Below are 144179 nucleotides of genomic sequence, written 5' to 3'. Positions count from 1 at the left end.
TTGTACATCTCATTTCCTATCAGTTCAGAGCCAATATAAAGTTACTATAATACTATGCAGCAAGTACTACATTGAAAGGGTTTAAAAAATAACGTGAGAGCCCAAATTGGTAGGACAATAAGTTTCCAAAGGTTGACAAAATTATTTAAATGTTTTACAATCCCATAACAACATTAAAAATTAAAATTTGAGTTCTCTGTGTATGTGAGAGATAGTATCAAACATTAAAAGGGAAAAAAATTCAGGGAGATTAAGGGAACAGAAGGGGCAAAGAAGAGATAAAGAAATTATATCACAGGAGCAACAAAGGATGAATGCTGCAGCCCAGGAGACGAGTCCTGTGTTCTTTAAGGAATGAGAGGGAATGTACAGAACCACCCACAAAAGCAAATGAGTTGTCTATCTGCAGATAAGGTGGAAAAGCAATCAGGATATGATTTTGACAATTCCAGTGTAGCCATAAGGTAGGAGGTGACCCACACCTATACCACTTTCTAGAATGGAGGGTTTGGATTTTCTAATCACTAATATTTTCTTAATTGTACCAGAAAATATCTTGAGGAAGTGTGAAAGATTGATCCTTTTAGAAGAAGTGTGCTTTCTCTTTTTTTCAGAGATAGCACCTGTGGGTTCAATCTTCAAACCTAGAATGTGCCTCAGAGGTCTCATTTCAGGGTAATTCCTATTTGGGAAGGCATTTCAGCTTTTTGCACTGATGCATTTTGAGAAATAAAAGCTTTCTGGAAATCCAAATTTCTTCATCAGCCTTTCTGTTCAACCAATAATGGTGGAGAGTGGAGCAGCATCACTTGTCTCCTGCAGACATATTTGCCATGATAGTCTGATCCCAGCCCAGGAGTTGAGAAGAAAGAGTATAAGGAGCAGGACAGATTATGGCAATGAAGTTTTGTGGAAAGAAATAAGATATGCCAGGCAGAGAGCCAAGGAGTCACATTTTGTGGTTGCAAAGCTGAGTAGAGAATAAGGATTCAAGTAATTGGTGTTAGCTGGGAGATGTTTTTCATGCATCTGTGGGAAGTCCCTTGTCAGCTTTAAAAGAGAAGGAAATGACTCTGATGCTATAATTCTGATGCTGGATTCTCCCTGTTAGTGATGCATTAGTACAAGATAGAAACTGAAAAAATCCATGATCACACCTGCTGATTGTCACAGGACAATTTGAGGCAAAGCCATGTTACCATTCACTGTTATTTTGCTATGGCAAAGCAGCACCTCCAGGAGCAATTAATAATGATAATAGACATGCATTTTTATCAACTTCTGGGTCTGCAGCAAATATGATAGTTATTAGCACTCAATAACTATTTGTCAAACTAATTAATAAGAATGTAGTACACTAGGAATTAATAACCTTAATCAATCCAAGAGATTTTTAGGATTCAAACCCAGTTCTGCCTAAGTGCTAAGACCAGGAATTTCAAATATTTGTTTATCTGAAATCATCAGAGTATCTGAATTAAAGTTTAGTGAACCTAGCAATTCCAAACACTTCAATGAATTCCACTCTATGAATTCCAAACACTCCATGAATTCCAAACACTTCAATGAAATATTTTCTCTTCCAATACCCCTCCAAGGGAAAATATCCAATCAGAGTTACACTGGAGCTCAACTAGTGAAATAGAGTTATAGAATGGGATTCAGAGAACCCTGTGTTCACGGTCAAGAGATCAGCCATTTGGCCTAATCCATACTTTGGTCAAGTATTTACACTTTTGATCTTCTATTTCTTCCTCACCAAATTGGAGGAGTTGAAGACTCCAATGTTAGTACTTAGCCGCTTCCTGGAACATGACAAATATTAATCAGCATTAATTTTTATTTTACTAAAATGGGCCACGAGCAAAATCCTTGTTTTGCATATGCCACATGCCCATTTTAGTAAAATAATCAACAGACAAATGGATAAAGAAAAAGAGTTACATATACACATATATACATACATATATATATATATATATATATATATATATCCACACATATATAAATACACACAAACACACACACAGAGTTTAACTCAGCCATAATGATGAATGAAATAATTGGATTTGCTGGTAAATGGATGGAAATGGAGAACAACACACTAAGTGAAATATGCCAGACCCAGAAAGTCAAAAGTCAAATGTTTTCTCTCATATATGGAAACTAGAGCAAGACAAGTGGAGAAAGCAGGAGAAGTCCCATGAGAATAGAAAAGAGATCAGTGGAGTAAAGGAAGGAGGCTGAGAGGGAGGGAAGACACAGGAAATGGAACCGTGGAGTGAATCTGACCAAACTTTCCTATGTTCATATACAAATATGCCACAGTGAATTTACCATTGTGTATATCCACAAGGCACTAATTTTAAAAGAAAACTATAAATAGAAGAAATTTCAGGAGAGGAAAAGGCACAGGGGGATGAGGGGGGAGGTAAGGGAAAGGAGGAAAAACTGAGGACTGAATTGGAGAAGATTATATTTCATGTTTGTATAATTTTGTTAAAATGAATCAATATTCTATATAATATAATGCATTATTAAAAACACAGAAAGTGAAATAAAATGGTTTAAAAACTACTAATTTCACCAAAAACATAAATAAAAACATTTAACTATCCCAGAGAAAAATATTTTCTAAATAAGACAAAAAAAATATTAACTTAAAAAAAAATAGCCTGCTTATGGGTTCTTTTCAAATTACCTATTATAAGCAAGGCAAAGCCATTATTTGTTGAAGTTATGCTTGCATAAGTAAGTCATTGGATCAGGAGCTTGCCAATACACTGTTAGTGCTCTTCTACTCTGGGTAGAAAGTACAAGTTCTAAAAATTAGACTATAAATCCTGTAGTTAGTTTTCATCACTGTGTATTCACTAACTTTTCCCTCCATGCCCTGATTAATGACCACTGTGACATTATTAGTCAGCTCCCTGATAGCACCATGCAAACACTTCACTGAAAGCCTGTCATGGTGCCTGTGCCCCTAATACAGGTGGACAACTTTGTAATAATCTAGACTTGCCAATTCCTAGGTAAGGGCAGAAAAGTAGAAATCCTTGCTTTGCATATGAATCAGAAATTGGGAGAGTGGGTCATTCCTTATGCAGACAGGAACAATTCTACATAGGATTTATTGAAGTTTTCTATAGATATCCCTAGAATATAGGAATACCTGTTAAGGGAGGAAAAAAGAGACTAAGTGATCTTCCATCTTCAACACTGGAAAGAAAATATTAGTAGTTAAGTGATAAAGTTCTATTTTACAACTTAAGTCTTGACCCAGGATAAAATCTTCATATACATTCCATGTAATCAGGAACTAGTGATGCCTTCTTGGACGACTTATTGTGTACAATAGTTGTCAATAACCCGCTGCCTCTCACTGAGAATACTGGATATTGGAGTTTTGTGTTTCATAAAATCCAAGGCCAGGAAAAGTACAGTGAGCCACATTTTTTAACGAAAAAAAAAATCACACTACTTTACCTTCAGGTCAATGAAAAAGATCGAAAGTCTTCATTATGAGACAATCACTGAGGCCACTTTAATGCATATTTCACAATTTTTTTCTAAAGCATACATCTCTGGTTTTTATAAAAAGTGAATTTATTACAAGACTTTTAAAATTTTCCACAGGTTACTTGACACTGTATTTTAAATAATCCATATTGTATTTATTGTGTCCCATGTCTTCATTGTGTTTTTATCAATATTCATTTTTAATAAATAATTAACCCTCAATCTCTGTGGGATACAACCAACAATTGATCAGAAATATTCAGAAAAATTGCACCTGTCCTGATCATATATACTTTTCTCCCCCACTATTTTCCCTAAATAGTATAGTATAACATAGCACTTATACTATAATAGGTATTATATGAAACCTAAAGATGATTTAAAGCATATAAGAGGGTATGTGTAGCTTATATGCAAATACTGTGCCATTTTCTATAAGGAACATGAGCAATGGACTTTGGAATACACAGAGGGTCCTGGAACCAATTCTCTAGGGACAACTGTATTCAGAAAGCATGTGACGTTATTTTTATGTTACAATTTATTGCTATATTGGGGATCCTTTACATCATTTAAACTTGTTATTTTGAATGCTTGAAGTTGTACTTGCAATTGTAGCAAATGATACAATGAGATCTTATGTGCCCTGTACCCAACATCCCCAAATGGCAACCTATGAATACACTGCACTGTAAAATCACAACCTGGATATTACAGAACCTTACTGTATCCACAAGGATTATGTTGCCCCTTTACAGCCATTGTTACTTCTCTCCCATTCCCCACACTCACTCCCACACTTGCCTAAAACTGTGGAAACCACTGTTCTTTATTTCTGTAGTGTTTAAATTCGTAAATATCATGTAAGGAAGTAGACTTTTGACACTGAAGAGTGAGGAGCACCACTGGCCACTTCTGGACATTTCCTGAAGGCAAACAGCAAATGATGAAGCCTCTATTCAGGAATATCTATGAAATCTTAAGAAAATCAGGCTCCGTATTATTGAAGCCAAGTCTACTCTCTCCCTCTCAGCTCAGCAAGACAGACTCTGCTCTAGACTGCTGCAGCCATGAGCACAGGGCTCCCTGTGCCCCCAGCTTCAAGCCATGGGACCTTATTCTTGGAAGAGCAGACCTTCACAGTTTCTCATTGTGCCCCAGCTACCTGCCAGCCATTTGCTGAGGAAAGTTTTAGACACGTGCACTTGAGAAGTCAGAGTTCCCCCCTTCTGCCTGACCCCCAGTTGTGGAATGAAGGGTCTACCTTGGGTGTGGCATGCTAAGGATTCTGAGGACCTGCAACCATTTTCTCAGCTTATGAGGTAGTGGCTCCACCCCAGGATAGGCAGACTGAGTGAACTACAGGCTGGTGGCCACCCTCTCAGCCAAATGCTCAAGAGTCAGGCTGTCACTCAGAGAAGCTTACCATTGTCCCAATACCCAGTGCCAGAACCCTGACTTAGAGATTTTGCTTGGTCAGGAATTGCAGACTCTGAAATATGTAACCTCTGATATATTCCCAAAGGAAGTGACTTCATTTGTAATAGAGCTTGGAGAAATCTGAGCGTAAAGGCACTCTCAAAAGCAAGAGAAGTTGAGGTGAAAGCCAGCTGGGGGAGATTCGGGTATCTTATGAGGATACAGCCTAGACTGTAGGTTGGCTAGTTACAGGATATTACTAGGGAATCAGATAGGTGAGAGGATCCCTCTTAGCCTCAAGACAATTAGCAAACACCTCAGAAAAAATTAGTTCATAGGAGTCATGATTTTCTTGGATTAGTTTATGGAAGAATTTCTGGCCCAGTGATATATAATAAATATATAAAATTATATATAATTTAATATATTTTATAATTATATAATTATAATTATATTTATAATTATAAAATGATAATTTTATTATGTATCACATATATAGGTATATGTGATATATAAATATCACATTTTCTTTATCCATTTATCCATTGATGGACACCTAGGCTGGTTTCATTGTTCAGCTATTGTGAATTGTACTGCGATAAACATAGATATGCATGTATCACTCTAATAAGATACATTTAATGATGCCTTCCCATTTGTTAACTCTTGGCATTATTTCCTGAGCCATAGGGATCCTATTGAGAAAGTCATTGCCTGTGCCTCTATGCTGGAGTATTGACCCTACATTTTCTTCTAGAAGTTGCATATTTTCTGGTCTAATTCCTAGGTCTTTGATCCATTTTACTTTATTTTTGAGCAGGATAGTATTTTTCTTCTATTTATGGATAACCACTTTTTCCAGAACCATTTGTTAAAGAGGCTGTCTTTTCTCCAAAGTATATAAAATTTTTAGAAAAAAAATACCTGTTTAATTTTTTAAATTACTTTTTATTAGTTCTAATTTGTTTTATATGACAGTAGAATACACTTTGATACATTACACATCGATGGAGTATAATTTCTCATTCATCTTGTTGTACATGATGTAGAATCCCACTGGTCATATAGTTGTATTTGTACATAGGGTAATCATGTCTGATTTGTTCTACTATCTTTCCTACCCCTAATTGCCCTCCCCTCCTTCCACTTCCCTCTACCTAATTTAAAGTATCTCTATCTCCCATAGCCCCCCACCCCTTTTTGTGAATTAGCATCCACTTATCAGAGAAAATATTCAGCCTTTGCCTTTTGGGGATTGACTTATTTCACTTAGCATTGACTTATTTCACTTACCAGCAAATGCCATAATTTTTAATCAATAAGACTGAAAATAATGCAATATTCCTCATTAGGAAATGTATACACAAACCATCCTACACTTATATAATGGAATATTGTTCAAAATAAAAGGAAAAAAGCTACAGATTAATTGTTAAAACTTTGATAATCTTCATGCTAGGTGAAAGAAGCCAGACTCTGAATCTAGACTCTAAATCCCACATACAACATTTTTCTGCTAATGTGATATTTTAAAAAAGCTAACTATTAGGCCAGGGAGAAAGGATGAGCACAAAGGGGAATATTTTGGAGTGATTAAATTATTCTATATCTTGATGATGGTGGTGGTTATATGACTACATATGTTCATAAAAACTCACAACAATATGAAATGAAAAGACTAAATGTTACCATATGTATATTAAACATTATTTTTTAAAATCCAAAAGTATAAACAATCAAACCATCAAAAAACACAATGAGAAGTAATTGTAATGAGAAATAATGGAGAACTCTAAACTAAAAATCAATAAAATATAGGTAAAATAAATTTAAAAAGAAAATCTAAATAATTGATTTATCTAGTGAATTTTGAAGGTTCACTATTGTTTAAAAGGCCAGTTTTCTAAAATTTATTGAGTAAGATTTTTCCTCCTCCTCCTCTATTATTCTCTCTCTCCCCTTTCTCTTCTATTCTCTCCTCCCACTCATATTTTCTCTGTAGAAATTGTTGACCTAATGATAAAATCTATATAGCTATGAAAAGGACATAAAATAGCATAAGTGATTTTAAAAAGAAGTCTGTGAAGGAGTTAAACTATCTGATATTTTTTTGTGGGGAGGGATACCAGGAATTGAACTCAGGGGCACTTGACCAATGAGCCACATCTCCAGCCCTATTTTCCCTATTTTGTATTTTATTTAGAGACAGGGTCTCATAAGTTGTTTAGCACCTTGCTTTTGCTGAAACTGGCTTTAAACTCACACTTCTCTTACCTCAGCCTCCAGAGCCCCTGGGAGTACAGGTGTGCACCATCATGCCATGCTAAACTATCTGATTTTAAAACTTACTATATACCTCTGTTATAAAGAGAGACAATACCAAAGTATGGCCATAAAGATGGAACAGAACAGAGAGACTAGAAATAGAGTTAGGTCCTCCCAATCGATTTCCAGTATAGTTGTCATGGCAACTTAATAGGAAAAAGGATAATCTTTTTAATATGTAGTGCTGCATAAATTATTATCTCTACAAAAAAGAAACTTTGATTCCTAATATATATACACAAAAATTGACTTAAAGTGAGCCTGAAATTAATAGGTGAAACCATGAAGAATGCAGAAGAAAATAGAATATCAATGAACTTTGTGAAAGTCAATAACTTTAAGCATAAAGTCCCTAACCATAAAAGATGGAGTTTTAAAAGATTGATCATTTGGACGTTGTAAAAGTAAAAAACATCTTTTGAAAAGACATCATTATAAAAAAATTCTAAATACAAGTTGTACACTAGGGAAAATATTCACAAATCATATGTCTGACAAATAATGACCCAGAGTTTATCAAGGATTGAAACACTTTAGTACTAAGTAGACAGAAAGGGCAAAAGAATATAAAAGACTTTATTCAAATTGCCAATATATACATGAAAAATGCTCAACATCTTTAGTCATTAGGGAAAAAATTAAAACAAATCAGCATCAATTGCTTAGTATGAGTAAAATTTAAAAGCCTAACCACAGTGATTTGGCAAGTATGTTAATAGCAAACACCTGAGATAAATCAACTTAAAAGAGGAGAGGCTAATTTTGGCTGTTAGTTTGGAGGTCTGTCCATGTCACTTGGCCCTGTTGCTTTGGGCATATGGTGGCACAGTACATCATGGCAGGAGTTCATGAAAGAGAAAGCTTGTCCATCTCATGATGGCTAGGAAGCAAAGGTTGAGGAGGAGAGGAACTGAGGTGTGTAGAAACAGTCTTAAATGTACTCTGGGATAGGAGACATATGTACTATTTATGCTTGCGAGAGCAAATGACCTTCAAGGGCACACCTCCAATGACCTTACTTCCTCCCACTAGGCCTTACCTCCTAAATATTTCATCGCCTCTCAATAGCACCAGGGGCTGGGGATGAAGCCTTCAACACAGGTGCCTTTGGGAAACATTCAAGATCCAAACTAGAGCAGAAAGGATGTGGAGCAATTGGAATCCTCATATATTATTGGTTGGGGATAAAATGATTTCATCATGTTACAGAACTTTTTGGAAGTTACAGATAAACACAGCTTTGCCCCATGATTCAACTTTTTATTCTAAAGATCCTAAAAGTAATGAAAATATGTCTTCCAAGAAGACTAATACAAAATAATTCAGACTCATAAAAGAAAATAAAACTTAACACAACTCAAGTGCTCATTAACAGAAGAAAGGATAAGCAAATTTTGGTATATTCATACAATGGAATTCTACTCAGAAATAGGAAGAAACAAATCACTTATGGAAGATAAAAATAGATGCAGAGTGTGAAGGTGGGAGCAAGGCTCAGGCCAGGGAATCAAGGTGTGAGGATCTGGCAATTGATAGAAGATTCGAGGCATAGTGGGAATAATTGTCATCCTTTATTTAGAGGCGGCTATAGCCATTAGCCAACACCCCCACCCCTGATCCATTTTCATAGGCTCTTTTTATATACAGTTCAAACAAAGAAGGCACACTGCCAACAGGTTACATAGATGGGGCACATGGTTACAAGCAAATGTTTATGACCTTGAATATATATTTTGGATCAGAATGTTTCTGGCCTTGATTAACCATAACATAATTGGTTTCCAGCCCTGGCTACACATTTAAAAACTAATATTAAATATAACAGTCTTCTAGAAGTCTCTGCAAGGGAGCCTAACTACAGCCATTTTGGGTATCCATTCATGTGTCTAAAATGGGCCCCTAAAGTTGGGGCTGCAAGCTCTAAATCTGAAAGAAAGTCAGAAGTTGATAACATCATCAATATAATGAAATATATGCATAATGAGTGGCTGAGTCCACTGGGGCAAGTCACTGGCCACCAAATCATAGCATATGGTTGGGCTATGCAGATAACATTGTCACAACGCTTGATATGTCCACTTCTGGCCTTATTGTGAAGACAACTGCTCTCAGCTCTCTGGAGTGGAGTAATAGAAAATAAAGCTTTAGCTAAGCCAAGCACATAATGGTAAGTACCCAATTGCAATGTCCTTTGGTCCATAAGATTATGCACTGAAGAACTACTGCATGCAGAGAAGGTACCAAGAACTCAGTTCTTGATAATCTAGTTATTCTCCAAGTGCCCCGAGGCTTCTTCACCAGCCACACTGGAGACTTAAAAGGGTGTGTGGGGCTCTCATTATGCCCACCTTCTCCAGTTCCAAGAGAGTAACTCCAATTTTTGCATGTCTCCCTGGGAGGCAGTACTGCCTCACTGTCACAGTCCTCTGGGTTTGGGTTAAGACTTGGGCAGGTGTTTTGCATATCCTCTCATAATCACCTGCACAACTCACAAACAGAGGTGAAACTTCCCTGCTGTGGTCTGTAGTCACAGTCTTAGATGTACTCTGGGATTGGAGACATATGTACTATTTATGCTTGTGAGGGCAAATGACTATCCCCAGCTGTAAGGACACTGTCTTTCCCTTAATTGTCCATCACCCATAACCATCACTATGAATATATTGACCTGGGAACTAATCCATGTTCACCAAGGATTAGTATCCATCAAGGCCAATACCCTCTGCCCATTGTTCAGGGACCAGTGGATATCAAGTTCCACATGTCACTTCAGTCCCAGCCAGTTCATGCAGTGTGGGCACCTTGGCCAAATTCCTAGTTTTACTGAAACAAAATCCCTTCATTCCCCTAGAAGAAGCCAAATAGTCTTTCAATTGCACAGGTCAGGCATCTCAGGGTGCTTGTTTACCTCTGCCTGTTCTCAGGTATTGCTGTGTGGGTGTGGCTGCTTCCACAGCTCAAGAAGGACTGCATTAGGTGATTGTCTATCTTCCTGTGATCTACTCCTGCTGCCAGGGGTGGTGCTCATACTTGTGCACATCTGTGATTCTAAAGGCCCTTCTTTCCTTTGTTTATCTTGTTTCCAGGTCTATTTCCCTCTGTGAATATTTTTTAACTGCCATCTACTCTCAGCTTCCCCCAGGCTAGCTGTTATAATAATAACTTCATTAATGGGACACCCAACAAATGGAACTAAGATAGCCATTAAGGACACAGAAGTGGAAGGTGGAACATTCTGCAAAACCAAGTCTCTCATGTCACCAGTAAAACTTTCATCATATGGTCCTCATGTGTTCAGATTAAATGTGGCCTGACGCATACCAAGCTCTCACAGAATCTGCACCAGTATTTTACTCAATGTGAATTTTTATAAATATAATAAAAATGTTCAAACTATGAAATATGAGAAATATTTATCTGAACATAACCTGTTGGGGTTTTAACATGATTTCTTTTATTTAACTCTGAATATTAAAAACAGATGATGCTTATAAATCAAATTTGGTTATATAATGGGAAATGACCAAATTTGTAAGACCTTTCAGCCAAAGTCTGAAGGCTAAAGCTTCTGTGTTTTAGTATATTAATGGGTCCCTGGTATAGAACAAATCTGCTGTTGTTTTGAAGATATTGTGACTGATACCAGTAAAGCATTCCAAGCAGCAGTGATTATTAGAGTTTATACAATTAATTAAACATTTTTTACATAATCTATAGCCTGTTCATCATTCCTATTGATTTTTAGAAACATAATATTAATTTTAGAACTTCATATGCATTTAACTAATACTTCTATTCAGGATTCTGGATTAATCTTTCAGTTCTTCATATTATATGGAATATATTAATAAAAATGTGTTATATTCTTTGTTTCTTATATACTAGATTTTCTTGGTATTGTGAGAAGAGACACCTTTTCTCTGCACAGTAGCTCCATTCCTGTGAGTTTTCTTGACAGCTTAGTCCTCCAGAGACAAGAGATGAGCCCTACACTGATCCTCATTGGCTGGAAAGAACATGTTCAATGACAAATTGTTGCTTCACTTAAACACAATTTCTGAGACGGCTTCATGTTGATAAATTATAGTTCAGCTGTGCGCTCTTGGAGGAGATGAAGAAGTGGTGGGTTGTGGTTCAGCAGAGAAAGGCTGGGCTTACAGCCACTCTGAAAGGTGGTTTCTTTTGTGGTGTTTTTTTTCTCCTTCCACCCTGAAACTATCTTTAGGATTTAGTTTTCTACATATCAAACTAGTATTATTAATATTGCCATTAGAGACATCAGAATAAATTATCTCCCTATAGGGAGCATGGGAGGAATAGATGAATTTAACATAGGGCAGAGGGATTGGAGGGGAAGGGAGTGGGCATGGGGTTATTAATGATGGTGGATGTGACGATCAGTATCATCCAAAGTACAGGTATGAAGACACAAATTGGTGTGAATATACTGTGTATAAACCAGAAATATGGAAAATTGTGTTCTATATGTGTAATGAGAATTGTAATGCATTCTGCTATCATATATAAATAAAAATTAATTAATTAATAAAAATATCTCCATATAAAAACAACAAAGTAATATGAAAAGAAACAATGCTTTTGAAAATTAAGCAATGTAGCAGGAAGAAAGCTAATTATTTTTAAAAGTTTCTCTATACTGTGGACCTCTCAAATAACTGTGTACAGATAGTCAGTTTTCAGAAGTGACAACTAGAAACACAATATCAACTTTTAAAAATCCATGTAGATGTTGAATGACACTGCATTAAATGTGTATATTACATTCCTCTCTGGGAACACACAAATCATGTCTTTTGTGCTCTCAAAAAGAGCTTTGTAGTATTCTCTTCGATTCTTTACATTCCTTATTAAGTATATGAATTAGGAATTTATTGTCTTTGCTAATGAATACTTTTTTCTTTCCTTATAACTAGGTGTCCTTCCCATAATTCTTCATGGCTTAGTCTGACCAAGACAAACCATGCTACCTGCTCTATGGTTCTAACTGCCTGGAGAGGGAATATCAGGTGTCTCATTTTGGCATCACTTAGACCTACCTTCTGCACAGGTGGCTTGTCACCAAAGACTGACTAGAGAAGAGTGGGTGACAGAGTTTGGGGATTAGAGTCAGGAACTGTAGATAGCAAGAGGGCATTGGTGTGCCTTCCAGAGGAATCTGCTGCTTTGTTGGGAACAGTTTCCATATGCATAAGGAGTGAGGGTTCAGCAGGGGAAGGGCTGGGACTTTGTGCTCTAGGTCATCATCCAGGGCTAGGACTTGAACCAAGGATGGCTTAGACCCACAGGTTTGAAGGGGAAGGAAAATTATCAACACAAACATCTTAAAGTGTCTTCACTTCTGGAAACACAGAGGACACTTCATTTCTTTATGGATCTGTTTACTAAACTATGGGTAAGCCCACGAATCAACTGTACTGGTGTGAATCTGATCTTTGCAGTTTCAGAGTCAACCAACAAATTCTAGGATGGGACAAGGTGGAAAAGAAATCAGGATGGGGGTAAGGGAATGGACCTAGATGTGTCTGGGACCTGATTAGTCTTCTGAAAGTGCCTGGAGCAGTTTTTAGAATCTAAAACACAAAATTGATATTATTTTCATATCCCTCCTCTCCACCCCATTCCCACCAAAAATAAAGAAATGCAGGCTTCAATGACTTGTGACCCTGAGAATTTCTTTTCAGAAGTGTGGGATCCTTATCAGTCAGGCTGGTGAGAAAATTGATATTGGGATGATGATCGTGATTAATAATATTGCCCTGATGATGATCAGAATTAATAATTATTACAATAATGCCTAATTTTTATTGAACACTTATTAATATGTTTCAGACACTCTCCTAAGTGTTTTTACTCTAACTGGCTTACTTTTTCTGAGATGCAGTAAAGTAGATCTATTATTATTAATTCACCTTTTCATTTTACCAATTAGGACATTGTAGCATGAAGAGGTTGAATAGTTCCCTAAGGCTACATTATTAGTATGAGGTGGAACCTGAATTGAAACTCAGGCACTCAAACCTCAGAATGATGGGACAGAGGAATGACTGTGCTACTTTGAGGCCTGGAAAGGGATTTATACCACATATCCTCTGGTAGGCACTGGACCATTGTTAAACCACTCACTGAATTCTTCTAAAAAAGTAATTGCATAGGGCCCTGGCCATGCACACCTTCAACTGATGTCACCTCCCCCTTTCTGTCATAAGTGGTAAAGGGCTCTTTCTTCTCTTTTTGTTTCTTATGCCTGATAGTATTGATTGATGCACAGATGGGTGTTCTTTGTCAGATTCAGTATAATTCAGGTGCTGGTTATTTGAAGAAATGATGCACTTTACAGCCCTCACAATCATCTGAGGCATCTGAAATTTTATTCAGTTAGATTTACTTCAAAATCTTACAGGTTCAAACACTTCGAAGCTGACAAAAGATTTTCGTTTCATCAAAAGCCTTGGTACTCTTCTCTCTCTGTTCCCCTGGGTAGCTTAGGAGTCATGGGTTCAAAATAAAAGGCTCATTGGGGTTAGGGAATAGTATTTCATCTTCTGTTTATCTGTGAGGAATTATGATGTCATTATTTTGGATCCATGAGATAAATAGGAAAAAAAAAGACCATAGTGGTGAGAATGAGAAGTATAATGACTAAAGATATATACAATGATTGAAATGGATTTGAGTGCTCAACTAAGAACACAAACTTTGTTTCTAGCCATGATCCCAGGGGGACCATGAAGGCCTGCTGGAGAGGGAGAAAAGGAAGAGAAATTCTGTACAGTGCTCCATATGCAAATTTCCCCAAACTGAATTTTTTCAGGGCCACTTGCCTTAGATCTGCCTTAGATCTGACAATACAATATCAAGAGGAGAAAAATGTGGTAGTTCTATCATTTTTTAAAGAATTGAATTTATTTAATAGGATCACTGGATACAATGTTAATATACAAAAATTGATTACTAGCAAGAAACAAGAAGAAAAACTTTTCAATGTCACTTAATAGCACTTTATGTTGCAATATAATTGACCAGAGCTCCTAAAAATTTCCATCAGGGAAATTTTTTAAAAACTATCACAGACAAAAGGAACTTAAAGAAACATGACATTCAAATGTAATGTGGGGTCCTCCAGGGGACCCCGGAAAAGAAAAAAAACTAGGTACAAAAAAACTAAGGCAGTCTGAATAAATCATGGGTTTTAGTTAGAAATAATGTATTAACATTATTTAATTAATTGTGGTAAATGTTCCATACTAATGTAAGATGTTTATAATAGAAAAATCTGTGTACAGATGGATATCATGTTTTAGTAAATATCATTTCAATCATACGGTGAACTCTGTTTTAGAGGCTCAAATTTTCTGGAAGTGTAAAATTGTTCTAAAAATAGTTATTAATATAAAGGAAGGAAAAGTTGAAAATTAGCTCGAGTACACATGGATATATAGCACATAATAAAAGTGACATATTAAATCAGTGAACTTTTCAAATAAATGGTGTTGCAACCAGTGATAGGCTCTTGGAGAAAGATAAAACCGTATCCATACAAGAAACAATTTAAAAACTCTGAATTAATCAGAGAACAAAATGTAAAAATATGAAGCTATATAACTGTTAAAAGAAAATTTAGACATATTCTTTTTATAAATTAAATGCAGGAAAAATCTTTCTAATTGTGGTTCAAAAATTAAAAGAAAATAAAAGAAAGGACATAATTTTTATTTATATAGTCATGGGTATGGAACCTAGGGCTTTGCATATGCTAGACAAGTTCTTTTCCACTGAACTTTACCTCCAGCCCCAGGATGTATAAAGTTAACTATTTAAAATTTATAAACGAAAGCTTTAGTACTGCAAATATCAAAAGATCTCTGGAAAGCCAAAAGGCAAATTAAAAACTGGAAGTATGTATTTGTACTATGCATTGCTTAAATATGAAGAAATAAAAATTAAGACACAGAGATTAAAATACTTATATAAAAATAGACAGTAGGCTTGCACAGAAAAAAAGTAAACAAAAGTATTTGAAGCATGTGTTAGAAAGCAAATTAAAACTACAGTGAAAATAGCACTTCATACTTATTAGGTAAGTAATAATCATCAAATATGAAGGCTTTATGACCATTGCCTGAACAAAGCTATAGTGAAATTGACAACCCATGCATTGCTGGTGACAGGTGAAAGCTGTCCTGCTATAAAAAGTGTTGGCAATATCCAACAAAATGGCATAGGCCTTGACCCTTTAATCTACCAACCTCACTCCTAAAAATTTACTCCACAAAGAGGAGATCATGTGTGAACAAGTTAATTTAGTGTTTCATTATTGCATAATATTAAGTAGAAAAAATGTTGAGAAAAACTGTAATGCCCACTGTTTTAGTCAGCTTTTGTACTGCTGTGAAGAAAAGACCTGAAAAGAACAACATGGAGGAGAAAACTTATTTGGCCCATGGTTTCAGAGGTTCCATCCATGGTTGACTGACTCCATAGCTCTGGGCCCAAGGTAAGTAGATCACCATGGTGGAAGGGTGTGGCAGAGGAATGCAGTTCAGGACATGATATCCAGGAAGCATTTGTCATTTGTCATTTGTAGTCCTATGAATATCATTAAAGTCCTTCCTGATATTATAAATATAAATACACACATCAGTATAGATATAAAACTTTACAGAATTGGAAATTTTGTCTTATAATCTTTTTCACACATAATCTATGGTGCATAGTTTCCTATATCACTGAGCAGTCTCATAAAATATTATCTTTAGTGGCTACTAAAAATCACCGTATGCTTGAAATGATATTTACTAAAACAATTTTTTACTTGGGGACATACCATTCAGGAGGCCTGGCCTGCTATCTGTCTTCTCAAGCAAACTACTTGGAGTTTCCTCTTAAGAAAATTTGAATAGACCCAGAAAAAATAATTACATGTTATGGATTTCATGGTCACTCAGTAAAGGAGACAGACCTTGTAGTATTAGCCCTTATCCTATCAAATCCCATCTTTGAATTCATAGCTATTTTTTAATCCCTTTTAAAAGCTACCTATAGTAAGCCCCAGGCCAACATCATTCTAAATGGAAAAAAAATTGAAAGTATTCCCTCTAAAAACTGAAACAAGATAGAAATGTTCCTTTTCAACTTTCACCACTTCTATTTAACATAGTTCTTGAAACACTGGCCAGAACAATTAGACAGATAAAAGAAATTAAAGGATATGGATAGGTAAAGAAGAACTCAAATTAGCACTATTTGCCAACAATACGATTCTATACCTGGAAGACCCAAAAAAATTTTTCCAGAACTAGTAAATGAATTCAGCAAAGTAGCAGGATACAAAATCAACACCCATAAATCAAAGGCATTTCTGTATATCAGAGACAAAGCCTCTGAAAGGGAAATGAGGAAAACTACCCCAATCTTAATAGCCTCAAAAAAAATAAAATAAAATACTTGGGAATCAACAAAAGAGGTTAAAGATCTATACAATGAAAACTACAGAACCCTAAAGGAAAAAATCAAAGAAGACCTCAGAAGACGGAAAGACATAGACCCAGCTATCCCTCTCCTCAGTCTATATGCAAAGGACTTAAAAACAGCATACTACAGGGACACAGCCACATCAATGTTTATAGTAGCACAATTCACAATAGCTAAATTGTAGAACCAACCTAGATGCCCTTCAGTAGATAAATGGATAAAGAAAATGTGGTATATATACACAATGGAATATTATTCAGCATTAAAAAAGAATAAAATCATGATATTTGAAGCTAAATGGATAGAGATGGAGAATATAATGCTAAGTTAGTCAATCCCCCCAAAAAACAAATGCTGAATGTTTTCTCTGATTTAAGGATGCTGATTCATAATGGGGTTGGTGGGGGGCATGGGAGGATTAGATGAACTCTAAATCAGGAAAACAGGAGGGAGGGGAAAGGAGGGGGCATTGGGAGGTAGGAAAGATGGTGGATTGAGGTGGACATCATTACTTCATACCTTACATGTATGAAGACATGAATGCTGTGACTCTGTCTACAACCAGAGATATGAAAAATTATGCTTTATATGGATAATATGAATTGTAATGCATTCTGCTGTCATATATAACAAATTAAAATTTTAAAAATTATAAAATAATATCGAGAAACACAGAACATTTTTAAGGGAGTAAGAAAGATAAACAAAACAAAACAAAACTTAGATAAAACAAACAATCAGAAATTGAAGGCAACTTAAAATATATTTACATAAAGAAAAACAACGCCAAATTTTTTTTTATTATTTTCACAGAGATTGGAGAAGTCAGCCTTCCTTAGATGGAACAGAAAATCCCTTTTGAAAATTAACAACACATGAAAATATTTACTACAATGTAATGTATTCATCCTATGCTTTCACAATATTAATTTTTCAATTTTATGAAGAGTTTGAGCAAAAATTATTGTAAATCTATAGACTGTATCTCCATTGAAGTTTATGATCTCTTTTCATTAATTTGTATAATTTGTTTTTTTAGTAAAATATCATTTTTACTATCTCTTGATTATATGCATTTCTTATGAAAATTATTCTTTGTTATTTTCTATTATTCTTTTTTTTCAGATTTGGAACTGTCTTTATTCACAGGTGACTTCACAGTATTTACAGAAAATATCAGATCAAGAAATCCATAAAAGAACTGTTAGAATAAAACACATTTAAAGTTTGTAAGATCAAAATCTGCATATATATATATATATATATATCAACTATATTTCTACACTGTAGTAAGAAGGAACTTTAAAAAGAAATGGATTATAATGATTATATTCACAATAACCTCAAAAACAAAACAACAGAGATTAAGAAAAATATTATAAATCTTCTATTATTCTTTATCTTAAAGGAATTTTTTTCTCCTAAAACTCTGAGTGTGCCTTCTTGGCAGTGTATTCTGTCAGAGACAACCGATGCTGCCCTCTCTCCTTTGCCTTATTAGCTGGAAAGAAACGTATTGAATTATGGGTCATAGTTTCCTGGAAATGTGATTTATGGAAAGATTTATGTCATCATTATTCCTCTTTAACCACAACCCTAACCAAATAACCACTTCCTATGCTCAGGCAGCTTCTCGTTTCTACAAACATTGTGTGTTGTTTTTCTGAGGTTCTCAAGGTAATTTTAGATTAAAAATATATTTATATATAATGTATATAAATGTGGTATATCTGTACAATAAAATGCTGCTAGACGATAGAAAGGAAGACATCATCAACATATACAACAATATCCATATACAAGATATGAATATATATATTCATTCATTCATTTTTTGGCCAATCCTCCAACATATGAAGAAGATCAGAACAAAACTATTCACAACTAACAGCATCATAAAAGTATAGTTTAAAAGTACGGTCACTATAACAGAACTTTCAACAAGACTCTGTTCTACAATACACTTTCGGGGCATATGAATCTAACATACACTAATTACAGAAGGTTTCCCAAAAGAAAAGAAAGCAGATGGTAAGTCCATGGCAATAAGAACAACCTGAAGTTGTGTGGTATGGCAGTGAGAGTGGTGGACAGCTCTGTACCAGCCACGCAGAGCTGCTGTCTCCACACCATAGAGGAGTGGAGCTTGAACAGTGAGATTGTATTAACCAGGGGACTGGATATGTAGAGGTCACACTTTGTTTTTGAGCATAGATTAGAACAATGCTGCTTGCCTGTTTAAACTAGTGACTATAAAAGAGCCCCCTGCTAGAAACCAGTCCCTTGAGTCTTAAGCCCCATGCATATACTGGGCCTTGAATAAGGGCACAGTATAATTTTTGGAACATGAATCCTTCAGGACCTGAGCTAAGTTATTCAGGGCCTTACTGTCTCTCACCCCACCCAGTGGCAAATCAGAAAAATTTGGCATGATTTACTTTGCATTACACAATTTGCAAAATGTATAAATATGCCAAAATAGATTATACTGTCATGTATAACTAAAAAGAACAAATAAAAAAATTTAAAAAACTAAAAGAGAAAACCTGTGATGACTGATATTTTGAGCCAAGTTGGTTTATAAATATTCCTGAATCAAGAGCAATATGTAATGGTAGCCTGAGCATGAGAATAGGTTTGTTTATTGCAGTGGAAATTTACCAGTGAAAGATAATACATCTCACTACCCACTATATATATGTTTCTTTCTAATGCTGAATAAATATATACATAATATTAAGAATTTTGTAATGACTGGTACAGTGAAATGCTCATTTTTAGCACTCTTGGATTTTCTCTCTTGCAGTTTTCTCTTAATGCAGAATGTTTTCTCTGATATAAGGAGAATGATTCATAGTGAGGTAGGAAGGGGGGCATGGGAGGAATAGATGAACTCTAGATAGGGCAGAGGGGTGGGAGGGGAAGGGAGGGGGCAGGGGGTTAGCAAGGATGATGGTATGTGATGGACATTCATCCAAAGGACATGTATGAAGACATGAAATGGTGGGATCATATTTTATAAACAGCCAGAGATATAAAAAAAAACGTGCTCTATATGTGTAATAAGAACTGCTGTCATTTTATGTTTTTTAAAAAATCAATTAAAATTTTTTTTAAACCTGAATATATTTTACTCTTCAAAAAATATTCTCTCTCATTCCTAAAACTTCCCTATGATCATTTGTAAACCAGCCCCACCCCCAGCCAACAAGCAGTTACTAATCTGATTTCTGTCACTATAAATTAGTCTGTATTTTCTAAAATTTTATCAAATTAATCATAAAATATGAACTCATTTTCTGTCTTTTTTCATTCAGCTTAATTATTCTGAGGCCTAAGCATATTGTTGTATATGTCAATGACATCTTCCTTTTTATTGTCTAGCAACATTTCATTGTATAGATATACCACAAGTTCCTTATCTACTCACCTGTTAATGGACCTTGGAGTTGTTTTGGAAATTTTGGCTATTACATGTAAATTCTGAATAGCCCATACAAGTCTTCCTATGTAAATTATTTCCTTTTCTCTTGGGTAAATAATTAGTAGTGAAATGGTTGAATCATGATGTTTTATTTTATTTTTTAAAATGTTGCCTAAATATTTTCCAAAGTGATTGTACTATTTAACAACAGTATAAGAGTTCTCGTTATTTCACATCCTTGCCCACACTTGGTATAGTGGTCTTTAATGTAGCCATTTCAATGCCAATATAGTAGCATTTTGCTGTGGTTTTAGTTTTCATTTTCGTAATGTCTGCTGCTATTGAATATTCTAGTGTGCTTAATTACCATCTTTATATCTTCCTTGATGAAGTGTCATTCAAAATTTTTGACCACTTTTAATCGGGTTGTTTTCTATTTTTGCTAAGAACATACATGTTCTTTATTTATATAATATAAAAGATCTCTGTCAGACATTGGTAAATATTTCTCCCATTTTGTGGTTGTCTTTTTAATTTTGAAATATATCTTTTCAAAAACAAAAGTCTTTATTTTGATACAGTTAAACTGGTTGATTTTTTATAGTTTTTTTTTTATTATTTCTGTATGTTAGTTAAGAAGTCTTTGCCCAAGCTGAAGGTGCTTAGATTTTCTCCAATTTTCTTACTGAATTTTTTAATTTTTCATTCCTGTTTAGGACTAGTATTCATTTCAAGTTAATTTTTGGTTGTGTAAAAGTCTAGTTGCAATTTTCATATATAGATACTCAATTGTTCTGGCACTATTTGTTAAAGAAAATTAGTATTTCCCCCATTAAATTGCTTGGGTGTCAAAAATTGTTTACATGCATATATTGGTGAAATATATGTAAGTAGACCTCTGGAATCTGTTCTATTCTATTTGTCTACATATCTACCTTTTCACTAACACCATACCATCTTGATGTTGACAACATAAAAAGTCTTAAAATCAGGAATCATAAACTTCAACCTTTATTCTTTTTTCAAAAGTATTTTTCCTATTCTATCATCTTTGAATTTCCATTCAATCTTAAAAATAAGCTTATCAATTTTCTTCAATAAATCCTGTATGTATTTGGATTGCAGTTGTGTTGAATTTATACATACATAAGTTAGGGAAGAATTATGTTAACAATATTGATTCTTCCACTACATGAACATGGTATATCTCTCCATTTATTATCTTAATTTCTCTCAACCATGTTTTATAGTTTACAATATAAAAATTGTCAGGTTTATCTCTGCATGTTTTGTAGTTTTGATGATACTGCAAGTTAAAATTAAAAATTTCAATTTTTGATAGTTCATTACTGCTACATATAAATAAAAATGGTAATTATTATTGAATTTGTATCCTGAAACATTGCTAGTTTCAGTTTTTCTTTATCCTGTTTGTTTGTTTTTGTGGACTCCATAAGACACTCTGTTGTAGGGGCTGACAAATCATAGTCAACAGGCCACATCCTGTCGGGGTTTTTAGCCCCCTGTTCCCTCCTGACCCGTGGGAGAGATTGGGGGAGCATGCCCCGACCAGGAAGAACCAAGAAAGATAAAGGTGGACTGGCCGCCCACACCCAGCCCTCCCTCTCTGGAGGACAATCAGATGCACCAGGGAGAACAGTCAAAGCAGGATCTCATTTATGAGAAAACACACACAGCTAATGTAATGTACAGGAGCCAATCAGGGTAAAGGTCAGCAGGGTGGGGAGAATTTACATCTACACCTATCCTACAGGCAATAATGGGAGACACAAGCTGTCCAAGCTGAGCTGTCCATGAGGGCAGAAGGGTTCTGAGCCTATCCTAGAGGTGGTCCGATTCTTCACCACAACCCATGGCAATGCCTTCTGGCTAATCACTAGGTGCTATCTTAGCCACATGTGGCCCCAGGACTGGAAATCGAGTAGCAACCAGCAAGTTAGGTTTCCTTTTTTTCTGATGCCACATGTCCCACATTACATCATGCCCTACAAAATCCAGCCAACCACCTGTTTTTGTACAATCTATGAGCTAAGAAAAGTTGTTACATTTGTCAAAGGTTACATTTGAGATGATTGTACAAGTATCTATACAGTATCCTTGATTTCATGTCTTAGACCACAAAGCCCAAAATGTCTGCTTTTTATAGAAAAAAAATGCCAATCCCTTTCAATCATGTTACCTATGGAAAAAAAACATACTTTGCCCTTTCCAATTGGAACCTCTCTTATTTCTTCTCTTGCTTTTTTCACGATTGACTAGGAGTAGGAACAGCAGACATTCGTTGCTGAGTCCCTATATAAGAGCAAAAGCTTTATTCTTTCAATATTGAGTTTGATGTTTGTGACCCTTTTTCAGATTGATAACATTTCTTTTCTATTTCTAACTTTCTAAGTATTTCCATCATGAATCAATGTTGATTTTGTCAAATTTTCTTTTTTGCAAAAATTGAGTTAATGATTATTTCCTTCATTTTTTCCAATAATATTATAAACCACTTTGGTAAAGTTCTTTAGGCTAAAAAAAAAACTTGCATTCTTTGATTAGTTGTGCTTAATTATTCTTCATATATGTTGTTGAGTTTGTTTTAACTAAAATTGCATTGAGAACTTTTCATCTATACTTATGAAGGTATTAGCTCATGAGGGTTTTCTTGTAGTATATTTAATTGTGGTAGAAGATTAATTTGATGACAAGAGGTGAGATGTATACCCTCTTCTTTCATTTTCTGTAACAATTTATATAATGATGTTATGGCTTCTTTAAGTGCTTGGAAGAATTTGTCAATGAAATCACCTGGGAGGGCTTGGAGCATCCTTGAGGAAAGAATTTTAGCTAAAAATTCAATGAATTTATTAGGTACAAGACTGTTTTAGGTTATTCCTTTTTTGGGGGGTGGGGTACTGGGGGATTGAACCCTGGGCACTTAAACACCGAGCCACTCCCCAGATCTTTTTTATTTTTTACTTTGAGACATAGTCTCACTGAGTTGCTTAGGCTCTTGGTAAGATGCTGAAGCTGGCTTTGAATTCAGATCCTCCTGCCTCAGCTGCCAGGATTACAGGCATTCACTACCACGTGGGCTAAGTTACTGCACTTTCTTGAATGACCTTCAGTAGTTGTATTTATCAAGGAGTTTTCCTATTTCATCTAAGTGGTCCAATTTATAAGCATAAAGTTTTTCATAATTATTTTTAATCTCTGCACAATCTGCAATGATGTCTCTTCTCTCATTCCTCATATTGGTAAATTGTGTTTTTCTTTCCTGGTTAGGCTCACTATAAGCTCATCAATTTTAGTGACCTCCAGAAAAATAAATATATTTTTATTTCACTTAGTTTTCTCTCATTTCTCTGGTTTCCATGCCAATGATTTGTACTTTATTATTTCCTTTCTTCTGCTTAATTTGGGCTTATATTGATATTAAGTTTATAATTTCTTATTTTGTACATCAGAAAGAGGCTTTATACTGCAATGGAAAGGGAAGTAATACATGGTTTTCTAATTTCTTTTTTTGCATTTAAACAATTTGTTATTCAACATTTTGTTTTGATTAACAGTCATTGTCTTAAAAGTGTCATTCTGTTTGTTTTCACATTTGGAAGCATATTGCTAATTCTGGTCTATTGACTACAAAGGCCTACAGGCCTCCAGTGGAGGGGACTTGGGTGCACAGCGACAGGGTCTGCAGCTCTCCCCAGCACCAGCTCGGCTGCCCAAGTAGCCAGCACCCCGATGCTGTTGAGGAGACTGAGGTCCTGATAAAGTGCCTATGTGAGACTCCCCGTCCCCACACGCACCAGGGATGCCTATCTCCATGTCAGAGCAGCAGCTGGAAGCACAAGGTGTAAGGTACCCCAAGACGCCCTGGGTGATGGGCACTGCAGCCAGACTGAGGAGGGCGTGTGGTCACAGAGAGATGCATCCCACCACTTTGATCAAATGACTTTAATAGAAGCTGCAGGGCCTCCAAGCCCCCAGCCACTATTCACTGCAGGCCACATGTGTGCTTGGCCTCCCCTGGAAGCTCTCCAGGAACCACGTGGAGATACACAGAGGAGAATGCAGTGACCACCTCATACCCTCATGGCAATACCCAAGCCATCATGATGCAGGTCAAGGCTATACTGAGAACAAGCATGTCAGTCCCAGCTGGGAGAAATGGCAAGAAAAACACAAGTACCACTACCATCACCTGCTGTCCAAACCTAACCACGATGGGGGGGGGGGGAGCATCAGAAAGTGCCTTTAGTTTTAACAATTAGGCTTGTAAACAATCAACCACATGAGAAGCAGTGGCCCAGGAGGGCAGCACTTGGGCCCCTCAGTTGGTCACAGACTTTGGGGTGCCCACACAGGAGGTAGTGGCCAAGGCTCAGAAGGAGTCTAACAAAGTCAGTAAAGCCAAAGCTTCATCTTTGGTTAATTTCACTGAGATGCCACTAGTCTAAAAACTGTGCTCTTCTTGGCAAAGTGACTACATCAGCCACCTGGCACGAAACAATTGTTATTTTAAGTTATCTGAAAAGCAACGTCCATCTAAATAAGTGACCATGTTGTAATAAAAATCATCTAAAAAATGAAGGGAGGGAGGAATGTCAGGAGGAGGGAGGAGCCTGGAGAGTGGGGTCCAGCCTGAGCTCTCTCTGGGCCTGGGGAGGTGCTGGCTGCTCTGTGAGGGTGGGATCCAGCTCAGCTCAGCTTGAAGCCAGCAGCACACTGGATGGCATAGAGCAGCTTGATTCGCAGAAGGGTCTCCTCGTAAAACTCTGGGAGCTTCAGTAGGTTCATGCAGGTGCTGGCTGTGGGGAGCCACCATTGTGAATGCAAAAGGCCGGGTATAGCTCCTGGAACCCCAGGGGAGGGGTCACAAACTTGAGCAGCTTGAGCTTCTCTTCATCAGTGAAACCTTCTACCACTCTCCAGAAGATTTTAAAGACAGGGTGATGGGCAGAATAGCCTCCATAAGAGTTCGTAAAGGATTTTAGGTCCGCCAGACTTATGGGAACTTGTGCACCAGAAATTAATACCTGAATTTCCTGCTGGTCAAACATTCGGAGCCACTCCAGGCTGAGGATGTTAGGCAGGCCCTGTGGGAAAGCCAGGCAGTGTGGGTGGATCTGCTTGTTCAGCCTGTAGTCTGCCACCAGAAGGATGTATGCAATGTGGTTGGCACTGGTGACAGGGATATCTTTCCACCAAGCTTGAGTTCAACCACCTGGGGCTCTCCCAGGTCATTGTTCACCATGGTGAAGTTCAGCCCCAGCTCCTCTGTGTCTTCCTTGAGCTCTTGAGGAACAGCAGGTTCCTGTAGACCTCGGGGTCTAAGGAGGCCAGTGGTGGATGTCCACGTCGGCACTGGTGCCCAGCGGCTTGGAGAGGAAAAAGCCAGCAAAGGGCAGCTCCACCAGCAGGTTTTCATAGAGAGCCTTTCCAAGCATCCTGCCTAGGAAGTAGTAATGTCTGGCAAAAGAATCTCCTACAAGCATCTAAGCAGCTGGGTTGGGGTACAGAAGCCCTTCATTAGTAGTCTTAAAGAACCCCTGGTTAGGGTTAAATCCTGATTTTAGTAGTTCATTTAAAAACTCCCTGAAAATACCACCACCATGCATGCCAGCTTCATCCAGGCCATGGGCGTTGAACAAATGCACACAGATCTGCTTTTTCAAATCAGGTTCATTTTCTGGGGAAAGTTTGTCATAAGCATCCCCATAAATATAGTTTCTTCTTATTGTGACATTAATGCCATCCAGAAATGGGCCATCTCCTTGAACTTCTTGTTAATCTGCATAAATCAACCTTGAAAGATCTTCACTTGTTCCTCAAAGGGGACCACAAAAGGCAGCTCTGTCAGGACAGTCAGCTGCCACTCCTCAGACACAGACAGATGTGGGGACTCCAGGCCCACCTCCAGGGTAGACTGCAGCAGGCCAATCCTCTCCATCCTAAGGAGCCTCCATACATGTCTGGATGTGGGCACATAGAGCTGGGTGACCTTATCTGCTTTAATATCTTCTTGTTTTGATCACCAATGATTTGGAGGACAAAAGTTTCTCCTCGTGTCTCTGGACTTCAGCATTTTCACTAGGTTGGTGATAACCTTAAACAACTGAATTCCAGTGCTTCTGCTCCATCTGTATACACTGCTGCATCTCAGCACTGGTGGTCACGCTGATGCTGTGAAAGGTGGTGACATACTCCTCCTGCACTGTAGGCTTTGTTTCCAGGTAGGCCAGCTTGATGATGCACAGGTAGGCATCACATAGGCAGCGGGACAGGGCGACCAGCTCCTCCAGTGTGAAGGGCACCGTGGACGACCGCCTCTGCCCTACCACTTCTATGGGATCTCAGAAGAATTCGTTATCATGGATGGAAATCAGTGAGTGAATGAAGAGGGAGCTGAAGAGGTAAAAGAGCGGGATGATGCAGCCTGAGTCCTGGAAGATCATGGGAGAGCCCCTGGATATCACCTGAAGCAGTGGTACCATCGGCTCTGTGATCATCCGTGTTGTCATAGAAGAGATGAGGACCCAAAGGTGCCACAGAAACCTGGCATTGAAGGCTAAACTGTAGAGAAACCTGACTTTGGGCACCATCAGCGTGTGGCAGATGGAGCCATTCAGGTGAAGACCTCCTCGGTGGCCGAGTCCCTCCACACCAGGTTCAGCAGGGCACTGGTCTGCTGCTTAGTGTCCAGCTTCTTCAGACATTCCTTGCTGATGTATGGGGCAGAGACTCTGCCATCCTCAAGGCTGGCGGGCTTGTCCGCCTCCTCACTCTCGTTCTCAGAGTCCCTGGTGGAGTCCTGGGAGCTGGCACCTGCAGGGGAGGCAGGTAACTGGGAGAGGAAAGTCTGGAGCACGTGCAGATACACCAGCAGGCCCTCCTCAGAGAGCACCCCCAAGTCATTTTCGCCAACAGTTACAAAAAATAGAAAAGCCAGGTGCTCCACCACTCCTTTTTGAACATCTACTCTCCAGTAACAATAGTGCATTCAGAAAGGGCTCTTAAGGGAAAACGGTCTGTACATCTGCTAATGCCAGAATGACAAGGGGAAAATCTCATCTGTAAAAGGTGCTGCCAGAAACTCCTCTGTGAAGGCTGAAAAAACTTCCTGCCTGGCACCTTCTGGGCAGGAGCTGTAGGTAAAGTGCAACGGCTTTAGGACATTCTCCAGCAAAATGTTTGCTATAGGAACTAGTGATAATTCAGAATATTCAATACTTGATGGAAGCTTGCTGTTAATCAATACATAGAGAGACTATAATACCCATTGTGTTTCATGTAGTGCAAAACCTGTTCAATTACTGACACCACACAGCTAGCATCTAGTAAAACAGGCAAGGAAGTATTCTCAGAGGAAAAGACCTCAAGCTTTCGCATTGGAAGTGCAACATTCAAACTGTCCTCATTACAGCTCTGCAGCCACCTGCAACAGAGGCTCATGAGCCTCTATCTGAAATAAGCATGTTGGCCTCTCGGATCCATCCCGTTGCTTGACAAACAGGGAGCTGTGTTTAATTAAGCTCTAATACAGCCATGTCAATCCTTTTGCGTCTTCGTTTTGTTTGTATAAAAACAGAAGCTGCCTTACCAGGAGGGTAAGATGGGGGACACTAGTGATGGAGAAAGTGCTACCAGACTCTGCCGAGTGTGCACAGAGATGGAACGCACTTCTCTGGAGGGAATATTGCTGTTTTCTGTCTCTGTAGCCTGGAATAAATGACTCAATAATTATTGCATTTTTTTAATCTTGGCCTTTCTTCTTCTTTTCCTTCTTTCTTCCTGAGTGCGATGTAAAAGAGACGGCTTTTCTTCCTTCCTGCTGTCGCCACCAAGCTACACCTTGGGCCTCCTTTTCAAGACCCCTTTGAATTTGAACATCTTTGCTCCTATCCCATCCGCGCGGCCGGGGGTGGGGGAAGGGGGGGCGCGGGGCCTCCGGCGGGTCTGGCGCTCCAGGCGGTGTCTGCGCTCCGCACTCCGCCCAAGGCCACGCGGGGGCGGCAAAGGGGCGGGCAGCCTCCGAGCTCCTGCCTGGTCCGCGCCCGCCGCCAAGCAGAGCCCAGGGACCCGGTCTTCACCGCCGCTGTGGCCGGGAGGGAAGATGGCGGCCACCGAGCTCCAGGGTTTTCTAATTTCTTAGGGTAGTTTCTTAGTTCATTAATTTGAGATTTCTCTTCATTGTTTTTTGTCTCTGTAGCCTCGAATAAATGACTGAATAATTATTGTGATTATTCATTGAAACACTGCTTTAGATGTATAAATTGTGGTATATTGCGTTTTATTTCATTCATCTCAAAATAATTTTTAAATCCCTTTCTGATTTTCTTCCCTGAACCATGTATTATTCAAAAGCACTGTGGGTTTTAGTTTTCAAATATTTGACAATATATTTTTGCATTTATTTCTAATTTTATTTCATTTTGGTCAGTAGGCAAACTTTGCATAATTTGAATCCTTGCAAATTCATTGATCCTTAGATAATCCCCAAAGAAGCATTTAACATAACTCAGAGTCCATTCATGTTTAAATTACCCAAGAAAATAAGAATCTATCGATATTTTTATTATTATATGTGTATGAAGTTCTCCCATTTTTACTAAAACACCTCTCTATTTAAATTATATGTACTCTTCTGATAATTTTTTAATATAAATTATAAAATGAAATATGACTTGTTGAAGTATCAATAATTCATTTGACAGTGGCAGAGAATTATGAAAGCAGTAGGAACAAGGGTTGTGGCTTGCACTAGAGGGAAGGCAGTGAAGTTACTTTCCTAAACATGTAATTTATTTTATTATTGTTGGTTGTTCACAACATTACATAGTTCTTGATATATCATATTTCACACTTTGATTCAAGTGGGATATGAACTCCCATTTTTACCCCATATACAGATTGCAGAATCACATCAGTTACACTTCCATTGATTTATATATTGCCATACTAGTGTCTGTTGTATTCTGCTGCCTTTCCTATCCTTTACTATCCCCCCTCCCCCCCTCCCCTCTTCTCTCTCTACCCCCTGTACTGTAGTTCATATCTCCCCCTTATATCATTTTTCCCTTTCCCCTCGCTTCCTCTTGTATGTAATTTTGTATAACCCTGAGGGTCTCCTTCCATTTCCGTGCAATTTCCCTTCTCCCTCCCTTTCCCTCCCACCTCTCATCCCTGTTTAATGTTAATCTTCTTCTCATCTAAGCATGTAATTTTATATAAGTAACCTCGTAGTTTCTGAGTCTGAAAGCAAAAGCAGAGTTGAAGTCCTGCTCTATTTCATGCTTTTTTGCTGCTCAAACATCCAAACCCACACATCAGATAGAGTCATTTACTAAAAATATGATAGAATAGTCAGTGAAATCAGAGCTGAGCTGGTTGCCAGACTCTGGGTAGAACTGCTGGCCTTTCCCAGGGAGACCTGGGAGGGGAAGGAGAGCAGCAGTGCACCTGGAACTCCTAAAGTGCAGAGTCTCCCCCTCCTGGTGCGCATGACCTAATTAATACCCTTCAGATGCTGATATCCTAGGCACCTTGAACTTCTTACAGCAAAATCAATGTTTTAGCACAATTTTTCAAAAGAAAGACCAAACATAACTCAAAAAATGTTTACTGTAATTTAAGTCTCTGAATGCGTGGCAAAAAATTTGAATCTGCCACACAAGGAAAGGAAAGTTTTGAAATAACTCTCTTCTTAGCAATACTTTTCCCCACTATTTCCAATGGTTGTTGCTCAGTTTTTCTTCTTTCAGAAAAGAAATATTTTCTGTTTGATTCTTATCCTTTTACATATAATTCTTGGCCTATTTCCTTTCCGAAAGTTTTTTAAACATTTTAAATTTTTTTTCTTTTTCTTTTGTTTCTCTATCTTGTAGTCAAAAAATTTTATCACTACCTACTAATCTGCAGATTTAATTCCTGTTAAATTCCTTTAAATTATGAATAAATCTTTTCCATCCAAAGACTCTACTCAAGAAAAGTTTTCTATTGTTTTTTTTCCTATTTTCTTCCTAATGTCTTTTTTCTAGAATACCTGTACACAGCAATATATTTTCTTAATTATGTGTTTCAGTATAGATTGAACAGGAGTCTAGTTTTTATTTCTTCTTTCTCTCTGATCCTCTGGTTTTCCATGACTGTGACACCATTACCCAAACACTGTAAATTGATAACTGTTTAGTACTTCTGCATCTGCCTTAAAGACTGCCCCCTTTTTATATTAAAGAATGAAAGAAATTTAGAAATAAAATAACCCTAACACTGTCTTATTCTTTCTTCTTTATGGATTTCACTCTGTGTATGTTCACCTCTTTTGCCTGTCCTCTGTACCACTCACTGCACCACTGTGGCAGGTGCACCACAGGAAGATCAAATGGTTAGAGAATTCAGTCACACAAAGGATCCTCTCACCTGTCCTCTCAGCTGTTGTCCCTCAACCACCTCAGCAGAGAGCACACAGAGAAGAGACTGTCTCAAAAAGATTGATGGATGTGGCTTTTCACTCTACTTGAGTGAATCCCCCTGAAATACACTGAAAACACACAAAGGTTTTTGGAAACGTGTTTCCCTAAACTAAATGGGAGAAAGCACAGGTGAAGCAGCTTGTGGACTCTCAAAATCCCACTATCAGGAAGTGAATGGATAAAACTATTCAGTTGCAAACACATGCACCTTCCATGAAAAGAGAAGGATGATTCAGGGCAGACCCAAAACCCAGAGAACACAGCAAAGAGCCACCGAAGCCTGGAAGAGTAAGGGGCATTGTCACCCTGCAGGAAGGAAGCTGGCCCTTCCCTTCCACCCCTGTGAAAGTGAGGGTGTAGATTACTCCCAGTCCTTAGAACCTAGTCCAAGTGGTCTGGATAGAGTTTTCCCATCTGGAATTCAGAACAAGCATGGACCAGGGAGCCCTTTTTACTTTCTACTTTCTTCCTTTTTGAACAAGAATGCCTGTAGCTCTTACCCTATGCCTGCCCCACAAGGATAAACTGGGTATTCTGGAGGTAGAAAATTTGTCCCTATTTCACAATTACACAATGGAAAAGAATCCTATTGCAGAAGTTGTACTGAATTATTTCCAGGTGCCTCATCCTCAGCTGGACCTGATTTATGTGAAATTTTGGACTGTGGGCTGTTGTTATCATAGAATGAGACTTTTGGACTTTGGCATATAATAAATGTATTTTACACATGGGAGACATATAAGCCATCAGGTAGATGTACATCAAAGTGATCCCTAAGGAGTAACACCCTGTGTAACTTCCTCCCCTCTAGTGACTTGAATTTAACCAGAATGATGTGGCAAAGATGATAAGGCTATGCTACTTGGCAAATAGGATGTCCTTCCTTAGCTAGAAGTTATAGGTCAAAGGTGATAGAATATTGCTCCATGGTTTTGTTTTGTATGTGAGACTTTATCTTAGCATGTTTGAGAGATTCACTCTTGCTGCCACGGAAATAAATTTCAGGCTGTGAAAGTCTATGTGGCCTGTAGCAACTGAGTGGGGATCCTGGTCAGCAGTTTGCATGAACCAGGACCCTCAGTGCTTCACCCCTAAGTAGGTGGATCTTGCCTACTTGAGCTTGGAAGTGGATTCTTCTCTAGTCAAACCTCCAGTTAGCAATGCAGCCTGGCCTAGCTTGATTGTAGGCTGTTAGACCTCAAGTAGAGGACCCAGGGAAGTTGCAACTGAACTATGGCCTACAGGAATTATGAGGAAATATATTTGTGTTATTTTTAACTGCTCTTCATGGTAATATGTTTTGCAGCATTAGGAAACTCAGGCAATTACTGATAGTCATTTACCTATTTACTTCATCATCATTTTCTTTACTGTTCTTATGCCATTTTACAATGCCCTTTGTTATGTTTTAATTTCAAAACTTTATTCATTTGTCATTTAGTCTTGGTTTTCAAAGTGATTTTTGTCTTTTTCTTCTTTCCTGAGTTAACTCATGTCTTTCTGTATTCTGTTCATTTCATTTCTAGTTTGAATTTCCTTCAATTCATGAATGCTTGATTCCATCTGGGGCCTGGTGTTACAGTTCCCTTGGGCTTCATTACTGGGTGTTGAAGTCGTTCTTGTTCCTCTCTTTATTCTTGTATTGGAGACACTATATGCTAGATAGCAGAGTCTTTAATAGATCACATCTGCAGTTTTTGATTTATTCTGTGAAGTCTATTTTCCTGTGCTTTGCACAGTGGTTTGAATATTAAGGGAAGAATTTTTGTGGTTTGCTGAGTTTCTTAGTTCAAGATCACCCTCTAGTGCTAGTACAGGGCAGTGCAGTTTCAATAATGTATCAGAAGTTAATTGGTCTGATTTTGTGATTCCTTTTTGTTTCTAAAAATACTTCAATCCCTCCACTTACTTCCTTTTTCTTTTTACTGCTATGTCTCTTACAGGAGCCCAAACCATTGAAGCCCCACTCTACTCCCAAGATCAACACCTTCCCAAGTCTATCACCTCTGATTCTCTCCACATTCAAGCCCCTTTCATTAGATTCCACAGCAACCGTGGAATACAGCGTCCTGTATTCTAGATCCCAGGCTAGTTTTCAAAATGTCTTCACTCTGATTAGAAGGTTATTTTTACAAGATTGATTTTCTGTCTATTCCTCTGAAGCCCCCCATGCAATACCTTCTTCTCCAGTCAGTCTCCATTAGATGAGTCATTAAACCAGTATCCAATGTGGCTTTGATAGATTTGGGTATTTATTTCCCTATTGATGCATTAATTCAAAATTCATAGTATTTTCTGCCTTTTGGTTATACTGTAACAGTGGGTTACATATTAATTTCTTTTCTGCCTTAGAACATAAATCAGAAATGGAGAGTTGGATTATTGTTAGCAATGTGAACACATCAGTTGGACCAACACTATATCGAAATATATGAGATTCAGTTAAAGTAGACCTCGAAGGGAAATTAATCCCTTTAAATATATGCACTGCAACTGAAGAAAAGTTTAATTAGTGATATGAGTTTCAACCTTGAGAAGGCAGAAAAAAGTCACAGACCTAAAGAAAGCATAAGATAGAAAAAAAATTAAAAGCAGATACCAATGCAAAAGAAAACTGGCAAACAGCATTATCAAACACTAAAGATGATACTGTATAATTATTAAGAAAAATGTATAAACTTCCAGGAGAGAAGAAAGAAAGAGAAATCACCAGTAAGAAAATGAAAGTAGGTTGGGCTGGGGCTGTGGCTCAAGCGGTAGCACGCTCACCTGGCATGCCCGTGTTCAATCCTCAGCACCACATACAAACAAAGATGTTGTGTCTGCTGAAAACTAAAAAATAAATATTAAAAAAATCTCTCTCTCTCTCTCTCTCTCTCTCTCTCTCTTTAAAAAAAAGAAAATGAAAGTACGTCTATCATTACAGATCCTACACACAGCAAAATGATGAAAGGAGATTTATGAATAGCTTATGCCAACTAACTGAATGCATATTTTTACATATGATTTAGGTTACATTTACTTCATTATCATTTTCTTTACTGTTTTTATGCCAGGCTACTAAACAAAATTTTTATCAAATAATAACAGATCAAATAGCAAAAAGTGTTTGGTCTGCTAATTATATGGTAAGACTTACCATTTCTGTTTTATAGATAAGAACACTGGGCTAAGATTATGTACATCAATTGTCCAAAGCCACGTAGCTGATAAATTAGAGAGAACTTAGATTCCTGCCTTTTTTAATACACTTCTTTAGTTGTAGATGGACTCAATATCTTTATTTTGTTTATTTATTTTTATGTGATGCTGAGGATCAAACCCAGTGCCTTACGTGGGTCAGGCAAGTGTTCTACCACTGAGCCACAACTCCTGCCCCAAATTCCTGTCTTTTTAATATGAAGTCCATGCACTATCTTAAGTCTTGATCATCTCTGCTACCATGATGAACTTCAACCTCAGGTGGATGCTGTGACTACAAAGAGGTTATGGAACTAATAGCAAAACTTTGATTTTACAGCCCTTGAAAAAATACAGATTTTTATTGTATTATCCATGTTGACTAATACTAACTTGAATGCTGTTCAGGAAATCACTCAGAAAACCTGCATTAAAGAAAAGAAGGACGAGTATGGTATACCATTCAGTTTGAGTATAACATTTTATATCAAAAAATATTTGCCTTCAGTATACTTCTAATGTTTGAGACTACTAGGAAATTGTTAGAAAAATTTACATGATTTAAGCTTCCATCTCCTCCCACTAAATTAGCAAGAAAAACATTTTCTTTCCTCATCAAATAAAAGGAAAACTTGTGTTAGTCATTATCAAAATGTTATTCTTTCTTTTTACTCAGATAATTATGCTAAGAACTTTGTTTTGCTAACTGTAAAGTTACCATGTTAAGCTCAAAACAACCAAGAAGTGGTTAAAAGTTTAATGGATACCTGAGCACAGTGGTGCACACCTATAATCCCAGAGACGTGGGAGACTCAGGAGGATAACAAGTTTGAAGCCAGCCTTGGCAAGTAAGTGACACCCTGTGTCAAAATTAAAATTAAAAAGTGCTGGAGGTGTAGCTCAGTGGTAGAATTTTCCTGGGTTCAACTCAGTACCAAAAAGGGGAAAAAAGTATAAAGGATAAAGGAGACAGGAAAACAGAAAAAGTAACTGATCTCCCCCAAATCTTCCTCAAAGTTGCATGCACAATACACACACAAATGCATGCATGCACATACAAATCTGCCATCTATTATCTGATAGCAGGAATTTGACTGGATTTTCCTTCATCCTATCTGAGCTCTGAAACTAGACACTGTTTGATGGTGTTCAGATCTCATGCATTAAAAATCTCAGACTACTAAACGAAATTTTTTATCAAAAAAATAATAGATCAAATTGCAAAAAGTGTTTGGTCTGCTGCTAGAAACTCAAGAGATTTTAAAGACAGAATGTAAGTTAGAATGATAATAGCAACAATTATGGTGTGTTATTCAGAAAGTTAGAAGCTACAAAGTAAATGGAATAGGTTCTGAATGGATCCAGAAACATAATTACAGATGCATATGTGGAAATAGTGAAGCATAAGACTTTCAGTAGCTTCAAAAATCTATGCCAAAAGTTTTAATGCTAACTTTAGATAGATGTGAAACTCCACAGGGGTTCATAGTTTCTGGGAGGCATAATTAATGGAGGCAGTTATCATTGATGAACATATCCACAAACTTCAACTTAAAATATGTAACACCATACACAGACAGACCATAAGGAGTACATTACGTAGAAAAAAATCAGGAAGATGTAGAAAAGGACATGTCAGTGTGGGTGGTTCTACTTGATACTACACATTTTTTAATTATTTGAAAATATAGATGTTTAAAATTCTGGGGCTTTTGAGATTATGAATGAAGAACTTGCTTAATTGGAAGAACAGAAGTAGGACAACATAAAATGTTACTTGATTCCTACTAATTGAGATCTTTTTGAGAACAAAGCTTACCCAAAATATAGAAAAACATATTAAAAACAAAATTTTGCTTATTTGGTTTCTCTAATGTGCCAGTCACCAAAAACACTAGGATGAGGGATGTGGAGTGGGTGGAGTGGGATATGACACAACGAAGATTTCCTGGAACAGTAATAATTAATATGAACTCAAGGGACACCGTACAGTGACCATCCATGAGGCTTCCCAGCACATCCACCTCCAGGCTCCTCCCTGGATCTGCACATTCTGCCAGGGTCCATGGAGGTCCCTGTTCCTCTCCTCCATCTACAGAATGAAAGTTCCCTCTGCTCCATTGTGAATCTGTGCTCCTACAGCATTCAAAACAGGGGAAGTTCACAGGCTCCTTCCAGGTCTCTTTGTAAAACTACTTCAACTGGCAACTGAGGTGTCAGCTCCAGGGGTTTCTCTAATGGGCTGAAACCCCAGACAGCAAGGGTAGCTCTGGGCTCCTCCTAATGCTTTCTTCCAGGAGTTCTCTTTAGGTCACTTTCTTTGCACAGTTCTCATCCCTTCCTCTATTCAGAAAAGTGACTTCTGAGGTTTCCATTGGAGGAAGGTGGCCATGAAGAAAGCTCTGATCCTGGGGGGCCCTCACCCTGCTGGCCATTGTGAGCCCCTGTGGAGGTGAAGACAGAGTGGGTGAGTACATGGTTGGGGATTTAGGACTGTGAGAGAAAACTGAAAAAACCTGACTGAATTTTTTGCCCCATAGTAGTATATGAAACCACAGTTCCCCTGAATCTGAATTGTTACACTTATTTTCCCTCCAAGAAACCAAAACCCCTAAAACCTAATCTTAGTACACTAGACTGAATTCTACAATGTCCACCTCTCACTGAGTATTCACGAAGAGCATTATTGTCTTTCTAAAGTCAGAACCAAATGACATACTCAGGCATTATTACAGCATTAATTTATGATTACAGCATTAAGTTATGATAACTCCTGAAATTAGAGATCTTTCTCCAAGTATATTGTTTTCCTTTCACAGCAGATTATGAACCTACTACTCCTCGCCCACTTTAAACTCTTTCTCAAAGCCATTGCAGATTTATTCTTATTTTATCCATTTTCTTAGGATAACTAAGTCCATAAATGTTTTTGCCATATAGAAAATAGTATGTCACTTTTTGGTTTGTTTCCAACATAATTTAAATTTTCCAAGTTTGGGCTTTAGAGGCAAGGAGAATAAATTTGACTGAAGATCATTAGATTGGGAAAAATTAAAATTATTAGCAGAATAACATTGAGCAAGTCAGTTCCATATGTTGATCTTCAGATTTTCCATGTATATAATTAATTAATACAATATTTGGAGAAACACACAAATAAAATAAATAATCAAATGTATAATGTAATTAATAAAGAGCTCTATACGTGCCAAGGTTTGGCATTATTATAAGTGTAACATCTTGGTTTTTTGTCTCAGAAAACTGGAATAATGTGTGATGGAAAACCTAGGGACTTAGAAATAAGTTAGTCTCAGCTGGTCAGCCCAAACTCCAAGTCCTGTCACATCTAACCATCAAAGCACTAGAAGGAGGGAAAAACAGATTAAATTACATCAATCTTTAACTTTCTCTGATTTCCTGTTCCATTTCCACAATTCCTTCTTAATCTATGACTCACCCCAGTACATATCAGCCTCCTCTCTAGACCTTTACACTGCTACATCATGGACACTGAAATAATCATTAAAGTTTAAACCCCTAAAAAAAATCCAAGCAAAGAAAATTATAAAAAAAAAATGGAATACAATGAAATCTTTAAAATATTTCCTAATCATCCTTTATTTATTTATCTAATAAAAGTTACTGAATTCCTACTGTGTGCCATGAAGTATACTAAGTACTCAAGGTACATAAGTGAATAAGACATAACATCCCTATTTCTTATGAAGTATACAATATCATGGAAAACACAATTTGCATAAAAACAAATTTAATTTTTAGTTAATTAAAATTTAAAACTTAGTCAATTTTTTAAACCTTATCTCTCAATAACTTAAAGAGGGAAAAGACATAAATGGGGACTTTGACATCAGACTATGCAAAATAGGAAACCCCATGCTATTAGTCCTTTACCCAAGTTCATATGTTCGAATCCTACCCTCTGAGGTGATGGTTTAGGAGATTGGGACTTTAATAGATTATTAGCCTGAGACAAGTGCCCCTATAAGATATTTCTAAAAATTCTCACTGGATTTTTCTTTTTCTTTCTTTCTTTCTTTCTTCCTTTCTTTCTTTCTTTCTGTCTTTCTTTCTGTCTTTTTGTAGTAGGAATTAAACTTAGGGGTATTTTACCACTGAGTACATCCCCAATTCTTTCTTTACTTTTTTGCTTTTAGACAGGATCTCACTAAATTACTTAGGCCTTGCTAAATTGCTGAGGCTGCTTTTGAACTGTGATCCTCCTGCCTCAGCTTCCTGAGTCACTGGGATTACAGGTGTATGCTATTGCACCCAGCCTCACTTGTCCCTTCTGCTATTGAAGTTATAATGAAAAGATAGCCTTGTAGAGAATAGGCTCTGCAAAAGTCACATCTGCTGGTGTCCTGATCTCGGTTTTTCTAAGCCCCATAACTAACAGAAAGAAATTTCTGCTGTTTATAATTTAACCAGTTTATAGAATGCTGTTAAAACAACCCCAAATGGACTAAGATAGAAAATAGATACCTGGAGAAGGATACGGTACTTGTGTAACCAGTATGGAAACAGCTTTGGAACTGCAAAATGGATACAGGCTGCAAAGATTTTCTGCTCTGTGCTATAAAAGGTCCACACAATCATGGACAGAATGTGAAGAATGATTATTGCAGAGGCCCAAAAGAAAAAGAAGAGAGCTATAAAAAGAGAGCCTCAATCTTCTTAGTGAATAGCTAAGTAACACCTAAGAATCAAAGTAATCCTGAAAAAATTTCTTGTAGATTTTCAGAAGTAAAGGTCATTCTGATGATGAGGTCTCAGTTGGAAATGAAGAGCATGTTATTAGGAACTGTGGTAAAGGTGATTATGGCAAAGAATGTGGTTAAATTGTGTTTGTATCCTAGTGTTTCCTAGAAGGTAGATGTTGTAAGAAATTAAATTGTATATTTGGGTAAGAAAATTTCTCAGCATAGTGTTGGATATTCTTGGCTATTTGTACTATATGATAAATGACTTAAAATGAAGTTGTTAATTAAAAAAAATAAGCAGAACTTTAAAATTTGGATAATCCTCAGCCTATACATATTGTTAAAAATGAGATGGCCTTGAAGGAGAAGATAGCCTGAAGAAGATGCATCTAATGAGCTCCTGATTCTGAATGACACCTGCAGAGATGCCAACATTAAATCACCAGCCTTTGCCTTTTCTCTTGTGGCAACAGCCCAGTCTCCTCCAAGCATTATAACAGGGACTGTGCCTGTCCTCCCACCAGCTGCTCTGAGTACTTCTATTCAGCTGGCCCTATTATAATGCCTGTGATGGGACAAATACAGACCTCTATCATGCTAAAGTGAACTCCTCACCGGACTGCTGCAATAGTCCCTCCTGTGCCTGAGGCTGGGTTCCATCTACACACCCTGTAAATACCCTTACAAGGTGAAAGTGGTTCTAGAAACTGCACAGAATAGAAGAAGTAAAGCAATAAGGCCCAATTCATCCCACAGCACTGATGATCTTTCAATGTGCCACCACCAAGCAAATGGCAAGAAGGTCTCCTTAAAGAGGGAGATAGATGGCCCCTAACTACTCAGTGACACAAGCAGTTACTATGAATAACTTCTAGCAGTTACTATCACACTCTCTCTGAACGAATTGAGTGATGATGCATCATGAATGAATCTTCTTTGGTCAGTCAGAGTCAGCAGAAGCTCAGGTGGCAGCTTCACAGTGACCTCTCCATCATGTTGTTTCACTTGGAACCATTTTCAGTTTATGTTCTATACAATAGACAGTTGTTTTGTATTTAGCTAGCTTTGGTTTAATGTGCCACTGCTCTGTCTTTCTGTTACACATGCCATTGTTTTGATTTATTTACCATGTGTGCTCTGCCATTATGATTTTCATTTGTTTGGCTGGTTGAATAAATCTGTGACACTTAAACACTTGAGTTGATAGTTTAAAATGATACCAGTATTTGATCCAGCTTCATCTCAACTATGTTAAACCTGGACATTTTAGATGTTTATCAACAGGCTTTTATGGGGAAGAAAGTAAATGTATAAAATAATAGATGTGTGATATTAGTAAGTAATGTTGGCTGTGAACAAACTTTTGAATATTTAGTTGACAACATATTGGATCAACTGAAAAGTAGTATGATTTTGAAATATGAATGCCTTGGTTCTCAGTATTATCATTGTTTATTGAATTTATTTCTTATTAAAGTGTAGTTTTTAAGAAAAAAAAATGAGACAGCCTGTTTGGGAAAGAGCAGGCTACGGCCAAGGGACCACTTGATAAGGAGATTAGTATGGATTAGTCATCTCAACCAAAGCCAGGCGCTAGTCTGAAGACAATGGCAAGGTTAGTCAGCCATCTAAAGAGAAGCCAGGAACTGTTATCCAAGGCAATGGAAGAATGACCTCAAATGCATTTCAGAGGTCACTGGAGTTGCTATGATCCACCAAAGGCCTAGAGGGCAAGTGCCCTGGAAACACTGAAGTCACTGCAGAAAGCCCCTAGTAGGGCAATGCCCAGCAGATCCAGGGCAGTAAGACCCAGGCACACAGCCAATACCTAGGTAGGGCCACCAAAAAGAAATGGCATGAAGGTGGAGCCTCCCAAAGCCATGGGGTCAGTACCTTCTGGAGACTTGTAAGGCCAAATACTACCCCAGGCAAGACCCTTGAGCTCAAAACATCAAACCAAAGAAAATTATTTTCTATTTGCAAGGTTTTGGACTTGATCAAGACCTCCCATTCCTTTCTTTTTTCCTACTTCGCCATTTTGGAACAGGCATGTCTATCTGATATCTGCCTCACCATTGTACTTTGGAAGACACAACATGTTTGATTTCACAGCTTCATAACTGCAAAATAATTTTCCTCAGAATATCTTGAATCAGGGATATTTGATTTAGGTGATATTTAAATGGGATTTTGAACTTTAGACTTTTCTGTTGGTGCCAAAACAAATCAAAAACCTCTGAGACTCTTGAGATAGAATAAATGCAATTGGGAAAGACTTGGATTTGGGAGTCCAGAAGCAGAATAATATAGGTTGTTTATGATCTTTTATTAAAGCAACCAATTAGAGTAATACACTGCAATATTCACAGTATTTCCTAAGCCTTCTTGTTTATGAAGTTTTTTTCCTCTCCCTATATCTCACCTGCCCATTCTTTAGCTTCATGCTCTGGAATGGTTATTCCCCAGCTGACCATGTCTGCACTTACGGCACAAATATCTACCAGACATGTGGTGACTATGGCCAGTTTACATATGAATTTGATGGAGATGAGCTGTTCTACATAGACCTGGAAAAAAAGGAGACTGTGGAGGCAGCCTGAGTTTAGCAATTTCGTGACATTTGAAATTCACAAGGCCCTGAGAAACGTGGTTGTGGTCAAAAAAAATCTGGACACTTCGATTAAAGATTCCAATTTTACACCTGCCACCAATGGTAAGTGTCCACATTCTGCTTCTCTTTGGTGCACCTACCTCACATTCCAACTCTGATTTCTTCCTTCCCCAGGGGTAGGTGTTCTTTCTATTATATCATAAATTCCTCCCCCTTTCTAGAACACATATTGTCAAATACTTAGTCCGCATCATATTCTTTTAATTTTTAAATATCCCTCTCCTAAGTTCCATGAGATGTTTCTTGAATTCCTACACAAGGATATTCCCAATTCTTGGCCTAAGAAGCTCTAAACTGGTTCGTTTCTCTCTGTCTCTCTGTCTCTCTCTGTCTCTCTGTCTCTCTGTCTCTCTGTCTCTCTCTCTCTCTCTCTCTCTCACACACACACACACACACACACACACACACACACACACCCTGTAGGTTCCCAACAAGAGGAATGTGTTCTATATTTCAAAGTAAAAAACATAGAAGCAGTAACTGGTATAAAAATTATTCTAAAATGACAAGAAAAATTTTCATTAGTATCTGGGGAATACTAGGCACCTCCAAAATGATTAAAAATCTCAAGGCGCAGTTATCATAAATGCCAATAAGTGTGCTGTTTTCATTGTAGAAATCCCTGAAGTGGCTGTGTTCCCCAAATCTCCTGTGAGTCTGGGCATTCCCAACACCCTCATCTGTCTAGTGGATAACATCTTTCCTTCTGTGACCAATATCACTTGGTTTTGCAACAGACATTTAGTTCCAGAAGGTATTGCTGAGACCATCTTCTATCCCAAGAGTGACCACTCCTTCCTCAAGTTCAGCTACCTCACTTTTGTCCCCTCCACTGAGGATTTCTATGACTGCAAGGTGGAACACTGGGGCCTAGAAGAGCCGTTCCTCAAGCACTGGGGTATGTTGAAATCCCATCATCACTTGTCTACCTTCCAATTATATCCACAAGCTACATTGTCTTGCCTTAACCCTTTAACCTCCATTGCCACAACTTTATTTCCCACAATTGCAAAGTTGTCCAATAATTGACTTCACTCTTTCCCAAGGTCTAGTTGTCTTGTGCATTTCCAAACACATGCACCATTTCCCCTCAGACACACCCTGTCCTGTGACTATGTTTCTTTTTTCCCAGAACCTGAGCTTCCAACCCCTATGTCAGAGTTGACAGAGACTGTGGTCTGTGCTCTGGGGTTGACTCTGGGCCTCATGGGTGTTGTAATAGCACCATCCTCATCATCCATGTCCTACTCTCCCATGGAATTTCCAGCCACCATAGGACCTCATGTGTGATAACCTAGAAAACAGACAGGTAAGGACTCAGATGTGTCATATCTAGAACTGGAGATAGGGAGGCTGGGAGTGCAGGGTTGGACTCCTGTATGCCTAAATGTATCTGGAAAACTTATGGGCTAATTGAAGAATGGCTTGACCTTGGGACAGGGGCACAGGCCCCATCAACCTCATGCTGTCTGCTGTTTCAGATAATCACAATTTACAAGAAAGAAGAGGAATGGTTGGCTGACTCTAGCTCTCTGTGTAGGCCTTGCTATATGACTTAGATCCACTTCCTGCTCTAGTTTATCATATTGCTCCTTCCATGCCCTCCTCCCTGCCCTGCTTGAGTAGAATTCATGAAACATTTTTCCCACAGAGATTACTTACTCTTATAAAATCATCCAACTTAGTCTTACATGATTGCCTACCTTTCACAAAGAGACCTGTCCCACCCATTTACCTACTTGGCTTTTGGATCACTCTCATCCAAAATCTGTGTGAAAATTAAATAAATAAATCTCTTTCTGTGGTGTCTTTGCTTAGAGTATACTTTTCCTCTGTCTTTTCCTAGAATTGATTTAAATTGTGCACAAGAATGGAAGAGCTCATGTTGAAATTTTATCAGATTTCTTAGGTCCTTAACTTCTTTTTCAGGCCATATTAATAACACCACAGCTGAAATATCAAAATGATATTGTATCATAATAAAAGATTTTTTTTTACATTCTGCATTTCCTTTTTGCTCTCACTCTTTCTTTACCTTTTTGGAACCAGTGAGTATGGTGAATACTTTATTCCCTAAATATAGTATTTTTGTGAAAAAACAAAGAGCAATGCTTAAGTTTTAAGTTTTCAAATAGCATTCTAAAAGCTATGGAAGAAATAAAAACTTGAAATAAAATATTTTTAAAGCCAAAAATTGACTTTCAAGAACATAAAGACAAAATATTCTCCACAAATATTGGATTTTTGAAGATGGCAGAATGATGCAAGATGTCCGCTCCCATATTTCACCTCAGATGAGATGGAAGCTCTCTGGATTGGCCAGACAGAAGATAGAGGTGAGAACAAGAAAATAAGAAAATGTTGTTTCTGTCCCAGAAAGTGCCCCATACATTGCTCCTTTTGTGGGTAACATCAATGAAAACAAACAGAGAGAGGCAATGTACTGGATAAAGGTACCTCTAGTGGATGCAGCTAGAGCCTCATCCCCTGTGGACATTTATAATAGTATAAAAACATTTAAATCCACTCCATGCTCAAGCTCATAAATTGAGATTATTGACATTATTACTTAGGCACTTTTATTATATAAAATATTATATATTTCCTGAACATGTTAATCACCCAATATTTTAAATGTATACCCTTCAGTAACCTCAAAATAGGTTGTTGAGTAGATGATAATGCTAACTCATGCCATTTTTACTAAAGTACCTAGTCTAGGTGCTCGAGGTGTATGCATATAGGCAGCATTCAGGAAAAAAGTAATATATAACTGTGGAGAGCAGTGACAGATGATGGGAGAGTAGTGACTGAGATTTCGGGGTCTCTGATGACATTATGTCTGTGGCACACCAGGTGCCAGAGAAAATTTCTGTGCAAGGGTACAGGATGCCTCGCTACTATGGTAACAACTTGCCTGAGGAAGCTCTGTGCAAGACTTTTATCAGCTTCAACCTTGATCTCAGACACATATCTCCTGAGAATAGAGGAATTCTTATGCTAAACAACCACAATGTTTCACCAGCTCTTTTACTTCTAAGCCTGCTGGCCTAACAGTAACTTTAAACAATGTACCCTCTTGAGCACTGCACAAAGCTCCTAACATTGCACATTGCAAGTGTGGATTACAACTGTGGAAAAGCTGCATAGATGTTTCTAATTCTGTAACTTTCCTGAGTATAAAGAATAATGCTTGCATAGTCTTTATCCTTATAAAGAGACATATATAAATAATGATTGCTGGTGTAACTCTCTAGATCTGCTTCTCTATCAGAGCAATGCTCCACTAGATCTCAGCTTTATCTACAAAATATGCATGTGTGAATCTCTATATTTTCTAATTCCCCATGGCCCCACACCAGAACCATATATCTTCTGAATGGTGGTTCTCCTTCTTAGAAGAGGTAGAAAATCCTCAAAAAGATTGTACCAGTGATTTTTTTTTTGTCTAAAATACAATTCACTGTATACATTTTATTTGTAGTTTTGTACACTGTCTTAAAATGTGTGGGACTGCTTCTTTACTTGAGTCATTTTTAACCACAGCAAAATTACCTATGTAGCACAAAGTAGTTAAAATACAGCATAAAGATATGAAATCAGGCATACTAATTCTAGTTATGAATGTAATTATGATGTTACTTTTTATAATCCACAATTATATTTAGGAACTCACACAAAGATAAGCTACTGATTTGAATGAAATGAATAAATTTTTAGTAAACTTTTATAGTTAGAAAAAAACAAAAAAATCAAAGTATGCACAAAGTTAATATGTATTCCACTTTTGTGTCATATTCCTGGGATGCTTCAACCATGTTACATGAGGCAAAAAATCCAAAGCAAAATAAATAGAAAACTGGAATCAGAATCATTAGTGTTATCAAGTAGAGAAACAAATAAATTAAAATCGAGTAGCCATCAACAAGAGTACAGTAAATATAATAATGTCAAAAAAACAGAGAAAATTGCTAGAAAACTATATGCATCATACTTTTTCAAGCGAGCAAAATATACCCTGCATGCAATGGAACAAAACTCTTTTTTTTTCTTATTAAGGGATAAAAATGCAAGCTCTTTTGAATTTTGTCAATGCGTAAAGCTTGTTTGTAATAACATTTCTACTAAGCTAGTACAAAATGGGCCAGGAACACATTTATGGAATCTGGGGGATTGTGTGGATTGTAATTCTTTGATTGGGATAGTAGAAACGCTATTTTAAATTTTTTTTAAAATGAACATCAAAGTACAAGACAAAGGTAAATGAGACTTCCTTAAATCTTAGCAACATTTAGATGGAATCAAATTTAAATGCAGTCCACTAGGCTTTTGAAGAGGCTTTGGCTCAGCCCCCCAAATCTTTATTGCTTGAGGCAGTCTTCTTGGAGACAACTCAGAAGGCCTCTTCTTAAACACAAACCTGTTTTTAGAGGTAGAGCCTCTCTTAGTAGCTGTGCCTTCATGAGACAAATAGCCAATCTCTATCTTTCCTTGTATACTCTCCCTATATGTATAACAGCCTCTCTGTATTCATATTCAGTAAGTCCATGTTGCTGTCTAATCACCTTTAGCTCTAACATGAACAACAGCTCCACATACATCATCACTGTGGTCATCAAAACATTCTCCAAAAAGGCACAGCAGTGTCTCTAGACAAAAGCGGTTGAGGTCACTTCATTTTTGCTGTTTGTTCAATGTCATGAGCCATCTTCCACTCCATTTGTATTTCTCATCTTCCCACACAAGTGCAATACCATCCTTAAAATTTGAGTAGTCACAGCCAGGCATTAAATTACTAGACAACTAGCTAAGATTGTATAGAGCCCCAAAGTCTTCAACTGTATCAAACATGGAGATCAGTAGAAGGTTTGCTTGCCAAGTTTTACTTTTATCATTTTTTAAAACCCAGAATGCCCATCTATTCTGTAGAGGATGCTTTACATAGTGTTCTGGGTTAACAATCACCTGATGAGAGTCTGTTTTCTCCTTTTCTGAAGGCAGGGGATTAGCAGTAGGGGTAGTTTTCAGTTCCACAGTCACCATCCTACATGAATCTCCCCAGTGATGTTTGAGGCTAAGTTACAAATGCCAAATTTAGACCTGAAACTGGAAGTGGCAGGTCTTATGTGACACAAATCAAGACAAGAGGGAAGAGGTAAGTATTTCATGGAAAAGCAAAAATCTTACAAAGAAACAAGGAAAGAGGGAAGTGGTATAGCAAGTTATTAAAAAGTGGGAAAGCAAAATTTTAAAATAATAAATAAGGGTTTGGTATCCTGTGACCCAGAAGATCTGTTTGGTTCAGATTTCATTCTGGCAGATATTCATTTTTAAAAGCATGAATGCTAAATTATAATTTTTGGTAGCTTCAACAGAATCATTTTCTTTCAATGTTTGTATTGACAAAAAGAACAAACAAATGATTTGGATCTAAATAAATTAATTTTTCTTGTGTTGTAAAATTTGAAAACAGGTATCTTGCATGTATTGATAAGAAAATACCAAAGGGGTTGATAAGTTATTCCTTTGCTTCTAGACTTTGTTTAAGGGTTCTGTAGATCATGTAAAAAGGGACACATGGCTCTAAGATAAGCAATATAGGACAACAGTTTTTAACAACTCCATCATATTCAAAAACTAGTGATTTCTTGTCTTTCTAAATTTTCAAAGGAATAAATGCTACTGGAAACCTGTTACTGATCTTGATATAAGAAATTATATTAGAAAAAAATAAGTGTAGTTTGAGGGGGAAAATTAAGTATAATTCTACATTCTTGGTAAAACATAAAGTACAGCATATTTCTCTTTGGCATTTAGCCTGGCCCTTAATGAGGATAACACAGATAACTAACTCACCTGAAACTGGTGTCCCCTAAGACAAGGACTTAGGTACAGGTGGTTTAATTGGGAACAAGAATCATGGAAAAGGATAGGGAAAGGGTAAAGGAGGGGGAAAATGCACACTCACAAAAAGGGATGTGTTGTTAAAATTACTACTATGGGCAATGGAGATGATACTGCTGCACAGTAGGCAGAATACCTCCCTAACTGTCACCTGAAGGACAAAAGTTTTACCTATTTTCTTCTACCCATATTGGTTGAGGACTGCCTCCAAGGGCACTGAAACCCCTAAATTCCTAGGCTACATGTTAACATAGGCCAGATGGGCTCCTGAAGATGGCTCTGAGTAGCAGGACAAGATGTGCTTGAGGGAGGGAGTCTGGATTTCCTCATAACCTCCCACAGCAACTGCAGCTGACATCACATGGACCACAATGTCATGGTGGAGGTACCATATTCCAGCCCTTCTACTGCCAAGATCCAATGAAAACCCTCATTAAACCTATTGTATCACTGAGTCTTCATGCTTATGGATGATTATAGTCATTATAAAAGTCCTAATAAAGAAGGTAATTAAAGGATATTCCAATCCCCAATAGCACCAAAACTGCTGTTGGTATTCATCTTCTCCCAGCTCTACGGTACATTTGGGCTTTCCCTCACCGTGGGCCAGCATTCCAACCTGCCCAGCTGGCTTCCCTGATCAGGAACCACAGGTTTCATCACCCCAGTCACCTCACCTTGCTATCATTGTTTTCTTACATCTGGTTTATCATATTTCTCTGGCTCTTTTAAAGATGTTTTTTTCTTTAATCTTCAGTAATTGGATTAGAATGGTTCTGTGCTTGTTTTATTTTATCTTTTCTGGGATTCACTGAGCCTCTTCAGTTTGTAAATTTCTGTATTTGAATATGAATTTATTTCTTTTTCAAGTACATCTTATGTACCTAATCCCTTTCTTCTCTTCTTTGGGGCTCCAGTGACGTGGACATTAGACCTTTTGATATTGTCACACAGGTCCCTGAATCTCTGTCCACTTCTTTAATACTCATTTTGTTTTTCAAATTGTATACTGGATATTCACCCATCTTCAAAATTACTTGTACTTTTACCTGTCATTTCCATGGTGCTATTGAATCTGTCAGTGAATTCTTATTTTGCTTAGGTCACTTTTTACTCCAGATTACTGGGGGTAGGGGGTGCTGGGGATTGAAACCAGGGACATTTAACCAGTAAGCGACATCCCCAGTTTTTAATTTGTTATTTAGAGTTAGGGTCTCAATAATTTGCTGAGACTGCCTTTGAACTTGTGATTCTCCTTTCTCAGCTTCCCAAGACTCTGGAATTACAGACATGTGCCACCACAACCAGCTCCATTTTTTTTAATATGGTGTGTTTCCCTGCTAAAAACTTCTAGAAGTCATCATGTTTCCTCAGGATTATTTGTGTTCCAAATAAATTTGGATTATATTCCACACATTTTGAATATACATGTGGGCTCTGTGTTATATTAAATCCTCTGGAAAATGTTGAGATTTTTGCTTTAGCAGGCAACTAACCTCATCAGGTCTAGAAGGCAAGCTCTGTCTCATCTCTGTGGATGGTAGTACTGATGTCAGTGTAGTTTCTCAATCCTTTGCAATGCTGCTCTGTGCCTTCCCTGAGCATATGCTACTCAATGTTTTGTCTGGCACTTGGATGGTGGTTTATTTCATAGCCCAGCTCCTAACGCATTTGATGAGCTGGTGGAAGACTGTGCCACTCAGGTGCAGCTTGGGGAGCCTGGGATCCCCAAGAGTTATGAATTTATAGAATGACTATCTCCTCTGTGCCATTTCTCCACACACTCCAGTTCCTATGGTCCCTTTACCAGTTTCTCCATCCAGAAAGGTGAGCTTCTCTCAAAGTAGTTTCCAGTACTGTTATATGATTCCACCCAATCAGAGTTGCTTTTGAGGTAAATGGCAAAAGAAAATAGAGAAAAATAATGTGCAAATACCCCAAGCTCCATAAGTCACAGTTTTTATGGCCATCAAATGGGTTTTTCTCTCTGAGTTTTTAATGCCTCCACCACTGCACATTAGTGCAGTTTCATGGTTTTGGCCATGCCCAGGAGAGAGCTAGAATAGAAAAAGAAAAAAGAACATAAAGCAAAAATAAAAAAGCTGCATTTCCCACATACTCTCTATAACTTTCCCCTTTCCAATTTTCCACCTAGAAACAGGGAGTGCCTTTGGAGATTCCTCTGTATGCTCTATGACCACAGTTACCCCAGCCAAAGCCAAGAGAGAAAAGAGAGAAGAACCAGGACCCCCTCCCTGACTGCCATTTCTTCAGGTTCCACTTCCCTCCTGCTACTGTTTATTTTTCAAGGTCCAAGGGTGGTTCTTTACCAATTCTGTTCAATATTTTTCATTATGATCACTGGGAAAGAGAGACTATAGTGGGCCATGTTCCAACGTAGCCAGTACAGAAAGATTCTGAGCATTACTGCTAAAGGATGTTTTAGAAGATTATAGGATTCTAGGTTTCTTTGGGGGCCAAGGAGGTTCTTGGTGCATTTTAAAGTTGTCTTTCCATTATTTTCTGTATTCCATTCTTTCTGTTGAAAGTCAACTTTAAGTCTTATTCTTTTTTTTTTTTTTTGAAAATAATGCCATTTTTCCTCTCATCAATTGAAAGCTTTTCCCTTTATATTTGGTTTCCAGCAAGTTATTCATGCTATTTAAAGGAATATTTTTCGTCTATGTTATGATTGAAGTTGAGTTTGATGAACCTATGTTTTGTCTTTAATTGGTTTTAGAAAGTTCTCTGTTATTATGTTTCCTTTCCTGCATCCTTTAACACTTCTTTCTAGAGCAATTTTAATTATATTAGACCATTAGATAATGTCCAACATATCTCTAATGTTCATTTTCTTATTTTTTATTTTATTTTATGCTACTATATTATAGTGATTGGTGTCATCTAAAATTGGATTAACGTCTTAGTGAGATTAATGTATACATATGTTATTTGTTTCATTACATAATATGATCCAGGTAACATTCCAAGTTAGATGGTAATGAATGCTCCCTAAAGGAAAGAAAACACAATTTAGGGAATGAGTAAGTATGGCTAGTCTCAAATCTACTATTCAAACTGAGACTTGAATGACAAGAAAAAGCCAACTATTCAAAATCTATTGCAAACCACTCCTGTCAGCAAGAACAGTAAGTGAAAACCCTAAAGTAGGGACCAACTTTGCATGTGAGGGCAACAAATAGGGGGAAAGTATAGCTAAGTTAATTTGGAGACATAAAGAATGCTATGTCATGAATGAGTAAAACCACAGAAAAAGGCATAGTGAGGGAAGTTACTTGGATTACTCTGTTATTTTCTGAAAACTCCTGGCCACAGCTGACTGAAAGGGACATTGTGGTAATGCTGACTTTTCTCCACTGAAACTAGAACTTATGGTTTGAGAGATGAAAAAGGAAGAAGGCCATCATTCATTAAAGAACACAATTCATAAAAATATATTAAAATAGAGCGTAAGAGACAGGCAAGTCAATTATTTCTTGTAAAAAATTTATTTAAATTAATGTTCTGTGAATTTTAAGGAAAAGATTAACTTGAATTTATCATTTTGTTTTGTTGGAGTGGTTGCTGTTGCATTAAGTAGAAAAAGCCTGTTGAGCCAAAAAGCCATTGATTTGCACATGATCTAATCTGTAATAAGACCATCACTCATAATTTCCATGGAAGAAGATTTGATCTGAAAATCACTTATGCTTCTAATAGAAGTGAAAAAAAATTTAAGAGTGCCCTATTCCCATATATAGTGGGTTGGAATAAAACAGCTCTCAACCTCTTCTAGTTCATCTGTCCTGACTTCAGAAGGTGCAATGTTGAAGAGGACACCTCCTGGGTAACCTTTGGTGTCATTTAGATTGACTAATCAGAAGCATTCTGTGAGAGTTGAACATGATTAGATGTTCTTTCAGCTGAAAAGTTACCTTATTTTTCTGTGTTAGAATTAGAAGAGATCTTCATATCTGATAACTCACTTTAGTGATGTAAAGAGGCAAAACACACCAAGTCCCTTTACCAGTGCAAATTGATCAGAGCAGCTCACTAAATGGAGGGGCTTCCCCATGTGGCTGTCCCAACCAATGTGGTTCCCTGGTTAGAGAAGAGGGAGTGGCTTCTTCAGTGGCCTTATTCAGCTCTTTCTATTCCCCTGGTAATTCTCTGAGTTATATTAAGCCTTGTAATAAACTATTATCTTCCTAAAATCAGCTAAAGAAAATTTTGCTCTGCCATTGTTCTTTTATCAATATTCCATATCTATCAGTTGAATAGAAGAAAAAATCCTTGATGGCAATTCAGCTCCCTCTTCTGCAGTACCTATGACTTTGAACTCCTTTGTTGAACACTAAATTTAAGAATGTGGTTTAGGGGTTTTTGTCTGTATCAGTGAATGAAAGAGTTCAACAACATTGAAGAATTAGCCATCTTTGGAGTTCACATAAAATTTAAATTAAATAATGAAAATAAAATCGTAGAGAACCCCCTCTTTTTAACATGCTTTCTCTGGTTAATAGAAATTAGTAAAACAATCATTTTTCTCTTGCCTTTGGCATAATCAAGAGAAAGCCTTAGAATAAGAACTTCAAAATAGGCCAATTTTGAATGAAACTACAGCAACACCCTCTTGGAAGCTTCCTGAATGTGTCTCCCAAGGTTACAGAAAGTTAGAAAGGGAGACAAAACTAAAATAGCAGAAAAGGAAGAAAACAAAACTATCTTTTTAACAGTATAAATGTGATACAGGAAATGCAAACAATTCTAAAGATGACTCATGAAATTTATTTTTATAAGAGTTTAGCAAAATTATTGACTTCAAGATCTTATATGATGAAGCATGCTATTTTTGTTGAAAATACAGTATTGAAGATTTTATTTTTTCTTCCTGCCACAGATTAAACTCAGGGGCACTTAACTGCTAGCCACATCCCCAGCACTTTTTATATTTTATTTAGCGACAGAGTCTCACTAAGTTATTTAGGGCTTGGCTAAATTGCTGAGGCTGGCTTTGAACTCGCCATCCTCCTGCCTCAGCCTCCTTAGCTGCTGAGATTACAGGAATATTGAAGATTTTTAAAATAAGGTTATTGCAGAATCAGTTCTGGCAGAGAGAGTGATGAGAATCAGTTCTGGCAGAGAGAGTGATGAGAAACGGAGCATGACCTCCTCACGGGGACCCTCTGGGACCCTCTGCCCCAGGCCGGCAGGTGAGCTGAGGGCCTGGGGACAGGCCATGGCCTCTGCCCTGCAGACCCCAGAGCTCCGCAGCGCCTGCGCATTGACCTACCCAGGCTGTCAAGGACCCCCTGGCTGGATGGCCTGAGGGTGGCAGTGATCTGTCAGATTGGACCAAGGGGGCTGCCTGGTCTGCTGCCCCAATCCTATCGTCCCAGGCAGAACCACCACTGAGGACCTGGCGTGCCATTGGGTGGTGGCTGGCGGGGCGAGAAGAAAGGAGGTCCTCTGATGCAGTGGAGGCCGGTGGGGACTTTAAGGGCCAAGAAGGCGAGCAGATGCAGATAGCTCGGCCAAGCCTTGGACAGCGGAGAGTGCAGACCAGGGCCCTCTGTGACCGCTTGGTGCCAGCTCCTGGCGACACCACCTTGTAGGACAAGGCAGAGGCCTTAACGCCCTGGAAGGTGATTGACACCCAGGTGACCAGGGTGGACCAGTTAGCCGCCTGGCGCTTGGTGTTCCTCCTACACAGAGAGCCTGCAGAGCAACAGGCCACAAGTGACCCACTGAGAATGCCACCGCAGTGCGGGAAGATTCCGTAGTAGGATGAATCTTTTTGTAAAGAGCTTTTAAAAACTGATGGGAAATACTGTGTTTGGAATTCTTAAACCACCTCTGAACAGAACACTGTCTGTACTTGTTCATTGGGTTGAGGTAGGCAGGAGGGAAGTTGCAAAAGGTGTTTTGTTGGAGTGTGCTAGACAATTTCAGCTTACCCATTGCCCTGTAATGTGCATTTCATTTAACTTTGCTTTTCTGTATATACTGGACAAAGGAGTCCTGATTTTATCATATTTAGTCTTTAGATATTAAAGAGGTTGCCAATGTATAACAAAAAGTAGTTAGTAAACTAACACATTTTATACACTTTATGTTAAAATTCATAGAAATACAGGCTTCTGAAAAGTCCTTTCAGAAGTGAAATTGTAATATCACATTATATGACACTCAGATATGACACATGTGACATAGGAAAAAGAAGTGGAAGAAATGAAGGATTCTAGGCCAGAATGTCCTACTGAGAAGACACTTTCAGATTTAACCAGTGTTACATGTGTGTAGTTTATTCAACACTACTGTGTACATAGTGGACAAATTTAAGTCCTTATTTGAAATATGTAGGATTCCTAGATATTTAGAAGTGCACGAAGGATGTTAAAAGTAGAAGTAGTGAATGAAATATTTTGTAGATTTAAAAAACTGCATATTCCAAAACAGGAAAATATAAAAACACAAAAGTTAACACTGAAAAATAAAAAACAGAACTGAGGTCTCTTGCACCGACTCGCCTTGGCGTGGGACTTACGGCTACCGCTCCCACCAGTGCTGACAACTGAGGTCTCTTGCATCAGATACGGGGGCGTGGCTACCAGAAGGTAAGCAAATTTGCTGGGGGTTCTCAACCCCAAGCTCTACAAACTTAGGGCCTGAGGGAGGCAAACAAGGAGAGTGTGCCCAGGCACTAATGAAACAGCTGCTCCACGCGTGTGCAAGGTAGGCGGAACTGTGACCACCGACAAAACAGGCCCAGTGGACTGCCAGACACATCGCTCAGATTGGGGGAGGGGCAGAGCCGCCGGGCGCCTGCAAGTTACGCAGACCTGCGAATCACCAGCAGATCAGGCCCAGCAACCGCGGAGCGGCAGAGCCACCCCCGGGCCTGCAAGGTAGTCGCACTTGCCACACACCAGCAGGTCAGGCCCAACAAACTGCGGAGGGGCACAGCTGCCCCACGATCCTGCTAGGTAGGCAGTACCCTGACCACCAACAGAACAGGCTCAGAGGACGGCCAGACACATCGCCCGCCCCGGTTGGGGGAGGGGCAGAGCCGCCAGGCGCCTGCAAGGTAGGCAAACCTGCGTCTCACCAACATATCAGGCCCAGCAACCCGCGGAGCAGCAGAGCCACCCCCGGGCCTGCAAGGCAGGCGCACTTGCCACCCACCGGCAGGTTAGGCCCAGCAACTCTCGGAGGGACACAGCTGCTCCACGCACGTGCAAGGTAGGCGGAACCGTGACCACTGACAAAACAGGCCCAATGGCCCGCCAGATACATCGCCCCGGTTGGGGGAGGGGCAGAGCCGCCACCAGCGCCTTTTAGGTAGACAGACCTGCAACCGACAGACAGAACAGGCCTAGTGGCCAGCGGAGGGACAAAGCCGCTGCTCACGCCTGGAAGATAGGCGGACCTGTGACCACCGAAAGAACAGGCCCATCGAAAGTACAGGCACAGCGGCCTCCCAGCGTGGTAGACACATTGCCTCAATTGGAGGAGGGGCAGAACCACCGCCAAAGCCTGCGAGGGAGACTTTGCAGCTATACAAGAGCAATATAAATATATAGGGGGAAAATTCAATAACACAACAGTTTCACCAAGCAGAAAGAAACGCGATCAATATGAAAAGACAAGGAAAGAAAGGACCACAAGCAATGCAGGTCAACTCAACTTTAGAAGAGGTAATATCTGCAGCAGATGGAATGTCAGATAAAGAATTCAGGATATACATGCTTCAGATGATCTGGAGTCTCAAGGAAGACATTAGACAGCAAAATCAGACAATGAAAGACCACTTCGACCACTTTGACAATAAATTACATAAACAAATCCAAGAAGCAAAAGATCAATTATACAGGGAGATAGAGGTTATAAAAAACAAACAAACAGAAATCCTGGAAATGCAGGAAACAATAAACCAACTTAAAAACTCAATTGAGAATACTACCAGCAGAGTAGAACACTTAGAAGATAGAACATCAGACAATGAAGACAAAGTATTTCAACTGGAGAAGAACATAGACAGCTCAGCAAAGCTGTTAAGAAACCATGAGCAGAACATTCAAGAAATATGGGATAACATAAAGAGACCAAACTTAAGAGTCATTGGGATACAGGAAGGTACTGAGGTCCAAACCAAAGGAATGAGCAATCTATTCAACGAAATAATACGAGAAAACTTCCCAGACTTGAAGAATGAGACAGAATCCCAAATCCTAGAAGCCTACAGGACGCCGAATGTGCAAAATCATAAGAGATCCACACCTAGGCACATTATAATGAAGATGCCCAACATACAGAATAAGGAGAGAATTTTAAAAGCTACAAGAGAAAGGAAGCAGATTACATTTAGGGGTAAACCAATCAGGATAACAGCTGAACTTTCAACACAGACTCTCAAAGCTAGAAGATCCTGGAATAACATATTTCAAACACTGAAAGAAAATGGGTTCCAACCAAGAATCGTGTATCCCGCGAAATTAAGCTTCAGGATGGAAGATGAAATTAAAACCTTCCATGATAAACAAAAGTTAAAAGAATTTGCAGCTAGAAAACCATCTCTTCAAAACATCCTCGGCAAAATATTACAGGAAGAGGAAATGGAAAATATCAATGAAAACCAACAGCGGGAGGTAGTACAGTAAAGGGGGGGGGAATAATCAAAGAGGAAAACAAACCATGTTTAGTAACATAAATAAACAAATATGGCTGGAAGAACAACCCATATCTCAATAATAACCCTAAATGTTAATGGCTTAAACTCACCAATTAAGAGACACAGGCTAGTAGAATGGATCACAAAACAAGACCCAACAATATGCTGCCTTCAGGAGACGCATTTGATAGGAAAAGACATACATAGACTGAAGGTGAAAGGTTGGGAAAAATCATATCACTCATATGGACTTCGGAAACAAGCAGGAGTGTCCATACTCATATCAAATAAAATAGATTTCAAGCCAAAGTTAATCAAAAGGGATGAAGAGGGACACTACATACTTCTCAAGGGAACCATACACCAACAAGACATAACAATTATAAATATATATGCCCCAAACAATGGTGCAGCTATGTTCATCAAACAAACTCTTCTCAAGTTCAAGAGTCTAATAGACCACCATACAATAATCATGGGAGACTTCAACACACCTCTCTCACCACTGGACAGATCTTCCAAACAAAAGTTGAATAAGGAAACTATAGAGCTCAATAACACAATTAATAACCTAGACTTAATTGACATATATAGAATATACCACCCAACATCAAGCAGTTACACTTTTTTCTCAGCAGCACATGGATCCTTCTCAAAAATAGATCATACATTATGTCACAGGGCAACTCTTAGACAATACAAAGGAGTAGAGATAATACCATGTATCTTATCTGACCATAATGGAATGCAATTGAAAATTAACGATAAAAGAAGTAAGGAAAAATCATGCATCACTTGGAGAATGAACAATAGGTTACTGAATGATCAATGGGTTATAGAAGACATCAAGGAGGAAATTAAAAAATTCTTAGAGATAAATGAAAACACAGACACAACATATCAGAATCTATGGGACACATTGAAAGCAGTTCTAAGAGGAAAATTTATTGCTTGGAGTTCATTCCTTAGAAAAAGAAAAAACCAACAAATAAATGATCTAATACTTCAACTCAAAATCCTAGAAAAAGAAGAGCAAAACAACAGCAAAAGAAGTAGAAGACAAGAAATAATTAAAATCAGAGCTGAAATTAATGAAATCGAAACGAAAGAAACAATTGAAAAAATTGACAAAACTAAAAGTTGGTTCTTTGAAAAAATAAATAAAATCGACAGACCCTTAGCCACGCTAACGAAGAGAAGAAGAGAGAGAACTCAAATTACCAGCATACGGGATGAAAAAGGCAATATCACAACAGACACTTCAGAAATACAGAAGATTATCAGAAACTATTTTGAATCCTTATACTCCAATAAAATAGAAGATAGTGAAGGCATCGATAAATTTCTTAAGTCATATGATTTGCCCAGACTGAGTCAGGAGGTTATTGACAACCTAAACAGACCAATATCAATTGAGGAAATAGAAGATACCATCAAAAGATTATCAACTAAGAAAAGCCCAGGACCGGATGGGTATACAGCAGAGTTTTACAAAACCTTTAAAGAGGAACTAATACCAATACTTTTCAAGCTATTTCAGGAAATAGAAAAAGAGGGAGAACTTCCAAATTCATTCTATGAGGCCAACATCACCCTGATTCCTAAACCAGACAAAGACACTTCAAAGAAAGAAAACTACAGACCAATATCTCTAATGAACCTAGATGCAAAAATCCTCAATAAACTTCTGGCGAACCGGATACAAAAACATATCAAAAAAATTGTGCACCATAATCAGGTAGGATTTATCCCTGGGATGCAAGGCTGGTTCAATATACGGAAATCAATAAATGTTATTCACCACATCAATAGGCTTAAAAATAAGAACCATATGATCATCTCAATAGATGCGGAAAAAGCATTCGACAAAGTACAGCATCCCTTTATGTTCAAAACTCTAGAAAAAATAGGGATAACAGGAACATACCTCAATATTGTAAAAGCAATCTATGCCAAGCCTCAGGCTAGCATCATTCTGAATGGAGAAAAACTGAAGGCATTCCCTCTAAAATCTGGAACAAGACAGGGATGCCCTCTCTCACCACTTCTGTTCAACATAGTTCTCGAATCACTGGCCAGAGCAATTAGACAGACAAAAGAAATTAAAGGCATAAAAATAGGAAAAGAAGAACTCAAATTATCACTATTTGCAGATGACATGATTCTATACCTAGCAGACCCAAAAGGGTCTACAAAGAAACTATTAGAGCTAATAAATGAATTCAGCAAAGTGGCAGGCTATAAAATCAACACGCATAAATCAAAGGCATTCCTGTATATCAGCGACAAATCCTCTGAAATGGAAATGAGGACAACCACCCCATTCACAATATCCTCAAAAAAAATAAAGTACTTGGGAATCAACCTAACAAAAGAGGTGAAAGACTTATACAATGAAAACTACAGAACCCTAACGAGAGAAATAGAAGATCTTAGAAGATGGAAAAATATACCCTGTTCATGGATAGGTAGAAGTAACATCATCAAAATGGCGATATTACCAAAAGTTCTCTATAGGTTTAATGCAATGCCAATCAAAATCCCAACGGCATTTCTTGTAGAAATAGAGAAAGCAATCATGAAATTCATATGGAAAAATAAAAGACCCAGAATAGCAAAAACAATGCTAAGCAGGAAGTGTGAATCAGGCGGTATAGCTATACCAGACTTCAAACTATACTACAGAGCAATAGTAACAAAAACAGCATGGTACTGGTACCAAAACAGGCAGGTGGACCAATGGTACAGAATAGAGGACACAGAAACCAATCCACAAAACTACAACTATCTTATATTCGATAAAGGGGCTAAAAGCATGCAATGGAAGAAGGATAGCATCTTCAACAAATGGTGTTGGGAAAACTGGAAATCCATTTGCAACAAAATGAAACTGAATCCCTTTCTCTCGCCATGCACAAAAGTTAACTCAAAGTGGATCAAGGAACTTGATATCAAATCAGAGACATGGCGTCTGATAGAAGAAAAAGTTGGCTATGATCTACATACTGTGGGGTCGGGCTCCAAATTCCTCAATAGGACACCCATAGCACAACAGTTAATAACTAGAATCAACAAATGGGACTTACTCAAACTAAAAAGTTTTTTCTCAGCAAAAGAAACAATAAGAGAGGTAAATAGGGAGCCTACGTCCTGGGAACAAATCTTTACTCCTCACACTTCAGACAGAGCCCTAATATCCAGAATATACAAAGAACTTAAAAAATTAGACAATGAGATAATGAATAACCCAATCAACAAATGGGCCAAGGACCTGAACAGAAATTTCTCAGAGGAGGACATACAATCAATCAACAAGTATATGAAAAAATGCTCACCATCTCTATCAGTCAGAGAAATGCAAATCAAAACCACCCTAAGATACCATCTCACTCCAGTAAGATTGGCAGCCATTAGGAAGTCAAACAGCAACAAGTGCTGGCGAGGATGTGGGGAAAAGGGTACTCTTGTACATTGCTGGTGGGACTGCAAATTGGTGCGGCCAATTTGGAAAGCAGTATGGAGATTTCTTGGAAAGCTCGGAATGGAACCACCATTTGATCCAGCTATTCCCCTACTCGGTCTATTCCCTAAAGACCTAAAAAGAGCACACTATAGGGACACTGCTACATCCATGTTCATAGCAGCACAATTCACAATAGCAAGACTGTGGAACCAACCTAGATGCCCTTCAATAGACGAATGGATAAAAAAAAATGTGGCATTTATACACAATGGAGTATTACTCTGCATTAAGAAATGACAAAATCATAGAATTTGGAGGGAAATGGATGGTATTAGAGCAGATTATGCTAAGTGAAGCTAGCCAATCCCTTAAAAACAAATGCCAAATGTCTCCTTTGATATAAGGAGAGTAGCTAAGAACAGAGTAGGGACAAAGAGCATGAGAAGAAGATTAACATTAAACAGGGATGAGAGGTGGGAGGGAAAGGGAGAGAGAAGGGAAATTGCATGTAAATGGAAGGAGACCCTCAGGGGTATACAAAATTACATACAAGAGGAAGTGAGGGGAAAGGAGGAAAAATATAAGGGGGAGAAATGAATTACAGTAGAGGGGGTAGAGAGAGAAGAGGGGAGGGGAGGGGGGAGGGGGGATAGTAGAGGATAGGAAAGGCAGCAGAATACAACAGACACCAGAATGGCAATATGTAAATCAATGGTTGTGCAACTGATGTGATTCTGCAATCTGTATGTGGGGTAAAAATGGGAGCGCATATCCCACTTGAATCAAAGTGTGAAATATGATATATCAAGAACTATGTAATGTTTTGAATAACCTACAATAAAAATTAATTAAAAAAAAAAATTAAAAAAAAATCCTGCTGTATAGAGATACCCCACCATCACTACCAACATATGTGTCAAAGTGACAAAATAGCCAAGACAATTTTGCCATCATGAGTGAGGAAGAAGACACTACAGACATCAAAGTGTATGATAAAAAATATATATGAAAAAAAAGTAAAAAGATTCTAGGAATAGGCTGACCCATGAAACAGAGGTCTTCATGGGTAACCAGCAAATATTTTCTGAGCACTCCCTGAATACCATAGGACACAGCATTTCAAAAAGTATGTGATCTGATTAGTTACACAGAAATAACGCAGGACTCTGAGAACATGAGCTACTACTGATATCTCTTTAGAAAAACCCAAGTAATAGGACATCCTGGGGATCCATAGTGTAAATGTTTACCATCAGACTTACATGGACAGAACAAATCTCAAACCTATCAATACCTGCCCTAACTTTGGCAACTTTATTTTCCCTGATGACCCCTCCAAAGTAGATACTAGTAGCAGATATATGTTGGAAATGAGTGTGGAGATGTTCTATCATATAATTCCAGAAGCTACTGCATTTGTATCCCAGTGGCTTCCTTTCTCCTCATCTGGTAATACGTTTCATAAATAAGCAATGGGAAACTGACTTCAACCAGATTATCAAATACTACTTTATGAAAGCAAAAGTGAATTCTGATTATACTTTTATTGTTATATGCTATTATGTCCTCATGTTTTGAAGGTAGATGAGCTTATTCTTTCATTTAAAGGGTCAATAGGAACCACCCAAAGAAAATAAAGATAAATTCATATAACCAGAGAGCTTGAATTTGGAGGTTGACATGATTTGAAATTCTCTTTCCAAAATGGCACAAATGAAACTTCAGTTGTATGTAAACTACATAAATTATACTTGAAGCATCATGGGTGTGGGGACTGAGGATCAAACTCAGGACCTCATGCATGCTAGGAAAGTGCTTTACCACTGAGCTATTCCCTCAGCAACAAATTTTAATAGAAAAACAAACAGAGACTGAGGGAAGATGGCCGCGAAGGGAGTGCAGTAACTCGGTGTAGTGCGTCACTGTGAGGGAAAATGACGAGTTAGAACGGCTAAAAGCTATCTTGTTAGGAATTTCCAGCAAAAGTGGGGTGCTCCAAAAACTAGTGGAAGGATTTTCATCGCACGAGGATCAGCTTCGGGGGCTCAAACGCGAGCGATCTGTCCGTACGGAGGGTCACACTGCTTGCTCGGCAGATCGCCCCGCGGCTGGAGTCTGCCGCTCGCGCTGGGAAACGACGGGCTGGTGGCGCAGAGATACAGCGATGCTGATTCTGCGGGCTCCTGCCAGCTAGGCATTTGCTGAGCTCGGAGCTGAATTCTGGGTTGGAGACAGGGGAAGGAAACGGTCCAGCTCGGTTCTCCACACCAGTCAGACCACGGAGGAAGCCAGCGGCCACCATCTTGGAGAGCTGACGTCACCATCCTTGTTTTTGACTGATCGCAGCTCTTTAAGCTATAGAACAGGTAATTTCAGGCTGACAATTGTCTGCGTCTCGCAGACAAATTGCTCAGACTTAGTGCTAAATAACCCGCGGAAACTGCTTCTTGGAGCCTGCTCCTATCAGAACACACACCGAGCCCGGAGCGGCGGAGTTCCGGCTCCCGGAGCTGCTCTGGCCCAGGGCTATAGAACCCGCGGAAACTGCTTCTTGGAGCCTGCTCCTGTCGGAGCATGCACCAAGTCCGGAGAGTTCGAATTCTGGCTCCCGGAACTGCTCTGGCCCAGGGATAAAGAACCCGCGGAAACTATTTCTCGGTCCGGGTCCTGCTGAATACTGTGGAGGCCAGAGGGGCGGAGCAGAGCTGCCGCCGGAGCCCGGAACAGGCCCAGCGACCCGCCGGCGTGGTGTCGCGTCGCCCCAGCTAGAGCGGAGGCCGAACAGAGCCGCCGCCCACGCCCGGAACAGGTCCAGCGACCTGCCGGCAGGGTAGTCAAGACACCCCATTTGGAGTAGGGGCATAGCAGATCCTCCACCCGAGTCCGCAAGGTAGGCAGGCCTGTGACAGACTGGCAGAACAGGCCCAGTGGCCTGCTGACGTGGTAGACACGTCACACCACTTGGGGGAGGGGCAGAGCAGAGCAGCTCCCCGAGCCTGGATCAGGCCCAGAGGCCCGCCAGCGTGGCAGCCACATCACCCCATTTGGAGTAGGGGCAGAGCAGAGCCGCCGCCCGAGCCTGCGAGGTAGACAGACTTGCAACCGACCGGCGGAACAGGCCCAGCGGTCTACTGGTGTGGTAGACACGTCACACAAATTGGAGAAGGGGCAGAGCAGAGCTGCCTCCCGAGTCCGCAAGGTAGGCAGACCTGCGACCGACCGGCGGATCAGACCCAGCGGCCTGCTGGTGTGGTAGACACATCACCCGTCACCCCAATTGGAGTAGGGGCAGAGCAGAGCCTTCGCCCGCGGTCGGAGCAGGCCCAGTGGCCCGACAGCGTGGTAGTCACGTCAACCCAATTGGAGCAGGGACAGAGCAGAGCCGCCACCCGCACCCGGAACAGGTCTAGCGACCTGCCGGCGTGGTAGTCACGACACCCCAATTGGAGTAGGGGCAGAGCAGATCCTCCACCCGCGCCCGCAAGGTAGGCAGGCCTGTAACAGACTGGCGGAACAGGCCCAGCGGCCTGCCGGCGTGATAGACACGTCACACCACTTGGGGGAGGGGCAGAGCAGAGCCACTTCCTGAGCCCGGATCAGGCCCAGCGGCCCGCCGGCGTGGCAGTCACATCACCCCATTTGGAGTAGGGGCAGAGCAGAACCGCAGCCCACGCCCAGAACAGGCCCAGCGACCTGCCGGCGTGGTAGTCACGACACCCCAATTGGAGAAGGGGCAGAGCAGAGCCGCCGCCCGCGCCTGCAAGGTAGTCAGATCTGCGACTGACTGGCAGAACAGGCCCAGGGGTTCGCGGACGTGGTAGACACGTCACCCTGACTGAAGTAGGGGCAGAGCAGAGCCGCTGCCTGCGCCTGGAACAGGCCCAGAGGCCCGCCTGCATGATAGTTACGTCACCCCAATTGGAGGAGGGGCAGAGCAGAGCCACTGCCCGCGCCTCCAAGGTAGGCAGACCTGCGACCGACCGGCAGAACAGTCCCAGCGGCCCGCCAGCGTGGTAGACAGATCACCCCAATTGGAGGAGGAGCAGAGCTGCCGCCCGCCCCTGCAAGGGAGACTTTTCAACTATACAAGTGCAATATAAATATATAGGGGGAAAATTTCAAAAACACAACAGTTTCACCAAGCAGAAAGAAACACGAGCAATATGAAAAGACAAGGAAAGAAAGGACCACAAGCAATGCAGGTCAACTCAACTTTAGAAGAGGTAATAGCTGCAGCAGATGGAATGTCAGATAAAGAATTCAGGATATACATGCTGCAGATGATCTGGAGTCTCAAGGAAGACATTAGACAGCAAAATCAGACAATGAAAGATCACTTCGACCACTTCGACAATGTATTACATAAACAAATCCAAGAAGCAAAAGATCAACTATACAGGGAGATAGAGGTAATAAAAAACAAACAAACAGAAATCCTAGAAATTCAGGAAGCAATAAACCAACTTAAAAACTCAATTGAGAATACTACCAGCAGAGTAGAACACTTAGAAGATAGAACATCAGACAATGAAGACAAAGTATTTCAACTTGAAAAGAACATAGACAGCTCAGCAAAACTGCTAAGAAACCATGAGCAGAACATCCAAGAAATATGGGACAATATAAAGAGACCAAACTTAAGAGTCATTGGGATACAGGAAGGTATAGAGGTCCAAACCAAAGGAATGAGCAACCTATTCAATGAAATAATATGAGAAAACTTCCCAGACTTGAAGAATGAGACAGAATCCCAAATCCTAGAAGCATACAGGACGCCGAATATGCAAAATCATAAGAGATCCACACCTAGACACATTATAATGAAGATGCCCAACATACAGAATAAGGAGAGAATTTTAAAAGCTACAAGAGAAAGAAAGCAGATTACATTTAGGGGTAAACCAATCAGGATAACAGCTGATCTTTCAACACAGACTCTGAAAGCTAGAAGATCCTGGAATAACATATTTCAAACACTGAAAGAAAATGGGTTCCAACCAAGAATCATGTATCCAGCGAAATTAAGCTTCAGGATGGAAGATGAAATTAAAATCTTCCACGATAAACAAAAGTTAAAAGAATTTGCAGCTAGAAAACCATGTCTTCAAAACATCCTCGGCAAAACATTACAGGAAGAGGAAATGGAAAATAACAATGAAAACCAACAGTGGGAGGTAGGACAGTAAAGGGGGGAAAAATAATCACAAAGGAAAACAAACCATGTTTAGTAACATAAATAAACAAATATGGCTGGAAGAACAACCCATATCTCAATAATAACCCTAAATGTTAATGGCTTAAACTCACCGATCAAGAGACACAGGCTAGTAGAATGGATCACAAAACAAGACCCAACAATATGCTGCCTACAGGAGACGCATTTGATAGGAAAAGACATACATAGACTGAAGGTGAAAGGTTGGGAAAAATCATATCACTCATATGGACTTCGGAAACAAGCAGGAGTGTCCATACTCATATCAAATAAAATAGATTTCAAGCCAAAGTTAATCAAAAGGGATAAAGAGGGACACTACATACTGCTCAAGGGAACCATACACCAACAAGACATAACTATCATAAATATATATGCTCCAAACAATGGTGCAGCTATGTTCATCAAACAAACTCTTCTCAAGTTTAAGAGTCTAATAGACCAACATACAATAATCATGGGAGACTTCAACACACCTCTCTCACCACTAGACAGATCTTCCAAACAAAAGTTGAATAAGGAAACTATAGAACTCAATAACACAATTAATAACCTAGACTTAATTGATATATATAGAATATACCACCCAACATCAAGCAGTTACACTTTTTTCTCAGCAGCACATGGATCCTTCTCAAAAATAGATCATATATTATGTCACAGGGCAACTCTTAGACAATATAAAGGAGTGGAGATAATACCATGCATCTTATCTGATCATAATGGAATGAAACTGAAAATCAACGATAAAAGAAGGAAGGAAAAAACATGCATCACTTGGAGAATGAACAATAGGTTACTAAATGACCAATGGGTTATAGAAGACATCAAGGAGGAAATTAAAAAATTCTTAGAGATAAATGAAAGCACAGACACAACATATCGGAATCTATGGGACACATTGAAAGCAGGTCTAAGAGGAAAATTCATTGCTTGGAGTTCATTCCTTAAAAAAAGAAAAAAACAACAAATAAATGATCTCATACTTCATCTCAAAATCCTAGAAAAAGAAGAGCAAAACAACAGCAAAAGAAGTAGAAGGCAAGAAATTATTAAAATCAGAGCTGAAATTAATGAAATCGAAACAAAAGAAACAATTGAAAAGATTGACTAAACTAAAAGTTGGTTCTTTGAAAAAATAAATAAAATCGACAGACCCTTAGCCATGCTAACGAAGAGAAGAAGAGAGAGAACTCAAATTACTAGCATACGGGATGAAAAAGGCAATATCACAACAGACACTTCAGAAATACAGAAGATAATCAGAAACTATTTTGAATCCTTATACTCCAATAAAATAGAAGATAGTGAAGGCATCGATAAATTTCTTAAGTCATATGACCTGCCCAGATTAAGGCAGGAGGATATAGACAACTTAAACAGACCAATATCAATTGAGGAAATAGAAGAAACCATCAAAAGACTACCAACTAAGAAAAGCCCAGGACCGGATGGGTATACAGCAGAGTTTTACAAAACCTTTAAAGATGAACTAATACCAATACTTTTCAAGCTATTTCAGGAAATAGAAAAAGAGGGAGAACTTCCAAATTCATTCTACGAGGCCAACATCACCCTGATTCCTAAACCAGACAAAGACACTTCAAAGAAAGAAAACTACAGACCAATATCTCTAATGAACCTAGATGCAAAAATCCTCAATAAAATTCTGGTGAATCGGATTCAAAAACATATCAAAAAAATTGTGCACCATGATCAAGTAGGATTCATCCCTGGGATGCAAGGCTGGTTCAATATATGGAAATCAATTAATGTTATTCACCACATCAATAGACTTAAAAATAAGAACCATATGATCATCTCGATAGGTTCAGAAAAAGCATTCGACAAAGTACAGCATCCCTTTATGTTCAAAACGCTAGAAAAACTAGGGATAACAGGAACTTACCTCAACATTGTAAAGGCAATCTATGCTAAGCCTCAGGCTAGCATCATTCTGAATGGAGAAAAATTGAAGGCATTCCCTCTAAAATCAGGAACAAGACAGGGATGCCCTCTGTCACCACTTCTGCTCAACATAGTTCTCGAAATACTGGCCAGAGCAATTAGACAGATGAAAGAAATTAAAGGCATAAAAATAGGAAAAGAAGAACTTAAATTATCACTATTTGCAGATGACATGATTCTATACCTAGCAGACCCAAAAGGGTCTACAAAGAAACTATTAGAGCTAATAAATGAATTCAGCAAAGTGGCAGGATATAAAATCAACACGTATAAATCAAAGGCATTCCTGTATATCAGCGACAAATCCTCTGAAATGGAAATGAGGACAACCACTCCATTCACAATATCCCCCCAAAAAATAAAATACTTAGGAATCAACCTAACAAAAGAGGTGAAAGACTTATACAATGAAAACTACAGAACCCTAAAGAGAGAAATAGAAGAAGATCTTAGAAGATGGAAAAATATACCCTGTTCATGGATAGGCAGAACTAGCATCATCAAAATGACGATATTACCAAAAGTTCTCTATAGGTTTAATGCAATGCCAATCAAAATCCCAATGGCATTTCTTATAGAAATAGAGAAAGCAATCATGAAATTCATATGGAAAAATAAAAGACCCAGAATAGCAAAAACAATGCTAAGCAGGAAGGGTGAATCAGGCGGTATAGCGATACCAGACTTCAAACTATACTACAGAGCAATAGTAACAAAAACAGCATGGTACTGGTACCAAAACAGGCAGGTGGACCAATGGTACAGAATAGAGGACACAGAAACCAATCCACAAAACTACAACTATCTTATATTTGATAAAGGGGCTAAAAGCATGCAATGGAGGAAGGATAGCATCTTCAACAAATGGTGCTGGGAAAACTGGAAATCCATATGCAACAAAATGAAACTGAATCCCTTTCTCTCGCCATGCACAAAAGTTAACTCAAAATGGATCAAGGAGCTTGATATCAAAGCAGAGACACGGCGTCTGATAGAAGAAAAAGTCGGCTACGATCTACATACTGTGGGGTCGGGCTCCAAATTCCTCATTAGGACACCCATAGCACAACAGTTAATAACTAGAATCAACAAATGGGACTTACTCAAACTAAAAAGTTTTTTCTCAGCAAAAGAAACAATAAGAGAGGTAAATAGGGAGCCTACATCCTGGGAACAAATCTTTACTCCTCACACTTCAGATAGAGCTCTAATATCCAGAGTATACAAAGAATTCAAAAAATTAGACAACAAGATAACAAATAACCCAATCAACAAATGGGCCAAAGACATGAACAGACACTTCTCAGAGGAGGACATACAATCAATCAACAAGTACATGAAAAAATGCTCACCATCCCTAGCAGTCAGAGAAATGCAAATCAAAACCACCCTAAGATACCATCTCACTCCAGTAAGATTGGCAGCCATTATGAAGTCAAACAACAACAAGTGCTGGCGAGGATGTGGGGAAAAGGGTACACTTGTTCATTGTTGGTGGGACTGCAAATTGGTGCGGCCAATCTGGAAAGCAGTATGGAGATTTCTTGGAAAGCTGGGAATGGAACCACCATTTGACCCAGCTGGTCTATTCCCTAAAGACCTAAATAGAGCATGCTACAGGGACACTGCTACATCGATATTCATAGCAGCACAATTCACAATAGCAAGACTGTGGAACCAACCTAGATGCCCTTCAATAGACGAATGGATAAAAAAAAAATGTGGCATTTATACACAATGGAGTATTACTCTGCATTAAGAAATGACAAAATCATAGAATTTGGAGGGAAATGGATGGCATTAGAGCAGATTATGCTAAGTGAAGCCAGCCAATCCCTAAAAAACAAATGCCAAATGTCTTCTTTGATATAAGGAGAGTAACTAAGAACAGAGCAGGGACGAAGAGCATGAGAAGAAGATTAACATTAAACAGGGACGAGAAGTGGGAGGGAAAGGGAGGGAGAAGGGAAATTGCATGGAAATGGAAGGAGACCCTCAGGGTTATACAAAATTACATACAAGAGGTAGCGAGGGGAAAGGGAAAAATAATACAAGGGGGAGATATGAACTGCAGTAGAGGGGGTAGAGAGAGAAGAGGGGAGGGGAGGGGAGGGGAGGGGGATAGTAAAGGATAGGAAAGGCAGCAGAATACAACAGACTCTAGTATGGCAATATATAAATCAATGGAAGTGTAACTGATGTGATTCTGCAATTTGTATTCGGGGTAAAAATGGGAGTTCATAACCCACTTGAATCAAAGTGTGAAATATGATATATCAAGAACTATGTAAAAACAAACAGAGAAGGACAATTCATATATAGAGGGAATGACAATTGATATTACTAGTATTATATTATCATTATTACTGTTATTATCTATTCAGCCTTGCTTTGTTTTTTATAATTTCCTTTTTTTGAGGAAAAAAATCTGCCTTTTTGCCACATAAATTGGTTCAAAACTAAGGCCTGACTTAGAGTCCTATATCCCATGGCTAAAATGATTCGTTGAGAAGTTGAAATGTCACTCTATCAGGGATTTCTCCAGATTGTTAAACTGGAGTTGACATATTTGATTTCTTGCTATTCAGGTGATAGGCTGGAAGTCTGAGATGTTCCTCTACATACCCATATTTCCAGAGGAGAAAATCAGAACTATCAGGAAAAGCAGTACTCAGACAAACACAGAGAGCCCAAGCAAGAGAGAAAGAAACACAACAAAGACAGATAAAGAGAGGCAGAGAGATAAACACAAAGAGAATGTAGACAAGGAAAAAGATAATGGACTATTACAGAAGGACAGAAAGGAAATACTATGAGCACCATGAGCACAGGCCAATGGATGGATTGAGAAAGAAAGACATTCTAATGCAGGTAATGAATAAAAGACATGTGAGAGAGATGTTCATAGAGATATGCAAATGAAAGAAAATTTTTTTTAAAATGATAATAAAGAGACAGCAGGCACAGTGGTGCACTCCTGTAATCCCAGTGGCTCAGGAGGCTGAAGCAGGAGGATTGTGAGTTCAAAGCCAGCTTCAACAACAGTAAAGTGCTAAGCAACTCAGTGAGACCTTGTCTCTAAATAAAATACAGAATAGGACTGGGGATGTAGCTCAGTGGTTGAGTACTCCTGGGTTCAATCCCCAGTACCAAAACTAGATAGATCTACAGACATAAAGATGAAGAGCTACAGAGTAGAAAAAGAAGTACACTAAGAGAAGAGAGTAAAGACAGGAGGAAAAGGTCAGAGAGAAAGGAAGGAGCTAATAAACAAAAGAGAAAACAATTTCATCTTAGTCCTTGATCTAAGCATTTTTCAGAAGCCAAATTAATTTATGAACTTTCTAATTATATGCCAAAAAATTATTTTTAAGATGGTATTAGTGGAGTTTCCATCACATGCAATCAACATATTACTTTCTAACAAAACTCCCACTGGCAAGTATATAATCTGGTAGTTCAGACGCAACCCACAATCATTGTCTTTTGCCTCTGTGTACATAGTCAACAATGCCAGGAGACATTTGTGGGGCGAGGTTGGTTAATTTATAGGGTTAGGTGTTGTTAGGTAACATGATGGCACAAAATATTTCCAATAGTTCAACAATGTAAAACACATCAGGCTGCAGCAAAAGCCAGGAAAGACTGCTGCACACAACCCCAACTTCCAAGTCCCTGGATGGTGGACAATTTAATTTTTCATACCTTTTTTCATTCTTACATGGCACCTAAATTAGGCAGGATATGGGGACCTAGTCTCTTCCCTTTTAGGGCTTCACTGAACTAGCCCTCTAGAATCTGGTCCTTTCTGTGTCAGTATCTCCCACCACCACTTTTACTCAATCAGAATCAGAAACACAAGGGACACACAAATCTATTTAATTTTGAAAAAATAAATTGAAAGATGAAGGAGTTTGACATTTAAATCACGGGAAGACTTCAGACAGAGGACAAGATCAGAAACATGTTGAAAGTACTTGTGGCCCAAACAGATGTGGCAGGCGGAAGAGGGAGCAGAGCTCTCAGTGTCATATAGAAAGTACTCACAGAAATTCAGGAAAGACCAGGAGTTTGATTCTAAGCAGGAGCCCTGAAGGAGAGAGAAAAAAAAAGTCATAAATTAAATCCCTAGAGAAAGTCAGCTCCCTGCCCAATATCCCGGGGGCCTCTCTGTAAGTCAGAACACTAAGGGGAATTTTGTACAACCACCCACTCCTCACCATCTCTCCTGGAATCTGATTAAAGAGGATACCATGCTAAAGTGAACACAAAGCTTCTGCAGGGGCACGTGGATGAAGGCCCCAGTCCCATCATCTGTCTAAGTGTTTTAGTGAAGCACAGGTCACATACTTAACTGGACAGGTAAGAACTGTAACCTCACCTTACATCCAGCTCAGCAGCACTCTGTAATCTGGGGCTCTGAGAGCATCATGCAAGCCTCACTCAATGCCAAAGGCTGGGTGTTGTTCTGGAGAAAAATCCCTGAAATTTCCTGCAGAGACCATGTGGAATGTTCCAAAATTTTCCTTCAACCAAACTCACATGAGAAAGAGTGTGGCATCACTTAGTCCTAGCGCCAGTCTTCCCCATTTTCTCTACAGGTGACTTACCTTTTTTATTCCAAAAGTGGACAATAAGGCCCAAGCCAAGAAAGAGCCCCCAAACTACCACAAGACTCCCAATGCCACTCAGCATCTTGTTCTGGGCAGATTCTGACAGTGCCCCTGGGAAGTAGAAGCCTATACATCAATGACTGTCCCCACATCCCACAGAGTCCTCCTCAGGAAGCCTGGAGTCCAACCCAAGATATAAGAGACAGATGTGCCCCACTACCAAACAGAGGAGGGTCAAGGGCATGCAGAGACCCCAGGAGAACAGTGGATGGATGAGGGCTTGGGGGAAAGAGGGAGAGTGGGTCCCCAGGGTAGGTCCATCTAAAAATCCAGAGACCATCCCCAAACACCAGCCTCAATGTCAAAGCCCAGAATTTCACTACTGCAGAAGATATACTTCCAAGTTGAACCTCAGCCTGGGGATCAGGTTACCCAAAGCAATAATATCTTAGAAGGAAAGAGGTCAGTACTCAGCATCTGCCTTTTGACTTGAGATCTCAGGCCTCCATGACTTGAAAGAAATGACACCAGGAGTTGTATAGGAGAGAAGGTATGAATGTGTCCAACAGCAGAGGAAAGGAGGGACTGCAAGCCCACAAGACCCAATGTCCTCCATGCCTTTGCTTCTTTCTATTGAACCTCTGGTATCAATGAAGTGGTCCTTACACCATTCTACGGTGATGGGTCTCTGGAAGCTGAGGTGCTCCACGTGGCAAGTGTAGACATCTCCATGCTGGAGTATTACTTCCAACATCACAAGAATCTGTAGGTCCAATCCCCATTCTGAATAACTGGTGTGGACACAACTCCAGAAATCTCTTCCTCTTTATTCTGGAACCATCTGACTTTAACTTGTTGAGGATAAAAATTTTTCACTGAGAAGATCAGCCAATTGTGGTGGTTTAGGGGCTCTGTCCTGGCTGGAGAGATGGTGACTATAGGCTCCACTAGAATGAATGACACCAAAAAATAAAGTGAGAGAATGAGGCAGCAAAGAGAGTCTCGTGTGGGCTTAAGTTCTCCTTTGACACTAAAGTGGAGAAAACAACACATATTAGTGTTCACAAATACCAAAGGTTTCACTCATTTGTGGAAGATTTTTTTAAAGTTGATCACATAGAAATAGAGGGTAGAATAGAGGTCACCACAGCCCAGGAAAGGAATAGTGAGAGGGTGAATAATGGGAATCAAACACACTTGGAGGGGAGCACTTTTAATGTCATACAGCTCAACAAAGGATAGTCTATAATAATTAATTACACACTTTGTAATAACTAGAGCATAAGAGTTTGGGTTGCCAGTACACACAAATGATAATATTTCAGGAAGTGGAAATGCTGATCTCCCCAGTTTGATCACAGCACATTGTGTTGAATTACAACACTCTGCATCAAAAATATGTACCAATATTATATGTTGATTCTTAAATGAAAAAAATAAATAAAGTGTTCCTTTTATAAATATATATGTCAGCAATGCATATACCATCTTGGTCCCTTAAATTTATTCTGCCTAATGATGTCCTAGTTGTCTTGATTTAAGTATGGTCTGATTTTCACAGAATACAATCAACTAGCAATGCTCTCCTCCTCTGTATTTGCCCACTATGCTGTGCTATATCCCCATGAGCTCAAAATCAGTGCTATCATAATCAGTATTATCAACCAACTATGGACTAAACTGTGAATCAAAATAAACCTCTCCTTTATTTAATTATCTCAAGCATTTTATTGCAGTAACTCAAAGCTGACTAACACACTCTCCCAACTCTGTCCTGCCAAGTCTTGCAACAGATTTTCCTTGAATACAAACGCCTTCCCAATTTTACCAAAATCCTAGGAAACCCAAAAGTCACCTTCCCCACAGGCCTTCCACACTAGTTCAGAGGTGAGTGCACTTTGATTGGTCCTAAACTCACCTCTCCACTGAACAGTGAAGGAAGCTGTCTGGTAATAGTTGTGTATGCATAAGGTATCTGCGTGGGCCCGATACTCAGCCAGGAGGTCCTTCTGGGCATTCCAGCTCTTGGCACTTGACATTCCCAGCTCTGTTACAGCCACAAACTCCCCCTCATCACTGTCAAAGCACAGGATCTCCTCCTTGTTGTAGATTTATCTGGCCACGAGCCTCACTTTTTTGGTCCCATTGGTGAAGTAGCAGATGCCCTTAAACTGATACACAAAATCTTCTGCAGGAGAACCAGCCTGATTTAGCTCAGGCTTGCACCCAACCAACCCTGTGTTTGGTTTAGGGAGACACAAGGAATAAAGGGACATCATAACACAGACCAGTGACTAAATAAAATCTGCTCTCAACCCTCAGAATTTTATACCCAGGATGAATGAAGTGATTTCTGTACTTCAAATCCTGCATTCATCATTTATTGGAGAAAATTAAAAATGTCAAACAAGGAAGATCATGGAGTAGTGTTTGGAAACAGAAACAAAATTGCCAGCATTTTCATATGCTGCATCTGTAAATAACAAAAATCCTAAATAATCCACTAACTAAAAGAATTTAAAGTAAGGGAGAGTTCATCAAATGGCTGGATACAGGATCCATTTTTAAATATTCTACATACACATAAGCAACAAATGTGAAATCAAATATTAATTACACCATTTATAATGGCATAAAAATTATGAAGAAATCTTATAAAATTTACAAGAATTCTAAAAGGGAAGTAATGAAATTTATGAGATACAACAAAAATAAACACAAAGATACACACCTGTACATGAATTGGAAGACTGAATATTATAAAGAGAACATTATCCCAAATGGTCTTATGGATTCTGGGTATAATTTAAAATTCCTACCTATTTGTGACTACTCAAAATTTACAAGCTGATTCTAAAATGCAATAAAGATTCATAAAGCAAAGATGGTGATTAAACATCATGCTTTTGGCACAGACATAGACAAATAAGTGGCATAATGTATTCCAAAATAAGTTTCATGCATCCATTTAGACTAAATTTACTAAATTTACACAACAGGTCATTAGTGAGGAATGAACACTTTTGTTAATAAATGATGTTCTAATAAATGGGTAACCATTAGAAGGAGCAGAAGAAATTAGGCATACTTCTTGCACCATATGTAACATAGACCTAAGTATGAATGAAATGTTACAAATCTGTTAGGAGATAAAACTAGAGAACATTTTCATGATACTGGAGTTTGACAGATTTCTTAAATCATTACAAGCACTAAACATAAATAAAAAGTTTGATAAATTCAATTCATTAAAATTAACAGCTTCTGCTCATCAAGAGATATTATTAAAAGACTTACATAAGGCCAAAAATACAAATATTTGCAAAGCACATACTGATGATGGGCTTGACTTGAAATATAATTTTTATCTTTTTGAAATAAATGAGAAAAAGATAACACTACACACTCACCAGACAGGGAAATATTAAATAGCCTAAGATACCAAAAGTTGTCAAGAATTGGATTTCTTTATGAACAGCTCATGAGACAACTAATTTGAATAACAATTGGACATTGTCAAGTTGAAGATAGGCAGGCATTCCAATTGAAGTTTCTATTTCAGTCTAGAGAAATGCAAACCCAAAGGTTCCAGGATTCCAGGATACATTTTCTTTTAAGTAAGACCAGCCCAAACCCCCATCCACATAAGAACAAGTTAAGTATATTGCTCTGCCCTCAAAAAATGAAATATACTACCCAACAACAAAAATGGATGAATATTTCATCAGAGATTTGTGGCACGTCTTCTCAGACATAATATTGAGAAAGGAACAAGACAGAGCACAGCATTTATAGAACATTTAGAGGAGGAAATATTAATCTATATTGTTTAAGGATACATTCATATATATGCTAACTGTAACAATGAGCAAAATATTAGGATTAAAAGAGTCACAATAGAACTTACTTCTGGAATGTGAAAAAGGGTACCTTTGGAAAGGATTACACAGGAGTCATTTAAAAAATTGGGAATGTTCACATATGTTCAACTTGATTAGTGGTATTTGGATATTTCTTTGTAATTTTTGTTATGTGTATGTGCTATAAGGTTTGTTGTGTTATTTTTCTAATAATTACTGTTAAAATACACTACAATAATACATATTCCAGAGTCATCAATTTGTATATGAGTGTGTTTTAGAAAGACCTAGTGAGACAGTGGATGTGACACTATCATTATATAGAAATTAGCCTGCCTTCCACTGCAGAGGTTGAAAAAAGGAATCTAGCAAAACTCTAAGAAGGAGATATCAGGACTCTTGTAGAAGTCCCTCCAAATTCTACCTGTGGTTTGATGAAAATACAACAGACCCAAGCTTAAGCCCCAGAGCCACCAAGAAATTATTTTCAATCTGGGCTCTGAATAGCAGCTGTCCTGCACTTACTTGGGGAATCTCTTCTGTTAGCCATGGGAGTCCTCAGCACCATGAGAACCGCCATCACAATTCCAGCTTCTCTCCAAGGGTTCCTGGGGATTATCACAGTCATCTTTTTAAACTTGGAACAGAAGCAATTTAACAAAAGCGCTTGGCATTCAGCACAGCTGCTACCAATTGACCTGACATTTCACTTCACAGAGATGGAAAGTAGGAAATCTCCTATGAATTTTAGGATTGGACAGTTCCTAAGGAAGAAACCAATCAACCCTATGACTTAAGTCATCATTTGTCTCTAGGTAAACATTTTGAATGGAAGTTCTCAACTCAAAAAATATCCCTTGTTGGGCTGGGGATGTGGCTCAAGCGGTAGTGGGCTCGCCTGGCATGCATGGGGCCCGGGTTGGATCCTCAGCACCACATACAAACGAAGATGTTGTGTCCGCCGATAACTAAAAAATAAATATTAAAAATTCTCTCTGTCTCTCTCTCTCTCTCTCTCACCTCTCTCTTAAAAAAAATATCCCTTGTTGAATACACCACCAGTAAATACCACATCATGTACAACCTCAACAGTGGGATCCTAATTAGAATAAGTTATACTCCATGTATGTATAATATGTCCAAATACACTCTGCTGTCAGGTATATCTAAAAAGAACAAATAAAAAATTAAAAACTAAATAAATAATAAATAAAATAATTGTAGAAACATTATCCATTGATCATCTTCTAGTTGTCTAGTGGTAGATTATCTTCAAATATCACTGAAGTTTGTAAAATGCTGAAGATATGTTAGGACGATTCAGACCCAAGAACATGACTCAAGGCATGTCTTCTTGTGACATTTATTTAAATTTTGTTTTTGCTTTTGTTGTGTTTTGTTTTTTTATTGGTTGTTCAAAATATTACAAAGCTCTTGACATCTCATATTACATAAATTAGATTCAAGTGGATTATGAACTCCCATTTTTACCCCAAATACAGATTGCAGAATCACATCAGTTACACATCCACATTTTTACTTAATGCCCTATTCGTAACTGTTGTATTCTGCTACCTTTTCTATCCTCTACTATCCTCCCTCCCCTCCCCTCCCCTCCCATCTTCTCTCTCTACCCCATCTACTGTAATACATTTCCCTCCTTGTTTATTTTCCCCTTCCCCTCACAACTTCTTATATGTAATTTTGTATAACATTGAGGGTCTCCCTCCATTTCCATGCAATTTCCCTTTTCTCTCCCTTTCCCTCCCACCTCATGTCTCTGATTAATGTTAATCTTTTCTTCCTACTCTTCCTCCCCGCTCTGTTCTTAGTTGCTCTCATTATATCAAAGAAGACATTTGGTATTTGTTTTTTAGGAATTGGCTAACTTCACTAAGCATAATCTGCTCTAATGCCATCCATTTACCTGCAAATTCTATGATTTTGTCATTTTTTAGCGCTGCGTAATACTCCATGGTGTATAAATGCCACATTTTTTTTTATCCATTCATCTATTGATGGGCATCTGGGTTGGTTCCACAGTCTAGCAATTGTGAATTGTGCTGCTATGAACATCGATGTGGCAGTATCTCTGTAGTATGCTCTTTTAAGGTCTTCAGGGAATAGACCGAGAAGGGCAATGGCTGGGTCAAATGGTGGTTCCATTCCCAGCTTTCCCAGGAATCTTCATACTGCTTTCCAAATTGGCAGTACCAGTTTGCAGTCCCACCAGCAATGTACAAGAGTACCCTTTTCCCCACATCCTCGCCAGCACTTGTTGTTGTTTGACTTCAGAATGGGTGCCAATCTTACTGGAGTGAGATGATATCTTAGGGTGGTTTTGATTTGCATTTCTCTGACTGCTAAAGATGGTGAGCATTTTTTCATGTACTTGTTGATTGATTGTATGTCCTCCTCTGAGAAGTGTCTGTTCAGGTCCTTGGCCCATTTATTGATTGGGTTATTTGTTATATTATTGTCTAATCTTTTGAGTTCTTTGTATACTCTGGATATTAGAGCTCTATCTGAAGTGTGGGGAGTAAAAATTTGTTCCCATGATGTAGGCTCCCTGTTTACCTCTCTTATTGTTTCTCTTGCTGAGAAAAAACTTTTCAGTTTAAGTAAGTCCCATTTGTTGATTCTTGTTATTAACTCTTGTGCTATGGGTGTCCTATTAAGGAATTTGAAGCCCGACCCCACAATATGTAGATCGGAGCCAACTTTTTCCTCTATCAGACGCAGAGTCTCTGATTTGATATCTAATTCCTTGATCCACTTTGAGTTAACTTTTGTGCATGGTGAGAGGAAGGGATTCAGTTTCATTTTGTTGCATATGGATCTCCAGTTTTCCCAACACCATTTGTTGAAGATGCTATCCTTCCTCCATTGCATGCTTTTAGCTCCTTTATCAAATATAAGATAATTGTAGCTTTGTGGATTAGTCTCTGTGTCCTCTATTCTGTACCATTGGTCCACCTGCCTGTTTTGGTACCAGTACCATGCTGTTTTTGTTACAATTGCTCTGTAATATAGTTTGAAGTCTGGTATCGCTATACCGCCTGATTCACACTTCCTGCTTAGAATTGCTTTTGCTATTCTGGGTCTTTTATTTTTCCATATGAATTTCATGATTGCTTTCTCTATTTCTACAAGAAATGCCGTTGGGATTTTGATTGGCATTGCATTAAATCTATAGAGAACTTTTGGTAATATCGCCATTTTGATGATGTTAGTTCTGCCTATCCATGAACAGGGTATATTTTTCCATCTTCTAAGATCTTCTTCTGTTTCTCTCTTTAGGGTTCTGTAGTTTTCATTGTATAAGTCTTTCACCTCTTTTGTTAGGTTAATTCCCAAGTATTTTATTTTTTTTTTTGAGGATATTGTGAATGGGGTGTTTTTCCTCATTTCCGATTCGGAAGTTTTGTCACTGATATACAGAAATGCCTTTGATTTATGCGTGTTGATTTTATATCCTGCCACTTTGCTGAATTCATTTATTAGTTCTAGTAGTTTTTTTGTAGACCCTTTTGGGTCTTCTAGGTATAGAATCATGTCATCCGCAAACAGTGATAATTTAAGTTCTTCTTTTCCTATTTTTATGCCTTTAATTTCTTTTGTCTGTCTAATTGCTCTGGCCAGTGTTTCGAGAACTATATTGAATAGAAGTGGTGATAGAGGGCATCCCTGTCTTGTTCCTGATTTTAGAGGAAATGCCTTCAATTTTTCTCCATTCAGAATGATGCTAGCCTGAGGCTTAGCATAGATAGCTTTTACAATGTCGAGGAAAGTTCCTGTTATCCCTAGTTTTTCTAATGTTTTGAACATAAAGGGATGCTGTACTTTGTCGAATGCTTTTTCTGCGTCTATCGAGATGATCATATGGTTCTTATCTTTAAGTCTATTTATGTGGTGAATAACATTTATTGATTTCCGTATATTGAACCATCCTTGCATCCCAGGGATGAATCCTACTTGATCATGGTGCACAATTTTTTTGATGTGCCTTTGTATCCGATTCACCAGAATTTTATTGAGGATTTTTGCATCTAGGTTCATCAGAGATATTGGTCTGTAGTTTTCTTTCTTTGAGGTGTCTTTGTCTGGTTTCAGAATCAGGGTGATGTTGGTCTCATAGAATGAATTTGGCAAAGCTCCCTCTTTTTCTATTTCCTGAAATAACTTGAAAAGTATTGGTATTAATTCTTCTTTAAAGGTTTTGTAAAACTCTGCTGTATACCCATCCGGTCCTGGACTTTTCTTGGTTGGTAGTCTTTTGTTTGCTTCTTCTATTTCATCCATTGATATTGGTCTGTTCAAATTGTGTGTATCCTCCTGACTCAGTCTGGGCAAATCATAGGATTTAAGAAATTTATCGATGTCTTCATTCTCTTCTATTTTATTGGAATCTAGATTTTCAAAATAATTTCTAATTGTCTTCTGTATTTCTGTAGCATCTGTTGTGATCTTTCCTTTTTCATCCCGTATGTTAGTAATTTGAGTTCTCTCTCTTCTTCTCTTCGTTAGCATGGCTAAGGGTCTGTGGATCTTATTTATTTTTTCAAAGAACCAACTTTTAGTTTTGTTAATTTTTTCAATAGTTTCTTTTGTTTCAATTTCGTTGATTTCTGCTCTGATTTTAATTATTTCTTGCCTTCTGCTACATTTGCTGTTGTTTTGCTCTTCCTTTTCTAGGGCTTTGAGATAAAGTGTGAGCTCATTTATTTGTTGGTTTTTCCTTTTTTTGAGGAATGACCTCCAGGCGATGAATTTCCCTCTTAAAACTGCTTTCATTGTGTCCCATAGATTCCGATATGTTGTGTCTGAATTTTCATTTATCTCTAAGAATTTTTTGATTTCCTCCTTTATGTCTTCTGTAACCCATTGATCATTCAGTAACATATTGTTCATTTTCCATGTGATGTAGGATTTTTCCTTCCTTCTTTTATCATTGATTTCCAGTTTCATTCCATTATGATCAGATAAAATGCATGGTATTATCTCCACCCCTTTATATTTACTGAGGGTTGCCCTATGGCATAATATATGGTCTATTTTTGAGAAGGATCCATGTGCTGCTGAGAAAAAAGTATATCCACTTGATGATGGTTGATATATTCTATATATGTCAGTTAAGTCTAGGTCATTGATTGTGATATTGAGCTCTATAGTCTCTTTATTCAACTTTTGTTTGGAGGATTTGTCCAATGGTGAGAGAGGTGTGTTGAAGTCACCCATAATTATTGTGTTGTGGTCTATTTGATTCTTGAACTTGAGGAGAATTTGTTTTATGAACGTTGCAGCACCATTATTTGGTGCATAAATATTGATAATTGTTATGTCTTGTTGTTGAATGGTTCCTTTTAACAGTATATAATGTCCTTCCTTATCCCTTTGGATTAACTTAGTCTTGAAGTTGATTTTATTTGATATGAGGATGACCACCCCTGCTTGCTTCCGAGGACCATGTGCGTGGTATATTTTTTCCCACCCTTTCATCTTCAGCCTGTGTATGTCTTTTCCAATCAGATGTGTCTCCTGGAGGCAACATATTGTTGGATTTGTTTTTTTAATCCATGTTACCAGCCTATGTCGCTTTATTGGTGAGTTTAAGCCATTAACGTTTAGAGTTACTATTGATATATGGTTTGTACTGCCAGCCATGTTTGATTATTTATCTCTCTTTTTTTTTAATTTAGTTTGTTTCTCCATGATTAGCTTTCCCTGCTGTCCTCTGTCATTACCGAGGCTCTTCCCACTGATGGTTTTGGTTGTTGTTTTTCATTTCTTCCTCGTGTAGTGTTTTGCTCAAGATGCTTTGCAATGCTGGTTTTCTGGTTGCAAATTCTTTTAGCTTTCGTTTATCATGAAAGATTTTTATTTCGTTGTCATACCTGAAGCTTAATTTTGCTGGATATAGAATTCTTGGTTGGCATCCTTTGTCTTTCAGTGTTTGAAATATGTTATTCCAGGATCTTCTCGCTTTCAGCGTCTGTGATGAAAAATCCGTTGTTAACCTTATTGGTTTACCCCTGATTGTAATCTGCCTCCTTTCTCTTGTAGCTTTTAATATTTTCTCCTTGTTCTGTATATTGGCTATCTTCATAACAATGTGTCTTGGCATTGGTCTACTGTGATTTTGTGTGCTCGGAGTTCTGTATGCATCTACAATTTGTATATCCGTTTCCTTTTTTATTTCTGGAAAGTTTTCTGTTATTATTTCATTCAGAAGGTTATTCATTCCCTTGGTTCGATTCTCTGTACCTTCCTCTATCCCAATGACTCATATGTTTGTTTTTTTAATGTTATCCCATATCTCTTGGATGTTTTTCTCGTGATTTTCTACCAGCCTTTCTGAGTTGGCTAGACTCTTTTCAAGATGATATATTTTGTCTTCATTATCTGATGTTCTGGCTTCTACTTGCTCCACTCTGTTAGTAATACTCTCAATTGAGTTTCTAATTTGGTTTATCGCTTCCTTCATTTCTAGAATTATTGTTTGATTTTTTTTAATAATCTCTATCTCCTGATAAAGATGCTTTACTTCTTCTTTTATTTGTTTATGTAGTTCATTTTCAATGTGTTCTTTCACTGTTTGAAGTTGCTGTCTCGTATCCTCTGTAAGGTTCCATTCCATCTGTCTAAAGTGTTCCTTGAGTTCTTTATATGACCATTTTTCTGGTGACTCTAGGTCCTCCTGAATATTTAGGCTGTCCTTCATTGTTTGTACTCCCTTTCTTCCTTGCTTTTTTATACTGCTCATATTACTTCTTGTTCTGTTTGACTGCTGAGTTACTGTTGACTCTTATAAATTTATTTGATGCTTGGGAGGAAAGATATTAGAAGGGAATGGAAGAAGTCACTAAAGAGAATGAGGGTAGGCAAGTAGAACTCAAGAAAGGGGGAATAAGAAAATTGTAAAGAGATGAAAAGACAAAAAAAAATAGAAAATAGGGGAAGAGAGAAATTTTTTTAAAAAGATAATAATGATAATAAAAAAATGAAAGTTAAAATTTAAAAAAAAATAACAATAAAAATTTAAAAAGGTTAAAAAAAATTAAAAACATAAAAAAATTAAAGAACAACAACCACAATAAAGAAAATGAAAATGAAAGAAAAGAGAAAAAAAACCAAATTAAAAAAAATAACAACAATAATAATAATAATAGTAATAATGAATGCAGTCATAGAGTTCGATTTACTTCTCTTCCAGTTGGTGGTGCTGTGCCCACTGGGTCAAGCTTCTCCTCTCAATAGGTGGGAACCAGTCACTGTGCAGCAGCTCTTCCTCCCAGACTGGGCGGGTCTCCAATCCTGAGTGTCTAGGGCCTTCTCTTGTGTTTCCTCGAGCCAGGCCCCGCTCACCTGTGACGCTCACCACAATACTGGCTACACGCCAGGTCTGCTGCTCCTGGGAGCCTTGTTTTCATTAGCGCCTGGGCACACTCTCCGTGTTTGCCTCCCTCAGATCCTAAGATTGTAGAGTTTGGGTCTGAGAACCTCCAGGGAATTTGCTTACCTTCTGGTAGCCACGCCCCCGGTTTCTGGTGCAAGAGACCTCAGTTGTCAGCACTGGTGGGAGCGGTAGCCGGGAGTCCCGCGCCCGGCTCCCGCGCCGCCGCCACAGCTCCCACGCCCCGGTTCCCATGCCACCCGCGCCGCCGCTGCCCCGGCTCCCACGCCATTCCTGATTCCCTCCGTCTGGCTATCACTCTCACAGGAGAGCTGGGAGGGGCCCTTAAGTTTTCCCCGCTGTTCTATAGCTGAAAGAGCTGCGATCAGTCAAAAACAGAGATGATGACGTCAGCTCTCCAAGATGGTGGCCGCTGGCTTCCTCTGTGGTCTGTCCGATGTGGAGAACCGAATTGGATGGCTTCCTTCCCGTCTCACGCCCAGAATTCAGCTCTGAGTACACTATTTGCACCGCTGGCGGGAGCCTGCAGAATCCGTAGCTCTGTATCTCTGTTATCTCGTTGTAGGTTCCCAGCGCGCGCCGCAGACTCTGGCCGCGGGGCGGTTTGCTGAATAGAGCAGCGTGACCCTCCGTGCGGACAAATCTCTCGAGTTTGAGCCCCAGTAGCTGATCCTTATGCGATGGAAATCCTTCCTCTAGAGTTCGGAGAACCCCAATTTTGCTGGAAATTCCTAACAAGCTAGCTTTTAGCCATTCTACCTTGTCATTTTCCTGCTCAGTGACGCGGTACACGGGGGTGCTCACTCCCTTCGGCGCCATCTTCCATCTCCCTTAAATTTTGTTTTTGATGTTTGGGGTTTGATGGTGGCTAAGGATGTCAGAGGGAAAGAAGAAGTGGAATACTATTCCTTGGGACATAAAATTATTATCTAAGAGCTCTTCATTTTTCCTCCTAGACTTAACACTACAAGCACTAAGATACAATATGAAAGGAAACAGATTATAAAGAAAATGAATTTGTATCACGGTTGAAGAATTTATTGATTTTGTGACTCTGGACAGATTACATTATCTCTATTAGCCTCAGTCACTGTACCTTTAACAGGTAGACACTTTCTCTTTGACACCATTGGTATTCATACAAAATAAAATTTTATAGATATGACATATTAATTGCAGATCCTGGCAAAGAGCTAGAATCCCAAGACAAAGCCGTGTTCTGCATTTTTAAAGGGGACAAAACAGAGGCTGTGATGAGGAAACAGTTGAGAAAAGTTAGCTGGGTTATTTAATCAACTGAGTTATTTATCAACACATGTATTTTACATGGCATTCAGAGGAGGCCCTTCAGGAAATAGCTGCTCAAGGATGACTTGACCCCTCTGAGCCTATTGATACTCCAGTTCCAGCAGCAACCAGAGGTGAAATAGAGTAACAGGAAGTAGGACAGGTTAAACTGAAAGTTAATAAGAGTTTTTCAAATTCTAAATCTAATCCAGAGAAGAATAGACGTGAAATTATTATTATAGTTATAACAATTATTTCTATTAGTATAAACAATAATAACTATCATTTTAAACCTTAATATATGCCTGACATGGCACATTTAAAATATCTTGACACAAGTAACCTGAACAGACTCTAGGGTAATTATCATTATATAAATTTTCAGATAAGGAAACCATGCTTCAGTCTGAGTAACTTGCCCAACATCACACTTTATCATTTGTTTTAAAGATGTGCCTTTGATAATCAGTCTTAAACTTCATGCAAATACTTTAGTCACTTATATTAATAATGTTTGAACAAAATATTGAAACAATGAAATCACATAATTTCAAATAACACAGCTTGTGTAAATCCATCAAACACATTACCAGAACAAACCTGAGGGCTGGTGGTGGAATTGGAAGAGTGACAGTGACCACAATACTCTACAATTGTCCTGCAATAACACCCCGATTTTAATTTCTGCTACATATTAGTATCAAATATGAATTTAGTTAATGATAGGTATTAACTGATTTAAGTGCTTTCAAAGCCAGGTGCACACACCTGTCATCCCAGCTACTTAAGTGGCTGCAGCAAAATGGCTTGAGCCCAGAAGTTCAGGACCAGCCTGGGCAGCACAGCAAGACTCGTCTCTGAGAAGAAAACAAGTGCTTTCACAGTACTGATAATGTTTGAAATGAGACAGACATTCATATTTTAACCCCCTCAGTTGCACTCTCCTAATGAATTACTGAGTAAGTCCTTTAAATTTTATTAAGCAAATAAAATCTTCATGTCAGTCTTTCAATTAATTAGTTTGGCAAATTTATTTATTCTTTATATATCATGTATGGCAAAGGACTGGAAATCCACTGAGGAGAACAGAGAAGGCTGGTTAATCAGACATGTTCCTTGTACCACTATTGTATCTGGATAAATTTGGGGGTTACATAAGGAAATCTTTTCCATAGTCTGCTTTTGGTTTTGCCCCCTCCCTATTCCCTATAGCATTCTGATTTTCTGGGTTTTGGGTTTTTTTCAAACTTGAAATGTTCAAAAATCAATGGGAAGAATTCAGTACAGATTCAATAACAATTTACTGAATGCCTAAAATGCAATGCTCTACATGCTGAAAATACACATAAAATAGCTACCTCTGTTATGTATGAATTCCATTGGGATATGCATGCTACAATATTTTTCAAATAAAATATTTGGCCTCCCATTACCACTCTACCAGGGAATACAAATGTAATGTAGAAGACAAACTGGCATGGTCCGGCCTCATGGAGCTTAGATTTCAACTGATATGACAAATAGGTATTTTTAAATTGTGTTAAGCTCTCAGAGAAGAGCATTAGAGGCAAGAGAGGGTGCAAAGGGTGTAAGCTTCGTATGTTTAAACAAAAAGGCCAGTGTGTTTGGAACAGAGTAAATTGATCAGATAATTGTAGGGAACAAGGTGGGAGAAGCAAGCAAAAAAAAAAAAAAAAGGAAAAAATTAGGTAAGGCATGTAACTCCCATTAGGAGTTTCTATTTCTTCCTAATGGTAATTAGATCAAATATTTCTACCCTAAAACATGGCTGCGACATTTCATAAAAGTCATAAAGAAATAAGTAATTTTTCACAGCATTTATTTTCTGGTTTTGTTGTTGTTCTTCTTCTAAGAAAAACTATGTATTCTTTTTTCTAGATTTCCTCCATTTTTTATGTTTGTTTTGGGGGGTTTATTTTATTTTATTTTTGTACTGGGATTAAACCCAGCTGCACTTTATCTCTGAGCCACATCCCCATTCCTTTTTTTTTTTGGGGGGGGGGACAAGATATTGTTAAGTTGCTGCAGATCTCACTAAGTTCCTGAGGCTGCTGAACTTGAGATCTTATTGCCTCAGCTTCATAAATTGCTGGGATTACAGGTGTGTGCCACTGCGCCTGGCTGTATTCTCAGTTACAAGGAGACAGCACCCAAGAGTAGAAACTGAAGAGAAGTAAATCAGGGGGAGAAAAATCAGGAATAAAACATCACCATGCATTTCCCCCCTTCAAGGTCGTGATCACCACAGCATTCATGTCTCCCAAACTGTATCACATCATCAAGAAATTTCCTCTATGTAGTGTCCATTCTGTTCCTCAAATCACATGCTCGAAACATTTCCTGAACCAGAGACAGAGAATTCTGACCCCGATCCCATGTAACACATCTTTTCCTATACAACATGTAACACATATTTTGTCAGAGAAGACAAGCTAGTCTTCCCTCAGATTGGTAGGATTCATACTACAGAAGTTAAGAAAAACCTTAAGGAATCAACCAAATTATGTTACATGCACGTATGAATATATCACAATCAATTCCTCCTTTATGACAAATTATAATGTAAGAAAAAAGAAGAAAACCCTTGGGACACGGACACCCAACACACATACACATAAACTTTCAGGTGAAAAACATTGAGATAAGATGTAAAACCTGAATTCTCCATCTGGGGAAGATGACAGGAAAGGATAGAAGACTCTAATGAATATGGTCAAGATGGACCAAAGGAAAAATATATAATTCAGGTGAGACCTGTCCAAAAAACAAAACAAACAAACAAAAAATACCCTGTGCAGTTCTCTGCTCCTTAACTGCTCTAAGGGAAGATGAAGTCTTTCATTCAATAATTAGGACTAAAAGAGTCTAAATAGAAATACGATAGGAGTATACAAACTGGTGGAAAGAGAACCAAACCAGAAATCGAAAACCCTAAGCTCTAGACCTGGCCCTGCCACTAAGGGCCTGAAGGAACCCAGATAAGCAATTTAGAGGAGCAGGGCCTCAATTTTTCTACTTCACTCTTTCATTCAACAAATATTTATTCAGGGGGACTGCACTAGGTGATGATAATACATTAGTGGAGAAAATGTCGGGGGTCGGGGTGCAGGAGCGGAATTCCTGCCTGGATGGAGCTCAGCTCTAGCGGGGCCACATCTACAGGATGCGGGGACTGACCCAGGTCGCCCACTTGTCCTCCAGCCTAACCCCTAGAATTGGGTCCCCAGGAAGCAGGAGGGCTTCAGGGGCTGGTCTGGAAAGCTGCCCATCACCTCTTCTCCTGTCCCTGGTTTTCCGTATCCCACCGTCGTCACTGTCAGAACCTCGCAGATTGATATAATGTGAGAAAGAAGAGACAGGCAAAGGCTGCCTGGGGAGAGCCCCTGTGAATAGTCGGGTTTCCACGGGGATTTCCGCCCCAGGGAAAGGCAAGAAAAACAACTTAAATTTCCGTCTCTGTCGCCATCTGTTGGTCAAAGTGCACCATTGCGTCCCGGAGCAATGACTGGGAAGTTGCACAGCAGAGCAGGACTCAAGTGCTAGAGTAGGCTTGGGAACTTCTCATTTTTTATTTTTCTTCTTTTTAAGATGTTGGCCATACAAGCCAGGCATGCTTGGCAAGTACCCTGCCACGGAGCTACACCTCTATCCCAAGTTTCTAAACTTCTTTCATCCAGAATTTTATTCAGTATTTCATCGAGCATCTCGACTGTGTCCTTCATCATGACATGGAAAACCAAAGATACTAGAGATGAGATCTTTATACGCCCCCGAACACCACTACAGAAGACCTGCTTCTGTCTCTCCTCCACCTTACCTTCCTCCTCCCCCATACATTTTGGGTCAGAAACCTAAGAGGTCCCCACACCTCCCTGGGATAATGATGAAAATAGAAACACGATTGGGATTATACAAACTGGGGAAAAGAGAACCAAATCGGAAAACTGCTGTCAGTGAGTCTACCCGGTTCTGCAGGGTAATTATGCCTGTTGCTATTTCCTCTAGACTAACACAGAGATCTTTAGATAAATCTAGATGGTAGGAGAGAGTTGGATAGGCCTCTTATCACTTTTTTCTTATGAAATAAGCTGACAGAGTGCAGCTTCAAGCCAAATCCTGAACAACATCTTTGCTCTCACAGGCAATTAACAGGATCTTAATCTATCTGGTGATGTATTAAACACCAGGATGACAGGAAAAGATAGAGGATGGTAATGAATGTGATCAAAATGGAAGAAAGGAAATATACATAACTCAAGTGAGACCTTTCCAAAAACAAAAGAAAATACCCTCTTCAGTTCTCTGCTGGATAACTTTTCTAAGAGAAGATGCAGAGGCAGTTTACAGCATAGTGATTATGTTTAATACTGAATATGTATTTAATACTAATAGTATTAAACATTTGGATAAGATGTAAGAGCCCTCCTGTTTTGCATGGACCTGATCACCAGGCATAAGGGCTAGGAAGGCCAATGTAGAAGATCTAGGTCCACCCACACCTTATTTAGATTATGATGTAAATCAATCACTGCTGAAAAGCAAGAAACCTGGTCTTGGAGACCAGGAATCCCTATCACTGTCAATCCACCAAAAATCACGCCTCAAAACTGTTACTGGTGGGATGTCCAGATGAGGCTCAGGTTCTTGGTTTCCCAATCAAACAAGTAACCAAGAAACGCAGAAATAACAGAGCATAGACTTATTGAAAGGGAAAAGGAAAGTAACACTCCTAAAGTAGAGCAGAGTGGGTCAAGCTAGAGCAGGATCCAAGGTCTCAATGTCTGGTGAGTTTCTGTTACATACTGAGCTGTGCCTTGGTCCCCTCTCTGCACAGGATGATTGAAGAATATGTCCTGCTGGTTCCCAGTGTTTACTTTATTTTTACCTAATTAGAATACAGAACCTGTGATGGGAGTTGCCATGGGCAATAAGCCCTCTAGAGCAGAGATTGTCATGGTAATGTGACTTATTACCATAAGGCAGCCATACTGTACTCTAACCCACATTTTTCTTGTACCATCCACTATCTTAACATCCCTAAACTCCTACCTCATTTTCCCCTGAGAGACATGATCCCAAAATTCTTTCGGGGTGGCTGAGGAGATGGAGGTCTCATCTCCTGTAGTTGACTCAGGCATATTGGAGGTCATTCTCCCTGCCTAATTGAGGACCATGACCCTCTCAACCTATCTGGTCAAAAAGAGACAACAGGGCCTTTGTGTCCATTTGTGGGATTGGTTTGAAGCCCTGCTGCAGCACCAGCTGGAGTTTGACAGCCTCTGATGAGAAGAGATCAACTGTGACAGTAGGTTTAACAGAAAGGGTCCAAACAACAGAGTTAGAAGGAGCGTCAGAAAGGATCCCACCAAGGATGGCACAAAAACACCCAGCTGTAAATTTTGATCATGATTCCTATGAATCTGAAGGTTTCTGCCTAATCCTGGAGGGACAGTCTACTAATTTATTTGTTGCATCTCTAACTATACCAGATTGGTTTACATAAAAATGCCATTTTTCTTCCAAGAAGAGACATAGTCTCTTATTTAACTATGAGACATAGTCTCATAGTTAGTGAGTCTACCCAGTTCTGGAGGGTAATTAAGCCTGTTTCTGTTTCCTCTAGACTAACACAGAGATCTTTAGATAAATCTAGATGATAGGAAAGGGAGGTAGATAGACCGCCTATCACTGTATCCACCACAGCAGTTATTCTCAATCCTACCAGGAAAGGAATGAGTGGTATAGCCCATTTAGCTCTGATGGATGCTGTGATTGGGGCTAGATTGAAAGTCAGAAACACAGATCCAGTCCGCTCATGTAGGAGGTGAGGAAGTTTGGTAGGTTTGTGAGATTAGGCTCAAACGGACTCAGGACAAACTTGTCACTCTATCAGAGTCCTTTGTGGTACTTACTAGGCTCTCCTGCACAAGAACCCTTTCTTTATATCCACCTAGTTTACTGACTTTTAGGAGGACTGACGCAAATATACATCCCAAGATTGTCTTTCCTTTTAAATGTCCTTGTAATGTCTGTGCTTTGGGTATACTTGACAGCCAGGATTTAAGACTAAATTGCCCTACACTCAGGGCTATTGAGATTCCTCAGGGATCACTCTTGGGAACTTGTGAGAAGAAGCTTGGCCTCTTTAGCTTTTTTTCTACCAGCCATTTCATCTGCCAGGATGGGTCAGACTCTTGCTGACCATTTATGGCTTCCTTTGGAAGCATCAGACATTTCCTTCTTCAATAATTCTCTGCAGAATATTCACTGGTTGCTTCCTGTTCTCTAGGGTCCTCACAGCTCCCTGATCAGGAGGTCAGGTGACTTGCCAGAGTTGATGTCCTTTAGAGTATTCCCATCATTCCCTGGGTCCCAGCTGACCTTAGAGGGCAAGGGTCAAACTATTGACTGCTTTTTCCTTAGCCTTTTACTTCCTTGGCTTTTGTCTTCAAGTTTTGATTTTAAATATCCAATAGGCCAGTTTCAACAGTCTTGAGGAGGGAGTAATGGGTTTTATCTTTAATGTCTATAATTTTACAGTTATCTCTTTCATTGACTTAGGGACAATATTTAGGGTAACTATTAGTACTGGAAGTCAACATTATATCCTCTCAATATTATATCCTGTAGGTGATAACTTACTCTCTTAAATTAACTCAGGTTGTTCTGTTAGAAGTAGTAATTCTGCAAAGCACTAACAGACAATGATTATAAAATGAAATAACCAAAAGTAAAAATGTTGTATAATAACTTTGATCCAAGAAGCATAATTTCTATAATGACACTAATGTATCTTTGGTATCTATTTAGCCTCAATAAAGACCCATATATTTATTCTACAAAGATCTACATATGTATCACCTCAATCACATAAAAAGTCCTTAACAAATTTTTCTTTATTTTAAACCTTTACAAACTTTAAATAACTTTTATAATTTACCAAAAACCTTTCCTTAATTTTGTATTATATGCCCTTTTATTTTGAGATCTCAGTAATCTTTACAACAAAAATCTATCTTGTGAATATATTTTATCTTTTTATGAATTTAACTTTTTTCTCTATCTTTTCAGATATACATGACAGTAGAGTATATTTGGACATATTATATACATACATAGAATATGACTCTCCATCCTTGTGGTTGTACATGATGTAGAATTACACTGGTCATATATTCCTATATGAACATAGGAAAGTTATGTCCAGTTCATTCTACTGTCTTTCTTATTCTCATCCCTGCTCCCTTCCCTTCACTCCCCTTTGTCTAATCCAATAAACTTCTGTTCTTCCCCCACCCCATGTGTGTTAGCATCACATATCAGAGAGAACATTCAGTATTTGGTTTGGGGGGTTGGCTTATTTTACTTAGAATGATCTTCTTCAGTTCATTTTACTGGTGAATGACATCATTCTTCTCTATGGATGAGTAATATTCCACTGTGTATATGTACCACATTTTCTTTATCCATTCATCTCTTGAAGGGCACTTAGGTTGGTTCCACAGATTAGCTATTATGAATTGAGCTGCTATAAACATTGATGTGGGTATGTCACTATAGTATGCTGATTTTAGGTTCCCTGAGTATATTCTGAGTAGGATAACTGTGTCTAATGATGGTCCCATTCCAAGTTTTCTGAGGATGAACATAACTTCTAGACTACTTTGGAGCCATCTCATCTTGTCTCATCTTATTAGGGGGAGAGGCAGAGACTTATCTCAGGTGAAACAAGGCTCTTAAGGAACCCTAAAATTTTGTATTTTGAAGCTGATCTTTGTCTCTTTTTACATGTTATTCTACAAAGTTATCATATATTGTTTCCTGAGCCTACCTGAATATCATTTAACATAACATGACATTATATCTGAAGCAGGAAGCAAGTAGAAGTGAGGGCTCTAAACTTCTTTTTTGTGGAAAAAGTGATAAAATATTTTTATGTTCCACATTGTCAAATTTTTAAGCAAACCAGACTCCCCTTTTACTACTTTAAAGATACATTTAAATTTAAATTTCCATCCCACTGTAAAGAGTGACATAAAATTTTTAAATCACTTATTGATGACAGGTTACCTTTATTCAGTTACAGAACATTAAATACCATAAAGAGAACCAGAGTCGGGCTGGGGATGTGGCTCAAGCAGCATGTGTGTGGCCCGGGTTTGATCCTCAGCACCACATACCAACAAAGATGTTATGTCCTCCAAATACTAAAAAAAAATAAATATTAAAATTCTCTCTCTCTCTCCCTCTCTCTTTAAAAAAAAAGAGAACCAGAGTTATTAAAAAGGTCACTTAAAGATTTTACAGATATTTGTTAAAGAAGTTAATAAGCCAAGAGTACTTGAGTTTATATTTAGAAGTTGATGGTCTGTATTTTAACTTTGCAAATTAATCAAGTGTCTCCTCTAACAAACATATTTATAAATGTTTATACCACGAATGCTAAATCTAGTTTACACATTTTAATTGTTGACTTTTGATTACCAATTAAAATGAATGCTAACATTTCAAGCCATCTTTTTCTGATGAAGAAAAACCTTAAAAGCATTGGATACAATACATTTTATATAAACCAACATTCTTGACTAGCTGACCACTTAGAAAAACATGTGGATTAGTAATTTTTAAGACATTTTTACTTTTATCTCTTTGGATAATTTAAATTGACCTTTTTGTTAAAGGTTTAATTTAAGTCATTAGAACTAAAAGTCATTTGAATCCATTTTTTAAAAATTTATCTATAAACCAGATCATATGTCTATAAGCCAGTTTTGGTAGCATATAAATGATGCATAGACACAGCATGTATGTAAACACAGTATATAATACACAGGTGTGCACAAACCTACATGAAATCAAACAGGAAATAGAGATTGCATAGCTTTTTGCCATGTATATGCTCCCCACAGGTAAGAGACAAAAGAACTACAGGTATTTATGACACATTTTCTATCACATTTAACCCTTCAGAAATTAAAACCTGTCACAGATGTCCTCAGTGTGACAGTGATCAATATATTGAAGAATAAAGGGCATAGACTGGAGGAGTCCTGCACAGGTCAGGATGGCTGGGACAAGGTCCATCAATCACACCTGGACACTGAATCCATGGTTCAAATGGCCACTTGTCCAGCCATGAGGTAGATCTATGTCAATATCATCACTGTTTATTCTCTGTTTTAGGACCACGTGAAGGAGTCCTACAGGAGTCTTTCCTTTTCTGTTGTATTTGAGAATTCCCCTTTGAATAATTAGCCTCTGAACAAAGACAGCAATATAACACATAGGACTAAAAACTTCAGTTAGATTAAAACAAGACTAATTAGAAAAAAATATATATAAATTTAAGTTCATGGAACAAAGGTGAATTTACAAAAAAAAAAAGAAGAAGAAGAAGAAGAAGCTTAAAAAAGACTTAAAAACTACACTCCTGTAATTACCCTAGTAAGGAGACACATGGAACATCCATCAGACCAGAGTGCAATCTGAATTAGAGTCATCCAAATATTTGAAGACTGTAGAAGCCCATGAAATCCCAGGAGAGGGTGGACCTCAGGAAAAGATTCTCAAGAAAAAGAAAACTTGCACAGGTGGGATTTTTCCATTTTCCTTCTCTGTGTAATCATCATTTAGGGAAAAACTTTTTTTTTAAAGAGAGAGAGGGAGAGAATTTTTTAATACTTATTTTCTAGTTTTCAGCAGACACAACATCTTTGTTTGTATGTGGTGCTGAGGATCGAACCCGGGCCGCACGCATGCCAGGCGAGCGCGCTACCGCTTGAGCCACATCCCCAGCCTAGGGAAAAACTTTTAATGAAAACTTTTTAGTGAAAAAGCAGAGTCCCAGAGTACAAGTAAACAGAAAACAGCCATTTAGGTCCCACTGAAGCTTAAATTTAGACGTGACACTTTTTCCCTCTGGTCTCAAACCAGTTTTTCTTATGTAGCTGACACTCCAGATGCAAGCCTTGGAGGGACAGAGTATCAGGAAGGCAGCTAAGGAGTAAGGAAAGCTGTTGTTTAAATACGAGAGACAAACAGGCATTAAATAGGGCATCTTGACCCAGAGATGGAGGGCACCCTCTGACCCTTGAGGGTCCCATGATGTTCTGTGTTCTGGAGATACAGATAAGAAGGTAAAAGGAATAGAAGAAGTCCTTATCCTAATGGGCACCAGGGTCCAAAATCTCATAATTGCTGGGCTTAAGTTTCTACGGGGTGTCACCCTGGCCAAGAATCTCTTAACTTCCAGTGAAAAGGTTTGTCTCCCCTAAAAGGCTGAGGTTAAGGCCTCAACTCCTAGGCCTAAGGGCTGCAGCATCTGAGCTTCAGTCAAGAGATCTTTAGATTTTTACCAGAGTGTTCTCTAGCCAAAAATCCATCAATTATCTCAAGATTTTTCCTTTTGGGTTGTGGTTGTGGCTCAATGGTAGATCACTTATCTCACATGTATGAGGCACTGGGTTTCATATTCAGCACCACATAAAAATAACTAAATAAAGTTAAAAAAAAAAAAAAAGAAGAAGAAGAAGGAGAAGACTTTTCCTCTAGTCACCAAGAATCTGGGGTGGAATATAGAGGTTCAGAAAAGGCTAAACAGAGAAAGTAGCCAGAAAAGAATTGGGGTAACCAATGAGAAGCAGGTGGAGAACCCCAAATATTACAGGGCAAAGGAATATCTCAAAACTGAGGCAGTTGTGAAGGTCCCACTGCAAGTACGCTGTGGACTCAGGATGTTTGAGGAGGAAGGGGCTGGAGAGCTAGTTCCTCTGGTGGGGAGTGTGGAGGGGGTTGTTGGTGTTCCCCTGAGAGACATGGGGGTGACTCAGCAAAGAGTCATCTATGGGATGGTCAAGATGGCGGATTAGAGGAAGGTTGTATTCCTCATTGCTCTGTGATTGGGATTCAGACAGCAGGAATACTGCTTTTCAGTGAGATTGGTGAAAGAAGGATTTCACTAAAATTCAATATTAGACAGTCAGAGTGTCTCAGACCCAGAAATTTTATTACATTAAACAGAAGAAGTCATGTGTTGGAGTTACACTTGTTGTGACAGTGGTACTGACCGTGGTACTGGTTCACCACAGAGGGAGGAATAACGCAGAAAGAAAGTCAATGGGCAGATTTGGTGTGGAAAACAGATATCTAATAACTTAGAATTATATAGTAATATATAATTACATATAATGAATCATTGGCATCATATTTCTTTTTCTAGGAAATATCCTCTGAAATGCTCTCATGAATCTGCATATACACTAGAAGTCATAGATGACCTAAATGGCTCCATACCTTTTAGCAAAATGAAATTCATAGTAGAAATTTGTAGTAGCACATCAACTGGTAATTAGATACAAACCCCATGAGGTATATCCATACTATGCAATAATATTCAGCAATAAAAAGGAATGAAATACTGAGACATGTATAAACCTCAAAACATTGTGGTAGGGCTGGATGTAGCTCAGAGGTAGAGTGCTTGCCTAGCATTGTGCAAGACCCTGGTTCAACTGTGCATGCATGTGTGAGTGTACATGCATGTGCGTGTGCATGCATGTGCACACGCACACACACAATCACAATATGCTAAGTGAAAAGAAGCCAAACAGAATAGACCACAGACAATATTTTTCCATTCATATGAAATGTCAAGTGAAACAAATCCATAGAATTCAAATGAAGATTTGTGTTTGCCTAACCATGGAAGTGGAGGCAGGGCAATGAGCATGAGCAATTTCTTAGAGTAATGGAATTATTCCATAATTGTACTGTGATGATAGTTGCATACATGTATACATTTATTTAAATTTTAAATTATTCACATAAGAAAGTAGGAAACTTTGGACGAACATTTCTCATGAATCTACAAAATATCAGCAAATCAAATCTAACCATTATAATGAAGTAGTTTTAATCTAGACTATAAATTTTGATGAACATTTAATATCAATACTAATTTACCATATTAATGGGATAAGGAGAATAACCACAGGACCATTTCCTTCAAGAAAAGACATTATCCAAATCCAAAACCTATTCTTGATCCAATTTCTTAGCCAACCAGGAGTAAAAGGCAGCTTCTTCAGATAAAAGGCATCTCTAAAAAATCTACAGCTAACAATGTACTTTGTGATGAAAGTCCTTTTTATTTAAGATATGGTGATATTTTTATTTAAGATATGGTGTTAGTCAGATTTGTGTTGCTGTGAAAAAACACCTGAGTCAATCACCTTAAACCAGGACAGGTTTATTTTGGATCACTGTTTCAGAGGTGTCAGTGCCTAGCTACTTGGTCCCATTGCTTTGGGCCTGTGGGGGGGGCACAGTACCTCAGCATGCGCATGCGGCAGGAGGTCCCTTCACCTCATGATGCCAAGAAACAAAGAGAAAGAGGAGGGGAACGAGGTCTCAGTCACTTCTCCAAGGGCACACCCCTAATAAACTAGGCTCTTTACATGGGATCGCACTATTAAAGGTTTCATCCAGAAGACTGTCACCAAGCCTTTGGCATATTAAGCCATTGGGGGACATTCAGGATCCAAACCATAACTCATAGGCCAGTGTGTTGACTCCCACCTGTTCTGTGACACATTGTAACTCAACATCTCAGCCAGAGTCTTGAGGCAAGAGATAGAAAAAAAAAAGGATTATAGATTGAAAAGACTATGTTTCAATTTATAGATGACGAAGTGTCTTAATTTGCAGATGACATGATTGTACATATAGAAAATCCTAAGACAAAGAAAGTTCCTAGAACTAATAAATGAATTTAGAACACGGCAAGGTTTGAAGTCAGTTGTATTGGCTTGCCCTGGCATTGTAATATTTGGGGAGAAAACCATAAATTCCATTTATAATAACATTAACATAAAATATTTAGGTACTCATTCTTAAAAACTAGGTAATTGTTTTAGTCAGTTTTTTCATTGCTAACTAAAGATCTGAGAAGATCAATATTACAGGATAAAAAGATTATTTGGCAGCTCACAGTTTCGGAGATCTCAGACCACAGAGGGCTAACTCCATTCCTCGGAGCTTCAGGTGAGGCAGCACCTCAAGATGTTATGCTTGAGGAATGTAGCAACAGGTCTTTTGCTGCTTAGATCCCCAAAAAGAAGAGGCAGGATGTTTGTGTCCTGGACTCTCGGGGTTGTGGAGAGATGGTCCTCCAGGCTCCAAGAGGGTGCCTGATCTGGTGTCTTGGAGAAAGGTCCACCCTTGACATCTAGAGGGATGGTAGTTGAACACCTGAACTTGAAGTTCTGGAGAAGTAGAGAGGGACCACCTCAGCATCCAGGGGAATGCTGCGTGAACACCTGGGCTCCTCCTCTTCACGGGTCTTGCAGTAGCTCCCTGTGTTCTTCAGCTACTGCCACACGTATTCTTGACCCTCTGTCTCCATGGCTGCCAGCTGTGTAGCCAACACCCAGCCCATAGCCCCCTGTTCCTGCAGCAGCTCCTACTGAACCAAGACATCCAGGTAGCCAAGGCTTGTTGCAGGATGACTGGGGTGGGCTTCACAAAGACCATGACATTGGAGAATAATAAGTGAGACCCTCAGAACCCGAAAATCATGGACAAGAGCTGGTCACTTCACTTTGAGGCCCAGGCCTTCTCTTCCCTCCTCTCCTTGATTCTGCGTACCACCCCAGCATTCATGAGTGTGGCTCTGGAAGAGGGAGATCCCCTTAGGCAATTATCCTCTTGCATCTGCTTCTTTTTTTAATATTTATTTTTTTCATTATAGGTGGAAACATGCTTGTATGTGGTAGTGGGGATCGAACCCAGTGCCTCACGCATGGTAGGCGAGCATTCTACCTCTGAGACATAGCCCCAACCTTTGCATCTGCTTCTTTTCGCATTTCTTCCCTGTGTGTGTTTGAATTGCTCTATGCATTTAACACAGAAGACTGTCCAAAACGTCCTATGACCTACTGATGACTGACAGCTAACACCTGTATAATTACCAGCCTAGTAAAAAATGGAGCCCTCCTTCAGAACCCCAGCCAGAAAACCCTGAACCTTTCCCCAAACAGAGCCAGCCATCCCCCACCCCACAGGTGTTCAGTAGGTTGATCCTTCCCAGGGCTTTCTTTGGTCTGATTCCTTCCCCTCCCCTCTTCAGCCTCCATTTCCTTAATGTCCCACTTTCCTCCCCATGTTCACCTCTTCAGGAGGCTCCCTCACCACCCTAGGCCAACACTTCAGGGGCTCCTCTCACTCCTGTTCCATCAGTGTCACAGTAATGAGGAGCTAAAGCTCCAGGCCTCCATTCTTGTGCCCCATGAAAGAAAATTTAGAGTCGGACATAAAAAGCCAGCAAGAGAATTTTATTATACGTGAAAGTAAGGCTCAAGCAAAGAATGCTCTCAGGGGAGAAAGAGAATGTGCCATCTCCCAGCAGAGAACACAAAGGAAACTTGATACTACTTCCAAACACATAAGTTTGATGTTTGCCAGGAGAATGGGGGTCCACCTTCTGCCACCTTCATTAATCTGAGCAGGGTAGTTTTTTACCCTAGTTGGTCCTTTTGGTAACTGTCATGGTGACATTCAGTGGGGCTTCATCCACAAGTCAATCCTGTGTTAATACTGGTGCTGGGTCAATGACCAGGCAAACTGTACCTTAGTGCACCTGTGCTACTAAAGTCCCTTCTGATATACATTGAGAATCCTAACTTTACAGTGATCTCACTAGACTCTGTCAGGAGATGCTCAGCAGATCTTTCCTCTGGACTTATTTCTTAATTTGTTCCCTTTGCTTCCCCCTGTTTATTCTCAGGGTTAGTACACCTATTTTTTTTTCTATGAGTTACTCATTTATATATTCGGTTTTCATTTTTGTTTTGGTTTTGTTAGCAGACATTAAACCTGGGGGCGCTTAATCATTGAGCCACATCCTCAGCCCATTTTTTAGTTTTTACTTTGAGACAAAGTCTCACAAAGTTGCTTAAGGCCTCCATAAGTTGCTGAAGCTGGCTTTGAACTTTCCATTCTCCTGTCTCCCCTTGTTGCTGGGATTACAGGCATGTACCCCCACTCTGGCAGTTCATTAGTATTATAGGCAACTTAAAGAAAACCACATGACCCTTCTACCTTATTGTTTTGTATTCCACTGCTCATTACTAATTACCACCTAACACTAGGGTTGGAAAATCTGGCCCAGTAAAGGGGACCCTTGAACCTGGGAACAGCAGTAAGAACAAGTCTCAGGGATTCAGTGGTCCAAGGCTCCATTCAGGAAATTAAGGGCATGCACTTTGTTCAGGAGTTCATCCATAACCTGGGAACCTGCCTTTACGGCATGGAGACCTGGAGGCTCCCTGGGACAAGAGTCCACTGTTGATCAACTGGGAGGAAACATATTTCATCTTGTATTTTGAATGACAGTTGAAAATCCCAAACCTGGCACGGGATGAAAGCGCCAACTTGTGCGCACAGCCCTGTACAGTTGCTGCAAGCCTAGGAAGACCCAGGACTCCGAAGTGAGTTCAAGAAACCAAAGTTCAGGTGTTCCGTGCTCAGTCACTTGGCCACACGGGGGCGCGCTGCCCTCCGAGGCTGCCAGAGCAGCTCTGGGGAGGACCAGGCTGTGGAAGGAAGGAAGGACTAGGGCAGAGATGGCTGACTTAGAGAGGGTGCATTGATGTGGGGATGAAGATGCTTCTGAATTGTTTTTAAAGGCACAGGAGTTAGAGGACGCTCCTACAAGGAATCCTGCCGACTTCTCAGATCTTCTCTCTCAAAGCCCTTTCTCCAGTTTCTGGTTAATTACCTGGAAAACCGAAAGAAGAGCATATGAATTTTCTTTCTACAAACTATTCCTTTTAAACATAGACTTCAGCGAGACATGGTGGTGCATGCCTGTAATGACAGCTACACCGGAGGCTGAAGTGGGAGGATTCCAAGTTGGAGCCCAACCTGGAGAAGTTAACAAGTCCCTATATCAAAATAAAATGAAAAGGACTGGCAATGTAAATCAGTGGTAGAGAGACCCTGGGTGTAATACCCTGTACCACCAAAATAAATAAAATATTTTTAGGTCGAGAAAAAGATAAAGATTAACAGAGTGCCTGTAGATCACGTACTTTTTCTCTTACTGTTAACATCTTACATTATGATCATGCATATGTCTCACTATTAAAGCAATATTGATAAATTATCACTCAGCAGCATGCTTATTTGAGTTTCCTTAGCTTTTACTAATGACCCTTTTCCATTCCAGGATGTCATCCAGGATATATTTGTACATTTAGTTGCAATCCTGTCTCCTTAAGACTCCTCTGGCATGACATTTTCTCAGATTTCTTTCTTTCTTATTTTTATGACATTCATATTTTTGAGGAGTGCTTCTCAGGAATATTGCAGAATGATCCTTGACTTGAGTTTGGTTGACTGGGCTGTGGGTTTGGGGAGAACTCAGAGAAGAAATGCCACTTAACACAGCATGTCTAGGGCATGCACTGCCCTCTTGACTCATCCCTGATGTGTGAACCTTCTTCACCTGGCCGAAGTAGAGCTACCCAGAATTCTCCCTGTTATCTTCTTTAGTTCCTCCTGTTCCATGCTGTAATCTTTGGAAGTTTTTTAGATCTACAAGAAAATGTCCAATATCTCCCATTGTGGTTGTAACATTTTATATCCCTACCGGAAAGTATGAGGGTTTCTGTTGCTGTGTGTATACATCAGCATGTGGTATTACCAGGTTTTTAAAATTTTAGCCACACTAGTATGTGGGTAATGATACATTGTTTCAGTTTGCATTTCCCTGATAACTATTCACAGTGTCCATCTTTTCAAGAATTTATTTGTCGTCTGTAAATATTGCGTAGAGAAGTGTCTGTTCAGACTTTTACCTATTTTTTTGTATCTTTTGTTAGTGCAAAATTATACCTAATGATGAGATTTGCATTTACATATTTGGTCATGCACATGAAATAACAATGTAATTTGTTTTGCAAATTTTAAATGGCTTTTTTTTAAATGAGGTTTTCTTATTGATCAGTTTTTAGGGGATTCTTTCTATATTCTATATAAAATCTCTTATTAGATATATCATTTACAAATATTGTATTGTCGGAAGCTGCCACATAGGAACAGAGTGCCCCTTGGCCTTGGGTGATGAGAATGTGGAGATGTGGCAAGCCAGCCATGGGCTGTGTCTGTGTGAACCATGAGCACTGAGCACACAGAGTGGACTGAACTGATGTTGCCCCTCTGTTTTGGGGGGGCCTCACTCTGGTCTCTTCCCTTGCTCTGCCATGATCCCCACACAGCTCATGAGATGGGCATGGCCTCCTTAGATATCTATCAACCTGCTGACAGCAGACATCACGAAGCTAGATTCAGTCCCCTGAAACTTGACCCCTTGCCTCACTTGAATGGCTTCTTCTCAATAAAAGGGTAAACATGCTCTCTTTCTCTCTCTCTTGCTCTTTCTGTGGACCCCTAAGGTCAGAGGAGCCGTCATAGGACCCAAAGAAAAAGGTATTTCTCCGTCTCCGTGTGGTTATTTCATGCAGCCCAATTCACCTGGAGCAACCCTCATACTTTCCGGTAGGGATATAAAATGTTACAACCACAATGGGAGATATTGGACATTTTCTTGTAGATCTAAAAAACTTCCAAAGATTACAGCATGGAACAGGAGGAACTAAAGAAGATAACAGGGAGAATTCTGGGTAGCTCTACTTTGGCCAGGTGAAGAAGGTTCACACATCAGGGATGAGTCAAGAGAGCAGAGTTTTTTGTATCCCAGTCTGGGCCCTTTATTGACATAACAATAGTGACAGACTTTTTTTTAGGCAACAGAAGTAAGAAATTACTATCTGGGATGGTTTTTGTCAGATGACCTGAGGGACAAGGGATGTGTTGTGAGAGGGGAGCACCACGAATAACTTTGTATATTCTTACCTTTCAAGTACTATATTGAATAGGAGTGGTCAGAGTGAACATCTGTCTTATTTCTGATTGGGTATGAATACTATTTTTAAAAATAAATGCCACTAACCTCCCTTACACTTGTGACACCATTGACAGTGCATATCTGGATTCTACCCTAAGACTCTGTGTGTCATAGACCATGTCATCTAGGTTGGTGAAAGTTATATGACCAGTTATTGACTATATTAACAACAGCAAGTTTGCAAAAAGGTTTACATTTTCAAATGAATAGGGAGAGAACAGATGTGATATAGGATGTGATGATTATGAAAGAGGAGGAGAAAAGAGCAAATTAAAGAAAGAGTGGAAGACAGATCAATAGAAATTAGCATTTAGCAGAAGAAAAGAGAGAATCAAGGGAGACAGGAGGAAAAACATATATAAAGTAAAAATTTTAAAAATTAAAATAAAAGAGTAAAAAACAAAACTGTACTAATCAAACATCCAAGTTCACAAAAAACTAATCCATGAAAAATAATTGACTTCAAAAATGTTATTTCCTATTTTTCATCTCTCATTTGTTGAGTACTGAGTAGATGATACACAGTTTTCACCTAGGATACATCAGGGAAATGAAATCAGGCCTGTGTTCTACAGGAAAGCAGAAGAAGACACACTGTAAGCAGAGGAAATGAGGACAGTGTTCATGTTAGGTGGTAAGTTGCAGGGCAGGTGAGAGAGTGGGTGGGTGTGTGTGACAGGGAAGATGGCTGTTTTACTAGGGTGCTCAGCATGGGGCTTATTAACAAGGTTAACTTTGAGGATAGATTTGAAAGATGTAAAGGAATTTGTCATGAGGATGTTTGGAGGAAGAACTTTCTAGGCAACAGGAAGCTGCAGTGCAAATACACCAGGGCAGGATCCTGTGTGGATGTGTTCTGAGGAGAGTGAGGATCTGAGATGTCCTGAGCAGAGTCACTAAGAGGAGCTCAGAGACATGGCCAGTGGCAAGATCTGGAGGTAGACAGAAAGAATCTTGCATTGAGTGAGGCAGTTTTGAGCAAGGCAGACACAGTGCATCTTTTCAAAGCATCATGTTAACTTCTGACCTGAGAACAGAATCGAGATGAGGACTAGCAAGGAGCAGGGAAACTCTGGGGAACAGTTAATCCTATGTTGGAGACATTGGTCACTTCAACTAGTGTATGAGCAGGGGAAATAGTGGAAGTGTTTGGATGATACACACATTTTGAAGATGGAATTTACAATACTTCCTAAGGAACTTAACCAGAGTATGAGAAAGAGGAAGTAAGAGTGCTATCCCCTACCCGTGCAGGCAGCTGAACTTAAGGTTGCTCCTATGAATTTTCAGGGACACCAAATAAAACACAGACCCACACTTTACCTTTAAACAAGCTTCAGGATGGCTTCTCCACACTCAACCTCAGGCTCCCCAAATGGGAGAGCAAGAGAAAGTCACAAGAGGTTGGTGAGAAAGAGTGAGCACGTTCAGAAATGGGCTTTTATTGGGGGACCCTTATACTTAGAAAGTTTCATCCAAAAAAGGCCAGAAGGGGCAGGGTTACAAAGGACAGGTGAGTGTAATTCAACCCAAGGGACTATGGGGCAACATGCCTACGTCTCAAACTTCCAGGACCAGGGTAATATTCAGTATGATATGTAGTGATTGATGGTCAAAGCCTTTCCGCTCCAGGATGGAAGACATGAATCATTGAGAGTGGCTCCCCACATAAGAGAACAACAAACATTTGTGACACTGTAATCAGAAATTAAAGAGTTATATCAATGAGGAAGGGAAGATTGTCAGGAGCATATGTGAAGACAGGACTTTGCGGGAACTCAGTGGAGATGTTGAGCTGAGGTGTTCAAACTGCTATACCAACAGCTGATTCCTCCCTCTGTCCTCTTCGGCCTCCTTTCCCTTCATGAACCTATTTCCTCCCCATGTTCACCTCTTCAGGAGGCTCCCTCACCACCCTAGGGCAACACTCCAGGGGTTCCTCTCACTCCTGCCCCATCAGTGTCACAGTAATGAGGAGCTGAAGCTCCAGGCCTCCATTCTTGTGCCCCATGAAAGAAAATTTAGAGCCACACATGAAAAGCCAGTAAGAGAATTTTATTATAAGTGAAAGTAAGGCTCAAACAAAGGACGCTCTCAAGGGAGAAAGAGAGTGTGTCATCTCCCAGCAGAGAACACAAATTACTAGCATACATGATGAAAAAGGCAATATCACAACAGACACTACAGAAATACAGAAGATAAGTAGAAATTATTTTGAAACCTTATGCTCCAATAAAATAGAAGATAGTGAAGGCATCAATAAATTCCTTAAGTCACATGATCTGCCCAGATTGAGTCAGGAAGATACACACAACTTAAAGAGACCAATATCAAGTGAGGAAATAGAAGAAGCTATCAAAAGACTACCAACCAAGAAAAGCCCAGGACCAGATGGATATACAGCAGAGTTTTACAAGACCTTTAAAGAAGAACTAATACCAATACTTTTCAACATATTTCAGGAAATAGAAAAAGAGGGAGTACTTCCAAATTGATTCTACGAGGCCAATATCACCCTGATTCCAAAACAGAAAAGGACATTTCAAAGAAAGAAAACTTCAGACCAATATCTCTAATGAATATAGATGCAAAAATCCTAGCACTATTTGCTGATGATATGATTCTATACCTAGAAGACCCAAAAATCTCCACCAAGAAACTTCTAGAACTAGTAAATGAATTCAGCAAAGTGGCAGGATATAAAATCAACACCCATAAATCAAAGATATTTCTATATATCAGTGACAAATCCTCTGAAAAGGAAATGAGGAAAACTATCCTATTCACAATATCCTCCAAAAAAATTACTTGGGAATAAACTTAACAAAAGAGGTGAAAGATCTATACAATGAAAACTATAGAACCCTAAAGAGAGAAATAGAAGAAGACCTTAGAAGATGGAAAGATCTACCTTGCTCATGGATAGGCAGAATTAATATTATTAAAATGACCTAAAGCACTATATAGATTCAATGAAATTCTTATCAAAATCCCAATGGCATTCCTCACAGAAATAGAAAAAGCAATTATGAAATTCATCTGGAAAAATAAGAGACCCAGAATAGCTAAAGCAATTCTAAGCAGGAAAAGTGAAACAGGTGATATCACTATACCAGACCTTAAACTATACTACAGAGCAATAGTAACAAAAACAGCATGGTACTGGCACCAAAACAGGCTGGTAGACCAGTGGTACAGAATAGAGGATACAGAGACTAACCCACAAAATTACAACTACTTATATTAGACAAAGGTGCTAAAAGCATACACTGAAGAAAGGATAGCATCTTCAACAAATGGTGCTGGGAAAACTGGAAATCCATATGCAAAAAAATGAAATTGAATCCCTATCTCTCACCATGCACAAAAGTTAACTCAAAATGGATCAAGGATCTAGGAATTAAACCAGAGACTCTGTGTCTAATAGAAGAAAAAGTAGGCCTTAATCTCCATCACGTGGGGCTAGGCCCCAATTTTCTTAATGAGACACCTATAGCACAAGAATTAAAACTAAGAATCAACATATGGGATGAATTCAAACTAAAAAGTTTTTCTCAGAAATAGAAATAATATGGGAGGTGAATAGGGAGCCTACATCCTGGGAACAAATTTTTACCCCTCACACATCAGATAGAGCTCTAATTTCTAGGGTATATAAAGAACTCAAAAAGCTAAACACCAAATAAACAAATAACCCAATCAACAAATGGGCCAAGGATTTGAACAGACACTTCTCAGAAGAGGATATACAATCAATCAACAAATATACAAAAAAAAATGCTCATCATCTCTAGCAATCAGAGAAATGCAAATTAAAACCACTCTAAGATACCATCTCACTCCAGTAAGAATGGCAGCCATTATGAAGACAAACAACAACAAGTGCTGGTGAGGATGCAGGAAAAAAAGGTGCACTTATATACTTCTGATGGGACTGCAAATTGGTGCAGCCAATTTGAAAAGCAGTATGGAGATTCTTTGGAAAGCTGTGAATGGAACCACCATTTGACCCAGCTATTCCTTTTCTCAGACTATACCCAAAAGACCTAAAAACAGCATACTACAGGGTCACAGCCACATCAATATTTATAGCAGCACAATTCACAATAGCTAAAATGTGGAGCCAACCTAGATGCCCTTCAATAGATGAATGGATAAAAAAAATGTGGCATATATACACAATGGAATATTACTCAGCACTAAAAATTAATAAGATCATGGCATTTTCAGGGAAATGGTTGGCATTAGAGCAGATTATGCTAAGTGAAGTTAGCCAATCCCAGAAAAAACAAATGTCAAATTTCTTCCCTGATATAAAGAGGGTGACTCAAAATGGGGAAGAGAAGAAGAGCATGGGAAGAAGATTACCTCTACATAGGAAGGAGAGGTGGGAGGGAAAGGGTGGGAGAAAGGAAATGGCATGGAAGGTGGAAGGAGACCCTCATTTTTATACAAAATACATGTATGAAGATGTGAGGAAAAAAAAGAGTAGCGTTACTCTAGGTGGAGAGAAGTGATGGGAGGGGAGGGTGGGGAGGGGAGGAGTTGGGGAGATAAGAAGGATAGTAGAATTAAACAGACATTATTATTATTACTGTAATAATTATTACATTATTTATATATATATATATGAATGCATGACCAATGTGATTCTGCAACCTGTATACTCAGAAAAATGAGATATTATATCCCATCTGATTCAAATGTATGATATGTCAAGGTCATTGTACTATCATGTGTCACTAATTAATAAAAAAAAAAAGAATATTTTTGCTCTCAAAAAAAATATGCTCTCTATCATTCCCAAAACTTCCCTATGATCATTTGTAAACCGCCCCCACCTCCAGCCCACAAGCAGTTACTAATCTGATTTCTGGCGCTATAAATTAGTCTGCATTTTCTAAAATTAATACACTTCAGATTGTCAATATCCTAGGCACCTTGAAATTCTCCCAGCAAATCCATGCGTTTTAGCACAATTTTTCAACACAAAGGCCAAACATAACTAAAAAAATATATATATTTACTGTAATTTAAAACTCTCAGAGTGTGATGAGAATTTTGAATTTGCCACACAAGGAAAGTATTGAAATAACGCTCTCCTTAGCAATACTTTTCCCTACTATTTCTCATGGTTGTTGCTCAGTTTTTCTTCTTTCAGAAAATAAATATTTTCTGTCTGGTTCTTATCCTTTTACATATAATTCTTGGCCTATTTCCTTTCTGAAAGATTTTAAAAACATTTTAAATAACTTTTTCTTTTTCATTTGTTTCTGATCTTGTAGTCAAAAAATTTCACCACTACCTATGAATCTGCAGATTTTCATTATTAGTGTTTAATTCCTTTAAATTATGAATGAATCTTGACCACCCAAAGACTTTACTCAGGAAAAGTTTCCTATTATTTTTTTCTATTTTATGCCTAGTGCCCTTTCTAGAATACCTGTTACACAGAAATATATTTTCTTAATTGTATGTGTTTCAGTATAGATGGAACAGGAGTCTAGTTTTAATTTCTTCTTTCTCTCCCATCCTCTGGTTTTTCGTGACTGTGACACCATTACCCAAACACTAAATTGATAACTGTTTAGTACTTCTGCATCTGCCTTAAAGAGTGCCCCCTTCTTATACTCAAGAATGAAAGCAATTTAGAAATGAAATAACCCTAACACTGTCTTATTCTTTCCTCTCTTCTTTATGGATTTCACTCTGTGTATGTTTACCTCTTTTGCCTGTCCTCTGTACCACTCACTGCACCACTGTGGCAGATGCACCACAGGAAGATCAAATGGTTAGAGAATTCAGTCACACAAAGGATCCTCTCACCTGTTCTCTCAGCTGTTGTCCCTCAACCACCTCAGCAGAGAGCACACAGAGAAGAGACTGTCTCAAAAAGATTGATGGATGTGGCTTTTCACTCTACTTGAGTGAATCCCCCTGAAATACACTGAAAACACACAAAGGATTTAAGAAATGTGTTTGCCTACATTGAATGGGAAAAAGCACAGGTGAGAGCAGCCTTGAGGACTCTCAAAATCCCACTATCAGGAAGTGAACTGATAAAACTATTCAGTTGCAAACACATGCACCTTCCATGAAAAGAGAAGGATGATTCAGGGCAGACCCAAAACCCAGAGAACACAGCAAAGAGCCACCGAAGCCTGGAAGAGTAAGGGGCATTGTCACCCTGCAGGAAGGAAGCTGGCCCTTCCCTTCCACACCTGTGAAAGTGAGGGTGTAGATTACTCCCAGTCCTTAGAACCTAGTCCAAGTGGTCTGGATAGAGTTTTCCCATCTGGAATTCATAACCAGCATGGGCCAGTGAGCCCTTTTAACCTTCTACTTTCTCCCTTTTTTGAACAAGAATGCCTGTAGCTCTTACCCTATGCCCGCCCCACAAGTATAAACTGGGTATTTTGGAGGTAGATAATTTGGCCCTAGTCAAAATTCCACAGATGGAGAAGAATCCTATCCCAGGAGTTAGTTGTACTGAAAGATTCCCAGGAGCCTCATCCTCAGCTGGACCTGATTTACATGAACTTTTGGACTGTGTGCTGTTGTTGTAATAACATGGGACTTTAGGACTTTGGCATAAAATGAATGTATTTTACACATGGGAGACACATAAGCCGTTAGGGCCAGAAAGGAGACCCCTAATGTGGTCACGCCAAAGTGACCCTAATGAGTAACACCCTTGTGTAACCTCCTCCCCTCTAGTGCAAATAGAACCTGTGACTTGAATTTATCCAGAATGATGTGGCATGTGACTTGAATTTAACCAGAATGATGCTACATGACAAATGTAATAGGATGTCCTTCCCTTAGCTAGAAGTTATAGGGCAAAGGTGATAGAATATTGCTCCATGGTAGTGTTTTGTTCTGTGAGACTTTATCTTTGCATGCTTAAGAGATTCTCAACTTGCTGCCTTTGAAATAAATTTCATGTTGTGTTAGCACCTGTGAAAGTCCATGTGGCCTGTAGCAGCTGAATGTGGACCCTGGTCAGCAGTCTTCATGAAACAGGACCCTCAGTGCTTCACCCCTAAGTAGATGGATCTTGCCTGCTTGAGCTTGGAAGTGGATTCTTCTCTAGTCAAACCTCCAGTTAGCAATGCAGCCTGGCCTAGCTTGATTATAGGCTGTGAGACCATAAGTAGAGGACCCAGGAAAGTTCCAACTGGACTTATGGCCTATAGGAATTCTGAGGAAATATATTTGTGTTATTTCTAACGGCTGTTCATGATCATTTGTTTTGCAATGTTAGGAAACTCAGGCAATTGCTGATACTAATTTTTCCATTTACTTCATTATCATTTTCTTTACTGTTCTTATGACATTTTACAATGCCCTTTCTTATGTTTTAATTTCAAAACTCTATTCATTTGTCATTTAGTCTTCATTTTCAATGTGATTTTTGTCATTTTCTTCTTTCCTGAGTTAACTTGTGTCTTTCTGTATTCTGCCCACCTCATTTCTAATTTGAATTTTCCTTCAATTCATGAATGCTTGATTCCATCTGGGGCCCAGTGTTACAGTTCCCTCTAGCTTCATTACTGGTGTTGAAGTCGTTCTTGTTCCTCTCTTTATTCTTGTATTAGAGACACTATATGCTAGATAGCAGAGGCTTTAATAGATCACACCTACAGTTTTTGGTGTATTCTGTGAAGTCTATTTTCCTGTGCTATGCACAGTGGTTTGTATATTAAGGGAAGATTTTTTTGTGAATTGCTGAGTTTCTTAGTTCAAGATCACCCTCTGGTGCTAATACAGGGCAGTGCAGTTTCAACTATGTTTCAGAAGTTAACTGATCTGATTTTGTGATTCCTTTTTGTTTCTAAAAATACTTCAGTCACTTACTTCCTTTTTCTTTTTAATGCTATGTCTCTTACAGGAGCCCAAACCTTTGAAGTGCCCACTCTACTCCCAAGATCAACACCTTCCCAAGTCTATCACCTCTGATTCTCTCCACATTCAAGCCCCTTTCATTAGATTCCACAGCAACCGTGGAACACAACGTCCTATATTCTAGGTCCCATGCTAGTCTTCAAAATGTCTTTACTCAGAATAGAAGGTTATTTTCACAAGGTTGAATTTCTGTCTATTCCTCTGAAACCCCCCACACATTACCTTCTTCTCCAGTCAGTATCCATTACATTAGTCATTAATCCAGTATCCAATGTGGCTTTGATAGATTTGGGTATTTATTTCCCTACTTATGCATTAATTTAAAATTCATAGTATTTTCTGCCTTTTGGTTATACTGTAACAGTGGGTTACATATGAGTTTCTTGTCTGCCTTGGAACATAAATCAGAAAAGGACAGTTAGATCATTGTTAGCAAAGTGAACACATCAGTTGGACCAACACTATAACAAAATATATGAGATTCAGTTAAAGTTAGAGCTAGAAGGGAAATTAATCCCTTTAAATATGTACCCTGGGACTTATTAGTGATATGAGTTTCAACCTTGAGAAGGTAGAAAAAAGTCATAGACCTAAAGAAAGTATAAGGTAGAAAAATAAATAAAATTAAAAGCAGATACCAATGGAAAAAAAACTGGCAAACAGCATTATCAAACACTAAAGATGATACTGTATAATGATTAATAAAAATGTATAAACTTCCAGGAAAGAAGAGAGAAAGAGAAATTACCAGTAAGAAAATGAAAGCAGGTCTATCATTACAGATTCTACAGACACCAAAATGACAAAAGGAGATTTATGAAGAACTTATGCCAAATAATTGAATGCCATATTTTTACATGATTCAGGTTACATATCAACTAATTATAAAGTAAGACTTACCATTTCTGTTTTACAGATAAGAACACTGGGCTGAAATTATGTACATCAATTGTCCAAAGCCATGTAGCTGATAAATGAGGAGAACTTAAATCCCTGTCTTTTTTAAATACATTTTTTTTAGTTGTAGATGGACTCAATATCTTTATTTTATTTATTTATTTTTATGTGATGCTAAGGATCAAATCCAGTGCCTCAAATGTGCCAGGCAAGTGCTCTACCACTGAGCCACACCCCCTGCCCCAAATTTCAGTCTTTTTAATATGAAGCCCATGCACTATCCTCAGTCTTGCTCAGCTCTGCTACCATGATGAACTTCGACCTCAGGTGGATGCTGTGACTACAAAGAGGTTATGGAACTAATAGCAAAACTTTGATTTTATGGCACTTGAAAAAATACAGACTTTTATTGTATTAATACTAACTTTAGTGCTGTTCAGGGAATCTCTCAGAAAACCTGCATTAAAGAAAAGAGGGATGAGCACAGTGTACCATTCAGTTTGAGTACAACATTTTGTATCGGATAAAATTTGACTACAGTATACTTCTAAATTTTTGAGAATATTAGCAAATTGTTAGAAAATTTTATATGATTTAACCTCCCATCTCCTTCCACTAAATTAGCAAGAGAAACATTTTCTTTCCTCATCAAATAAAAGGAAACCTTGTGTTAGTCATTTTCAAAATGTTATTCATTCTTTTTACTCAGATGATTATTTTAAGAACTTTGTTTTGCTGAAGTAAAGCTACCATGTTAAACTCAAAACATCCAAGAAGTGATTAAAAGTGTAGTGGATACTTGGGCACAGTGGTGCACACCTATAAAAGCACCAACTTGGGAGGCTCAGACAGGAAGATCACAAGTTTGAGGCCAGCCTTGGCAAGTAAGTGACATCCTATGTCAAAATAAAAATTAAAAAGGGCTGGGGGTGTAGCTCAGTGGTAGAATTTTCCTGGGTTCAATCCCCAGTACCAAAAAGGGGGGGAAAGTATAATGGATAAAGGAGTCAGAAAAAGTAACTGATATCCCCAATTCTCAAGGTTGCATGTACAATACACACACAAATGCATGCATGCACATACAAATCTATCATCTATTATCTGGTAGCAGGAATTTGCCTGGATTTTCCCTTATTCTATCTGAGCTCTGAAACTAGACACTGTTTGATGGTGTCCAGATCTCATGCATTAAAATTCTCAGGCTACTAAACAAAATTTTTATCAAAAAATAATAGATCAAATTGCAAAAACTGTTTGGTCTACTGCTAGAAACTCAAGAGATTTGTAAATGTAAGTTAGAATTATAAAAGCAACAATTACAGTGTGTTATTCAGAAAGATAGAAGCTACAAAGTAAATGGAATACGTTCTGAGTAGATCCAGAAACATCTTCTAATTACAGATGCATATGTGGAAATAGTGAAGCATAAGATTTTCAGTAGCTTCAAAAATCTATGCCAAAAGTTTTAATCCTAACTTTAGATAAATGTGAAACTCCACAGGGGCTCATAGTTTATGGGAGGCATAATTAATGGAAGCAGTTATCATTGATGAACATATCCACAAATTTCAATTTAAAATATGTAACACCATACACAGACAGACCATAAGGAGCATATAAAGCAGAAAAAAAAATAGGAAGATGTAGAAAAGAACATGTTGATGTGGATGATTCTATATGATGTTATGGCTCTACTTGATACTATGAATTTTTTAATTATTTGAAAATACAGATGTTTAAAATTCTGGGGCTTTTGAGACTATGAATAAAAACTTGCTTAATTGGAAGTACAGAAATAGGTCAAAATAAAATGTTACTTGATTCCTACTATTGGAGATCTTTTTGAAAATAAAGCTAACCCAAATATAGAAAAACACATTGGAAAAATTTTTTTTCTTATTTGGTTTCTCTAGTGTCCCAGTCACCAAAAACACTAGGATGAGGGATGTGGAGTGGGTGGAGTGGGATATGACACAACGAAGATTTCCTGGAACAGTAATAGTTAATATGGACTCAAGGGACACCGTACAGTGACCATCCATGAGGCTTCCCAGCACATCCACCTCCAGGCTCCTCCCTGGATCTGCACATTCTGCCAGGGTCCATGGAGGTCCCTGTTCCTCTCCTCCATCTACAGAATGAAAGTTCCCTCTGCTCCATTGTGAATCTGTGCTCCTACAGCATTCAACACAGGGGAAGTTCACAGGCTCCTTCCAGGTCTCTTTGTAAAACTACTTCAACTGGCAACTGAGGTGTCAGCTCCAGGGGTTTCTCTAATGGGCTGAAACCCCAGACAGCAAGGGTAGCTCTGGGCTCCTCCTAATGCTTTCTTCCAGGAGTTCTCTTTAGGTCACTTTCTTTGCACAGTTCTCATCCCTTCCTCTATTCAGAAAAGTGACTTCTGAGGTTTCCATTGGAGGAAGGTGGCCATGAAGAAAGCTCTGATCCTGGGGGGCCCTCACCCTGCTGGCCATTGTGAGCCCCTGTGGAGGTGAGGACATAGTGGGTGAGTACATGGTTGGGGATTTAGGACTGTGAGAGAAAACTGAAAAAACCTGACTGAATTTTTTGCCCCATAGTAGTATATGAAACCACAGTTCCCCTGAATCTGAATTGTTACACTTATTTTCCCTCCAAGAAACCAAAACCCCTAAAACCTAATCTTAGTACACTAGACTGAATTCTACAATGTCCACCTCTCACTGAGTATTCACAAAGGGCATTATTGTCTTTCTAAAGTCAGAACCAAATGACATACTCAGGCATTATTACAGCATTAATTTATGATAACTCCTGAAATTAGAGATCTTTCTCCAAGTATATTGTTTTCCTTTCACAGCAGATTATGAACCTACTACTCCTCGCCCACTTTAAACTCTTTCTCAAAGCCATTGCAGATTTATTCTGATTTTATCCATTTTCTTAGGATAACTAAGTCCATAAATGTTTTTGCAATACAGAAAATAGTATGTCACTTTTTGGTTTCTTTCCAGCATAATTTATATTTTCCAAGTTTGGGCTCGGGAGACAAGGAGGATAAATTTGACTGAAGATCATTAGATTGGGAAAAATTAAAATGATTAGCAGAATGACATTGAGCAAGTCAATTCCATATGTTGATCTTCAGATTTCCCACGTGTATAATTAATTAATACAATATTCAGAGAAACACACAGATAAAATAAATAATCAAATGAGTATTCTAAGTAATAAAGAGCCCTATAAGTGCCGAGGTTTGGCATTATTATAAGTGTAACATCTTGGTTTTTTGTCTCAGAAAACTGGGATAATGTTTGATGGAAAACCTATGGACTTAGAAATAAGTTAGTCTCAGCTGGTCAGCCCAAACTCCAAATCCTGTCACATCTAACCATCAAAGCGCTAGAAGGAGGGCAAAACAGATTAATTTACATCATTCTGTAACCCTCTCTGCTTTCCCTTTCCATTTCCACAATACCTTCTTAATCTATGACTCACCCCAGTACATATCAGCCTCCTCTCTAGACCTTTACACTGCTATATCATGGACACTGAAATAATCACTAAAGTTGAACCTCCCCCAAAAAAATCTAAGCAAAGAAAAGTATTAAAAAATGGAATACAGTGAAATCTTTAAAATATTTCCTAATCATCATTTATTCATTTATCTAACAAATGTTAGATTTGTTAGAATCTACTAAGTTCTCAAGGTACAGAAGTGAATAACACATAACATCCCTATTTCTCATGAAGCATACAATATCATGGAAAAGACAATTTGCATGAAAACAAATTTAATTTTTAGTTAATTAAAATTTAAAACTTAGTCAATTTTTAAATTTATCTCTCAATAACTTGAAGAGGGAAAAGACAGAAATGGAGACTTTGACATCACACTATGCAAAATAGGAAACCACATGCTATTAGTCTCTTTACCCAAATTCATATGTTCAAATCCTACCTTCTAAGGAGATGGTTTAGGAGATTGGGACTTTAATAGATTATTAGACTGAGACAAGTGCCCTTTTAAGATGTTTCTAAGAATTCTCACTGGCTTTTTATTTTTTCTTTCTTTTGTACTAGGGATTAAACTTAGGGGTGTTTTACCACTGAGTACATCCCCAATTTTTTCTTTATTTTTTGCTTTGAGACAGGGTCTCACGAAATTGCTTAGGCCTTGCTAAATTGCTGAGGCTGATTTTGAACTGTGATGCTCCTGCCTCATCTTCCTGAGTCACTGGGATTACAGGTGTATGCTATTGCACCCAGCCTCACTTGCCCCTTCTGCTATATGAAGTATAGTGAAAAGATGGCCTTCTAGAGAATAGCCCCTGCAAAAGTCACATCTGCTAGTGTCCTGATGTTGATTTTTCTAAGCCCCAGAACTAAGATAAAGAAATGTCTGCTTTTATAATTCAACCAGTTTATAGAATGTTGTTAAAACAACCCCAAATGGACTAAGATAGAAAATAGGTACCAGAAGAAGGTGAAACCAGTATGGAAACAGCTTTGGAATTGCAAGATGGATATAGGCTGCAAAGATTTTCTGCTGTATGCTATAAAAGCTCCACACCATCATGGACAGAATGTGAAGGATGATTCTTGCAGAGGCCCAAAAGGAAAAGAAGAGAGCTATAAAGAGAGAGCCTCAATCTCCTTAGAGAATACCTAAGAAATACCTAAGAATCAAAGTAATCCTGAAAAATTGCTTGTAGATTTTTAGAAGTAAAGATTATTCTGATGAGGCCTCAATTGAAAATGAAGAGCATATTATTAGAAACTGTAGTAAAGGTGATTCTTATTATGGCAAAGAATGAGGTTGAATTGTGTTTGTATCCTAGTGTTTCTTAGAAGGTAGATCTTGTGAGAAAATAAATTATATATTTGGGTAAGGAAATTTCTGAGCATAGTGTTGGAGGTGCAACTTGGATATTCTTGACTATTTGTACCATATGATAAATTATTTAAAATGAAGTTAATAAGAAAAAATAAGCAGACCTTTAAAATTTGGATAATCCTCAGTCTATACATACTGTTAAAAATGAGACAGCCTGTTTGGAAAAGAGCAGGCTATGGCCTAGGGACCATTTGATAAGGACATTAGTATGGAGTAGTCATCTCAACCAAAGCCAGGTGCTAGTATGAAGACAATGGCAAGGTTAGTCAGCATCTAAACAGTAGCCAGGACCTGTTATCCCAGGCAATGGAAGAATGACCTCAAATGCATTTCAGAGGTCACTGGAGTTTCTACCATCCACCAAAGGTCTAGAGGCAAGTGCCCTGGAAACACTGAAGTCTCTGCAGAAAGCCCCTATTAGGGCAATTCCCAGCAGATCCAGGGCAGTACAACACAGGCACACAGCCAATACCTAGGTAGGGCCACCATAAAAAACTGTCATGGGCCTGGGGATGTGGCTCAAGTGATAGCGCGCTCGCCTGGCATGCGTGCGGCCTGGGTTCAATCCTCAGCACCACAAAGATGTGGTGTCCACTGAAAACTAAAAAAATAAATATTAAAATTCTCTCTCTCTTTAAAAAAAAAAAAAAGAAAGAAAGAACTGGCATGAAAGTGGAGCAAAGGCCTATAGGGCAAGTGCCCTGGAAACACTGAAGTCACTGCAGAAAGCCCCAATTAGAATAATGCCCAGCAGATCCAGGGAAGTACAAACCAGGCACACAGCCAGTACTTAGGTAGCGCTGCCATAAGGAACTGGCATGAAGGTGGAGCCTCCCAAAGCCATGGGGTCAGTACCTTCTGGAACCTTGTAGGCCCAAATACTACCACGGAAGACACTTGAGGTCAAAACATCAAACCAAAGAATATTATTTTCTATCTGCAAGTTTTTGGACTTGCTCAAGACCTGCCACTCCTTTCCTTTTTCCTACTTTGCCATTTTGGAACAGGCGTGTCTATCTGACATCTGCCTCACCATTGTACTTTGGAAGCACACAACATGTTTGATTTCACAGCTTCATAACTGGAGAATAATTTTCCTCAGAATACCTTGAATCAGGGATATCTGATTTAAATGATATTTAGATGGGAGTTTGGACTTTAGACTTTTATGTTGGTGCCAAAACAAGTCAAAAACCTCTGAGACTCTTGAGATAGAATAAATGCAATTGGGAAAGACATGGACTTGCAAGTCCAGAAGCAGAATATACAGGTTATTTATGATATTTTGGTATAGCAACCAAATAGATAATACACTGCAATATTCGCAGTATTTCCTATGCCTTCTTATTTATGAAGTTTTTTTCCTCTCCCTATATCTCACCTGCCCACTCTTATCTTCATGCTCTGGAATGGTTATTCCTCAGCTGACCATGTCAGCACTTATGGCACAAATATCTACCAGACATATGGTGACTGTGGCCAGTTTACCTATGAATTTGATGGAGATGAGCTGTTCTATGTAGACCTGGAAAAGAAAAAAGGAGACTGTGTGGAGACAGCCTGAGTTTAGCAATTTCACGACATTTGAAATTCAGAAGGTCCTGATAAACCTTGTTGTGGTCAAAAAAACTTGGACACTTTGATTAAAGATTCCAACTTTACAGCTGCCACCAATGGTAAGTGTCCACATTCTGCTTCTCCTCACTGCACCTCCTCACATTCAGGTCTGATCTCTTCCTTCCCTGGGGGTAGCTGTTCTTTCCATTACAACGTAAATTCCTCCCCCTTTCTAGTACACGTATTGGCCAATACTTAGTCCACATCATATTCTTTTAATCTTTAAATATCCCTCTGCTAGGTTCCATGAGATGTTCCTTACTTCCTACACAAGGATATTCCCAACTTCTTGGCCTAAGAACCTCTAAGTTGGTTCATATCTCTCTCTCTCTCTCTCTCTCTCTCTCTCTCTCTCTCTCTCTCTCTCACACACACACACACACACACACACACACACTCAGACACACACATACACATGCCCTGTGGGTGCCCAAAGAGAAAGATGTGTTCTAAATTTCAAAGTGAAAAAATAGAAGCAGTAACTAGTTTAAAAATTATTCTAAAATGACAAGAAAATATCTCATTAGTATCCAGGGAATACTAGGCGCCTCCAAAATGATTAAAAATCTCAAGGCACAGTTATCATAAATGCCAATAAGTGTGCTGTTTTCATTGTAGAAATTCCTGAAGTGGCTGTGTTCCCCAAATCTCCTGTGACCTGGGCATTCCCAACACCCTCATCTGTCTAGTGGATGACATCTTTCCTTCTGTGACCAATATCACTTGGTTTTGCAACGGACATTTAGTTCCAGAGGGTATTGCTGAGACCACCTTCTATCCCAAGAGTGACCACTCCTTCCTCAAGTTCAGCTACCTCACTTTTGTCCCCTCCACTGAGGATTTCTATGACTGCAAGGTGGAACACTGGGGCCTAGAAGAGCCGCTCCTCAAGCACTGGGGTATGTTGAAATCCCATCATCACTTGTCTACCTTCCAATTATATCCACAAGCTACATGGTCTTGCCTTAAACCTTTAACCCCAATTGTCACAAACTTATTTCCCACAATTGCAAAGTTGTCCAATAATTGACTTCACTCTTTCCCAAGGTATAGATGTCTTGCATGTTTCCAAACACATGCACCATTTCCCCTCAGACACACCCTGTCCTGTGACTATGTTTCTTTTTTCTCACAATCTGAGCTTCCAACCCCTATGTCAGAGCTGATAGAGACTGTGGTCTGTGCCATGGGGTTGCCTCTGAGCCTCACAAGTGTTTTGATAGGCACCATTCTCATCATCCAAGTCCTGCACTCCCGTGGAACTTCCAGCCACCATAGGACCTCATGTATGATAACCTAGAAAACAGGTAAGGACTCAGATGTGTCATTTCTGTAACAATGTCACTGGAGATAGGGAGGCTGGGAGTGCAGGGTTAGACTCCTATATGCCTAAATATATTTAAAAACTTATGGGCTAATTGAAGAATAGCTTGACCTTGGACAGAGGCACAGGCTCCATCAACCTCTTGCTGTCTGCTGTTTCAGATAATCACAATTTACAAGAAAGAAGAGGAATGGTTGGCTGACTCTAGCTCTCTGTGCAGGCCTTGCTATATGACTTAGACCCACTTCCTGTTCTGGTTTATCATATTGCTCCTTCCATGCCCTCCTCCCTGTCCTACTGAGTGGAATTTATGAAACATTTTTCCCACAGAGATTACTTACTCTTATAAAATCTTCCAACTTAGTCTTACATGATTGCCTACCTTTCACAGAGAGACCTGTCCCAACCATTTACCTACTTGGCTTTTGGTCACTCTCATCCAAAATATGTGTGAAAATTAAATAAATAAATCTCTTTCTGTGGTGTCTTTGCTTAGAGTATACTTTTCCTCTGTCTTTTCCTAGAATTGATTTAAGTTGTGCACAAGAATGGAAGAGCTTATGTTGAAATTATAGCAGATTTCTTAGGTCCTTAACTTCTTTATCAAGCCATATTAATAATACCACAGCTGAAGTAGCAAAATGATATTGTATCATAATAAAAGATTTTTTTACATTCAGTATTTCCTTTTTGCTCTCACTCTTTCTTTACCCTTTTCAAATTCAGTGAATATAGTGAATATTTTATTCCCTAAATGTAGTATTTTTATGAAAAAAGAAAGAACAATGCTTAAGTTTTGAGTTTTCAGATAGCATTCTAAAAGCTATGGAAGAAATAAAAACTTGAAATAAAATATTTTTAAAGTCAAAAATTGTATTTTCAAGAACATAAAGTCTAAATGTTCTCCACAAATGTTGGATTTGTGAAGATGGAAAAATGATGCAATATGTCTGATCCCATATTTCACCATAGATGAGATGGAAGCTCTCTGGATTGGCCAGACAGAAGATAGAAGTGAGAACAAGAAAATAAGAAAATGCTGTGTGTGTCCCAGAAAGTGCCCCATACATTGCTCCTTTTGTGGGTAACATCAATGAAAACAAACAGAGAGGCAATGTACTGGATAAAGGCACCTATAGCAGAGGCGGCTAGAGCCTCATCCCCTGTGGACATTTATAATAGTATAATAACATTTCAATCCACTGCATGCTCAAGCTCATAAATTGAGATTATTAACACTATAACTTAGGCACTTTTATTATATAAAATATTGTATATTTCCTGAACATGTTAATCACCCAATATTTTAAATGTATGCCCTTCCGTAACCTCAAAATAAGTGGTTGAGGAGATGGTGATGCTATCTCATACCATTTTCACTAAAGGACCTACCTATTCTAGGTACATGATATATTTGCATATGACAGCATAGGAAAAAATAGTATATAACTGTGGAGAGCAGTGATAGAGAATGGGAAAGCAGTGACTGAGATAGGGAATTCTCTGATGACCTTATATCTGTGGCACACCAGGTACCTGGGAAAATTTCTGTGCAAGGGTACAGGATGCCTCACTGCTATGGTAATGCCCTGCCTGAGAAGGCTCTGTACAAGAGTCTTATCAGCTTCAACCATAATCTCAGGCACATAGCTCCTGGAAATAGAGGAATTCTCATGCTAGACAACCACAATGTTTCACCATGTTTTAAAATTTGTAGGACTGCTTTCTTACTTGAGTCATTTTTAAACAAAGTAAAATTACATAAGTAATACAAAGTGTTAAAATACAGCATAAAGATATGAAATCATGCATACTAATACTAGTTAGGAATGTGACTACGATGTTACTTTTTTATAATCCATAATTATATTCATGAAATCACACAAAGTCCCTTATTTGAATGAAATGCATCCATTTGTAGCAAAGCTTTGTAGTTAAAAAAAAAAACAAAGTATGCACAAAATTAATACTTATTCAACTTTTGTGACATATTCCTAGATTCTTCACCAATGTTACATGAGGGAAATGGAAAACTGGAATCAGAATCATCAGTGTTATCAAGTAGAGAAGCAAATAAATTAAAATCTAGCACCCATCATCAAGAGTACAGTAAATATAATGCTGTCAAAAGAAACAAACAAAATTGCAAGAAAACTGTATGCATCATACTCTTTCAAACCAGCAGAATATGCCCTGCATACAATGGGACATAAACTCAATTTTTTTTCTTATTAAGGTATAGAAATGCAAGTTCTTTTATATTGTCAATGGGTAAAACTTGTTTTTAATGGCAATTCTGCTAAGCTAATACAAAATGGACCAAGAACACATTTATGGAATCTGGGGGATTGTATTTATTGTAATTCTTTGGGATAGTGAACACTCAATTTTAATTTTTTTAAAAATGAACATCAAAGTACAAGACAAAGGTAAATGAGACTTCCTTATATCTTAGCAACATTTAGATGGAATCAAATTTAAATGCAGTCCACTCTGCTTTTGACGAGGTTTTGCTTTAGCCCCCAAATCTCAATTGCTTGAGGCAGTCTTCTTTGAGAACACTCAGAAGGCCTCTTCTTAAACACAAACCTATTTTTAGAGGTAGAGCCTCTCCTCTCTTAGTAGCTGTGTCTTCATGAGACTGATAACCAATCTCTATCTTTCCTTGTATACTCTCCCTATATGTATAACAGCTTCTCTGTTTTCACATTCAGTAAGTCCATGTTGCTGTCTTATCACCTGTCGCAGTCTGGCTGGGCACAAATCATGAGCCACTGAAGCAGGAACAAACTTTATTTCTGAACTCCACCAGCACACTCCACACACGCTCCTGGGAAAAATGCTGAACCACGCCACAAGGCGCCTCCGGGGGCACACTACTCCAACAGGAAATCCCTCCTCCGGAATTCCCTCCTACCACATTTCCCCAACCAATGAAAACTCTCCTGGAGTCCTGCAAGAGCTCCAAAGTAGCAGACCTAGGCAGACAGCAAGGGTCTAATCTCCAATTGAATGTGCATCTTAACATAATCATTATCATCTCAATGGCTTGCTGGGGTCACCTTTCAACCAAAAATGCCATGCTTCATTCCTACTTGGCTATGGCTCTCAGCAATCACCTTTAGCTCTACCATGAACAACAGCTCCACATACATCATCACTATGGTCATCAAAATATTCTCCAATAAGGCACAGCAGTGTCTCTAGACAAAAGCCATCGAGGTCACTTTGTCTTTGCTGTTTGTTCAGTGTCATGAGCCATCTTCCACCCCATTTGTTTTTCTCATCTTCCCACCCAGGCTCAATATCATCCTTAAAATTTGAGTAGTCACAGCCAGGCATTAAATTACTAGACAACTAGCTAAGGTTGTACAGAGCCCCAAAGTATTCAACTGCATCAAATCTAGAGGTCAGTAGAAGGTTTTGCTTGCCAAGTTTTACTTTTATCATTTTTTAAAACCCAGAATGCCCATCTGTTCTGTAGAGGATGCTTTACATAGAGTTCTGGGTTAACAATCACCTGATGAGAGTCTGTTTTCTCCTTTTCTGAAGGCAGCGGATTAGCAGTAGGGGTGATTCCCAGTTCCACAGTCACCATCCTATGTGAATCTCCCCAGTGATGTTTGAGGCTAAGTTACAAATGCCAAACTTAGACCTGAAACTGGAAGTGGCAGGTCTTATGTGACACAAATCAAGACAAGAGGGAAGAGGTGAGTACTTCAAGAAAAAGCAAAAATCTTATAAAGAAACAAGGAAAGAGGGAAGTGGTATAGCAAGTTACTAAAAAGTGGGAAAGCAAAATTTAAAAAAATAATAATAATAAATCAGGCTTTGGTATCCTGTGACCCAGAAGATCTGTTTGGTTCAGATTTCATTCTTGCAGATATTCATTTTTTAAAGCATGAATGTTAAATTCTAATTTTTGGTAGCTTCATCAGAATCATTTTCTTTCAAGGTTTGTAATGACAAAAAGAACAAACAAATGATTTGGATCTAAATAAATTGTTTTCTCTTGTGTTGAAAAATTGTGAAAATAGGTATCTTGCATGTATTGATAAGAAAATATCAAAGGGGTTGATAAGTTCTTTTATAGACTCTGTTTAAGGGTTCTGTTGATCATGTAAAAGGGACACATGGCTCTCAGATAAGCAATGTAGGACAACAGTTTTAACAACTCCATCATACTCAAAAACTAGTGATTTCTTGTTTTTCTAAATTTACAAAGGAATAAATGTTACTGGAAACCTGTTACTTATCTTGAGATTAGAAATTATACTAGAAAAAAATAAGTGTAGTTTGAGTGGGAAAATTAAGTATAGGTACACATTCTTGGTAAAACATAAAGTACAGCATATTTCTCTTTGGCATTTAGCCTGGCCCTTAATGAGGATCACACAGATAACTAACTCACCTGAAACTGGTGTCCCCTGTCTAAGACAAGGACTTAGGTACAGGTGGTATAACTGGGAACAGGAATGATGGAAAAGGATAGGGAAATGGTAAAGGAAGTGGGAAAACACACACACACAAAAAAGGGATGTGTTGTTAAAATTACTACTATGGGCAATGGAGATGATATTGCTGCCCAGTAGGCAGAACACCTTCCCTAACCATCACCTGAAGGACAAAAGTCTTACCTATTGTCTTCTACTCCTATTGGTTGAGGACTGCCTCCAGGGGCACTGACACCAGTAAGTTCCTAGGCTACACATTAACATAGGCCAGATGGGCTCCTGAATATGGCTCTGAGTAGCAGGACAAGATGTGCTTGAGGGAGGGAGTCTGGATTTCCTCATAACCCCCCACAGCAACTGCAGCTGACATCACATGGACCACAATGTCATGGTGGAGGGACTATATTCCAGCCCTTCTACTGCCAGGATCCAATTACAACCCTCATTAAACCTATTGCATCACTGAGTCTTCATGCTTATGGATGATTATAGTCATTATAAAAGACCTAATAAAGAAGGCAATTAAAGAATATTCCAATCCCTGATAGCCCCAAAACTGCTGTTGGTATTCATCTTCTCCCAGCTCTACTGCACATTCTTATTTCCCTCACCATGGGCCAGCATTATGACCTGCCCAGCTGGCTTCCCTGATGGGGAACCACAGGTTTCATCACCCCAGTCACCTCATCTTGCTATCATTGTTTTCTTACATCTAGTTTATCATATTTCTCTGGCTCTTTTAAAGACTTTAATCTTCAGTGACTGGATTAAAATGGTTCTGCTGCTTGTTTTATTTTATCTTTTCTGGGATTCACTGAGCCTCTTCAGTTTGTAAATTTCTGTATTTGAATATGAATTTATTTATTTTTCAAGTACATTTTATGCAACTAATCCCTTTCTTCTCTTCTCCAGTGACATGAACATTAGACCTTTTGATATTGTCGCACGGGTCCCTGAATCTCTGTTCACTTCTTTAATACTCATTTTGTTTTTCAAATTGTATACTGGATATTTACCCATCTTCAAAATCATTTGCACTTTTACCTGTCATTTCCATTGTGCTATTGAATCTGTCAGTGAATTCTTAGTTTGCTTAGGTCATTTTTTTATTCCAGATTACTGGTGGGGGGGGGGGTTGCTGGGGATTGAAACCAGGGACACTTAACCACTAAGTGACATCCCCAGACAGTTTTTTATTTGTTATTTAGAGTCAGGGTCTCACTGAGTTGCTTAGGGCCTCGATAAGGCTGAGGCTGAGGCTGAGGCTGCCTTTGAACTTGTGATTCTCCTTTCTCACCTTCCCAAGACACTGGAATTACAGACATGTGCCACCAAAACCAGCTCCATTTTTTTAGTATGGTGTGTTTCCCTGCTAAAAACTTCTAGAAGTGGTCATGTTTCCCTGGGATTATTTGTGTGACCAATAAGTTTGGATTATATTCCTCACATTTTGAATATACATGTGGGCTCTGTGTTCTATTAAATCCTCTGGAAAATGTTGAAATTTTTGCTTTAGCAGGCAACTACCTCATCAGGACTAGAAGGCAAGCTCTGTCCCATCTCTGTGGATGGTAGTACTGATGTCAGTACAGTTTCTCAATCCTTTGCAATGCTGCTCTGTGCCTTCCCTGAGCATATGCCAGTGTTTTGTTTGGCACTTGGATGGTGTTTTATTTTAGAGCCCAGCTCCTAATGCATATGGTGAGCTGGTGGAAGACTGTGCCACTCAGATGCAGCTTGGGGAACCTGGAATCCCCAGGAATTATGGTGAATTTATAGAATGACTGTCTCCTCTGTGCCATTTCTCCACACACTCTAGTTCCTATAGGTCCCTTTACCAGTTTCTCCATCCAGAAAGATGAGCTTCTCTCAAAGTAGTTTCTAGTACTGTTATATGATTCCACCCAACTAGAGATGCTTTTGAGGCAAATGCCAAAAGAAAATAGAGAAATATAATGTGGAAATACACCCAAGCTCCATAAGTCACAGTTTTTATGGCCGTCAAATGGGTTTTTCTCTCTGAGTTTTTAATACCTCCACCACTGCACTTCATGGTTTTGGCCATGCCAAGGACAGAGCTAGAACAGAAAAAGAAAAAAAGAACATAAAGCAAAAATAGACAAGGTGTATCTGCCACATAATCTCTATAACTTTCGAAGAAAGTTAGAAACAGGGAGTGCCTTTGGAGATTCCTCTGTATGCTCCATGACCACAGTTACCCCAGCCAAAGCCAAGAGAGAAAAGAGAGAAGAACCAGGACCCCCTCCCTGACTGCCATTTCTTCAGGTTCCACTTCCCTCCTGCTACTGGTTACTTTTCAAGGTCCATGGGTGGCTCTTTGCATATTCTGTTCAATATTTTTTATTATGATCACTGGGAAAGAGAGACTGTAGTGGGCCATGTTCCAACTTAGCCAGTACAGAAAGATTCCGAGCATTACAGCTAAAGAATGTTTTAGGAGATTATAGGATTCTAGGTTTCTCTGGGGGCCAAGGAGTTTCTTGGTGCATTTTAAAATTATCTTTCCATTATTTTCTGGATTCCATTCTTTCTGTTGAAAGTCAACCTTAAGTCTTATTCTTTTTTGAAAATAAGACACTTTTTCCTCTCATAATTTGAAAGCTTTTCCCTTTATCTTTGGTTTCCAGCAAGTTATTCACGCTATTTAAAGGCATATTTATTCAATTTATGATTGAAGTTGAGTTTCTCGAACCTGTGTTTTGTCTTTAATTGGTTTTAGAAAGTTCTCTGTTATTATGTTTCCTTTCCTGCATCCTTTATCACTTCTTTCTAAAACAATTTTAATTATATTAAGCCATTAGATAATGTCCCACATATCTCAAACATTCATTTCCTTCTTCTTTATTTTATTTTATGCTAATATATTATAGTGATTGGTGTCATCTAAAATTGGGGTTAACATCTTAGTGAGATTAATGTATACATATATTATTTGTTTCATTACATAATATGAACCAGGTAATATTACAAGTTAGATGGTAATGAATGCTCCCTAAAGAAAAAAAAAACATAATTGAGGACATAAGTAGGTATGGCTATTCTCAAACATACTATATAAACTGAGACTTGACTGACAAGAAAAAGCTAACTATTCAAAATCTACAGCAAACCACTCCAGTCATCAAGAACAGTAAGTGAAAACCCTAAAGCAGAGACCAACTTTGCATGTGAGAGCAACAAATAGGGTGACCGTATAGCTAAGTTAATTGGGAAACAAAAAGAATGCTATGTCATGAATGAGTAAATCCATAGAAAAGGACATAGTGAAGGAAGTGACTTGGATTACTCTGTTATTTTCTGAAAACTCCTGGCCACAGCTGACTGAAAGGGACATTGTGGTAATGCTGACTTTTCTCCACTGAAACCAGAACTTATGGTTTGAGAGATGAAAAAGGAAGAAGGCCATCATTCATTAAAGAAAACAAGTCATAAAATATATTAAAATAGAGCATAAGAGACAGGCAAGTCAATTATTTCTCATAAAGAATTATACTTAAATTAATATTCTGTGAGGTGAAGGAAAAGATTAACTTGAAATTGTTGTTTTGTTATGTTGGAGTGGTTGCTGTTACATTAAGTAGAAAAGGCCTATTGGGCCTAAAAGAACACTGATTTGCACATGATCTAATCTGTAATAAGACCATCACTCATAATTTCCATGGAAGAATATTTTATCTGAAAATTACTTATACTACTAATAGAAGTGAAAAAAATTAAGACAGCCCCATTCCCATATGTAGAGGGTTAGAATAAAACAGCTCTCAACCTCTTCCAGTGCATTCGTCCTGACTTCAGAAGGTGCAATGTTGAAGAGGATGCTTCCTGGGTAACCTTTGGTGTCATTTAGATTGACTAATCAGAAGCATTCTGTGAGAGTTGAACATGATTAGATGTTCTTTCAGCTGAAAAGGTACCTTATTTTTCTGTGTTAGAATGAGGAGAGATCTTCATATCTGATAACTCACTTTAGGGATATAAAGAGGCAACACACAGCAAGTCCCCTTTATTTTTTTTTTATTTTATTTTTTTATTGGTTATTCAAAACATTACAAAGATTTCAGAATCACATCGGTTACACATCCACATTTTTACATAATGCCATAATAGTAACTGTTGTATTCTGCTACCTTTCCTATCCTCTACTATCCCCCCTCCCCTCCCCTCCCATCTTCTCTCTCTACCCCATCTACTGTAATTCATTTCTCTCCTTATTTTTTTCCCATTCCCCTCACAAACTCTTATATGTAATTTTGTATAACAATGAGGGTCTCCTTCCATTTCCAAGCAATTTCCCTTTTCTCTCCCTTTCCCTCCCACTTCATGACTCTGCTTAATGTTAATCTTTTCCTCCTGCTCTTCCTCCCTGCTCTGTTCTTGGTTGCTCTCATTATATCAAAGAAGACATTTGGCATTTGTTTTTTAGGGATTGGCTAGCTTCACTTAGCATAATCTGCTCTAGTGCCATCCATTTCCCTGCAAATTCCATGATTTTGTCATTTCTTAGTGCTGCGTAGTACTCCATTGTGTATAAATGCCACATTTTTTTTATCCATTCATCTATTGAGGGGCATCGGGGTTGGTTCCACAGTCTAGCTATTGTGAATTGTGCTGCTATGAACATCGATGTGGCAGTATCCCTGTAGTACGCTCTTTTGAGGTCTTCAGGGAATAGTCCGAGAAGGGCAATAGGTGGGTCAAATGGTGGTTCCATTCCCAGCTTTCCCAGGAATCTCCATACTGCTTTCCATATTGGCCTCACCATTTTGCAGTCCCACCAGCAATGTATAAGAGTACCCTTTTCCCCACATCCTCGCCAGCACTTGTTATTGTTCGACTTCATAATGGCTGCCAATCTTACTGGAGTGAGATGGTATCTTAGGGTGGTTTTGATTTGCATTTCTCTGACTGCTAGAGATGGTGAGCATTTTTTCATGTACTTGTTGATTGATTGTATGTCCTCCTCTGAGAAGTGTATGTTCAGGTCTTTGGCCCATTTGTTGATTGGGTTATTTGTTTTCTTATTGTTTAATTTTTTGAGTTCTTTGTATACTCTGGATATTAGGGCTCTATCTGAAGTGTGAGGAGTAAAAATTTGTTCCCATGATGTAGGCTCCCTATTTACCTCTCTTATTGTTTCTCTTGCTGAGAAAAAACTTTTTAGTTTAAGTAAGTCCCATTTGTTGATTCTTGTTTTTAACTCTTGTGCTATGGGTGTCCTATTAAGGAATTTGGAGCCCGACCCCACAATATGTAGATCGGAGCCAACCTTTTCATCTATCAGACACAGAGTCTCTGATTTGATATCAAGGTCCTTGATCCATTTTGAGTTAACTTTTGTGCATGGCGAGAGGAGGGGATTCAGTTTCATTTTGTTGCATATGGATTTCCAGTTTTCCCAGCACCATTTGTTGAAGATGCTATCCTTCCTCCATTGCATGCTTTTAGCCCCTTTATCGAATATAAGATAGTTGTAATTTTGTGGATTGGTTTCTGTGTCCTCTATTCTATACCATTGGTCCACCCGCCTGTTTTGGTACCAGTACCATGCTGTTTTTGTTACTATTGCTTTGTAGTACAGTTTGAAATCTGGTATCGCTACACCTCCTGATTCACACTTCCTGCTTAGAATTGCTTTTGCTATTCTGGGTCTTTTATTTTTCCATATGAATTTCATGATTGCTTTATCTATTTCTACAAGAAATGCTGTTGGGATTTTGATTGGCATTGCATTGAACCTATAGAGAACTTTTGATAATATTGCCATTTTAATGATGTTAGTTCTGCCTATCCATGAACAGGGTATATTTTTCAATCTTCTGAGATCTTCTTCTATTTCTCTCTTTAGGGTTCTGTAGTTTTCATTGTATAAATCTTTCACCTCTTTTGTTAGGTTGATTCCCAAGTATTTTATTTTTTTTGAGGATATTGTGAATGGGGTAGATGTCCTCATTTCCAGTTCAGAAGATTTGTCGCTGATATACAGGAATGCCTTTGATTTATGCGTGTTGATTTTATATCCAGCCACTTTGCTGAATTCATTTATTAGCTCTAGTAGTTACTTTGTAGACCCTTTTGTGTCTTCTAGGTATAGGATCATATCATCCGCAAATAGTGATAATTTAAGTTCTTCTTTTCCTATTTTTATGCCTTTAATTTCTTTCGTCTGTCTAATTGCTCTGGCCAGTGTTTCGAGAACTATATTGAATAGAAGTGGTGAGAGAGGGCATCCCTGTCTTGTTCCAGATTTTAGAGGGAATGCCTTCAGTTTTTTTCCATTTAGAATGATGCTAGCCTGAGGCTTAGCATATATAGCTTTTATAATTTTGAGGTAAGTTCCTGTTATCCCTAGTTTTTCTAATGTTTTAAACATAAAGGATGCTGTACTTTGTCGAATGCTTTTTCTGCGTCCACCGAGATAATCATATGGTTCTTATCTTTAAGTCTATTGATGTGGTGAATAACGTTTATTGATTTCCGTATATTGAACCAGCCTTGCATCCCAGGGATGAATCCTACTTGATCATGGTGCACAATCTTTTTGATATGTTTTTGTATACGATTTGCCATAATTTTATTGAGGATTTTTGCGTCTAAATTCATTAGGGATATTGGTCTGTAGTTTTCTTTCTTTGAGGTGTCCTTCTCTGGTTTGGGAATCAGGGTGATATTGGCCTCATAGAATGAATTTGGGAGTTCTCCCTCTTTTTCTATCTCCTGAAATAGATTATGGAGTATTGGTATTAGTTCCTCTTTAAATGTTTTGTAAAACTCTGCTGTATATCCATCCGGTCCTGGGCTTTTCTTGGTTGGTAGTCTTTTGATGGCTTCTTCTATTTCCTCCCTTGATATTGATCTGTTTAGGTTGTTTATATCTTCCTGATTCAATCTGGGTAGTTCATATGTCTCAAGGAATTTATCTATGCCTTCACTATCTTCTATTTTATTAGAGTATAGGGTTTCAAAATAATTTCTAATTATCGTCTGTATTTCTGAATTGTCTGTTGTGATGTTGCCTTTTTCATCCCGTAAGCTAGTAATTTGGGTTCTCTCTCTTCTTCTCTTTGTTAGTGTGGCTAGTGGTCTATCAATCTTATTTATTTTTTCAAAGAACCAACTTTTAGTTTTGTCAATTTTTTCAATTGTTTCTTTTGTTTCGATTTCATTGATTTCTGCTCTAATTTTAATTATTTCTTGCCTTCTACTGTATTTGCTGCTGATTTGTTCTTCTTTTTCGAAGGTTTTGAGGTGTAGTATGAGGTGATTTATTTGTTGGCTTTTCCTTCTTTTAAGGAATGAACTCCATGAAATGAATTTTCCTCTTAGTACTGCTTTCATAGTGTCCCAAAGATTTCGATATGTTGTGTCTGAGTTTTCGTTTACCTCTAAGAATTTTTTAATTTCCTCTTTGATGTCTTCTGTAACCCTTTGTTCATTCAGTAGCATATTGTTTAATCTCCATGTGATGTAGGGTTTTTCCTTTCTCATTTTATTATTGATTTCCAATTTCATTCCATTATGATCAGATAAAATGCATGGTAGTATCTCAACTCCTTTGTAATTGCTAAGCTTTGCCCTGTGACATAATATATGGTCTATTTTTGAGAAGGATCCATGTGCTGCTGAGAAGAAAGTGTATCCGCTTGATGTTGGGTGGTATATTCTGTATATATCAATTAAGTCTAAGTTATTAATTGTATTATTGAGCTCTATGGTTTCTTTATTCAATTTTTGTTTGGAAGATCTGTCCATTGGTGAGAGAGGTGTATTAAAATCTCCCATGATTATTGTGTTGTGTTCTATTAGACTCTTGAACTTGAGAAGAGTTTGTTTGATGAACGTAGCTGCACCATTGTTTGGGGCATATACATTAATGATCGTCAAGTCTTGTTGGTGTATGGTTCCCTTGAGCAGCATGTAATGTCCTTGTTTATCCCTTTTGATTAACTTTGGCTTGAAGTCTATTTTATTTGATACAAGTATGGACACCCCTGCTTGCTTCCGGGGTCCGTATGAGTGATATGATTTTTCCCAACCTTTCACCTTCAGTCTGTGTATGTCTTTTCCTATCAGATGAGTCTCCTGTAGGCAGCATATTGTTGGATCTTTTTTTTAAAATCCATTCTACTAGCCTATGTCTTTTGATTGGTGCATTTAAGCCATTAACATTTAGGGTTACTATTGAGATATGGTTTGTATTTCCAGCCATATTTGGTTATGTATGATACTTAACATGATTAGTTTTTCCTCTATGCTTAGTTTTTCCTTTATTGTACTACCTCCCGTTGTTGGTTTTCATTGTTATTTTTCATTTCCTCTTCCTGTAATGTTTTGCCAAGGATGTTTTGAAGAGCTGGTTTTCTAGCGGCAAATTCTTTTAACTTTTGCTTATCGTGGAAGATTTTTATTTCATCTTCAATCCTGAAGCTTAATTTCGCTGGATACATGATTCTTGGTTGGAACCCTTTTTCTTTCAGCGTTTGAAATATGTTGTTCCAGGATCTTCTAGCTTTCAGAGTTTGTGTTGAAAGATCAGCAGTTATCCTGATTGGTTTACCCTTAAATGTAATCTGCTTCCTCTCTCTTGTGGCTTTTAATATTCTCTCCTTATTCTTTATGTTGGGCATCTTCATTATTATATGTCTTGGTGTGGATCTCTTATGATTTTGTATATTCGGTGTCCTGTAGGCTTCTAGTATTTGGATTTCTTTTTCATTCTTTAAATCTGGGAAGTTTTCTAGTATTATTTCATTGAATAGATTACTCATTCCCTTGGTTTGGACCTCTGTACCCTCTTGTATCCCAATAACTCTTAGGTTTGGTTTCTTGATGTTATCCCATAATTCTTGGATGTTCTGCTCATGATTTCTTAACATTCTCGCTGAGCTGTCTATGTTCTTTTCAAGTTGAAAAACTTTGTCTTCGTTGTCTGAAGTTCTATCTTCTAAGTGTTCTACTCTGCTGGTAATACTCTCATTTGAGTTTTTAATTTGGTTTATTGTTTCCTGCATTTCCAGGATTTCTGTTTGTTTGTTTTTTATATCCTCTATCTCCCTATAGAGTTAATCTTTTGCTTCTTGGATTTGTTTATGTAATTCATTGTCAAAGTGATTTTTCATTGTCTGAATTTGATGAATAATGTCTTCCTTGAGACTCCAGATCATCTGAAGCATGTATATCCTGAACTCTTTGTCTGACATTCCATCAGCTGCAGATATTACCTCATCTAATGTTGAATTGACCTGTATTGTTTGTGGTCCTTTCTTTCCTTGTCTTTTCATACTGCTCATGATTCTTTTTAGCTTTGTGAAACTGTTGAGCTAATGTTTTTCCCCTTATATATTTGTATTGTTCTTGAATAGCTCCAATATCCCTCTTTTTCGGAGAAAGACAATGTTAACAGATCCCAATATCAACAGTACATTATCTAAGGACAAGTTTTCATTATTAATACATTTATAGTTAGATTCTAAGACTATAGATATTGAATTTAATTATTACTTAAGAATATATTCCTTAGTTTCATAAAAGGCGTACCATATTTGGTGGCATATAGAAAACTTAATTTCAGACGAAGGATGTTATACTTAAGGAGAAAGGAGTGAGGGAATGAGGTTAAACTAACTTAGCACCTTTGGAGAACTCTAACCACTCGACTGGTAATTTATGGAAGAATGTATAGACTCAACCTCCTATTTAGATAGTTACCCTATGTATAGATAGCAAAAGTTAGGAGATTGAAAGTGGTATAGAGAGAATATGAATTAAAAAAAAAGAAAAGAAAAGAAATAACAAGGAAGAAAAGAGAAATAATAGAAGGGAAAGGGAAGTAAGATAGAAATACAGAAAAAAAAATGGGGGGGAGGTGGGGTATATGCAATTCCTCTATATTATATTACTTTGGTAATTCAGTTGTTCATGCTCAGTTCTTGGTTTCACATATGCTGAAGTTGTGGAAGAGAGAGAAGAAAAGAGAAAGAGAGGGAAAAAAAATGTCTCTCAGAACACTGTTTTCCTTGCTTCCAGTAGGTGGCATTGTCTATTCCTAGTTTGAGCCTCTGTATTCAGGGTGGTGGGTATAGCCAGTGTGAAGGGAAATGAGCTACCACTTGTATCTTCCCTACTCTAGTCTCTGAGGTAGAAACCAGGTGCCTCTACAGTTGTTGTTTTGTGTTGATAGCTACAATCCCCAAAAGCTTGTGGGAAATATTTTGAGTTATCGCAGCTAAGGGTGGGGGAGTTGGAAACCGGGTACCTGGATCAGCCGCAACTGTGCTAGTAGCCACACCCCCTTTGATGGGTTTTAAGGGTTGATGGGCTTCCTGGAGACTAGCGCTCGGGCGGGACCGGACTTCCTCCTCCGGTCTGGCTGAGCAGCTGGCGCCTTCCTGCTCCGGTCTGGCTGGGCGGCTGGCGCGGCTTCCTGCTCCGGTCTGGCTGGGCGGCTGGCGCGGCTTCCTGCTCCGGTCTCAGACAAAATAAAATTTTATAGATATGACATATTAATTGCAGATCCTGGCAAAGAGCTAGAACCCCAAGATAAAGCCATGTTATATGTTTTTAAAGGGGACAAAACAGAGGCTGTGATGAGGAAGCAGTTGAGAAAAGTTCCCTGGGTTATTTAACTGAGTTATTTATCAACACATGTATTTTTCATGGCATTCAGAGGAAGCCCTTCAGGAAATAACTGCACAAGGATGACTTGACACCTCTGAGTCTATTGATACCCCAGTTCCAGCAGCAACCAGAGGTGAAATAGAGTAACAGGAAGTAGGTCAGGTTAAGCTGAAAGTTAATAGGAGTTTTTCAAATTCTAAATCTAATCCAGAGAAGAATAGACATGTAATTATTATTACAGTTATAACAACTATTTCTATTAGTATAAACAATAATAACTATCATTTTTCAATCTTAATATGTGCCTGACATGGCACATTTAAAATATCTTGACACAACTAACCTGAACAGACTATAGGGTAATTATTATTATCTAAATTTTCAGATAAGGAAACCATGCTTCAGTCTGAGTAACTTGCCCAACATCACAGTTTATCATTTGTTTTAAAGATGTGCCTTTGATCATCAGTCTTAAACTTCATGCAAATACTTTAGTCATTTATATTAAAAATGTTTGAACAAAATATTGAAACAATGAAATCACATAATTTCAAATAACACAGCTTGTGTAAATCCATCAAATACATCACCAAGAACAAGCCTGAGGGTTATCAATGGAATTGGAAGAGTGACAATGACCACAACACTCTACAATTGTCCTGTAAATAACACCCCAATTTTAATTTCTGCTAATATTAGTATCAAATATGAATTTAGTTAATGATAGGTATTAACTTATTTAAGTGCTTTCAAAGCCAGGTGCACACACCTGTCGTCCCAGCCACTTAAGTGGCTGCAGCAAAATGGCTTGAGCCCAGAAGTTCAGGACCAGCCTGGGCAGCACAGCAAGACTCGTCTCTGAGAAGAAAACAAGTGCTTTCACAGTACTGATAATGTTTGAAATGAGACAGACATTCATATTTTAACCCCCTCAGTTGCACTCTCCTAATGAATTACTGAGTAATTCCTTTAAATTTTTATTAAGCAAATAAAATCTTCATGTCAGTCTTTGAAATAATTAATTTGGCAAATTTATTCATTCTTTATATATCACGTATGGAAAAGAACTGGAAATCCACTGAGGAGAACAGAGAAGGCTGGTTAATCAGACATGTTCCTTGTCCCACGATTGTATCTGGATAAATTTGGGGGTTACATAAGGAAATCCTGTCCATAGTCTGCTTTTGGTTTTGCCCCCTCCCTATTACCTATAGCATCCTGATTTTCTGTTTTTTTTAAACTTGAAATGTTCAAAAATCAATGCAAAGAATTCAATATGGATTTAATAGCAATTTACTGAATGCCTAAAATGTGTTTCTCTACCTGCTGAAAATATAGATAAAATAGTTCCTCTGATGTGTATGTATTCCACTGGGATACACACGCTACAGTGTTTTTCAAATAAAATATTTGGCCTCCAATTACCACTCTACCAGGGGTTACAAAGTAACATAGAAGAAAAGTTGGCATGGTCCCTGCCTCATGGAGCTTAGATTTGAACAGATGTGACAAATAGGTATTTTTAAATTGTGTTAAGATCTCATAGAAGAGCATTAGAGGCAAGAGAGGTCTCCGTCGCCATCTGTTGGTCGAAGTGCACCATTGCGTCCTGGAGCAGTGACTGGGAAGTTGCAGAGCAGAGCAGGACTCAAGTGCAAGATTAGGCTTCTGATTTATTTATTTTTTTTTTTTTTTTTAAGATGTTGGCGATCCAAGCCAGGCATGCTCGGCAAGTACTTAGTATGTTTGAAGAAAAAGGAGAGTGTATTTGGAACAGAGTAAGTTGGTTGGATAATTGCAGGGATCAAGGTAGGAGAGGCAAGCAAAAAAAAAAAAAAAAGGAAAAAATTATGTAAGGCATGTAACTCCCATTAGGAGTTTCTATTTCTTCCTAATGGTAATGAGATCAAATACCTCTACCCTAAAACATGGCTGTCTCAGTTCATAAAAGTCATAAAGAAATATGGAAATTTTCACAGCATTTATTTTCTGGGTTTTTTGTTGTTGTTTCTTCTAAGAAAAAATATGTATTTTTTTCTAGTTTTCCCCCCTTTTCTCCATTTTTTTGTTTGTTTTGGGGGGAGGTTATCTGTTTGTTTTTTACTGGGATTAGACCCAGAGGCATTTTATCACTGAGCCACATCCCCATTCCTTTTTATTATTTATTTATTTATTTATTTATTTATTTATTTATGAGACAAGATATTGTTAAGTTGCTGCAGATCTCACTAAGTTGCTGAGGCTGGCCTCGAACTTGAGATCTTCTTGCCTCAGCTTCATAAATTGCTGGGATTGCAGGTGTGTGCCACTGCCCCTGGCTGTATTCTCAATATCAAGGAGACAGTACCCAGGAGTAGAAACTGAAGAAAAGTAAACCAGGGGGAAAGAAATCAGGAATAAAAAATCACCATGCATTTCCCCTTCAAGGTCGTGATCTCCACAGCATTCATGTCTCCCAAACTATCACATCATCAAGAAATTTCCTCTATGTAGTGTCCATTCTGTTCCTCAAATCACATGCTTCTAACATTTCCTGAACCAGAGACAGAGAATTCTGACCCCGACCCCACCTTTTCCTATAGAATATGCAACACACATTCTGTCAGAGAAGACACATGCTAGTCTTCCCTCAGATTGGTAGCATTCTTACTCTAGGGGTTAAGAAAACCCTTAGGGAATCAACCAAATTCTGTTACATACACGTATGAATATATCACAATGAATTCCACCTTTATGACAAATTATAATGCAAGAAAAACGAAGAAGAAAACCCTTAGGACACGAACACACACACACACGCACACACACACACACACACAAACTTTCGGGTGATAAACATTGAGATAAGATGTAAAACCTGAATTCTCCATCTGGGGAAGATGACAGCAAAGGATAAAGGGCTCTAATGAATATGGTCAAGATGGAGGGAAGGAAAAATATATAATTCAGGTGAGGCCTTTCCAAAAAAAAATAAAACAAACAAACAAAAAATACCCTGTGCAGTTCTCTGCTCGCTAACTGCTCTAAGGGAGGATGAAGTCTTTCATTCAATAATTAGGACTAAAAGAGTCTAAATGGAAATACGATGGGAGTATACAAACTGGTGGAAAGAGAACCAAACCGTAAATCAAAAAACCTGAGCTCTAGACCTGGCCCTGCCACCAAGTGCCTGAAGGAACCCAGATAAGCAATTTAGAGGAGCAGGGCCTCAATTTTTTCTACTTCACTCTTTCATTCAACAAATATTTATTCAGGGGGACTGCACTAGGTGATGATAATACATTAGTGGAGAAAATGTCGGGGGTCAGGGTGCAGGAGCGGAATTCCTGCCCTGGTGGAGCTCAGCTCTAGGAGGACCACATAGGATCTACAGGATGCAGGGACTGACCCAGGTCGCCCACTTGTCCTCCAGCCTGACGCCCTACAATTGGGTCCCTAGAAGCAGGAGGGCTTCAGGGGCTGGTCTGGAAAGCTGCCCATCACCTCTTCTCCTGTCCCTGGTTTTCCATATCCCACCGTCGCCGCTGTCAGAACCTCGCAGATTGATGTAATGTGAGAAAGAAGAGAGAGGCAAAGGCTGCCTGGGGAGAGCCCCTGTGAATAGTCGGGTTTCCACGGGGATTTCCGCCGCAACAGACCTTAAACTTCGGTCTCTGTCGCCATCTGTTGGCCGAAGTGCACCATTGCATCCCGGAGCAAAGACTGGGAAGTTGCACTGCAGGGCAGGACTCAAGTGCAAGACTAGGTTCTGAATTTTTTAAAGATGTTGGAGATCCAAGCCAGGCATGCTCGGCAAGAACACTGCCACCGAGCTACACCTCTAGCCCAAGTTTCTAAACTTCTTTCATCCGGAATTTTATTCAGTATTTCATCTAGCATCTGACAGTGCCCCTCATTGTGACATGAAAAACCAGTCTTCTGTTATCTCATCTGCCATGTAAGGACACTAGAGATGAGATTTTATACCCCCCAAAACGCCACCCACAGAAGACCTGCTACTGTCTCTCCTCCACCTTACCTTCCCCCACCCACGGCACATTCTGGGTCAGAAACCTAGGAGGTCCCCACACCTCCCTGGGATAATGATGAAAATGAAAACTTCTTATGAAGTAAGCTGACAGAGTGCAGCTTCAAGCCAAATCCTGAACGACATCTTTGCTCTCAGACGCAGTTTACAGAATCTTATTCTCTCTGGTGATGTATTAAACACCAGGATGACAGGAAAAGATAGAGGACTCTAATGAATGTGGTCAAGATGGAAGAAAGGAAATATACATAACTCAAGTGAGACCTCTCCAAAAACAAAAGAAAATACCCTCTTCAGTTCTCTGCTGAATAACTGCTCTAAGAGAAGATGAAGGGGCAGTTTACAGAATAGTGATTATGTTTAATTCTGAATATGTATTTAATACAAATAGTATTAAACATTTGGATAAGATGTAAGAGCCCTCCCATTTTGCATGGACCTAATCACCAGGCATAAGGGCTCCAAAGGCCAATGTAGAAGATCTAGGTCCACCCACACATTATTCAGATGATGATGTAAGTCAATCACTGCTGAAATGCAAGAAACCTGGTCTTGGAGACCAGGAATCCCTATCACTGTCAATCCACCAAAATCATGCCTCAAAACTGTTACTGGTGGGATGTCCAGATGAGGCCCAGGTTCTTGACTTCCCAATCAAACAAGTAACCAAGAAACACAGAAATAACAGAGCATAGATTTATTGAAAGGGAAAGGGAAAGTAACACTCCTAAAGTAGAGCAGAGTGGGTCAAGCTAGAGCATGACCCAAGGTCTCAATGTCTGGTCAGTTTCTCTTATGTGCTGAGCTGTGCCTTGGTCCTCTCTCTGCACAGGATGATTGAAGAATATGTCCTATTGGTTCCCAATGGGTACTTGATTTTACCTAATTAGAATACAGAACCTGTGATTGGAGTTGCCATGGGCAATAAGCCCTCTAGAGCAGAGATTGTCATGGTAATGGGACTTATTGCCATAAGGCAGCCATACTGTACTCCAACCCACATTTTTCTTGTACCTTCCACTATCTTAACACCCCTAAACTCCTACCTCATTTTCCCCTGAGAGACATGATCCCAAAATTCTTTCGGGGTGGCTGAGGAACTGGAGGTCTCATCTCCTGTAGTTGATTCAGGCACGTTGTGGTCCTTCTCCCTGCCTAATTGGGGACCATGACCCTCTCACCCTATCTGTCAAAAAGAGACAGCGGGGCATTTGGGTGCATTTGTGGGATTGGTTTGAAGTCCTGCTGCAGCACCAGCTGGAGTGTGACAGCCTCTAGATGAGAAGAGATCAACCATGACAGTAGGTTTAACAGGAAGGGTCCAAGCAACAGAGCTAGAAGGAGCATCAGAAAGGATCCCACCAGGATGGCACAAAAACACCCAGCTGTAATTTTGACCATGATCCCTATGAATCTGATGGTTGCTGCCTAATCCTGGAAGGACAGACTGCTATTTTTTTTTTTTGTTACATCTCTAACTATACCAGATTGGTTTATATAAAATTGCCATCTTTCTTCCAAGAAGAGACACAGTCTCTTGGTGGTAAATAGATATGATCATCTCCACTTTTGGAGAGTGACTGCTGTTAGTGAGTCCACCTGGTTCTGCAGGGTAACTATGCCTGTTGCTGTTTCACAGAGATCTTTAGATAAATCTAGATGATAGGAGAGGGAGGTGGATAGACCTCCTATCACTGTATCCATCCCAGCAATTATTCACAATCCTACTAGACGAGGAATGAGTGATATAGCCCATTTAGCTCTGATGGATGCTGTGCTTGAGGTTAGATTGAAAGTCAGAAACACAGATCCAGTCCATCCATGTAGGAGGTGAGGAAGTTTGGTAGGTTTGTGAGATTAGGCTCAAATGGACTCAGGACAAACTTGTCACTCTATCAGAGTCCTTTGTGGTACTTACTAGGCTCTCCTGCACAAGAACCCTCTCTTTATAACCACCTAGTTTACTGGCTTTTAGGAGGACTGATGCAAGTATACATCACAAGATTGTCTTTCCTTTTACATGTCCACTTAATGGCTGTGCTTTGGCTGTACTGACTGCCAGGACTTAAGATTAAATTGTTCAAAAATAGACCTTGTCCTACACTCAGGGCCATTGAGATTCCTCAGGGATCACTCTTGGGAACTTGTGAGAAGAAGCTTGGCCTCTTTAGCTTTCCTCTACCAGCCATTTCATCTGCCAGGATGGGTCAGACTCTTGCTGACCACTCATGGCTTCCTTTGGAAGCATCAGGGACATCTCCTTCTCCAATAAGTCTCTGCAGAATATTCATTGGTTGCTTCCTGTTCTCTAGGGTCCTCACAGCTCCCTGATCAGGAGGTCAAATGACTTGCCAGAGTTGATGTCCCTTAGAGTATTCCCATCATTCCCTGGGTCCCAGCTGACCCTAGAGGGCAAGGGTCAAAATATTGACTGCTTTTTCCTTAGCCCTTTTACTTCCTTGGCTTTTGTCTTCAAATTTTTATTTTAAATATCCAATAGGCCAGTTTCACCAATCTTGAGGAGGGAGTAATGGGTTTTATCTTTAATGTCTATAATTTTACAGTTATCTCTTTCATTGACTTAGGGACAATATTTAGGGTAACTCTTAGTACTGGAAGTCAGCATTATATCCTCTCAATCCCGTAGGTGATAACTTATTGTCTTAAATTAACTCCGGTTGTTCTGTTAGAGTAGTAATTCTGCAAAGCACTGACAGACAATGGGTATAAAATTTTACAAAAGCAAAACTGTTGTATAATAACTTTGATCCAAGAAGCATAATTTCTATAATAACACGAATGTATCTTTTGTATCTATTTAGCCTCCATAAAGACCCATGTATTTCTTCTACAAAGATCCATATATTTTTACCAACTCAATCACATAAAAAATCCTTTACAAATTTTTCTTTATTTTAAACCTTTACAAACTTTAAATACTTTTTATAATTGACCCAAACTTTTTACTTTATTTTGTATTATATCTCCTTTGTTTTGAGATCTCAGTAATCTTCACAACAAAAATCTATCTTTTGAACATACTTTATCTTTTATGTGGTGCTGAGGATCCAACCCAGTGCCTCAGGAATGCTAGGCGAGCGCGCTACTACTTGAGCCATAGCCCCAGCTCAACATACTTTATCTTTTATGAGTTTAACTTTTTTATCTGTTCTTGTCAGATATTCATGACAGTAGAGTGTATTTGGACATATTATACATACATAGAATATAACTCTCCATCCTTGTGGTTGTACATGGTGAGAAATTACACTGGTCATATATTTATATATGAACATAGGAAAGTTTTGCCCAGTTCATTCTTCTTTCTTTCTTATTCTCATACCTGCTCTCTTCCCTTCACTCCCCTTTGTCTAATCCAATAAACTTCTGTTCTTCCCCCATCCCATGTGTGTTAGCATCATATATCAGAGAGAACATTCAGTCTTTGGTTTGTGGGGTTGGCTTATTTTAATTAGCATGATCATCTCCAGTTCAATCTATTTTACTGGTAAATGCCATCATTTCATTCTTCTTTATGGCTGGGTAATATTCCATTGTGTATATATACCACATTTTCTTAATCCATTCATCTGTAGTAGGGCACCTAGGTTGGTTCCATAGCTTAGCTATTATGAATTGAGCTGCTATAAACATTGATGTGGGTGTGACACTATAGTATGCTAATTTTAAATCCTTTGAGTATATGCTGAGTAGGATAACTGGGTCAAACAGTGGTCCCATTCCATATTTTCTGAGGATGAACATAACTTCAAATGAGTTTAATTCTAGCCTACTTTGGAGCCACCTCAACTTGTCTCATCTTATTAGGGTGAGAGGCAGAGACCTATCTCAGGTGAGACAAGGTTCTTGAGGAATCTTAAGAGTTTTTATTTTTGAAGCTGATCCTTGCCTCATTTTAAATGTTAGTCTACAAAGTTATCATATATTGTTTCCTGAGCCTATCTGAATATCATTTAACAAAACATGCATTATATCTAAAGCAGGAAGCAAACAGAAGTCAGGGCTCTAAACTTCTTTTTTGTGGAAAAAGTGATAAAATATTTTTATTTTTCCATATTGTCAAACTTTTAAGCAAATCAGACTCCTCTTTTACTATTTTAAAAAATACATACATTTGAGGCCGCCGCTGCCGTCGCCGCGGCGCAGAGCTGGAGCCAGAGCCAGAGCCACGGCCGCCAAGAGGAGGGAGGAGGAGGAGGCGGTGGTGGAGGAGGCGCTGGACCCCGGGGATTGTCAGTATTTAAACAGACCACATCATGCGTGAGTACAAGCTAGTAGTCCTTGGTTCAGGAGGCGTGGGGAAGTCTGCTCTGACAGTTCAGTTTGTTCAGGGAATTTTTGTTGAAAAATATGACCCGACGATAGAGGATTCCTACAGAAAGCAAGTTGAAGTAGATTGCCAACAGTGTATGCTGGAAATCCTGGACACAGCAGGAACAGAGCAGTTTACAGTGATGAGGGATTCATATATGAAGAATGGCCAAGGATTCGCACTGGTATATTCTATTACAGCTCAGTCCACATTTAATGACTTGCAGGACTTGAGGGAACAGATTTTATGGGTTAAGGATACAGAAGATGTTCCAATGATTTTGGTTGGCAATAAATGTGACCTGGAAGATGAGCAAGTAGTTGGCAAAGAACAGGGCCAGAATTTAGCAAGACAGTGGTGTAACTGTGCCTTTTTAGAATCTTCTGCAAAGTCAAAGATCAACGTTAATGAGATATTTTATGACCTGGTCAGACAGATAAATAGAAAAACACCAGTGGAAAAGAAGAAGCCTAAAAAGAAATCATGCCTGGGGCTGGGGATGTGGCTCAAGCGGTAGCGCGCTCGCCTGGCATGCGTGCGGCCCGGGTTCATACAAACAAAGATGTTGTGTCCGCCAAATACTAAAAAAAAATAAAATAAATATTAAAAAATAAATAAATTAAAAAGAAATCATGCCTGCTGCTCTAGACCCGAAGTCAGCAGCAGCTCTGAGCCAGATTACAGGAATGAAGAACTGTTGCCTACTTGGAAAGTGCCAGCATTCCAGACTTCAAAAAATAAATCTGAAGAGGCTTCTCCTGTTTTATATATTATGTGAAGAATTTAGATCTTATGTTGGTTTGCACAAGTTCCCTGGAGAAAAAAAAAATTGCTCTGTGTATATCTCTTGGAAAATAAGACAATAGCATTTCTCCTTTGCAATAGCAGTTATAACAGATGTGAAAATAAATATACTTGACTCTAATACAATTATACAAAAGAGCATGGATGCATTTCAAATGTTAGATATTGCTACTATAATCAAACGATTTCATATTGACCTTTTTATCATGATTCCTCCCTGTTAAGCACTAAAAGTTGAATCATTATACTTTATATCTGTAATGATATAATCAATTATGAAATTTCCCCTCAAACTCATTGCAGCAGATAACTTTTTTGAGTCATTGACTTCATTTTATATTTAAAAAATTATGAGATATCATCTGTCATTATATTCTAATTAAAATTGTTTGTGCATAATGCTTTGGAAAAAAATGGGTCTTTTATAGGAAAAACTGGGATAACTGATTTCTATAGCTTTCAAAGCTAAAATATATAATATACTAAACCAACTCTAATATGGCTTCTTGTGTTTTACTGTCAGATTAAATTACAGCTTTTATGGATGATTAAATTTTAGTACATTTTCAAAAAAATAAAAATAAAAATAAATAAATAAATAAAAAATACATACATTTAAACTTAAATTTCCATTCCACTATAAAGAGTGACATAAAGTTTTTAATGCACTTATTGATGACTGGTTACCTTTATTCAGTTACAGAACATTGAATACCATAAAGAGAACCAGAGTTATTAAAAAGATCACTTAAAAGACTTTACAGATTTTGTTAAAGAAGTTAATAAGCCAAGAGTACTTGAGTTCATATTTAGAACTTTATGTTCTGTATTTTAACTTTGCGAATTAATCAAGTATCTTCTCTAACAAACATATTTATAAATGTTTATATCATTTATGCTAAATCTAGTTTACCCATTTTAATTGTTGATTTTTTATTACCAATGAAAATGAATGCTAATGTTTAGAGCCATCTTTTTCTGATGAAGAAAAACCTTAAAAGCACTGGACGTGATACATTTTATAGAAACCAACATTCTTGACTGGCTGACCACCTAGAAAAACATGTGGATTAGTAATTTTTAAGACATATTTACTTTTATCTTTTGGATAATTTAAATTGACCTTTTTGTTAAAGGTTTATTTAAGTCATTAGAACTAAAAGTCATTTGAACCCATTTTTAAAAAAATTTATCCATAAACCAGATCATATGTCTATAAGCCAGTTTGGTACCATATAAATGATGCACAGACACAGCATGTGTGTAGACGTAGTATATAATACACAGGTGTGCACAGACCTACATGAAATCAAAGAGGAAATGGGGATTGCATAGCTTTTTGCCATGTATAGCTCCCCACAGGTAAGAGACAAAAGATCTATAGGTGTTTATTATACATTTTCTATCACATTTAATCCTTCATAAATTAAAACAAACCCTGTCACAGATGTCCTCAGTGTGACAGTGATCAATATATTGTAGAATAAAAGGCATAGACCTGGAGGAGTCCTGCACAGTTGAGGATGGCTGAGACAGGGTCCATCCATCACACCTGGACACTGAATCAATGGTTCAGATGGCCACTTGTCCAGCCATGAGGTAAATCTATGTCAATATCATCACTGTTTATTCTCTGTTTTAGGACCATGTGAAGGGGTCCTACAGGGGTCTTTCCTTTTCTGGTGTATTTG

General features: G+C 38.6%; 1 protein-coding gene and 6 pseudogenes across 1 annotated transcript; 3 read left to right on the top strand and 4 right to left on the bottom strand.

The window, feature by feature from the left end:
* Positions 1-24889: 24889 nt before the first annotated feature.
* Positions 24890-28081, bottom strand: LOC143400727 (ubiquitin-protein ligase E3C pseudogene; annotated as a pseudogene).
* Positions 28082-36233: 8152 nt separating this feature from the next.
* Positions 36234-42533, top strand: LOC143401994 (HLA class II histocompatibility antigen, DQ alpha 2 chain-like; annotated as a pseudogene).
* A 2983-nt stretch (positions 42534-45516) lies between these two features.
* Positions 45517-46278, bottom strand: LOC143401993 (eukaryotic translation initiation factor 4E pseudogene; annotated as a pseudogene).
* Positions 46279-52312: 6034 nt separating this feature from the next.
* Positions 52313-75557, bottom strand: LOC143401992 (HLA class II histocompatibility antigen, DQ beta 1 chain-like; annotated as a pseudogene).
* Positions 75558-112356: 36799 nt separating this feature from the next.
* On the top strand, positions 112357-118211 carry LOC143401991 (HLA class II histocompatibility antigen, DQ alpha 2 chain-like; annotated as a pseudogene).
* A 2501-nt stretch (positions 118212-120712) lies between these two features.
* LOC143401990 (eukaryotic translation initiation factor 4E pseudogene) lies at positions 120713-121833 on the bottom strand (annotated as a pseudogene).
* Positions 121834-141587: 19754 nt separating this feature from the next.
* On the top strand, positions 141588-143057 carry LOC143400726 (ras-related protein Rap-1A-like). The gene is made up of 2 exons (XM_076857731.1): positions 141588-142171; positions 142321-143057. Exons 1-2 carry the CDS (start codon positions 141629-141631, stop codon positions 142330-142332), a joined length of 555 nt encoding a protein of 184 aa, XP_076713846.1. The 5' UTR covers positions 141588-141628; the 3' UTR covers positions 142333-143057.
* Positions 143058-144179: the final 1122 nt, after the last annotated feature.

This window comes from Callospermophilus lateralis, chromosome 6 (genome assembly GCF_048772815.1).
Source record: "Callospermophilus lateralis isolate mCalLat2 chromosome 6, mCalLat2.hap1, whole genome shotgun sequence".
In the NCBI taxonomy this organism is placed as follows: Eukaryota; Metazoa; Chordata; class Mammalia; order Rodentia; family Sciuridae; genus Callospermophilus; species Callospermophilus lateralis.
This window is presented reverse-complemented; position numbering and strand designations above follow the sequence as displayed.

What these genes read in the sequence shown, in the direction of transcription:
- LOC143400726 (XM_076857731.1), top strand. Translation starts at nt 141,629, where the DNA reads ATGCGTGAGTACAAGCTAGTAGTCCTTGGTTCAGGAGGCGTGGGGAAG.